Here is a 144,179-nt window from a genome sequence, read left to right as displayed (position 1 = left end):
ATGTATGGTTGCTGGGGACCTGGCCTGCAACCCAGGTATGTGGCCTGACTGGGAATGGAACCTGCGACGCTTTGGTTCGCAGCCCATGCTCAATCCACTGAGCTATGCCAGCCAGGGCTACAGTGCCACTCTTGATGAGATTTTCAGATTATAGCAGAGATTTTGTGAAAACAAAGGAATTTTACACCCTGTTGGCTGAATGATTGTATTACAATGCTTCCTTATGAAAATTGATTCGATATTGGCCCCTTATGTTGCATTTAAACTTACTAAAGTTGGTTCAAGTTGCACGTGAATGTGCCAGATATTAACACAAAGGTCATAATTAGACATGAAGTGTTAGAAAGGTGCTACGTTTATATGAGTACTTTTAGCTTCCACTGTTGCTTTTGATTTTACTCTATCATTATATCCTCGCCATACCTTCTACAGATGGCATCATTATTTCCATCATACTGATGTGAAGACCGAGTTTTAGGGTGCTTGTCACTTGCTGATGTTCATGATGCTGAAACGATAGCACAGTTGGGCTTCTAATTTCAATTTATCTTGTTCTTGGAGTGTAAAATTTTTAACAGCTATGGGCAAACACACAAACGCACACACAAACAGCCTACCCAGTACATGCATGTAGGCATGGAGGTACGCATCTGTTTATCTACTTGTCTGCACATTCAGTGTTGGTTGGAATTGTTCTTATACATCTTTTCGATCTGCCCCTCGCCAGAGTCATTTGAGGAAGTGATGGGCACTATTCTTTAGGTGAGAATAGCCTTGGACGGCAAGAGCAGTCCGGTAGCAGGCAGAGACAGGGAGGAAGAAAAATGGCTGAGGCTTATTTCTACTATGAGAAGATAAAAAGAACCAAGGTTGCAATTTAAAGCCCCATGTATCGTTCAAAGCATTCTAAGAGGCACATTAAGCCAAAGTGAGAAATTGATATGGGATCTTCCTGAAGTAGTCAGGATTTCCAGATGGAGGAAAATAAGCTGCTAAAGTTCAGTTCTCTGGATACGCCACAATCTCATCCTTGGCCGCAAAACATTATTTTTCAATACAAGGGAGTTTTCCTAAATATGGCGATAATGTTTTTTTCAAATGTGTACTTAGTTCTGTGAATATATGTCAAGATGCATATCTCTATAATGCAGTTGTGTAAATTTCCTACAATGTGTGCATAATGACCTCCTGCTGATGGAGTGATGAAGCAAAAAGGCGTTGAAATTGTGAAAGTGATAACTTTGGGTTCAAATGCTAATTTTTGAATCGTGTTAGCATTTTCGTTATTAAAATGGAACAAATATTACCCAGCTTTTTAGGATTCTTGTGAAAACATAGAAGCATTGAAATACACATAAACTTTCAGTTATGACTGGCCTTCATAGAGCTTAATTTTTTTTGTCTTCATTCTCAATTTCATTCAAATTATGTCGGGGCTTTAGGTGGGAAGATATATATATATATATATATATATATATATATATATATATATATATATATATTTTGTCCAGGTTAGGACTTTGCAGCAGAAGAGGATTATCTGAGGCCACCCAAAGGTGAGTGAAAGAACCACGCAGACAGAGTGTGCGCTGGACCCGTGTGTGCGTTGTTACCACTGACCTCTATCGTGAGGCGAGTTCATGTGCAACAGCATCTCTCTGCTCCTGACACATCCTGGACAGGCAGTATTTTGTCATTAAATCTACATCTGAATGTACTGGCCACATGCATGGTCCTGGGTGTGTACTGGCTCATACGTACGGATACAAAGACCAATAAAACATGTTCTTATTCTTGAGAACTTCGGTCTAGGGTCCAGGGATAACAAGATTCAGCATGACAATTTAATTGTGTTAAGTATGAAAATGAAGGTGAGCATTCTTTGGGAACAGCCAACCTTATCCTTTGATAATGTAAGGTAGACCGTGTTATTCCTTGAAATTTTGCATGGCTCACAGTTTACTCAGGCATAAAGCCGTGTGCAATTGTTTTCTCCATACAGCTTTATGATTCCCATCTCCTACTCCTCCTATACTCACTCCGTAAGAGCATCTTTGCTGTTCCTCAGACATGGCACCTGGATTCCCGCCTTGCGCTCCTTGAGCAGCGTGCCTCTCGGCTGAATCTGCTCTTCCTTAGCTGTTCACTTGGTTCAGCCCCTCAGCTCTTGCAGGTCTTTACATAAGTGCCACCTTCTCAAGGAGGCCTGACCTGCTCCCATGTGGAACACTCCTACCCGTCCCGTCCCTTCAGCATGTCCTGTCTCCTGCCTGCTCTCCACTTTCTTCTGTTCTCACAAACTTCTTTTATATTTCATCGTATGTTTATTTTCTTCCTTCCCCACTAGAACATAAGACTCATGAGTACAGAAATGTTTGTTTTATTCATGGAGGTGTTCTAACAGCGGTACTTGGTCCAAAGTAAACAGCAAATGGATACCTTAATGCAGTAACTGCTTTTGATTGTGGAATAAAGCCTGGCTTCAATGAGGGGATTATATCGATCTGGTTCTAGGAAATGAAAAAGAATTGCCAGTTAAAGGGAAAACCCTCTCAAGAAGACATAACCTGAATGTGTGATATCTTTGCTTGGATATTAGTAAATATAAAGTTTTCTTGGAGGCAGGGTATACATAGTTAAAGCGAGATCAGATTGTATTTTTCTATATACACCGAGGCATAGTTGTCTGACCGCTATACGGCACACCTGAAAATAATGCAAAATAATATTGAATATAAACTGTCACTGAAAAATAAAATTAAAAACAGAAAATTTTAAAAAATCCTAGGTATAGACTTAAGTTTTCTCTTAGGATCTAGAAGCTGCAGGAAAAAAGTACTCCTACCTTAGCAGTGAGCATTTGCTGGATAACCTACAAAAGTGTGTTTATGAATACCAGCAGAGAGCTGCACAACTGACGAAATAAAGAACTAAAATGGAGAGAGTGTTGAGTCCATCGTCGGAGAGAACAAACCAGTGGCTGTTGTCACCCTTGCCAAAGCCGTGGGAGAAAGAAGAAAATCACTATACATGTGGGTAACAAGAAAAAGGACAGTTTAACTTTTAATGCATTTTCAAAGTTGAAGCATGAGCTGACAGCCATTTGGAATCCCTAGGAGCCAGGGAGAGAAAGGACAATCTACGCTTACCTGACGACTCTCTTCGGCCCGTGCTGGGAAGAACGCGTGGGACTGGGAAAGGTACTGTGTCAGGCCCAGGGTGTCTAGACCGCTTCTGAAAGACCGCTGTGCCCGCAGACTTCTACCCTAACATCTGAGCCATTTTCTCTTCCATTCTCACACCCTTTGCACTCCAGGAGCCCTCTGCCTCCCTCATCGTGCAAGGCCTTGCTTCCTCTAGGTTCCTGACACTCTCTGTTATTACTCACCACCAGACGTTGAGATGACAGCCGTGGCTGGGAAAAAATATTCAGACGCTCAGAACCTATAGCCTCCTAAAGGAGCCTCGAGAGTTCACTCTGAAGTCGTTTGAAAATTGTAGTGAACTGACCCTTACTAATGAAAACTGAAATCCAAACACAAATCAACAGATCGATCGATCCTCCACACTACCAGAAGAAGGTGTGTGTCCTGTTCTGGATATAAATGGTATTTCTACAAAAACTGTTGTGTTTACCCCAAATGGCCAGCCTTTAGGAAACACTACTAGATAAGAGACCTCTGGTTTTAGCCAAACTCAGACAATGCAGGCCAGCCCTACCAACGACAGGGAAAACAAGGCGATCCTGCCTGAGCCCGGGCTCACTGCCTGTAGAAAGTTTCCAGGTCACAGAGAAAGGGGGAAGAGTTCAGGAAGAGCTGCCAGGGAGGGTCCTGGAGTTGGGGGGACTGGGGTGGAATCTGGGGAGCAGAGACAGCTGGAGTTCGCAGGGAAGAATAGCAGGAAGGAGAGAGCTGCGCAGAGGTAGACCTCCAGAAATTGGCAGAGGGTTCCTCTTGTATCCTTGAGTAGCAATACTACACAAATTCGAGGAAACAAATTAAGGCTGGGGTGGAACCATTAAAAAGATTCCGAGGGAACAATGCCCAGAGACTCCATGGTACCAGGAATAAAGCCTTTTCCCACCAGCCAGAGTGACAAACCTCATAATGTGCAGGGCATCGAGTGAAGTGCCGATACCACAGAGGCAGTGAATGAAAATCAGTTCTAGAATAAGTACTTGCCAGCCTCACATATAAAAAGGTTAAAAGAAAATCTTAGAAGACCATCCTGTTCTGAGTAACCTCATCACAGCATTTCTAAAGTGATACAAAAATAACCACCAATAAATAAGATAAAATTTACAATGTCTATATCACCATTAAAATACTAATGATGCATGTTAAGAAGCAGGAAGATACAACTAATTAAGAGTAAAATCAAATGAAACTAGCCAAGATATGACATGGATGATAGAATTAATTGAGTAATGCTGTAAAAAATTATTAAAACGCTATTTCATATGATCAGGAAACTAGACAAATGATTGAATGTGTAAAGATACAAAAAATAGACTGAAATAAAACTTTAGAGAAGAAATCTATAGTATTTAAAGTGGAAAATACAATGAATATGATGATCAGCATGTTAGATGTTACCAAAAAAATGAGTGAAAATGAAGACATAGCAAAGACATCTATTAAAAATTTTTTTAATTAAAAATAGAGGGTTAATAATAAAATGGTCATTGATCAAAAATTTAAATGGAGCAAAAGCAAATCTGATATAGTAATGAAAGAGGAAGATAGTAGATTAAATCCTAACTATATAATACCTTCAATATAAATGGTTTTAAGACCCTATTTAAAAGTAGAGTGTCAGATTTGACTTAAAAGAGGAAAACCAAGACCGAACTATAAACTGTCTACCAAAAACAAAAATTCCACTTTAGAAAGACAAGTTAAAAGTGAAAGAATAAAAAAAAGAGGTACTATCCCCCAATTAATTAAAAAAAAGCCAAAGTGGTTATGTTAACATCAGAGAAAATAGATTTCAGAAAAAAAGAATATTACCAGGAATACATAAGGTTATATCACTATCTGTCTGTCAATCTGTCAGTTTTCTATGTACTCAACTATCTACATGCCTTGCAATCAACTTATAAATTTTTCTATCAATGTGCTCTGCTAATTCAATTAGGAAAAGATAGGCAATCCAATACAAAGGCTAAGTCTTCATCAGGAAACTTACCCAAGAAAGTATCTAACATTATGTCAGTAGGGGCATGTGAATTAAAGCCATACACAGGTATAATACACGAGCCTGTCCAGAAAGTAGCCAGCCATGCACTGTGAAAAACAGAGACATTTACTGAAGAAGATACAAGATACAAGAAACACTGTATGTAGGACAGTGATGCCTCAATCCCCTTCAAAGTAGTCACCCTGGGACCTCACACAGTTCTGCCAGCATCTCTTCCACTGTTCAAAGCACTCTGCAAAATCCTTTGATGGGATCGCCATGAGCTTCCCTGTCATATTTTCCCAAATCTCACCAACAGTCTGAAATCTCTTCCCTTTCAAAGGTGATTTTAGTTTTGGGAAAAGCCAGAAGTCACAGGGCACCAAATCTGGGTTGTAAGGGCGCTGAGTCGCCTGGGTGATTTGTTTTGTCAAAAAGTGCACAACATGTGATACCTACGTGGGAGCATTGTCGTGACGAAGCCACCCATCAGTTGCCCATGGCTGCGGCGGTTTTCATGACGTTGCATCTTTCAGCTGACGAAGAACACTGAGGCTGTGCTTCTTACTAATTGTTTGACCTGGTGGGTGTACTCACGATGGACAACACCTTCCCGATCAAAAAGCGCTTAACATGGTCTTCATCTTGCTGCAACTTTGCCACACCTTCTTTGGGTGTAAGGAACCGGGAAGCTTGCATTGGGATGACTGGGCCTTGCCCCTGAACCACAGCCATAGACCTATGATTCATCCCCGGTTATGACCTTCTTGAGGAAATCTGGTTCATTGGTAGCAGTTTAAATCCAGTCATTAGCAACTGCCGCACGATATTGCTGCTTCTCTGGTAGCAGAAGCCATGGAATGAATTTTGCCATGACACGTTTCATGCCAAGATCCTGTGTCCATATCTCAGACACAGTAGTTTTTGGAATTCCCGGATCAACTGATAGTGCGAGAATCCCTCGTTCTCACACTGTCAGTCGCCGATCTTTGTTGATTGCAGGCTGTACACGTTCAACATTCTCAGGTGTTCTGCTTGTTCCAGGCCCTCCAGAATGTGGGTCGCTTTCAGTAGATTCTCGACCATCTTTGAAGCATTTGCGCCACACATTTATTGCACTGCACTCATTGCATCGTCCCTGAAAACCTTCTGAATCATCTGAATAGTTTCCATGGAGGAATGTTGAAGCTTAACGCAAAATTGGATGCAGATATGTAGCTCTACTCCCTCAGTCATTTTGAATGTCATTGCCACATGCTCACTCAATGGCCACCCCTGACTAGTACAGTGAAGTTGTCACTGTTCACACACATGCACACTCCAGTCCACTCTCCTTGGCTGCCAGGTTACATCCACGTCACACAAACCATTCTCATTATATTAATGAGGGCTGGACTTTACCTAGACAGACATCATACACCCACCAGAATGACCAAAATTGAAACAAAGGGTATACCCAGCAGAAATGCAATCAAGTCCATGAAATACATATTCACATGAGATTGCTCTTAGTATCTTGAGCTGGAAACAAATGACAGTGAAGCGGTAATCAAACCATTGCTGTATTCTGTACGTCATGGCATTGATGAGTATCACAAATATAACGTTCAAGGGAAATGTTTAAATCTAATCACATTGTATCATTCCATTGCTATACATTTTTAAAACAGGCAAAATTAATCAATGGGGAGATGACATAGGTGTGACTAGGATGGTGCATGAAGGAAGCTTTTGAGGTACCAGCAATGTTCAAATTTGACCTGTATTGTGTTTAAACAAGTGGATTAAGGATATGCCTTAAGAATGAATTGACTTGGTCCATTTATGAACTGTGCATATTTTCTGAATACATGTTTTGTTCCCTCGAAATGTGTACTTTAAAGAGATTATCTAAACCATATTCAAAATCATATTTTCTCAGAATAAGGTCCTTAAACATTTTTTGATAGCATACATATTTTCATTTAAACTATAAAGGATATATAGATTTAAGGCATAGAGAAACATATTTGCCACTTTCTTCCTGACAAACAAAATCTTTTAAGTGTAGTGTCTGTTTTTTTTTAAAATACAATGGCTACTTTCTTTATAAAAAAGGGTTAGCACTGTGATATAGAAATTAGGTATGACAAATGATAAAAAGAATTTAGTGTCATAGGGGAAAAGCTACATGTTATCAGAAAAAATAAATACCATGATACATATTTAATTACAAAAATTGCTTTAGTCTACCCTCCCTTTATTAAACACTGTAATTTCAAACTGAATAAAACACTCCAACTGAAAGAACTATTTTACATATGCTTGGTATTCTATTTTTTCTCTCTCTTTTTAATTAACTAGTGTATAGTTTGGGTCAAAACGGCTTCCATCTTTTCAATTTGCATGAATTGTTTTGGATATTACCAGAGTTAAAAATGCATGACCACGTTAAAAAAGATAGAGAGAGAGAGAAATAATGTTGCTGAATGTTTCACGATCAGCATTTCCCGTTCTGCTTGCGTGTAAATACAAATGACACCCTGTCTCTGATTATGGACTATGAGTCTTACACACTTGAACAGCCTTGGCGTCTTCATGCTAATTTCTGCCCTGCGTGAAATCCCATAAATGTCAGATCCACGACAGTCTCTTTCCCGGGCTAACATACCCTTTCAGTGGAACTAAATGTTCATTATTTTCAAATGAGAAAATGTGTGTGGAAGTGCTTTAAAAACTATTTATAAACCCCTGAAGAAATAGATATAACGGTCTGTTTGCACTGAGGAGTCCTTGGTTTCTGACTTAGCAAATTCGACCACGAAGAATTCCTAGGGGAAGAGGAACGTTATTTATTGGGAGAGAAAGCTTTCTTCACTAGCAATTCTCAGAGACCAGGTGGGCCTGAGCCACTGCAGGGCTGAAGGGTGCTGGAGTGGGTCGGTTGATCTCATTCGCCTTCTCCATGAGACTGAAAAACTTGTGAGCATAGAGGAGAAAAATCCAAGGAAAAGGATGGCTTTCTCTTCCACAAATGGGCAAGAAGCTTTGAGGATGGATGCTAATAAACCTTGGCCAGTGGGTATCCATTCCCTGGGTCTTTGCTTAAAGGTAAAGCCATGTCACGAGTGACAAAATCATTAGAAAATAACTCAGACTTGACTGACCTTTGAACCAACGAGATTATTAGCCTTAGCTTTCCTAAGATCTGGTTAATCCGCTTTTTCTAAATGTAAACCTTTCCCTTTTGCCGTTTCCTTCCAGCAACACCCTCCCCATCCCAACAGAGATAGTTAACAATCAGGAAGGAAGATTGTCAAGCAATTAAGGCACTTAGATATCATTAGGGGCTCAAACTGTTTCTTCCTGTTATTGCACACTTCCTAGCTAGTAGACGGAATACCTAAAAACAGTCATTGCAAGGAAGGACTTCAAGTGCAAGCAGATATAAACAACAAAAATCTGGAGGAGCACTGAAGCTTCATGAATAATTCTCGAGTAGCGTGGAGTGAATGCCGCCTTGCTGAACGCAGAGTCCTTCACGATGTTAGTTTCATGTTTTATTTAAGCCCAACATAAATGTTAACGTGGTCCTCATCAGGTTTTATTTATTAACTCCCAAGACGGATGTGTTGATGTTGTAATATGGGAAGAGGGCCTTGGGGAGAGAGTTTAAATGCCCATCCAGAGAGTCTGTGAGGAGTCACAGGTGAATTTATTTTCCAGGAACTAAGTCGTAAAAATTTTCTCCGTGTACCAGCTCGGCAGGCACATCTGCGGGCCAGTGTTCATTAGTCTTGTATTGTCCGGCTTGCGATTGAGATACGTTTTATGGAGATGGAACTGGTGAAACATCACTGAGTGCAATCTTTCTTTGGAAAGCTTCTGCTGAGCAAGTGACCAATAAATTGTACATAATGTACATATTAATCAAAGACGACATCGTTAAAAGCACACTATGGCAGGGTCTCCACTGAGAAAGGAAACTAACTATTGGCCTATCTTCATTATGAATGGTTGCTATGATGATTATTTTATGATTCCACCGGTCAGTAGTTCTCATGGGGATAGTTAAGTCCCCGAGTTACTTACAAATTAAGTTCTGGACCTCAGGTTATTTGTAAATCAATCAATTGTTTGTTTCTTAGCTCAAATTCTGCTCTGAGCTACAGTTCTATTTGGTGGTTAGGGGCCCTGACAATGACCATGACCTACAGTGTGGTTTTCATTGGGCTGGACTTTACACGACTGCAGAAGGATTTGGAATCTAGTATGTCAAAACAGACCTTCTGCCTGGATATTTGAAGCCAATGAGACAGCGAATCTTTTGGTGTGTGCTCATTTATTGTAGGAGAATTGACTGATCTCTCTTTAAGACTTTTCATTGTCCCTGCATGGAAACCACACTCTTGTAGAAGGTAGACAAATTCATCAGTCTGATGGGCTGCATCCAAGGCAATGGAAGATCTTTTTATTATTGTTAAGAATGATAACTAATAATAATGGCTGCTACTATATATTGAGGGCTAACTTCGGGCTAGATAGTTCAATAAACACTTCGTGTGCACACTTTTAAGCATCACAACAGCTTTATGAATTTGGGAATATGATAATGCACATTTTCCGCATGAGCCAATCCAGGCACAGAGAAATCAAGCAATTTGTTCAAGGTCACATAAATAGAAGTTACAGATCTTGGACTTGAAGTTAAGAATGCCTAACTCCAGGGCAGTGGTTATACATTCAAACTGTTAGCAGATTACCTCACTTGTGATACACCATGAGAATGCAGTCTGAAAATGGTTGAGATACTCAAAACCATTTGTCATCAGTAGTGGGGTCAACCAAATCTTCAGGGTGTCATCTCTGAAGTTTCCTTTAAGCATGTGCGTGATCTGTGGGTCACTCAGTTCACAGGACAGAAGAAAATGGGAGGAGTGACACCGGGAGACAGGAGATTGCTGTCCTCATTCCCACGCTTCCAGGTGATGTGAGTCGACACGATGCCCTTGACCTCTTAGGGCTGCAGCATCTTCATCTTTAAAAGAAGAGGCTGGACTAAATTATGTCTAATTTTTTTCCAGCACTGACCTTCTGTTTCTACAAAACCGTATCCTTTACATTCCCAAAGGGACAAAGACACAAACAATAATAATACAATAAACGTGTGTAGGTAGCCCCTTACAGATTTTGCTAACCTTGCAGTTCATGAATAGCACCTTCATTCCACTGTCTGAGCATCATCATGCATTTTCCCCTCGGCCCTGACTGACCCATGCTAATTGGGGGGGGAGCCTTTCTAAGTGGGGGTCCTCTCCCTCTTTCATTTCACCATATGACTCCTAGGCTGAAAGATATGTTTTATGGGAATTTTTAAAGATGCTACTGTTTTAACCTCTTGCCCTTGTCTTGGGCACTTCATTTTCTGTCTTCAGTTTCGATATTCATTCGTAACACCGTGACAGAAGGAATCTGAATGGCATTAGGAAATCGAGCCCTACTCAAGCTAAGAAAACAATGCTAGTGGGTGGACACGAAGATCGCGTAGACGCTTGACATTTCCGTACAAAGGGCTGGCTTCAAAGAATCGTGAACATATGTAGAGACTTTCCGTGTGAACGGCACCATTAAAGACAAACGCATCCTGAAAGAGTGACAGTAAGGGCAGGATTAACTTTCCCATTCCAAGTGAAAACCTCATGATGTGACAAATGTATCATTTGGGCCGGTGCGGAGCGCGGCCTACTCAGTGCTCTGACCGCTGTAGTATCTGCACAGATAATATACGGCTCATCCAACTTTCATGAGCCCTCTCTGCTGATTCCCTTCTGAGATCCCTTTAAAGACACTCGTGGCGTCATTCCTCATTTATTTTGCGTGCTGCTTGCACCCATTGTGGATAAACATGAATAGAAATTCTGGAGGTATGAACAATTATCTTGGCTGGTGCGCTCGGTCAGGTTTTAATAAAATAGACATGATATCGGTGTCCTGGCATGTGAATTCTGGAGCTGTGAAGGAATCCAGAGATCATTTTGATTCTTTTATGATGATGGAGAAATGAGCACCTCGGTACTCTGTAATATAAAGCAGTGTTTCCCATTCGCCCTTGAACTATTTCATGTTATGAATGCAAATAACTAACGCACATGCTTCTAATTCTGAAGAACCAGTTCAGGAACGTTCAGAAATGCAAAAGATGGAAAATACAAAACTTATATAATTTACCAGAGGAAATCCTCAAGTGAGTTAATAACAGGTGCCTAGGGATCTCCCACCTGAAAACAAAGTTTCCAGAAGGAAAGCCTGGACCTCCTGGCTTAAAAAGGGGACTGCTTCCTTTAACCCCATTGTATGTTGTGCTCCTCAGGCCCGTAAAAAAAGCCAGGCTCTTTGTATGCCATGAACTGAAGTTTTTGTAGGTTATTTATGCATGCTCCTTAGATTCCTTGAACTTACAAAACTAAATCAAATACACATCTGTGAGTGTAGGCTGCAGAAAAAACACAGGCCATTTCCCGTATCTGTCAACTCGAGTTCTGTCCGACATGAAGATATAGGACTGGTTGCGGCGAGGCTTTGTGTAAAGTACTCGGTGGGCCGTGGGCCGGGGATAACGGACAGTCTCTGCATCGGGGAAAGAGGTCAAAGCATGATAAATCCGCAGGGACGTACGCTGCTACGTTAACTGCGGTCGCTTTTGTGTGCTGAGTTCATTCTTTCCTTTCAAGTGCATTGTCCTGTATTCGATACATTTTAGTATCATTTTCTGTTACAAATTTACAAAACTGACAAAGTAAATTAGAAACTCGCTGACCAAATTAATGGCAAGCTTATGCCAGTAGAGGTACCATTCTCTCTTTGCTCACCCTTAAAAAATTGTCACTAAGTATGTGCTCTGTTATTCATTTACATACATAACACGAAAATATTTAGCAGAAACTGTGGGTGGTGTTATGTGTGAATTAACTCGGCCCGTATGATATTTCTGTAAGAGAGGCATTCTTCTTCTTATATTACAGGTGAAAAAAGCAGATATTCAGAGACTTTATGTAACCTGTAGTCCATTGTACCAGTAGTCTATAAAAATTTGTTTCAAATCATTTTTAACCTTTTTTTTCTTGGAAGAAAGCCAAGACTATACTCTACTGAAGTATTTTTCTGTGGATGGCTCTAGGTCCTAGCTTGGCCAGAAGTATTAAAGTGTTGCAGTTAGTTTTTATTCTAGGTGATAAAGCTTAGTTGAAATGTAATTATACATTTTCTATTTCTTAAACACTTTCACAGCAAAACCTATTAATTGAGTCAGTCATCGTTGTGGGAGACAACATGCAATTGAACAATTCTGGTTATTTAGTTTGCTTATTATCTAATGACTGAGGAGTTTTTAAAATTTTTTAAAATAAATACATGCCTTTTATTAGATAAATTCTGCCCTGTAACTTTGATATCTTATGCTTTGCTTTACTGTCTGGAGTCACGCAGCATGTCTAGTGCAGGAAAAAACACTTTGTGTTATTGTAGGTGTGTAAATGTTTTAACCATAGGATCCTCACCAGCTCAGATGCTGTCAGGATGTTTAACCTGAATACGAGCCAGCATGACTCATTTTATTGATTCCTTATAAGCTGTAGTTTCTACGTGCTCACCCTCTGGTTAGGAGTCAGAGTTAAGCGTGTGTCAGCCTCTGAGGTCGGACGCACTGGCTCGGAGCCTCGACTCCGACCTTGGGAAAACAGCTCACCTCTGTGTACGCCCTCTGCTTCATCGTACAGAAGATTCTAAACTCCGAAGCTTGCTTTACAGAATCATTAATAACTTACTTGGCACACAGTCAATGCTCAGTATGCTGACTGTTAGTGTGTTAATCATTATATATTTTTCTAGCCTGTACAGATTGTCTTCATTGATAAAAAGTAACATAAAGCCAACAACCTTGGCAAGTGTGGCACCTCTTCCCATCTTAGAATGTTCTGTCTGTTCTTTGATACCATGTGATCAGGGAGTACAATATACTCTGGGAAGAAGGGGCAAGAATTGAACTGGGCATCTTCCTGTGTATCATCTGCTCACAGTTCCTGTAGCCATACATGGAGAGCATTTTAAATACTGTTGCATTTTCTTGCATCTATGATCTATTTGACCCTCGGCCCCTTCAGAGCTGGGACTATATCTTTTTCTCTATCACTAGCATCAGATACATAGTAGACCTCCCAAAATACCAGATAAATATAATATCATTGGAACTTATCAAGTCTCGTGTAATCAGAAGAGGCAAGTAAATGGTGGGCAGCTTATTTGATCTTCATTCTCTTCTTCTATAGCAACCTAATATCCCTTTTGTGTTTGATCAGACAACAGCGATGGGAACTGAAAAACCTGGGTCTTGCATCTTTCCGTAGTCAGGACACAATCAGAGTTAAACACTGATTTACACGACATCAGAATCAGTCTTATCATCTGGAATCTTTGTTGTTGAACAAAAAGTGATCCAAGATTTCTTCCTGTTGTTAGTATCGATGAAGACAAAAAATGTTAAATAATAGAAGCCGTAACCTCTATCCCAAGTGTTGCTCAGCTACCCAGTAGGGACTTTGTCAATTATCCTATAGAAATGATGCAAGAAACTAACGGGATATTGGTGCAGGTGAGTCAGATATAGTAGAAGAACCATAAGCGACTATAAGCCTCTTTCCACCCGTGACGTTTTAGACTATAATATGAACTTTTGATCAGTCTAAATGCTCTAATTAAGCTTCTCCCCGAACCCTTTGAAAGGATGGTTATTAATGAAGATGTAGAGCTTGATGAGCCAGATCGCAGTAAAACTGTAATAACTCCTGTTCCTGACATCTAAGTGGTGGAGTGGATCCGGAATCAATCTTTGTCTCTCTGCTCTAAATGAACTTTCAGTTCAGAACTGTCATCATCCGGACCAATTACTGTAAATATGAACCATATGTTGACAACATCGAAATGCATATCTCCACCTTTAACCTCTCGCATTCCCTCCAGATTAACTCTCCGACTAACCACCCCCATCTCCCCGTGGATGGCTAATTGCATCTCACATTTCGGAGCTGCCAAACAGAACTCTGGATTCTTTACGCCCCTCCATCAGTCATCCTACACTTTCTCCGTCCAGTAAACGTCACCAGTATTCCCACAGCTATTTAAATCAAATACCCGTATCATCCCAGTTTCCACTCTTTCCTCACTCTTCGCCTCCAAGGCGCCAGCAACCTTGATGTTTTTACATTGAAAACATTTCCTAAACCTGACCCCTTCACCACATGTGTGTGCACAGCTATTGACAACATCTCGCCTTTCCTTGTTTTCTGGACTCATCACGCTTCTCCTAACTTCTTGCCTGCCTTCAAACTGTTACCTTAGTTCTGTTTTTTCCCAATCGGTGTGATTTCTTTTTAATCATAAATAAGGTCAAGAAATGTTGCTGCTCAAGTAACTCCAAAGAATTTCCACACTGTTCCTCACCTACAACCCCTCAGGGATCTTTGTGGCCTGGGGCCTATTTCTGGATGTATCGCTTACCACATTTGTTCTTATTCGTGCCTCTCCGTGGTTCTCGCTCCTCGTTGGGTAGGACGAGCTTATCGGTCCTTCTGCACAGAATAACGTTCTTGGTATTTATTTACACGGCTCCCTTTGTTTATTTGTAACACTCAACTGCCACCTCTTCCAGACAAACCTGCATGGAAGAGTCTGTTTTCTTAACACACCATAGTTCTACACTCTGCTTCATTTTCCTTCACAGCCCTTTAACCAAAAAAAAAAAAAAAAAAAAAAAAAGATCGCCTCTCTGTGATCTTTTGGATTTATATTGCGCCAGCGAGACTCCTGCCTAAGAAAGGGGCTATTTTTCTGTCTGGATCCCTGCTGGGCCATCAGCCCCTAAAACAATGGAGGAGGTTAATAAACGTTTGCTGCATGAATTGATTCATGTCTGACTGAGCGCTTGTTAATGTAAAAGCTGATAATTATCATATTTATTTCAGACAGAGATGCTGATAGCCCTCTGCACCTATTTAAACGTAAAAAAAATACTAGTTTTATTATTCTGGATGTATACTCTTTTTCTTTTTTTTTTTTTTTTGGCTTGTTCAAGCAATTTTAGCGGGTCAGGGACATGCTCTGTTTCACACACAGGGAATCGTCTGCTACTAATCCCTTCTCTCCGTGGGGGGGGCTTGGTGACATCCCTTCTCCTGACGGAAGGAGAGCAGCTCTCAGGCTGAGTTACCTGAATCATGGGAATGAGCGGTTTCCCTGTCTTTTGGAAAACAGCTCTCAGACACGTTAGGAAGCTGTTCACTAAACCCATGCAAAGTAGGTTTTGTGGTTAACCCTCATGTATGTATGACATTCAGTTGAGCAAAATAACAATGGCAGACCTATTCCAGTGAATTGAAACATCATCATTCACATGTGTATGTGCTTGTATGCTTAGATTTTTAGTACTATCCATTTAAACTGCTACTTCAAGAGCCTTTCATTCCAGATAAATGAGAACTCTTCCATTTCCTATGAATGTCCGTAAACTTAAAAAAGAAATATGTAAGGCATGATATATCTGTTCCTTTATCTAACTCTATCTCTATCTGTATTTCCACTCATTAAGGGGTTTTTTGTTGTTGTTGTTGTTTTTGATTTTTTTTACAGTCCCTGCTATTTTATTGTATTAACTTGGCAACATATTCCCTGGATTTACACCTCGAACTCTAACTGCCATCTGGTTGTAAACATTGCTATCACTTAAATCAGAGAAATGCTTGATATTAGATATTAAGTTAAAACAAATGAGGTACTTTAAGTGATGAAAAAAGTCCATCTTTGAAAAGGGAAGGTTGAGCAGATTGATGATGTTACGTAAGAGGCACTTTAGTATGCCCTGAAGACTATGAAAAGGAAAATACATGTGATTAAGTGATTTAGAAACAGCCACAATGGAACTTCTTAAATAGTCATTGCTGTTTTACAATGTGGGAAGGACTCCAGGCATACAGAGAAAGGACACACGATACTCAGTGAGTGTGGGCCTCTCCCCATGGTACATGGTCAGTGGCAGGGCTGCCCATTTCCGGTGACATTCACCATGAACCTCACTTTCAGTGACCTCAGGACCCTGCTGTTCCCCAGTCACTGCCCTCAAGCTGGCCCATGTCACTACCAGCAGGTGGCAGTGTGTTGCGCATGGGTCACCGGCCAGCAGTGACCACGGAACGCTGTGGATGGCTCGACGATAAACACGGGAGAAAAAACACATGCACAGAGACAGACTAGTTTCTGTGGGGAAGTAGGGACGAAATGGCCACCCCCCCTAGTGGGGAGCGCACTGATTTACTGTCCATACCTGCTTTTATTGGGCTCATTTTGCATAATAATTCAGGTAAAGTACAGTACTCATTAGGGGGAAGTAAGGAACTATAGAAAACAAAGAACTCTGCCGGTCTATTGAATTGGGGGTCAAAGAGCTGTAAGATTGAGGAACAAAATAACTTCCTCCTAAGACTCCTCTCATTCAACTGAGAGCATTCTAGACAAAGAAGGTTTCACAGTAATTTACATGTTCTTTCTTAGGCCTGATCACCCTGGGGAATCCGCACTTCTCAGTACCGAGCTGCACCAGCCTGTCATTGTTTCAGGCTTAGGTGGAGCAAGGGAACTAAGGCAACTGGGAGACAAGGAGGTTTTCCCCCCGATGCTGAGAACTCAGGCTATGTCAAAGCCGAGGAGCGAGGGTCCATCACCCCCTTTTGCTGCAGCCCCCCAAGTTCTTCTTTTGGGGGGCCTCCCAAAGTCATCGTGCCTGTCTTAGGTCGTTCCCCGTGGGGAATCTTACCCATCTTTGGCTAACCGACCAAGCTTTTTGGGGTTCAGTTATGAATAAAGCAGCAGAAGCAGCATTCCTGCCAGGAAGATAAGCTTTTGTCTCCTTGCCGGCTTACAGTTCCAAGGGCGTTCCCTTAGCCTTAGCCTAGGTGGGGGTTTCAGCTACTGATACCAGTCAGGGCGGTTCCCAGCAGCGGTGTGCTGGGAGGAATGGACAATATAAAGTAACAATAGGTGCAGTTTCCTAGAGCACGAATTTTACTAGCAGATTTGATGGAAACACTAACGTTTCTTTATATTTAAACTAACATGGCTACGTTATGCGTAGAAATAAAATTTACATGAATTTTTCCAATAAATCCAGAGACTTAAATTTCATTCTTCTGGTTTGGTGAAGCCGCTGGAGGTTCTCACTCACTCCCCTTTGCTACCAGAAAAAGTCAGTGGGAGCGCCTGTAGAACATTGCACTTGCAACTCTCTGATATTCTAAAATAAAAATAAATTTCTGTCAAGATGGCAACTAGGAATATTCTAGAGAAACTTGCGTATTCCTCTTTCCCAGGGCCACCTGGAGCCCAGATTTTGTTTGGGAGAACTTGGTATTCAGAAAACTCATTCCCTTTTCTTCCCTCCCTGTCTTCCTATTTTTAATACCTTCTTCTTTCCTCTCTTTGCACTTTTCTTCTCCAGTTTTCTCACTCTTTTTCATCCTTCCTTTCATTCACATATTTACCGGATAGCTTGTATCTCAGGCACTGGGTTGAGCTCCATACTTACAAAGAAGTGGGGTGGGCATTACATGAGTGACAGATTCTGCCTTAAGCTTCAGGATGGAATGGTCTGTCTTTATTTATTCATAACCCTGTCACTGGTGCCCTATACCATGTCTAGCATAAAAAAGATGCTGAGTAAATATCTGTGAAGAAATAAGTGCATATATGAATAAAATAAAGTAATAACCAGTAAAGAAGTTATTAGAATACCAGCACTTTATTTGAGCCTATCATTGTGAAACGTAAACCCGTTCATCAGTGAGGAAAGAGGAAGAAATCGAGTTTGGGATTCAGTGGCATGCTGCTGCTTCTGAGAACATACAGGCAGCATGGCATCTTAGTCTCGAATGGGGATTGGCAAGTCTGAGAGACAGGAAAGAACATCCTATGTAGAGGGAAGAGTGTACTCAATGCCAGTAAGTCAGGAAAGGGCGTGGCGTGTTCAACCAGCTACTAAACTTGATCTCGACATGGATGATGGTGCAAAGGAGAAGGTGTGTTTGAGCACACTCGCTCGGCAAACATCACAAGTGGCCGTGCATACTGTGTCAAACACGTCCACACCCCCCTCCAGGCACCCCTTACTCTTAGTGCTCACTGCATCCTTGCAAACATAGTCTCACAGGGTTGGGAATAGTGCAGTTACCCTTTTCACACATTTAAGTTAAACACGTCAATAATGGCCAGATGAGATTCTGACTTAAATTCCACAGGGGTCTTGCAGGTTACCTTAATGTGCGGGCTGCTGGGAGTCATTTTCGAAGAGAGGAGCTGATGTTTTTTGTGATTGTGTGCCCGCATGATATGACTCAACTCCACGTGGATGTTTCCACGCAGGGAATGTGGGTAGCAGGTTATCAGATATTTTCATTTTACAAACGAGACAGGATGTACATGCCTGCATGTAAAACATACAGGGTTCAAATGCTGGCTCATCCTCTTGGTTTCCTACTGCTGCTGTTGCAACTGATTACTGTAAACTTGGTGGCCTGAAACAAATGCATTTACTGACAGTCTTACCGATCAGAAACACGACTCCAGTCGCCCTGGGCTGAACCCCGGGTGTCAGCAGGGCTGCCTTCCTCTGGAAGCTTTGGAGGAGCGTCTGGTTCTCTGCCTTTTCCCTCTCCGGAGCCTGCCCACACCCCTCGGCTCATGGCCTCCTCCCTCCGTCTTCAAAGCCAGCGACGCTGCACCTTTCTGAGCCTTTCTGCTGCAGTCACACCATCCTCCGACCACACCTGGGAAAGTGCTCTGCGTTCAAGGATTCATGTTTTTAGACGGCCTTCACCTGAATCCTTTGGAAGACTCCTCCCCCGCCCTGTCTCAGGTCCTTAGGCGAAATCACATCTGCAAAGTACTTTTGCCATGAAAGGCAACACATTCACAGGTTCCTGAGATTTGGGCTCGAGCATCGTGAGGGTCGGTGTGGGGACTTAATCTGACAACCACACAGGTTTGTGAGTTTGTATGTATGTTTTTATCTTTGTGCAAATTAATAGCAAGGCCCAGAGAGAAGAAACAACCGCAAAATTACCATCACATATATAGTGTTTACAAAGCCATTCTTCTTCATTCATCTCTACTGTATTAATATTTTTTTAAACATTTTTTAGAGAAAATTTAACCTTTGATTTATGGTGGAAGCATCCTTAAATGGATAAATACCCACTACCTTCAATAAGTTGATTGGGGACTTTATTGCTTTGTACACTTATAACCACATAGTACATGTAGCCCTTTGTTTAGTGAACATTTATTAAGTGTCTATTGTTAAGCTAGCGGGCATTACAGTAATTAGTAAATTTTTAGAGAGAAGCTATGGATATGACTTTCTGTTCGCAGTGAACGATTCATCATTCTTGCCCTCTTCTGTTTACCACACTAAGGCTGCAAATGCTCTTCCATGAAAGTCCTCTTGGCTCCTGGAAATAGTCCTTCTTTGTCTTGCTTCCATTGTCTCACCCCAAACAGTGGATCCTTGAGAGCTTTGCGGAGAGGTCCGGGTGGGCATTGTACAGAGAACCAAGGCTCTGCTGGGGTGACTGAAATCCATTCGCCTCTCAAAGGTGTGTTGGCAACTTGGCAAATTTATCATTTAATTTTAATTCAGTTTGCAATTTTTTGTACATTCTGTCCATATTCACTGTTGGTGCCAAATAATATGCAGTTTAAAATTTTTGTGTAGAAATTTATGTGGCTCTCTCTGGGTCTTTTTAAATCTATTACATTATTGCTTAGAAACAAAACATTTTGCATTTTTTTCACTTTTTATTTTGCCATTATTTAGCTACTATAATGATTCCTGTATATAAAGGTCAGACTTCCAATAATATAAGATATTAAAAATGCATAAAATCAGAAAATATAAGACCAAGCTGAGAAAAACTGAATGCTCTAAGACCACAACTATCCCTCAGGGAGTGAATTAGATAGTGACAAGAAGGCAAGGGACTCCCTTGTTCATTAAAGGAAATAATAAAATTACTATCTGACCATTCTTCAGGTTTATGGCCCCATATTTAAGTTATCTAAAAGGGCTCCATTAAGTGGCAGGGATCAGCAAACATTTTCTACAAAGAGCCCGTTTGTTTTGGGCTTTGCATGACAAAATCTGTCTCAGCCACGCCACGCAACTTTGCCTTTGCAGTGAATGCAACAATAGACAATACATACACGAATGGCCACGACTGTGTTACAATAAAGCTTTATTCACAAAAACTGCTGCCTGCGGGCCTGTCCTATGGGTTGCGATCGGCTGACCCCTGAATATGATCGGAGCATAGAGAGAACTCATGTTCGCCTACAATAAAGGTACTTAAGTTTGGGTTCTATGTCTCTGATCTGTTTTTGGGTTTGGGACAGGGGGTATCTGAAAGTACACTCCTGCCATGACCTGGAGATGACCGAGGTGCGGACACCCATGTTTCCGGGAAATTCACAAAGACGAGACACACAGCAGGAGCTGCCTTGGGATGAGGACATTCACGCCCTCTCCTTCCGCTCACTTTACTCCTTCTTTAAAAACTTGGAAGGGCTGTGTAATTTTATGTAAACAATGGGTGGATTTTCTTTTTCTTTTTTTTTTTTTCTTTTGGCCTTTAGGAACTAGAGAACATTTCTAAGGAAAAGGTAAATCTAGGAGACTTGGAAAAATGAGCTGTCACTTCATTATTCTTACAGGAGCAAGAAAAGGGAAAAAAAAAAGAGTCATGAAAGATGCTGATACCTGGTGGCAGGCAGATAATGATATGTTACTGTGTTCTGGATCAGTTCATTTCTCTGAACCCTCTTTCAACTATTTATATTCTTAGGCTCTAGAGGAAATGGAGGTATAGGTGTGCTACCTACTGGGTTAAATGGTACTTGCTTTTATTTCTCGTAGCCTGACCTTTATCAAGATTGACAAGGGGGTGTTGACGTTCCTTCAACAAATCTCAGGAGGCTAAACCTGTGTTCACTCTCGAGTCCCCTTTTGATGTGCCAGGGCTATAATCATCCACCCTTGGTGCCATCAGCGCTGCGTCTTGGTGCTAATCCTCTTGTGACGAGCCCCAGACTTCAGGGACTCTTAGAAATTTTCCGTCTAATTTGAGAATCTACAGAAATCGTTCTGGGATGAAAAGACTCGACAAATGAGGGTGCTGTGAGGTCACCATCCCTTAGGGCTTTTTGCTGCGGGATATGCGATGAGTCAAGTCACTCCATCATTAAGGGGGGGGGGGAACACATCTATCAAAGCACCAGACATAACAGGAAGCCCAAGGATAAAGTATTTTAAACGTTACTAGACTCTCTTAAAAACTGAATGGGGAGGAAAAAATAACGCAAAACTCATACTCTGCTATGGACCTAGGTTTGCTGCCTTGTTTGTTGGTTGCAGTGGGTGATTCCACCTGTCAGAAAGACTTCCTGGAGGAAGGGTGTTGGATCTAAAACCTGATGAATGAGTGGGCCCACCGAGAAGGAAAAGGCAAGGGCATCCTAGTCAAAGGCAATTGTACAGGCCACGCATACTTTGGGTGGGAGTCGGGGGAGAGAAAGAAAGAGAGAGAGAGGGACAGATTGGTTATTGGAAAGGGTAAGTACAGTGAGACTAGTTGAGAAAGATGAGGAAGAACCTCATAGAAGTCTTCATGATGAAAAAATGAGACTGCAGAAATAGGGAAACGGAGTTCTTCCAGGGTCTTACAGCCAGTTACTGTGACGAATACCCAGAACGCCACTGGAGAGTTCGGAGTGGGAGAATGACCTAAACAGAATTGCCTTTCTGAGTGACTGTGCTGGCGTTTAGAGGAAGAAGTGAACGAATAAACTCTGGACGCAAGGAAAACACCTTGAGGGCTGCTCCGGGATTTCTGGTAACACCCGTGAGCATACGAGGCCCGTGGCTTGTACATTGTCCCGGCATCTTCCAATGAGGAAAAAAATGAACTATGCGTGTCTGCTCTGCCGTTCATTTAGAGATAAAGACTACGAAGAACATGCTTGTTATAAATAAGATATATCTTTGCAGGACATATAGAAATGTACTTGGAAAAGTGTGTTCTGTATCAAATGAATGGTCATGACTTCCCGTATTTCAATTCTGCGGCGACTGGCTGGATTCTCCAGAAGCTGAATGGAAATCAGTGTGAACGGTGTGTACTAGCCATCAAACCCGGCAAAGGAAAGGAGAAAGAGGCAGGGGTGAACACACGGAGAAATCCAAATGTGATTCGGGCTTGGCTAAGGCTCGGCTGACTCTCTGGGAGCTCTGGAACACATACGGAGCATTGCCCATCATAGTTGACCTCTGCCTTTTCCTGAAAGAGGCTTATTACTTCTTACCCGAGCACTGTCAGGTTTTGAAAGTGCATGATTATTAAGCATCTTCATGGATTCCCTCCCCCCCCCCACTGTATCAATCATAGGACAAGCCAGGAGGAGATTCTTTTATACCTTCCTCCTGTGTCTCTGCCAGAGATGAGAGAGATTTTTGGGATGTCTCCTGGTTCAGTGCTGGTTTCCAAACAAGCGACTCCGGCCGTGAAGCGTAGGCGGGTTTGGACACCATCACCTTCCCTTGCAAACAGAAGAGCTCAACAGTTGTTTCTTGAAAGGATGGAAACATTGTCTTTCATGCCTTATTATCTTTCTTCCTGCTCAGGGATATCTGTTATTTTAAATTAGTGTTCCTTCCAGCTCGTCAAGACCTAGGGAGTGAGCTCCTTCAGGAAAGACATGGTGGGTCTTCTGTCTTTGTATCCCTGATACTTACCATGTGGGAACCAGTTAGAGGTTTTCACGACGCATACTGAAGGAAAACGGCAATGACAGTAATAAGTCCCTAGTTCCAGGCGCTGTTTGCCTGCTCTATATTATTTATGCCTCATAACAATCTATACACCCAGGAGGTATGGAGAACTATTTACAGATTAGACAGAGAAAAACACACTTTGATAAAATCTATGAGTCATCGATAAAAGTACTACAGTCAGAACACAAAACTATTGTCTCCAAAGATCACACTTCCCGTCACCCTTAAATAGTGCCCGTCAGGTATGGGATGGCCAGGAGAACGGAAAAGGGGGCCAAGGCAGAAAGGAGAGACAGAGACCAACAGAGTAGAAATAATGCACTCATCTGGATGGATAGATAGATAGATAGATGATAGATGGAGTGATATATAGAGAGAGGGGGGGGAGGGGGATGTCACAATGAAATACAGACTAAAATAGTAACAGTTGTACGAATAGAATAATTTGGGCAGCATTTGAAAGGATGCAGAATCTATATTACTGAAAAAAAAAGCTGTGGTGCTTTGTAATGCCAGAAAAAAGGGCAGCCAGTTGGAGTTCTGTTTGAAAACAAAAATAAAAACGTATGTAAACAAGGCAGAGATCTAAGAACCGAAATGGAAGGGGTCTCGGATTTGCAACAAGGCCCAGCTGCTTGAACCTGAGCCATCCTCGGGAAGCAGTGAGGGCACCTCGGAGGGCAGGAAGGCAGGACTGTGGCCAACGGGACAGGGAGAGGATTCGGCTTTTGATAAAGCCAGTTCTGAAATTGCTTCCACTCGTGTTATCATTCACTGAGGAGCACTTTGGTCTTATCTCGTCTGAGACACAAAAGGAGCCTAATTCATTGTAAAAGCAGTCTTCTATTTGTCCTTCTGCAGTCCACTCCGCGAGCTAATGTATTTAGAAAGCTTTTATCATGGAGCCAGCTTGATTTCTCCCTTCGTCATACTAAGTAAATTTCAGTGAATTAAATGACAAAAAGCCATCTGCTTTCTATAAATAAGCCCTTCTAATACCTGGCAAATCTAAAAAGTCAAGCTGACAACAAATCTCCGCGTGATCAATGATCCAAATTGTGTAATTCATCTTCTGCTGAGGGACACTGGTCTTGGGGTGGTCGACGGGAAGGGGCTGTGTCCATGTGTCTGGCCCGGAGGTCAGTGTTTTGCAACAAGTTCAGTTTTGCTCTGATGCCCACTGCACACGCCATTCTAGCTGTCGGGATGAGGTACTTTCTGCACCAGTGCCGGGACAGGGCCTGCTCATTCCTAACTGGTCGTCTCCCATCCATCTGCCTTGTGATGGCTACTCCGATTCATTCGCAGACAATTCATTTCCATGTTTGTGGAAATAATCAACTTACCGGTAACAATAATCATTTCTATCACATAATCGTTAAGAAATTTATTTGTGCTAGTCACGTACATGCCTCATTTGTACTTATTTCTCATGACAACTCCCAGAGGTAAGCCCAAATGTCATCTTCACAAACTTCGTGAGACAAATATATGTCCGTCTCTCCCAATAAAATAAGAATGCCTTGAGGGAAGACCATGTAGCGTTCATTTTTGTTTTAGCACTTCTGAAAATAATGATTGGCTCCTAGCAGATAGGTATCCAATTAAGCTTTTCTGAGCCTCCTTCCCCTCTTGCAGGCGGGTGACTGCTAATAACAGACACATTGCAACGTAAGAGGATTCTGTGAATTATCACGTTACGAGTTTTGGAGTCGTTCCTGGCACATAAGTAGGAAGTTTGTGGTAAATATGAACTATGTGAGGGAGGTTGGGACTAGATCTTTTAGAAGTCAGAGCTTTCTAATAAGATGGTGATTGGTGGACGGTTAGAAGTTTCGATGTGCCCCCCGTCCTACTTAAGTATACTTGCCTGGAAATGGGAGTGAGTACGGACAGAATCTTCTGTTCAGACTAAGTTATACTTAGTGGTGCAGCAAGGGAATATCCCTAGAAAGAGAGACCCTAGAAAGTGTGTGTTCTCGATGTTACCGTACATTGTAGTGATCACAGGGCACGAGAAAGGGGTCTGGAGCTTTGCGTCCTGTCCCGGCAGACAGCACGTGGACCTGTTCTTATCTCCTCCACAGGCTCAGGAGATTTGAGATCGTGTCTGTGGCTATTACCTGTCCTTCCTCCTTTCTGTTCAACAAACAGAATTTATTTGAGTTCCTAGTCTGCGCTAGGAGCTCTATAAGGCAATAGATACACTATGGTGGGGAATAGGAATAGCCCAGCTGCCCTGGACATTGCAATCAGCTGTTAATCTTTCTTGGGAAGAGATTTTGTTGTTGTTGTTGTTGTTTACATGTTAGTTTGTTTTTGTCCTTAGGATATGATGCAAAAAACTACACATTCTAGTTTGGTAACTATAAGTCTAAAATTTTCTGCAAAATGCCTTGGTTTCCTAACATCATCATGTTACTCAGAAGAACATCCTAGAAATTCCAAAGCCCCTGTATTCCTGTACATATGGAAACTTCTTCTGTTTCCATATGTCCAAGTCTCCTGGCTCAAGATTTGAACCTTGTGGTCAGTTTCCAGGTCTGAAGAAGAGTTAGTGGGGCAGTTAGGTGTTTTCCTCTGACTAGGACCTGCTTCTTCGAGTTGTCAGGAGCTGAGAACGTTCACGAGGCCAACATCATGTCTGATGAGAAATACTAGGAGAGCATCTCTGGACATAAAATGCCAGGCAGGAAGCTCAGCTCTTCTATCTGCCGAAGGAGGACTCGATGGGCCGGCCACTCAGTGCAGAATGTGCCACTGGTGCACTGTTTCTGGTTTTTCACCACGTGTGGGAAATTATCCTACAGTAAGAATGCCAATTCACTATGCTGTCCACCTGAAACCAGTACAAAATAATAGTGAATGCAAACTATAATTGAAAAACAAAATAAAAAATAAAGAGTGTCAAGTCAAGAAGCCCCCAAAACCAAAAACCAAAACCAAGAAGATCTGGGCTGAGGATGGTAGAGAAGAGCAAGACCAATGAATTGAAAGCTGCAGTTCAAACAGCCTCTCATTTCAATTTTCTTTTATTCAAAAAAAACATTATGGATTTAGAACAACAGAATGTATTGAGCTGGCTCCTTATTCCCTACCACACTAGACGTGTGTGGGTGTGTCCACACACCTCCTGCAGAACCTGGCCTGGGACTTTGGTTAATACATAAAGAATAGATGGAAAATACAAAGTTACCTTTCCCCCAAATAAACAAACCTTGCTGGACTCACACACTTGTTTTTCACTTAGCATTTTCAAGAGCTCTTTAGGAACCTGGAACTCTATGACATCATGGTGGGGAGTCAGAAAGGAAATTCAATTTGAGTTAAAAAAATATTCTCAGTGGAGCAATTTTAGCAAAGGGATGAAAGAGGACTTGGAGATAGTATAATGAGAAATAGTAATAACCCTGCCAGCAATCATGGCTCGATGGGTGAACATAAGCTGAGATTAGAAGACCCACAGGGAGCTGCAAAGTTACAGGACTGCTGGATGAAATAATTTAATACCCACGGGCTCTGATACACAGCGTGTACAAAAAGTGCTCGGTGACCTGGCGATGGTGCTACCCCAGAGCGTGAGCAGAGCTGCTTGGGGCAGTGATAGGTCTCATGTTTCTGAAAAATTGCCTGCAAGCTTCTCTTTAACCCTCTTCCTGTTTACCTCTGCCTTCTTCCCTGCCTGGAATGCTCGCTGGTCTCTGATGCCATTGTCTGAAATCTCGGGGATAAGATGTATTTGACACAGAACACATGATAGTGCGTAAGAATAAACTGGATGCTCTTATCATCGTTCACACCTTGAATGTGCATAGAACATCACGGATTCCATATTTTCTTTATGTCTGTTGACCCCCATAACCAGGCTAGGATGTAGTTTTTGCAGGATGGGTGTTGAAGGGTAACAATAACACCAGCAATAGTAGCTACTATTCATTTGTTATACAAATGTGTTATAAGCAGCATTATTCGGTGCTTATTCTGTGCCAGACTCGACCAGCAACACTTTTAATCTCACTACAGTCGTATGAGGTCAAGATAAGCAACACGACGAACGTTGTACAGTTATGTCACGTTGAAACCAGAATTTGAGTCCAGGACCCTGTCTCTGGGCCAGTGCCAACATATATCCACCGTTTTACTTGAGGATGGTGAAGTGGTTAGTGTTCGTCCCTAAATTCACACGTCTATCTGACTCCCGTTGCTCCGCCCCCATACCCATCTTCGGTGCTGAGTCAGTTTTGTGCAAACGGGGCCATGACAGGAGCAGCCATACCAACGCGCCCTCGATTCCTCTGGCCGTGGGCAAGTCCTCTGTCCACGGGACACCAGACCCTCTGACAGCACCGTCTCATCTGCACCGGCTTCCTTCCAGGTACACAGGGAGCAGGGCACGCTGTCCCCAGCCTCCTAAGTCAGATTTCAAGATCCCTGCAGGGTGAAAGCATGAGCTGCCAAGACTAACCTTAGATGTATCTACGTCAAAATCCAGCGCAGGTCCAGATCGACCACACAGCTGTCTTCCCCATCACGGGGAAGCAACCAAGGACAGAACGAGCCTATGATTCCATTTTCAGTCCTTGAACTCCGGCAATTGGGCCAATTAGCTCCAGTTTTCCGGACAGTATTAGATCCCTATCTGGTAACCATCAGAGTGAAAGCAGTAAATCATTTCACATAGGCATCAGATAGTAACGCCTTTTAGTCACTGCCAACTTGGGGCATTTTTGAAATTGTGACCTCCAGATTTAAGCTGCAAAATTCCATTATCTATCCTCAAGCCAGCCAGCGCTGAATTTTTGAAATATCCTATTAAGTTTTCTGCTCTGATAAAAATTCAGAGGCCCTTTTCATATTAATCTCCCCATGGCAAATGAAATTTGCTGAGTGGTAGATTTAATTTGCTTCTATTTGTGTATTACCGTATTTTGGGAAAAAATAATAATTGCTCTCAATATCACTTTGCAGCATTACTAGAAAAACATCATAAAAATTTAAGTCCTTTCTGCCATTTGTTTCATTGTTTAGACTCCACACGGTAAATAGCTTTTTTTTACATTTTGATCACTTTGGCATTTTAATTAAAATATAATTACCATTCAAAGGATATTAATGTGCAAGTTTCAGTAATTATCTATGTCAGGTCATTAGGCATATTTTTAAAAAATAAGCTCAAGTAATCGAAACCATTCAGTAAAAATACACCTTCTACATATTTACTTAACATAGGTATATCCTAGCATATTTTCTCATTTCCCCGGGGCTGCTTCCCCATTTTAATTATGTAATGAAATTGAGAGGATATATAAAAGAGAGCTCCCTGTGGAATTGGTAATGATGAAATATAAATGTTTTCATTGTGGTAGATTTGTAGAAAATCTATAGGATCGTGAAATAAAAAAAAGCTGATGGTTCATAGTTCTATCAAAAATGCACAAGGACAAATAAATGCTTTTTAATAATAGAAGAGACTGCTGTTTCAAGCTCACATCCCCTGCTTCCGTACCCCTCCCGCACACAATTTTTTCCCATTATCTGGGGCCTATACCCATTTCTTACTTTGTTTTGTTGGATGATATTGGAAATGTTGTGGATTTTGTTTTTCCATTTCATTTTTTTTTTCTGGCTGAAGTCAGCTAAGATGCTCGCAGAGGGGAAGAGAGACTTCATCTGAATCTTGAACACAGATGGTAATGCCCTTCCGAAGACCGAGCTGAAGAAAGAGCTTGCTCAAAAAAAAGGAGGCACGAAAAGTCACAGTGATTTTAGAAAACAAGAAGTAGTTTAATGTAGGGAAGGAGCTGGAGAAGATGCAGGGAATTGTATCTGTCACTTTTCTGGTGTCTATGCTACATACTTAGTACCGTTTTATATCAACGTGTTTATGTTTATATTCAACATCACTTAAAGTACCTACTCTGCATGTACTAAAACGTATGTGGGTTCTGAAGACAGAGCAGAAACCAAGCAGACATTGTTTTTGCATTCATGAGCTTGTGATGACAAAGGCACATGGATTTAAAGAGGAGACATTTAGATAACTGCAGTGTTAAGTGTAATAAAAAGAAATCGAGTAGAGACTTCACTTGGGGTGGCGAACACGCGATACAATATACAGATGATGTACTGTAGAACTGTACGCCTGCCACCTGTGTAATTTTATTAACCAATAACGTCAATAAATTTTTTTTATTTTTTTTTATTTTTTTATTTTTTAGAGAGGGAAGGGCGAGAGAGAGAGGAAGAGAGAGAGAAAGAGAGAGAGAAACATCAATGTGCAGTTGCTGGGGGCCATGGCCTGCAACCTAGGCATGTGCTCTGACTGGGAATCGAACCTGCAATACCTGGTTCGTAACCTGAACTCAATCCACTGAGCTATGCCAGCCAGGCCCAATAAAATTTTTAAAAAATCAGAAACATGTCAAAGGAAAAACACCTAGTAGGGTGAAAGAATGGAATGTAACAGATAGAAGATATTTTATTTCCTATAGAGGGGCCCACGGAAAGCCCTTTTAAGAAGGGAGCGTGTGAAAAGAGATACAAATAACATGAAAGATCAAAACGGAGATAGCAGCACGTGTGAAGATGCTCTGGTGGCAAAGAGCACCTCTCTGCTCACTGGGAGAATGGCGAGAAGCATTGGGCACTTGGAAATGAGGGCCGTGTGGCAATGATAACATCAGAGAGGTAGTCAGGGTCCAGGTTGTATTTAGAAAGGTAGGTTAGCATAAATACATTGGATTTTATTTTTAACCGGGATATGAAGGTGTGGGAAGATTTTCAGTAGGATGGCGACATACTGACTTTAATGGTTCAATGATTGAACCATTTGGTTGTTCAGTGAAGGAGACACTTTGTCTGGTGTCAGGAGTTGAAACGGGAACATCAGTGGTGGCTTGGATGGGGCACAGAGCCAGGGAAAAGCAGTCCGATCTGGCGTACATTTTAAAGATAGACCTGACAGGATTTGCAGAGGGATGGAAAACAGTGTAAGGTGAAAAGAGAGGAATCAAGATCAAATGTTATTTTGCCTGAATTATGGCCCTATTTACTAAGATGCTAATAATTTAGAAGAGTGCTACGAAGTGATAGAAATCAACAGTCTGCGTTTGGGTGTATTAACTTGAGAGATATATTAGTTTTAAGATAACTGTTAAGTAACCTGTGATGAGATTTTAATGGAAAGTTGAATATTTAGTGTAAAGTTCAAGGGAGTCACCAGGATAGTAATGTTATTTAAGATCTCATGATTAGATGAAGTAATTTAAGAGGTTAATATGGAGGGAGAAGAAAATAGGGTTTATGCTTGGCCCCATTTTCCATTTTATTTCAAAGAGCTCTTCTAAGTACATTGAAGTAATGATTCAATGAGATAATAAATGTGTACTTATTCAAGCATCACAAAACCCTGGGTGATAAATAATGTTATTATCCATATTATCCCAAGAAGAAAATTACAACGCAGAGAGATTAAGTCAATTCGACAAGGTTGCACCACCGTTAGAGGCAGGAATGCGAAACCAGGTCAGACCATCCTCAGGGCCCCACAGATCCTGATATGACTGGTAGCAGCCTCGCTCTTCTGAGCTCAGGGAGTGGGTTGGGCGGGGGGGGTCTGCCGACGGCTTAGCACAACTTTCGGGGTGGGGGGGCGTTCCCCAGGAGATGGAGGCAAGCCAATGCCTTGAGGTTCTGCCTGTGGTCTTCCACACCCATTATTACAGCCCTCACTCGTCTCAGCTTACGGAATTCAGCTCCTCTGTGTTATTCTTTTGATTTCCACGAGACCCATATGTAAGCCCAACAAGTAGCGCCCTCCCTGCGCAGCGTCAGCCCTTGCTGGGCGAATGAATGAAGGTTTCCTTTTCATACACGTTATCTCTCGGTTTCAGAGAGTTAGAAACCCCTGCTTCCTGTATCCTTTTCCTATTTTAAAACGCCTATAGAAAATGAACCTTGCTCGTCTTAGTAGGCCAGCTCAACCTCTGAAAATCGACTTCCCTTGAGCCCACGTGGTCCACACAGTGGAATTCTCTAGGGCTTGGTCTCTCAAAGACAAGACAGGCAATTTAACCTTGTCGGCTTGATAAAAATGCGCATTTCTGGGCTTCACTCGCAACAGATTTATAATTAGGAAATCATAAGGAGTTCTTTAGGCAGTCATTAAGCATTTTGAGATCGAAACCTACACCCTGTCCTAGGGATCTGCCTTAACAAGACTGATTACCACCCCTTTGTATTGACTGGGAAAGCTTTACCCTTAGCCAGGTCTCTAAAGCATGAACTTGGACTTGACGGTGTTGGAACTCAAATTCAGCTGTTCTTACTACTAGGGAGGGGTACAACCTACTGTGAATTTCTTAACTTGTCTAAGCTAATTCCCATTCCTTTGAAATGAATGACCTCTTATTCTGTCAACACTTAAAGATGGGTAGGTATAATTTTGTCATTGGTCAAGACCAAAAAAATGTGCTTAACTTGTAGGGCACTAAATACATGGTAGAAATGATCATTGATTGTGTTTATTATTTGTGGTAATAGCTTATCTGCTGTCCGGGGCCTGACCAGTTAGGAAGGAATGTGACATTCCTAGAGGTGCCCAGGATAATCCATCTTATGAACAAGACTCTCTCACTCTGGGGTCATTCAATGGCCCTCTGCATGCTCTCCGTCCTGGACAGGATGATACAACATTGCTGAAGCATAAACAAAATACAGGTGCGGGTAATATATTCAAGTGCAAGAAAGGGTTTGGCTTTTAGTGATATGATTTAAAGGATTGTTTAGCTGCATCCGAATTGGAAAGGCACACCCACTAAACACTGCACTGTTTCTATAACAACCACGGCTATGTCCAGGCAGATGATAAAATAGTGGTTCATAGGGTGTTCTCTCTAGTACCACCTGAGCAGCTGGAAATAAACTGTGGGTCAAATTATTATTATTTTTTTAAGATTTATTTATTTATTTACTTTTAGAGAGGGAAGGGAGGGAGAAAGAGAGAGAGAGAAACATCCATGTGCGGTTGCTGGGGGCTGTGGCCTGCAACCCAGGCATGTGCCCTGACTGGGAATCGAACCTGCGACACTTTGGTTCATAGCCTGAGCTCAATCCACTGAGCCACGCCAGCCAGGGCTAGATCAAATTATTTTAATGATATCTTTTGGAATCCGATGTGGAGCCGGGACATCGGTGTAAGGTGGCAAAGTGGGACCAGGGATCCCATGACTCATGAAAAGGTGAGGAGACTCCTGCCTCTCTGCTCTCTGCGCCCTGTGTGCAGGGGGGAACCCACTCATTCTTGCTCCCCTCTGGGTTAATCCCCGTGGCTCACTCCTCCCTGGGTTCTGGGGCTGGTGGACAGTAGTGTTCAAAGGCGGTTTGGGTTTGCATGTAACTAAGAGTCTTCTCTCCTTAGGAGTGATTATTGTTGTCATTATTATTTTGGAGAATCTACTAACGGTTTTAGTTTTGGAACTTGGAATCAGAACTTTAACTGGAAAAAAAAAGTTTACCTAAAGCATTCTGGAACAGCTGAGCCAGAAATGGTTTCAAATTCTTTTCACCAGTGAAAATACAAATGGTAGCCAGAAGTGGGGTTAAATATCAGATCTGAGGAAAGGGGGGGGGACAGGAAATAAGAACAGGAGAACAGGAAGGAAGGTTTGTTAAAAAATTATAGGTTAGTCCAAGCCACTCAAGATTGAAACCATTGGAAGAGCATTATAGTACCCCGTGAAGTGTACTTGGAGATAAAAATAAAAGCTAACAATCTTTGAGCATCAATTGACCACTAGGCACTGCTTTAAGTATTTTATATCCAGTGTCTCATTTAATATCAATAGTATCTGCGATATCTGGAAAACAGAGACATAGGGAGGCAAAGTCAATTGTTTGAATTCCCAAGTCCATCTTGAGAGCAGTACTCTTTCACAGAATTATCTGTCATGATGGCAGTGTTTACACTTTTCTGTCCAATATGGTAGCCACAAGACCCAGGTAGCTATTAAGCACATGCATGTGGCTACTGTAGCAGAGGAAATAATCACGTGTGGCGAGCAGTTTCCGTACTGGACGACACAGCTCTGGAGGCTGAGCATTTAACTCCAACCAGCTTTTTGCAGCCTGGCCTTTGGCACCAGTTTGTGCCACCTTCACATTTATCAGCACACCCAGTAGCTAAAGAAGGAGCTAGCCACTAAACGGTACAGGGAAAGAACACTCTGGACCCACAAAATAGAGAATGTAGAATGAAGAATTAGATGCATATTTTTAAAGATGCTCTTTGAGTGTAGTGGACCTGAGAGAAAAGACTGCAGTGAGATGAAGCTGGGGAGCTTAGCAGAAAACTGCACACGTGAAAGCTGAGTTTAGCTGGGAGGCAGCCGGCATGCCTGTGTCCCTCCAGCCGCTTTTCAACACTGGTCACTTCCAACTGCTTATCTATTGTTTTTAAGTTTGTGCATTATTTAGGGTAACATTGGCTACTGTGACACATGCCTCAAAAGTAGATATACAAGGGGACGCCCCTCAAAACTCGGAATTTATTTATAAAAATCCATATATTTATTCTTACATGTTTAAACTTCAGTCACCTTCCAAGTACGCCCCATGTGATGCAATACACCTATCAAGATGTTTTTCCCACTGCTCAAAACAGTGTTTGAACTTGTCAACTTGATGCCTTTTAATGCTTCTGCCGTTTTTTGTTTTGCCTCTTCCACGTTGGCAAAGTATTTCCCTTTGAGAGCTTTTTTTCATCCGAGGGAAACAAAAAAAAGAGTTTCTTGGGGCAAGGTCAGGTGAATAGGGAGGGTGGGGCATGGGGGTCATGTTATTTCTGGTTAAAAACTGCTGAACACTCAGCACAGTGTGGGCAGACACACTCGTAAATCACCCATCGTGAAATGGGCAAATGTGTTGAAAGAATCTTCAGAAAAATTCACTGAAGCCAAACGTAACTTCTTACACTGGTACGCTGGTCCAGATGGCTTCCTAGAACATTCACCTAGCCGGGGAACCCTATACTAAAAGGGCCCCGCCCTGCAGATGATAATTCCACTTTTCTGGGGTCCCCCCTCCTATGTTTATTAGTCTTCACCTAAAAACAAAATGATCAGGCAATTTGCCAAGCAGAAAATTGAAGGAGCTAGGTCCATTTTCTCCAATGGCTTTGCCACTTTCAACAAAACCAATATCCCACGTTTCACTCAGGCAACAAACAAAAAAACCATCAAGGATCCGTGGAGAGTTCTGTGAGCGCTTCCTGGTCGTGGTGAGCATCAATTCTGCTTACATAACACGGCTTGCCACAGGACAACCAGCGTAAATGGTAAAAGTATGTCCGTAGTAGATCCAGGGAAAAGGTACAATGGACTTGGTGCCCAGCTACAAGTTAAACCTGTAATGAAATAATATTAAGAGCACCAGTTTAAAATGCAAAATAGAAATATCATATTTTTTTTACCACACAACTAGATATAATCAGCAGATTACACTTATGTGATTCCTCCATCCTTCCAGAAGTCCCCAGGCCCCCTGTTGATTCTTTCTGGTATTAGAACTTGGGATTGTGACAGTTATGAGCCAAGGTACTGAAGGCACAAGAGGAGGGCAAAACGCATGCGTGTGGCACGCCATCAGCCGGACCAGACTGAGGCCTGCGAGTCGTGCCGAGTGTGATGGAGATGAAGAAGCAAGGAGGATGCAGGAAGCCCCTGTGGAGAACCTGGACTAGACATGCTTTGGGACAGTTGCTTGACTCATCATCACTAATTTGGGACATTCGTTAAAAAAAAGAAATTCTCTGTGCTTGGTTAGTGTTTCCCAAAAGTTGTTTCTTTTACACAAGAGCTTGAAGGACAAGTTGCCTTAAAATGCTCTTAGGAGACTGAGCAAGGATGTAGCCACAGTCAAAAAGAAATGGCAGGTGTAAAACAGAGTCACAGGCGCTCAGAGCTGGGGCAGACTGGGAAGCTGCTATTGACACACCTGCATACAGCCCTGAGCGGTGTGGCTTGGTTGGTTGGGCGTCTCTCTCACAGTAAAGGGGTCCCTTGTTTGATCCCCTGTCAGGGCACCTGCCTGGGTTGCTGGTTTGGTCCCCAGTCCGAGGAAGTGAGAGAGGCAACTGAAGTTTTTCTCCCTCTCTTTCTCCCTCCCTTCCCCTCTCTCCAAAATTAAATAAATAAAATCTTTAAAAATAAACATCACACACAGTCATAGGACAGTAGAGTACATTGTTAGGAGCAAAGGTTTTGCAACTAGGATTCAGTTTCAAATTTTAGTACAACTATTGCTGAATAAGCCCGGAAATGTTACTTAGCATCTATGTGTCTGTTTTTTCCATCTGGGAAGGAGGATGGGATCTCCCACATGGTGTTGTTTTGAGAATTAAATGAGTTAGTATGTGTATGTCTGGCACTAAGAACAGGATGGCTATATGTACTACACACATTAGTCATTACCTCTAATACCTTCAGGTTACAGTTGAGGACCTCAAGGAATTTGATGAAGCTACGAAGCTCACACAGCAGCAGGATTTTTCCACGTTTCTTTGTTGTGAAGCCCAGCACCTCCCCATGGGGGACTTGCTGAATTAGAATCCTGCCTCTTACCTGTTAACGATGTTCTAGAAAAGCCTTATTTTTTTAACATCTCTAAAACTCAGGTTTTTTTCAGGTGTGAAATGGAAAGCATAATAGCAGCTCATTTTAAGACTATTTTGAGGTTGGATAAAACATTTTACAGCACTCTTCTCAATGCCTGGCACAAAGCCTGCACAAAAAATAGTATCGATGATGATGATGACGACAATGATAATTAGATGATGATCATTCTGCTGCTTTATTCTCATCATGTAAACATATTTCCATTAAGAGGATGATTAAAATCATTTGAATAAGCAATTTCATTTCTTAGTAGGAAGGAAAACAAATAGTATGATAACTTTTCTATTCTTGCTGATGTTTTAGACTATCTCTAATTGTTATAGATGATATTTCCCCAATTCAATTATATGCCACTAAAAGGAAAAGAGAAAATTAAATCAATATCAATACTTGCTTTACACAATGAAACATCTAGAAAGTCATTTCAGAACATGCTGAATTTCAATAATTAATAACTCATTGATAGAAATAGTGGTTAATATATTACAATTGAGTCCTCACCCCTATTTCAGACACATAACTAATATTTAAATATAATGTATTATACTCCCGATATTGGTGCAGACAACTCATGATTTATTCACATCTGTTATAACACATTCTGATAATTTATTTGGAAGAAAGCAATCTGCATTAATCATTTATTATTAATAAAATATAAGCACTGCATTAAAGTTCTGCTGTTTAAAAATAACCTTTTCTTCTTGAAGCCAAGGACCTATTTATTTTCACCTTGCCTTTTGTAAAGATTAATCACCTTTTCGGGTGCTGTCCTCTGATTTGACCCTGTGAGGCTTAGGAGTTGGGGGGGGGGCATTTATTTCTATCATGTTCAGATAGTAATGTGTCTCCTAAGAAAGATACATGGACATCCTGACTGTCAATGGCTCAGAATGTGATATGTGATCTTATCAGTCAATAGAATTGGTGCAGGTCTAATTGTTTACGTTAAGACGAGGTTATGCTGGAGTAGGGTGGGCCCCTATTTCAATAGGACCGGTGCCCTTACAGAAATTCAGCCCCTGTGAAAAGAGAGAAGCAGAATAAAGCCATGTGCCATTAGCGGCAGAGATTGAAGCAATGCATTTACAGGCCAGGAAACTCAAAGATTGCTCACTGTTGCCAGAAGCCAGGAGGAAGACATGAAATAGATTCTCCTTCAGAGCCCTGGGGGGAAAAAAACCAACCCTGCCAGTACCTTGATTTCCGACTTCTGGCCTTCAGAACTGTCGGAGGATACGTTTGGGTTGTTTTAAGATACCCAGTCGGTGGGACTTTATTACAGCAGCCCTAGGAAACCACTACAGTGTGCTTTTTCTGTCCCGGCCCGTGTGCTTACGAAGGTTCCCAGAGACTTCCCGGAAAACCCTTGCGTGTTGTAGTTGGAGAGCCCAAGAAAAAATTCCAGCTGTGGACATTCATGAGCTCATATGCGGGGCAGTTTGTTTGGGAAATTCATCAGAGCCACTGCATCTTCATCTGTGAAACAGGACAGTCAAATTACCCTTGGAGAGTCATCAGATAACCTTGGTCGTTTACCCAGATTGCTTTACTTAACTCTATTTCTGCTTTTGATTAGATATTTTCTGGTAGTAAGAGTAGTGGAATAGCACTAATAATATCTAGTATAATATGGTACTAACAAGGTAATAATATTCTGGCTTAAATACATTACCTGATTTCTCCTGACATTGTGTCTTCTAAAAAATAATCTGATGCCGGCCTGAGTTTCTCTCGTGCAGTGATTGCAGCTTTTTGCTTTAATAGATTATATTCTATTTCATCAAAGCTTAATAATTCTACTGCAATGTGTCTGACAATCAACATATTGTACCAACATTTCCCGGTTTGTCCTTTCGACATGAAAATTTACATTTTAATTTGAGAAACCTTCTTGGATCTATTTAGTAGTGTTGTGTATGTCTGCGTGTCTGTCTATTGTTTTGTTTTCTCTTTCTGTGTTTGCTTTTCTAACATGCCTGCTTATCTTTGCTTTTCTTCTGTGCTTAATTCCTTTTATCAAATTCTCCTTTATAACTTTATTTTAGAGAGAGGAGAAGATAGGGAGAAAGGGAAGGAGAGAAATGTTGGTATGTAGGAAAAACATCAATGGTTTGCCTCCCACACGTGCCCCAGCTGAGACCACACCTGCCACCCAGGTATGCGCCCCAACTGGGAATTGAACTGGCGATTCGATTTTTAGCTTTGTGGGAGGATGCCCAGCCAACTGAGCTGGGCCAGCCAGAGCTCAAATTCTATTTATTATTTTCTATATTTCCATTGATGGGTTTTATTTTTTTCCCTTTTATTCTTATTTTCTTAATAAGATGCTCTGTGCCATCTATACATTAATGGTTCTTCTAGTTTATAGTCTTTATTTTCCGTTATTCTTTTATTTCTAGTATTTACTGAGCTTTTTTAGCTTTCTCATCATGGTCTACTATTGCTTATTATCTTTATTGTTAGTTTTTATAACTATAATTTATATTTATTGAGTGTAATGTGCACTCAATATGTAAGGCATTGCATGAAACCATTTTTTTGGTATCTCTTTAATTTGTGCAGATTTTTAGTTAGATTGTATATATTTTATTCAAGAAATATCTTGGCATTGGGTTGAAACTAATGCTTTTTTGTCTCTGTGAAAACTATATGTACTTTCCTTCTGAATGGATGGAATAATAGGAATCCAACTTCCCATCGCTCCCTTAAAAAAACAGTCAAGTTCTACAAAGTATATAAATTCCTATAAAACAAATTTATACAGAGTATTAATAAGATAAAACTGTTCTCTTATATCTTAACTGCACCCAGACAAAAAGAAAATAATATTTTTAGAAATACCAGAATACCCATCATGCCACAAAAAGTAAAATGAATAGTGTCTGGAGTCCAGTGAAAATGTCCAGGCATGCAAAATGTTAAGAAACTATAACTCATGATGAGAAAAAATATAACTGATTAAAATGGACCCAGAAATGACAGATTATAAATTTAGTACATAAAGACATTAAAACAATTAACATAACTGTATTCCATATGTTTAAAAAGGTAGAGAAATATTAAACATGTAGAGACAAGGCATACAAAATTCAAAACCCAAACAAAACCTCTAAAGATGAAAATTATAATTTGTGAGATGAAAGTATAAGGAATGGTTTAAGCACAGATTAGACATTGCAGAAGATATGATGGACATTAAAGACATATAGCAATCAGAATGATCTAAAATGACACACGACGGAAACTAATACTAGACAGGAATGAACAGGGCATTTGTGGTCATGGGACAAACTGAGGTGATGATTACATGTGCAGTTGGCATTGTTGAAGAAACAGAAAGGGAAGGGAAACACTAAAACAAAAACTTTGCAATAATAGTTGTTGAAAGATTTCAAATTTATTGAGAACTATAAATCCACAGACTAAAGATTCTCGGTGAACTAAGAAACAAGAAGAAAACTACACAAATGCAAATTGCAAGCACATTGTTTAAAACTAGTATAAAGAGAAAGCCTTATACAAGCAACCAGAGGCATAATACAGAGAAACAAAGATAAGAGTAACATTGTAATGTGCAAAAACAATGCAAGACAACAAAAAGTGGAACAGTATATTTAGAGTACTGAAACACACACACACACACACACACACACACACACACAGACATGCCTGTCAACCAAAATTTTATAGTAAAAGAAACTCTCTTTCTGGAGAACATTATGCTCAGTGAAATAAACCAGTCAGAGAAAGACAAATACCATATGATTTCACTCATGTGTGGAATCTAATGAACAAACTGAACTAACAAGCAAAATAGAGACAGATTCATAGATAGAGAGCAGGCTGACAGCCCTGGGGAAGGATGGGGGTGTAGAGAGAAAGAGAAAAAAAAAAAAAAAAAAGAACTCATGGACATGGACCACAGTATGGTGATTGCAGGGGTAGGGGGTTGAGGTAGAAGATAGTATTGGGGGGAAAAGTGATGGGAAAAATTAATTAATTAAAAATAAAAAATAAAGATCAAATAAGATACTTCTGGCCTAGAAAAAAAATAAAAGAATTTATTTCCAGCAGACCTGAACTGTAAGACAAAATAAAGTATCTTCATCTTTTCCCACCATCCTTCAGGTGGAAGCACTTGATGTCGGGTAGAACTATGGACGTACACAAACAAATGAAGAGCATTAGGAATGGGAACTACATGCTAAGGCTTTTTTAATTATTTAAATTTATTTAAAAAATAACCGTCTCTTTAAAGCAAAACTAGTAACAACATATCATGATGTTTATAACACGTGATGATCTAACACATATGAAAACAGTAGTACAAAACTTGAGGGTCGGCTGAGAAATGGATATAGATTTTTAAGGTGCTCACACTGAAAATGAAGTGGCATACTATATACCCTCAATGAAACACTAAAATAAAGCAAAACAGAAATATAGCTAAGAAGCTAACGAAGGAGACAAAATAGAATCATATCATTTAAATGATACAGAAAAGCATTTAACAAAATCTAACATATGTTGGTGTCAGGATACTTACATAAACTAGGAATAACAAAAAATCACCTTAATCGGATAACATACATCCTGAAAACGGCCTACAGGTAACACACTTCAACAGTAAAAGATGGAATGCTTTTGCTCCTAAGATCAGCAACAAAGCAAGACTGAACACTCACACCACTTCTGTTAAACACTATGCTCAGATCTCCAGTGTACTCAGATGTGAAAAAAAATTGTCAAGACTGGATAAGAAACAGAAATTTTTTATTAGCAGACAGCATAATCTTGTAAGGAAGAAATCCTAAGAAATCTAAAAAGGCAAATTCTAGGAACAATAAATGAATTTAGAAGCATTTTAGTATGCAAGATAAAATACAAGAATCAATTGCATTTCTTATACTGGTAAAGAAATAACAAACTTAAAATAAAAATACCTCTTACAACCACATGAAATACAGGGTCTGGCAGAAGTAACACCTGCTTGAGTGTGGTTGGTAGGGCAATAATAACAGGGGTGAATAATTTATAGTTTCAATGTGAACATTTCACCTAAAATGTCATATGGTGTGCTTGAGTGTGATATTGTTATGTTACAGAATTGCATGCTTATGATTTCGTAATTAAAAAGGGGTGTTATTTGTGCTGAACCAGTATAAAAAATACTCAGCAATAAAACTGACAAGCTGCATGCGATTCCAGGAAATGGAAAACTACAAAACATTTTTGAAAGGAAAAAACAACTCAATTGAAGGAGAGATATACCATATTTGCAGATCAGAAGACTCCAATTGTCCTTAACTGTATTATACAGTCAACATAATCTCATTCAGAATCCCAACAGGGGTTTTCCAGAAAACAAAAGGCTGATTCTAAAATCCATATGGAAATGCAAAGAACTTAGAATATCCAGCACAACTTTGAATAAGAACAACAAATGTGGAAGACCTATACTTCCTCAATTCAAAACAGCAATCAGGAAAAGGTGGTTAGTGTCAAGATACACAGAGAGCATAATGGCCCTACTAGGGTCCAGAGAGCGAGCCGTACATAGCCCATTGATGAATCTTGAACAAAGGTGCAAAAGTAATTTAGTGTAGAAAAAATTTTTATGTTTCTGCCACCATTCTCCTATAGCCTAAGTGTCTATTTCCTCACATACTCCTCCAATTTCTGCTTGTATAATAAGGTAGAAAACTCACATAGTTCTTTTGGAGTGTAGCATACTTCCTAACATATATATCTGTTTCCTTCCTCCCTCCCTCCCTCCCTCCCTCCCTCCCTCCCTCCCTCCCTCCCTTCCTTCCTTCCTTCCTTCCTTCCTTCTTAAACTTAGCCGTACAGTCACAAACATGGCTCAAGATATATACTTGTCCTTCACTTCAGAAGCATTCCATTTTTACCCTTTTTTTTATGTGTACTTTTATGTCCAGGTGGAGCAGTTTGTAGTTTTAAAAACGACATCTGGGGAAACCTACACATCTTTTCAGCCACTCCTTCCTCTTAGAAGTAATGAACAATTTCTGGGAGGCAAGTGAATAAGCTGTCTGTGGTGTATTGATATAAAACTCCATTTTCCCCCCTCAGTAACAGTGGGGACCCTGTAGATAATAAATTATTGCAGTTGGGAACAAGTAACTCAAGAATGTGGTAGACGAGATGACTTCAATAAATCCTACAATGCCTGTTCTTGTGAAAGTTTAGTAATATCGAACTTGTTACCACAGCAATTCCCTTTCTGTCTTTTACTGAGGGGAAAGAACAGTTAAATATTTTTCCCAGAATCATATCAGTGTGTCAGGTCAAATATTTAGAAAGTTATCCTTTGTGCCCATGGCCAAATGCTTATAAAAGTACACAGGAAACACTGTGTTCTAACTTGTATTGTGGATCCAACGTTAAGAGGCATACAAGCCAACAAGACAGAACTAGAAGATATTACAAACAGGAGAGAATTACAATTTCACTCTCTGTTACATCCTAGTTACTGTGATGATATATTTCTTATTCCTTGGCAACAAAATATGAGAGTTACCATTATACCTATTTCACAGAAGATAACACTAGGGTTGAATTTTTCTGGGAAATATTGTAAGCAAAGGAGCAGCTGGGTTTGCAATCCACATCTGCCAGCTTACATGCTGGAGTCTGCTAGAACTAGACCCTCACATAAAGCGAGAGAGATGCTCGATAAAAAGGATCTGTTGGACTGGAGAGTAAAATACTAGATTAGGACATTAATTAGGACAGCTGCAATGTCACAGAAGTGCCGTCTTTGAATTTCTGGATGTGGTTCCAGCAGAGTGTGCTGAAATTAATTAGAGGAAACTATAAGGAGACTTTTTTTTTCTTCCGAAACAAAGCCGATCACTGCAGGTATCCTACAGGCAGGTATTCAGTAATGGATTGGGTGTTTCTGATGCAGTGACTTAGGGGTTCAAAGTGCGGCCCGAGTTAAAATCTGCACTCTCCGATATGGCTGCCTTAGCCACATGAGTCTTATAATTCACATTAATTAATATTAAATGAAATTAAAAATTTAGTCTCACTTGAGTGAGCCAAATTCCAAGTGCTCAATAGGCATATACCACTGCCTGTAAAATATTTATTTAAAAAAACTTTTTTAGTGATTTTCACATTTAATTTCATGCTTTCTTTGCAATTTTTTTTGAAAAAAATGTAGCTTTAAAAAAAATCTTAATAATGTAGAAGACACCACAGCAGCGACTAGGTGAAGGGAAGTCTTTGAGGGCATTACGTGTGGGCACTTCCCAGCTCTGTCCTTTGTCTTTCCTACTCGATCCAAACTCCAAGGTAAGGTTGTCATTGACACAGAGGCCGTTCTCCTGCGTCATCAGTGATAAACTGTGTGGGAAGAGAAGGTTAGGTCATGGACTTGCATGTGTCATTATGAAGCTATAGTTACATAGAATCAATACCAACACACCTTTAGATATCGAAGGAAATGGTGGAGAATGTTGCTTATGTGACTTCAATGACAAATCTCACGAAAACATAAATAGAGAAGCAGATGCAAAAGGAGAAGATAAGCAGCAAATGATTGTCAGATTTCAGAATCTATGTTTCCCAGTGAAACTCCACACACCACTTTGTTTTCAAAACCTACTCCTTTCTCCAGTGCCTACGACAAAAGCATCTGTATTACAAGGTCACTGCCTCGTCTCCCTGTCGGAACGGTTTTTCTGAAACAATGAATATGTTATAACTCCTAGCATTTAATATGCAGTGAAATATATGTTAACATTACAGATGCCATAAAAATGATCACCCCACATTTATTGAGCATCGTTGTGTTTAAGAGACAAAGTTCCTTTGTTACTTTTTAAGGAAATGCATACCTTTACATAAACTGCTTATTGAATTCAAAATCAATTTCATTAAATTCCAGGAGAATATCAAACCCTACATTTACTTCACAGATTATTTATCTGTATACCTCTATCTGCTTGTCTATCTGTCTGTTTATCTACTAGCTCCCTGCCCTGAAGAAACTTGAAATAACTTACCTTCTAGATGCAGAGTTTAGTATTGTATTGTCTCTTCCATTACCAATGACCAGTTCTGTAAGAGCCACAATAAAGATATGCATAGAACCCTGGATGGTGTGGCTCCGTGGACTGAGCACTGGCCTGCAAATTGAAAGGTTGATTCCCAGTTGGGCACATGCCTGGATTTTGGGCCAGGTCCCCAGCTGGGGGTGTTTGAGAGGCAACCAATTTAGACACATCTTGTACACTGATGTTTTTCCCCCTCTCTTTCTCCCCTTTCCCCGTCTCTTTAAAAGTAAATAAATAAAATCTTTTTAAAAATCAAGCTATGCACAAAGAAAATTAAATTGCAAAGGCTATGCCAAATGGAAGGGCTTCACAACACAGCTGCTAATTCTTTGAAGACTGGAAAGCAGAGCAGGATCTCAAAAGGGAAATGCATTTTCTGAAAAGCTAAGTACATGCATCCTTTCAGATAACCTCACATCACTCTACAGAGTACCCTAGCACAGAGGTTCTCAACCCCGCCTGCCCAGCTGGAATCACCCTGGGAGCTTTCAGAGTAGACAGGCCAGCACCCCTGACCTTGAGATGATGGTTTGGTCGACCTCAGAAGAGGCCCGGTCATGGAGATGTTAGGTGCTCTCCGGTGATCCTCGCGAGCAGCCAAGGTTGAGAACCATTGCCTTAGATGATAGACACGAGATTACAGGTAGGGAAAAAATGAGTGTTTTACCAGGCTGTTGTAAAAATCTCCTAGGTACAGGGTGGGGCAAAAGCAGGTTTGTGGTTATTCGCGTGGGGGAAGACTAGCAGGTTATGATTATGATAACAGTTTTATGAACTCGTGTTTCGCATGCTCACAATGGTTAACCCACTTTAGCCCCACCCTGCATAATACCCCAAGTCAGTTGTGGAAGTCATCTAAATTATGGGCATGCAATTGCTCACAGAACTCCTTTAGAAACTTATAAAATCTTGCTGTGTAAATATTTCATCTTAGCTTATATTTCCAGTCTTCAATACACTTTCCTTTACAGAGGGGTGAGCAAAAATAGGTTTATAGTTGTTCATATGGAAAAAGACAATAATTAATAAATAAATAAACAATAATATAAGAATAAACTGTGTTTCGTGTACTTACAACTGTAAACCTACTTTTGCCCACCCCTGTATAAAAATGATCTGATTTTTGAGACTTGAAAATAATTTGTTATCACCCATTCTTATGTGGATGAATGAGAAATAAACTTACTGTCTCATACAAGATACAAATAAAGTGTCTAATCCAGTGCCTGCCACATAAAAGATGAAGGAAATAAATTAATATTTACTAAATATAAGTCCAGGACTGGGCGAGATAAATACGCATGTAATCTTAATTTATCTTCCATAAACTCAGTTATGCTGACACGCCTTTTCCCCACGTAATTATTTTTTTCACATATATATGTGCATATATGGACATCAAAGTACAGGATTATTACATGCAAACCTTACATTAACAGACCTGTTTTTCTAAGATATTATGAAAGATATTCAAAGATATTACAAAGATATTATGAAAACACTTTGCGTTTTAAGTGGAAAGGGCACTATTTAGCCGCAGTGCAACGTTCTGACATACCCAGAGCCGACAAGAAGGACGATCTTCAACGATCACGTAAGATCACTGCTACCTCTCGGAACGACACTCTTGTCCCCGAGTCACAGTGTTCCCCTGGGTGGGATGCTGGTGGGAATCCACTCCCAGACACCACGTACTCCCTGGAGTAACATGGGCAACATAACCAAACAGGACTTAGGGAGGGAAAACGCAGGCTGCCGAGGTAATTCCTTTCGGTTTTACCTGAATAAACCACGGTGTGGATCTACGAGATCCCGCGCGATCTGGCTCTAGCTCCCTCTTCGGCTCGATCTCCAGCCCCGGTGCCGGTGCTGCCACTCCCTGCTGTCAGCACTCACCAGGCTCCTCCTCCACTCCCACGAGCCGGTTCCCCCCGCGCCTGCGCCCTCTGTCCCGTCTCACCTGACCATCTCGGAGGAGGTGCTTTTATCCGAACAGGTCACCTCTATTTCCTTTCCCTGCTCTTTTTTTTTTTCTGTGAATTAATTCCAAGTTATAATTATATCTTCATGTCTCCCAAATATAAGCCTCCAGAGGGTGGGAAGCTCATATGTCTTTTTCACTACAGTGTACCAAGCGCCCAACGCCAATTGATTTAGAGTAGTCAGACTTAGATGTTCAATGAAGAAAATAAGTGAATAAAAACCACAACACTGACACATGCATAACTCAGAAAACCAATCCAGCGATCGAAATAAATAGAGTTTTCATGACTAGATCTGACCAGCCCTTTATGGGTTACAGAAATTCGTAGAACAAGGTGATGTTCAGTTTCTCTTTCAGGTATGACCAAAAGATTCAATTGAAAGTAAGTTATTAACAGAAGGATATAGAAGGATGATTTTGGCCCAAAGTAGTTATTATTGAATGATTTTATCAAACCTGGAAAATGACAGGTTATGTTACAAGGGGATAGAATTCCTGTAAATTATTCAAATGAAACAAGAAGCAACATGTGAAATTAGATGCAAAATAAGGAAATGACCAAATTCTTTTCCTAATGATGTTGTTTGTTTTAAAATGTCAAAAATAATGGGTAAATTAGTCTGATTCCTGGCCGTAACATTCTTGGATCTTAAATAAAAATGGGATGGGATTGCTTTGCAACCTCCGTAAAGTGCTGTCTTGAACAGCTGTTTGAATAGCCCTGCCTTTTGCCTCTGTGTTCGTGCTGTGCATAATTTGAACTGCAAAAGTGTGATAACAGAAGAAACTTGCGAAGCAGTGGTACATCTGTTATAAAATAAGGATGTCACATATCACGAGGGCAGATCAAGAGGCGCCATCCTCACGCTATGCGAAAAGATATTAACTGTGGAAATGATGTTAATTACTTTCCAAATGTCATTTATTCAGCGTGTTCATGCCATATTAATAAAAGAAATATCTATCATCTCCTAATGGTTACTGGGACAAATAAATACCATGCTGCTGACATAATTAAATCCTTTTAATAGGGCTGTGTTTGGTTCTGTTGAATTTGTTTTTACACATTCAAGTTTTAAATGGGCTAACGGTCCAGCAGTCTGAGCAAGAGGGGCATTGTTCAGCTGTGTTCACGCAAGTGTGCCTCCGCTCAGTTCTGTGAGCAGGATAGGGGACAGACACGTGCAGAAACGAAGCCGGAATAAACAGGCATTGGAAGTCAATCCAGACGCCGAGTTTATAGAATGAAACATATCTTTAGCATGTCTTTGTTTTCATGGATTACCATTCACAGTTCTGATTTGTGAGGCAAATATTTCATGGCATGTTGTCACCCTGCCTATTTTCCGATGTACACATTTAAATCACAGGACTTACGTAAGCCATACGTCCGTTTATTTAATCACGCACACATTTAAATGTCTGGTGAGATCTTTGTGAAGTATCAGCAGTGCCAGGAGAATCCCATCTCACTGTGTGGCTTGCTACATACCTGATGATTAATGAAAGTGGGGGTCTTTTAGTAATCATCAGGTATGTAAAAAACTAATGTATTTCTTAAGAATGCTGTATCTCTTGAATTATTTTATTAGTGATAATGCTGATTTTATAACAACTAATCAGAAGAGATCAGGAATTAGAATTGAGTCAACCCATAGAAGGAGATATTTATTGAGCTCTTACTACGTGCAAGGATCTTTGTTGGATCTTGGGGCATGCGGGGATGTTATGACAATAAGGACACAGCTGTTAAGTTCATGTGCAACTTCATAGTTGTACATGAAACAGTAAATTTTATTATCACAAACATAATATACAAGGCATAAAAAAGTGTTGGCATTTAAGAAATGTTACTTTAACATTGTTTTCTAAGGTGTGCTTTATGAACTATAAATCCTAGGAATGCCTTGTCACATAACAAATAATTAATACATGTTCTGATTCAATTATGGACTGTGTATTTTAAGACAATGTCCCATTATTGATGTCTAACAAACACCCTTTTTAGCAATTCAAGATGCAGGGAAGGCATACCCCCCCGACCCCCGGCCTCCAGAGCCAGGGGATCAAGGGGTGCCCCCCCGGGCTGCAGCCGGACCCCAGAGGAGCGTAGAGGCTTCCCTCTGGGGCATGCCAGCACTCTAGAGTGAGGCAGAGGTGGGAGGACAGACATGTCACCCTCCCAAAACACAAAATAAACCAATAAAAGGGAAAAAGGGGCTAAAGGGATGTTTCCCCCAGCTTTAGCAAGGCATAAGGAGAGGGGCGAGATGGAGCCACCGGTTTTCTCAGGAGAGTATCCCAGGCCCTAGTGCCTCCGCCCAATGCCTGGAAATTAGCAAACGAGTCTCTTTGACGTGAAGTCAGAGCTGTTTTCTGAGGCTGGTGGTCTGCGCTGAGCCCTGGGGTGCTCAGCCAGCCTGGGCACAGCCTTTCACAGCCCCTTCTCAGTTTACGCAGCCCCGCTCCCCTGCCCCATGCACACAAGTCCCACTCGTTTTCAAAACTAGATATTTGGGGGTCTGCTGTCAAGTGCAGGTCTTAATAGTCGGGGTGCCCACGGTGGGGTACAAACCCTTTGCTTCTCAGGAGAAGCTCTGAGTCCTGAGTCCCCTCCGAATGTTGGGCTGCCACGAGGTGTGGGGGTGTGGTTTCTCGGGAGATTGTATCTCAAACTTCCCTACCTGCTCCGATGTGTTTTGTGTTTCTGGGTTGCTTGCTGTGAAAGAGTCAGTCATTCCATTAGAGTTTTTTTTCAGATGAAATTGTTCCATGTGCAGCTGCAGATTAGATGCCAGTGGGAGGAGGTGACTTCGGGATTGTCCTCTGTTGCCACCTTGAACTGGCTCTTGGATATTCTTACTTGTACTAGTTTGAGTTCCTGAGAAACAGACTAGAGGTTGACTGGGCACGGCGGCAGGAGAAGACGGGGAGGATCTTCAGAGTAAAATGCAGCCCTGACTCCAGCAAGAGACAGAAGGAAGGGGAATTGTGTCAGGAAAAATTCTCAGCCTGCAGCACGGGCCTCAGAGAGTTTCAGCAAAGTCACTGGGGAGTCCTCCAGCTAAGATCAGTCACTGAAGGCATTTCATCTCACCAGGTGCCTCCCCCGTAACCCCTCCATGCTCTACCATTGGCTAAGAGCCAACCACATGAAGCTTTGCGTTGGTGCAATTTGATGAATACGGCAAGGTGACAGCCAAAGTCTTCATATCTGCAACAGGACATAAGGACAACACAGTGTCATGTTACCAATAGACTTTGTTTCCTCTATTTTTCGATATGTCCAGTTTCCCTAATGTTATTTTAAAGTTACCATGCAGAGGATATAGACACTTTGAAGACCTTCATGAGTGTTTCTAAGTGAGACAACAGCCAGGGGGCAAAGTTGGATGTGTTCAGAAATCCGTGTGTTAAATGCACCTTATTACCCTTGTGTCATTGTCGGATGGCATATTATTATTATTAGTTTCAACTTTTATGAGTTTGAGAATCATTGAGTGATACTCAGATGTGGTTTTCTGTGTTTTCGGACTACGTTTGGCATTGCGTGGGGAAGAGGGGAAACAGAAACTCAGTCCTTACAATAGCAGTGTGCAGGCCCAAGGGTTCCACGCCTTCCTGATACAGTTCTTGCCTTTCCCTGTTGCCTGACAGGTCTTAATGCTAGCCCTGCTCTTTACTTCCACTGGCTCCTGCTTCTTCCACTTCTTTTTTCATTCTTTGGTATTGTACTGGGGCAGTGGTAGGTGAGCATATGGACGATCCCCCGTTTGGAGGATTGGAAACAACAGCAACAGCAGGCTCGCTGGTGGGGAAGCTGTGTCTTATTTGTTCAAGTCAACCTTCTTCCCACTGACTCATCCCCAGGCAGAGGGCCACGCAGCCCGGAATGTCAGAAAACACGGCGCGTGTCAGACCTTCACCGAGATTCGCGTTTCAGGCAGAAAGGCAGCCTTGGCCTGGGGGACGTCACCGCAGAGTTTGATGGTTCTCAGTAATTAATCAAGTGCTTCCTTGGAGGCCTCAGGCTGTTTCGGGAGCGTCAGTAAGGAGGGAACTTCACATGAGTGTAGAGGAAAGTAGAATTATTCTCAGCAAAGATGCTGCCACACTGCTGTAGCATTTCCAGAGAAATGGGTCCCTGGTCACACGGAGAACATCCAAGTGCCTTCCATGACTCTGCCACTGGCTTTATGTATAACCTTGAGCAAAGTTGGGTCTTAGATTCCTTTACTGTAAAATGAAGCAGCTGAAACTGGGGTCCCTAGGAATCCTCCCAGATTTACTCTTCTGTGGACTCTCTCAACATCTCTCGTCTCCCTCAACTTGATGCCTCCTCCTTTCCCACCCACCGGAACTCAGGGTCATTTGACACATTTTCTCCTGTCACCTTGGACAGTTTTGACAGGTGTACTTATTAGTCAGCTGGAGCTGCCACAACAAAATACCAGAGATCGGGTGGCTCAGATAACAGGAATGCATTTCTCACAGTCCTGGAGGCTGGGACATCCAAGACCGAAGTTCTTGGTGTAGTTCTTGGCAACACAGGTGTTCACATGAGGTCTCTTCTCTCAGATGTGAGAGGGAGCCCGGGCCTCTTCCCCCTCTTACGGGACACTAATCCTGCTGGATTAGGGCCTCACTCTTATGCTCTCATTTAACCTTAATTATCTCCCAGAGATCTTATCTCCAAATATGCATATTGGTGGTGAAGGCTTCAACATAGGGACACGATGTACTTATTTATTTTTATTTTATTTAAAAACAGTCTTTTTTGAAAAGATTTTTATTTATTTATTTTTAGAGAGGGAAGGGAGGGAGAAAGAGAGAGAGAGAGAAACATCAATGTGCGGTTGCTGGGGGCCGTGGCCTGCAACCCAGGCATGTGACCTGACTGGGAATTAAACCTGCGATGCTTTGGTTCGCAGCCCGCGCTCAATCCACTGAGCTACGCCAGCCAGGGCTGGACACAATTTAATCCACAGCAATCAATCAAAACTCCTCTGTGGAATTTTTCCTTAAATTCATCTTCGTTTAGTGTCTCTCACATTCCTCCTCCATTTCCCTCCATTCATTTATATATTTTACAATAACACTTATTCCCTTTGCTTAGGGAGAATATGTCATCACTTCCTGTTTCTTCTCTTAAATTATTTATTTAAATGTTAACTACTATGAGGGTTGAGGTAATGCTTCACTCAACCTTTTTATGAAATAGAAGGTGTTGTGGTTTTTCTTAGCTTTGGAATGACTTAGCCTGTGTCTCATGACAAGAGACAGTGGTAACTAACTAGTTAGAATAGTGTTCAGTTTAATTCATTTACTTTATCGCCCTCAAAATTTCACTATGACTAATTGTGATGATGCAAATCATCTCCCCACAAAATTTCACTCTGACTAATGCCTGTGTCTCTATATCTGAAGTTTCAGTTGTTGCTGATAATACTAGTTTGGACAAAAAAATGGCAGCAGAGTCAAAATTTTTACCTATCTCACAATTCGGCTTTGGCGCTTTTTGTTTTTTTGTGAGAGTATTATTTCTATTATTTTTCTTCAATAATTATAAATATATACATTTTTAAAAAATTGAATCTGTATTCATGAAAGAAAAATTTAAAAATGTTTTTAGGGATAAAAATATGTTTTAAAGTGATTAGCAAAAGCTTGTGTCCGAAAATCTTCTCTGAGTCACCAAGGTGTTCCAGGGGCCCCTTTCAGTTGCACTGTTCAGTTCTGTTCTTGCTCTCTTCCATCACTGATACATTTAGCAGGGGCTATTCCATTTTTTAGTTTTATTGAAGAACCAGTTTTAGATTTAGCTGATCACCTTCATTGTTGTTTTTTTAAAAATGTATGTGGCTTTATTATTTCTACCTTTCTATGTTCTCTGGATTCAGGATTCACTCTGGATTTATTATTTTTGTAATGAATTTTGAGTATGTGCCATCAGGCGATTTTTGCTCCCCACCCCCAGCTCCATCCCCACCGCATCCCCCCGTGCCCTGGGGTGGGAATGGTCACTACTGATGAAGAAATGGGGATTTGTGAAGGTAGAGTTGTTGTAGTATTCCAGTAGAGATGGAGGGCAAATTATTCAAATTTACCCTTCATTCACTACCTCAAATTGCCTAGGTGTTTATACTGGAATTTTTTTGGGGGGGGAGGGTGGGATAATGTGCACATTACCAATTTTGCAGGTGGTAAAATTGAGGTTAAGATGGTTTAAGAGAGATTTGTAAGTTCATGCAACTAGGAAATGATGGTGCTATGGTTCAAACAATGTAAAAAAGAATGTGCAAGCAAAAGAAAAAATGGAAACTGGATGGGACACAGTGTTTCAGGGTAAACTATAAATCCAAAGATGGAGAGATTAGAAACAGCATCCAGGAAGTAGGGAGAAATAGAGGGATAACATAGCCTTATGAAGGTTACTATGTGCACAGCCCCAGGAAAGAAGAAGATGGGTCAGGTTATGAGGTTAGGGCTTGGAGTATTGCTTCGTCACAGTGACGCTGAATTACTAAATTGTGTTTACCCAAGTCGACAGTCACTGGATCGTCTTTGTAAGCTGCCTTCCACTTCCAGTTTGGAATGCCCAGGGGTTAATCACTGGAAAACAAACACAGACAAATATGTGTGTGAGATTGCACTGTTTAGATATGTTCACCTAAACGTGAGTTTAGATATGGGTTCCTTAGTTTATGATCCTAAAACAGCATCTTTGGAGTGTCATTGTGCCTAAAACACCAGGGACACCTTTCTCAGAACTTTCTGTGGTTCTAAATACATCTAGCACACACAGCAGAGAGGAGTAGATATCTAGATTCCACACATTGTATGCACGCGCACACACACACACACACCTGTTTCTTGGCCTGGTGCAGGAATCTATTTTCCATATTCTCCATTCTCTGGCTTCTAATGGTTCATTTTGTGATATGATATTGTTTTACATATGAAGTGAAAGGCATGAGAAGCAATCTGTCTGTTGTGAATTTACTCCTAAATCCCTCCTCTTTCTCAATGGCCACGCATTGGAGTCTTCATGACCGAGGGCACGTCTGCTGTACTGCCCTCTAAGAGAACATTTGGACTCAGTTCAGAGTTCTGGAAGAGTATTTGCATTGTAGATTCCCTTTTAACATTTGTGGTGAAAATAATGAGACAACCCATTCCCTAATGCTCCTGTTACAGAATATTTGCATAAAATTAATTAGCAAAGAATTAATATTGTATATGCTCCACTTATAGGCCCAAATACTTTCTTGTAATTGATGTGATGCCATGCAAATGTGCAAAAAGTCCTGTTTTTATTTTCAGCATGATGACTTTTTATTTTATTTTTATTTATTTGTATGAACAAAATAGGTTTACTTTCGTTTTCACTTATAGGTCTCTGTGCTTACCCTTATCAAAAAAATCTAGCCATGGTATTTCTTTATAAAGAAATGAAACACATGCACTTAATACACAGATGAATCAGACACGGCCCTTGACCTCAGAGAGCTTCCAGTCTAATATGGAAGAAGGTTATCGAATAGGTCATTGTAGGTAAGAATATGGAGAATATGCTATCTGGCCTATTTTTAACCTAGTCTATGGCAGTGTTGAGGACTTCTAGAGAAAATGACCATGTAGATTAAGACCCGACCAATGAGTAGGCTCTTTCTAGCTTCCCTAAAAGGAAGGATGGGCTATGCTGATCGGGCAACTGTAATTCCCCCCTCATTGGTGAGCACAACTACTCCTAAGCCACCTCCATTAGAGAGTATAGTTGATGAGCGAAGGGACCGTGTTTCAGGGGTCCCCTGACCCAGGGCAGTGAAAAGGCTGAAACACGCTAACTTTGGGATGGCAGGCCTACAGGGTGGGTTTTCTTTTCTTCATGAGATACAACGTTAAGAGCAAGTGGCATAGTCTGAGCAGTAGAATATGTGTGAAAAGTATTTCAGACCTTCCTGAAGGATGTTACAGAACAAGTGAGTAAGGGGAGAGGACTCGAATCTACCTGCTGCTGGGGAATGCCAAATTGGTCAATGGAACAGACCAAGCAGGGCTTTGGCTTATTTGAGATACACAGAAGCATTTGCTAATTTTTAAGGAACAGGGGGAGAACTTTCACAATCAAGGAGACTATTGAAAGATAATCCAACAAATGATATAAAATAATTCTACAACTTAGGGGAAACTTAGAGATCGAATTATATTCTTTCATATTTTGTATCAGTAATGCTTTGGTAAAAAGTTTATATGTAAAATAGATAACATCTATAAAAATATAAATACAGACAAGCACACACACACATTTGGGAGCAATAATAATAATGGATAATAGTTATGATAAAATTCTTAAAAAACATATTTGGGTAAAAAGTTAGATGCTAAAAAATGTCTTCGTAATAGAAAATTGCAAAAATGTAAAAATGCAGAAGTAATGACAAGGAAATAATACCCTAATTTGAAGCACTATAAAATTTAATAAAAATTTTGTCAATAGTAAAATAGGCAAAGGATATTAATGGTAGAGTTTATAAATCGGTAATACAAGTAGTCAATAACCTTGTGAAATGCATAATAAACTTCATACTGATGCAAATGGAAAGAACAATGTGCCATTTCTTACTTATTTAACTAGCACTTGATAAATTGCTGGAGATTTTATAGAGAAACAGTCTTAGTTATATCTTGCTGGTAGAAGTGTGAATGGATTCCATCTCTCTAGAAATTCCTATGGTAGTGTAAATCAGGAGACAAAATTTTCTAATATTTGACCTAGTACATCTCTGTCTAACAATCTGTCAGGGAAGTGATCAAAGATGTGGAAAAATGTTTGAGTTTAATAACAGTTATAGTGTTTAAAAACTGAAATAACCTCTAATAGTTATTTGAATCTAAGAGGGAAATTGGCAAATTATTTTAAGCCTTAAAATGGAGTATTTTTAAAACAATTAAAAATCTTATTTTGAATCATATAAAATGACAGATAGGTTAAAGCAAACATTATATATGCATGTGTGTATACACAAAGGATATATACATATATAAAATAATATATAATAATTTATAGTACACATTTATCAGAATGTTACCAATGGCTATGTCTGGGCTTTCTGAGATATTTCTTCTCTACTTTTAATATTTTGTTTTAATCCTCACCTGAGGATATACATATTGATTTTAGAGAGAGAGGAAGAGACAGAGAGAGATAGAAACATCCATGTGAGAGAGAAACATCAATGTCTGACTACTGTAAGTGCTCTGACAGGGTCTTGAACCCACAACCCAGGTATGTGCCCTGACCGGGGATCCAACCCGTAACCTTTTGCTGTATGGGGTGATGCCCCAGACAGCTGAGCCACCCAGCCAGGGCTCCACCTTTAATTTTTCTTTCTGTTAAAAATTGTTTTACTTTGCCCATTGATTTTAAATTTGAAGCCCATTCCTTTCTGAGTGTCGAGCATTTCCATGAAGGCGCCCCATGACATAGAAGCATTTGTTCCATGCCTGACGCCCTCCGGACACCACAGCACACTGCCCACTGAAAGGAGAAAAGACACTCTGTTTAGATTATCGCCAGTCATCTTCTCTTTCCTCCACCCATGTGAGTGAGAGCATCTTTGAGTACAATCTTGAGTGACATAGTAGGAAATTTATAACAGGCGAACAATGAGGGAGAATGGAAGAGACGAGAATAGAGAAGCAGGAAGAAATAGAAATAGGTAGAAAAAGTTAAGCCCTGCATAGGCTGGAAATGGAAGGAAAGCTTTTTATGGCGAATGGCTGAATGGATGGGGCACTGCTGGGCAGAGAGATAATTTGGGTGTAAATAAAGTATATATGATGAAGGGTTGCTTTGAAATATTAATTAGATCTCTTTTAATATTCTCTAGATCTCTTTTAATATTCTCTGAGAGATGCAAGTTAATCTTTGGGATCTTTCTGTTATTACTTTTATTTGCTGGACTCTATTTTTAAACACAAACCCGTGTTGTGCAAGTACTGGGACAATGTGAGACTGGGATTTATTGGGGGTTAAAAATGTGTAACCGATGGGAAGTTCTCTATAGATTTAATTAGGCTTTTCAAAGGAACTCGTGTTATTCGTTGAGGGCAGCATGCCTGTCTATCTACTGTATTTATGACAAGAGGGGAAACTGTGTAGAGTAATTTCCCAGAGGCAATTCCCTTAGTTGGTGACCATATCATCCCATCGTTTTCTTTTTGGGGGGGTTTATTAGGAATGTAACAGTTTGTCCGAGTTTGTCTCTTCAACTGCATCTAAGGTCTTTATAGTAATTGAATTAGGGTTCCAGCCTAAAAAAGGACAATACACTCAAAAGGCAGTTTAATGAAAGAACTGTTTATAAACGTGTCATTAAGATGATAGGACATGAGCAAAGTATGGCGAATCACCCTGGGTATAGAAATAACAGGATTCTTGTCTTTAGGCCTGAGAGGTGACTAGGAGAGAGACCCCAAACAAAACAGGTGGCCTTTGGAAAATGACCATATACACACTTCCAAACTTAGGTTCAGCGGGGAGGGAGCTAAGAATGTAAACACCCATGATCCCTATGTCTTCCCACCCTTGAGTATACAGCCAGGCCCTCCGTTGGATGTACCCGGTGGACTCCAGGGGGCAAGGAGGCCTTGTGATACAATCCGGATAAGTCAGACCTGTGAGACAAGGAGGAATTATGAAGGACAGAGAGATGATCTTGAGGAACAAGCAAGGGGTATCCAGAACATTTAACACAATTATCTATCAGATAATTCAGTATTTCTATATATGAAGCAGACATCACAATACATATTCCAAATACATGAAGTATAAGAATATCCTGATTACGAAGATCATGATGGGACCTTGGGTCTGTATCTGATGATACAGTTTCTCCTTTTGGAGTCTGAACCTTCTAGATGCATTGCTCTCTACTTTGAGTAGGAGCATTTGAGCTCTGGGGAAGCAAGGGGCAATCTTTGTTTTTCATTCTTTCTTATGTTTACATCTTCCCAGAGTTGCTGCATTGAATTGAAAAATATATTTTTTGGAGCAAGCTAGAAATAGTGAGTTGGCCAAAAAGTCCATTTAGTTTTTTATGTAGAATAAAAGACACATTTTTCATTTTCACCAATGACTTCATTGATTTGGACATTTTAAGTATGTCGGCTATCTCCTGCTATTGGCTTCCAACAGGTAGAGTCCAAGGGTGCTGCTAAACACCTTCCAACGCATAAGACAGCCCCACATCAAAGAGTTACTTAGCCAAAATGTCAACAGTACCAAGAAACTTCACAAACCACTTTTGACACATTCGACCAGTCACCACACCTTCTCTATACGCTGCACAAGTCATTTTTTTGTTTCAGTTTCTTTTCTACATTTATTGAAATAATACAGCATATTACACTGCAACTGTTGCATATTCTTTCTCATCTCCAATACTAAAATGGGTGTCCCCAAATTCACCAATTTTTGTAAGCCTTCTTAAAATGCACACTGATGTGATAGCTGTCACAATACAATCTTGTTTCAATATAAAATTGTTTCAAAGGAAGTTAAAGACAATTATGTGCTACCAGAACCATCATATGGGGGAAAAACACTAAACAAACTTTTTGGCCAACCCAATATATTCAAATTCCAGTTCACCATTATCCACGTTCCAGTAATTATTTAACTAACTTAGCTTTTACATAAAAGGTCTCTTATCTGTTAAGTAAAGATATTGATACCAACTTCAAACATGACTTTTGAAGGTTATGTAAGGCAACTTACAAAGAGCACAAATCACTCTCCCTGTCACTTGCTAACATTAGTTTGATGTTCAACACATACCCCACCTCTTCCAAAGTCGCGGGCTCATTCTTCCATTTGAGAGAAACTAAAAATATTCTCTGGATTTTTTTTATGTCAATAAACGTTTACCTGTTATAATATCAAAAAATACTCTTTGGCTGTCACAGTGCTAAAGACTGAACCAAAACAGGCTTTCAGGCATGAACATCGTGAGTGTTAATGGGGAAGTGTGAGAGCTGGCGTGCGCGGAATGGGGGTGAGCTGGGCCTTGAGAGCTGGTGTCCGGGAGAGGGCACCGAGCGGCAGGGACGTAAAGCTTCCCTCCTGCTTAACGAAGGCGAATGGACTGAGCGGGGAAGATTGACGGCCAAATGGATGCCACTCCGACCTTTCACCACGGGGCCTGTAATTCAAGTTCAAATGGACACCTGATTGCCGCAGCCGGGACTAAGCCACCCATGAAGGACGCTGGGACTGATTGCCTACGGATAAACGGGACATGTTTATTCTCTTGGCGGAGGGCCTAACATTTGAAGTTTGTAACACAGAACAACAGACAATAAAAAAAAATTCTCATGGATTTAATCTCTGAGTGGGGAGCGTATTTCTGAGAGAGGACATTGTCACTGACCCATCCATGGTTGACGTATCTCCTGCTTTGATAATTTTTCTGGCAGTTAAATTAGAGCGATTTAGGGTACAGACAAATATAGTTGCTTTCAATTCACAGCAAACTCTCTCGTGTGCCTAAAAGGGACCTTCCAAAATGGCTGTTTATGACAGACTGTTTCAAGCATCAAAAAGTTTACAAGTTTAAGCTGCAATCAGCTAGTAAAGCCATAAATGTTAATAGCTAAAACAGATATCTCTAGAAAAACTACTGGAGATCCTTCCCTCCTGTACGCTCCCCATGTTGCCAGATTATCATAATGCAACATAATACCCTGGGCTGATAATTATCTGATGAATTTTCTGTGTATGAAAAAGAAACCGATAAATTCCATTTAATTAAAAGGCATATCTCTGTGTGCAGGGCCGGAGACGTTATATGACAGCCCCTCAGGAAGCACCTGGCACCCAGCAGAGAAACAATAAATAATAGTTACTTTTCAAATATCTATTCCATTCCTCACCACCTCCTTGTATCCTGTAGCAGCACTTTATTTAGTCTTTGCTATTTTTCATTTCCTCTAATACACAATAAGAACCCTAGTTTGTGTTCCATACCGATACTGAAGAATTTGATTGAAAGGATGTCACGTACCTAGCATAGTGACTTACCTATAGTAGTATTCAATCGATTTTTTAAAAAGTCCTCCACATGACAGAAAGCTGACTCTTTAAATAAAATATGAATAAATTAATGAGCTATTGGTATAAATAGATATAGACATCGCTCTAAGTTACAAACAGAAACCTGAGAATATTTGATTCTCACAATGTTACCTGTCAACAACAATCTATTTAGTAGCCACTAATTCCTATTCAAATTAATCTACACCTGACAACGTTTCTATTCTGGGAACAACCAGCCCAGCATCATTGTGGTGATGGGCATGGCACGCATTCGTATTTATATCCCATGGATCATGGAAAACTTGGTCATTGCATTAACCTTTTGAAAGATTTCTGAAGCAGCCAGGCTCTTAGTGGCAGCCGCCACATCAGCCCCGTCCAGTGGTTCAGAAGGCAGCGCTAACTGGACCTGTTCAGGTCACCTGTGGATTGTTGTCAAGAAGCTTCTCCGACACACCTGCACCCAGGAGAGACGCTGATTTTGTGTGGAATAACCGTTTCAACATAGAAGACACACCTGATGCAACATGTATTCATCGCGGCATCGTGTAAGTCAGTGTTCTGCACTAAACACACAACGATGACAGCATGCCTTCCCGCCGACTGTGGGGGGCTCGGACACTGTACGAAGTGGTCCCCACCCAACAAGTTTGCATGCACATCGGAACTGGGGATATGGGCCTCTTATTGAAAAAATGTATTAAAATGAGAAAATTATAGAAATAAGTGAGCTATGTGGACATAATGGGCAGGATTATGACTATAATAAATCATACTGTACTGTATCCATATTGAAAATTCACTAAAGAAATCGATCTTACTTGTTCTCAGGATTTACAAGAAGCCTTCAATCTATTTGACTGGTGCATTTGTTGATTGGGTGTTGGGGACTCTTGTACTTAAGTATTTAGTAAACTCCTGATCTCTGTGATGTAAGCACTTATGTCTTCGAAAGGGAGAAGGGAAGATGGGGAGCCAATGGCGAATTAGACCAGATCCCTTTGACCTCTTTCCTGGAGGCAAAGCAGGGCACTGGAAAACTGATACCTAGATGCTAGCCTTTGCATTTAACCCTGAGACCCCTGTGACCTTGAATAATCTGTCAGATATATCTGAGTCTCAGTTTTCTCAAGTGTATTGACTTCATGCCATCATCGTAAATACAAAATGCACAGAACCAGGTCAGTTCTCCATCTCCATTCATGCCGCTTCTTTCGCTCTCACTCTATGACACTCAAAATCGCACTGGGAAGATCAACTCACATATGTATTTCGACAGTTACACGATTCTTTTGTAAAGAAGTCCGCCAAAGAACACAAATGACATTCTCTCTCAAAGGCCAAGAACACTTAAGTGATTATTTCTTCCCTCCTTAAACTTCTGCCAGATCACGGCACTAGTGAATTTCTAGGTCACCTACGTTTGTGGTCCAAGTACCCTCCTCCGTCCTTCTGTCCCTACAGGTAGTTTTCATCTCTTCTCCCAGTAGTTTTATTTTTCTTGCCCGAAGATAAATACGTCCAACACTCACTCTCCTCCAATGAAGTTTTAAAAACTACTTATATTCTGCTTGCCAGGAAACGAAAGTTAAATATTAGCCGACTGCCTCATTTATTCGTTATACTTAGAACCAGTGCCTTCATGGCTGAGCTGGTCTTTAATTGCAACGATAACTTCATTATTTACAAATCATTGCTGATGTGTGTTTTGTTTGGTCTATCACTGGTGCTTCTTACAGTTCACAGCTGACACAGTGAGGAGAGAATGAGGAAACTTTTTTGTCCTTGTCACGATGATAATGAGGGCAGGAAGGGGAAGAAAGCGTGCTTCAGCCTCTGCTTGGAAATCAAACCTGTAACAACTAAAGAAATACACACAATCAGTTATCTATTAACTTACTTATTAACAGTGAGAGACATAGGGGAGGCTTTGGTTTTGGGTACTCATTCCATCCCAGGCATAAGAGCAGGTATTTTACTTGAAGAAGAGGAAATAAACATTAGCTAAGTGTCTGTTAGAAATTAGAAACCAGCCTACTTTTTATATATATTGTATTTAATCCACTAATCCCCAGAATAAGAAGCCTTCTTTATTTGCAAATGAAAAAAACAGTTTCAGAAGATTTACAGACAAAGCAAGCAAGTAGAAGAGACAGAGATTAAACAGGTCTGAATAACTCCCCAAATTTTATCCTTTCAAAAATACAAGTTGGTATAATCAGGAAAGTAAAATCCTATTAACAATCAGGGGATCATACAAACTGCACTTCTTAGACTTATCATATAATTAACATTTTTTCAAAGGTAATTTCTACATTGAAAGAAATGTAATATGCAAATTATTTTAAATGTTTCCCCAAATAATTAAAAATATCAACTACATGAAGACCCATCATGGTCATTTTTGTGTTTTTTTACTCTGAGAGTTTTCAGCAAATCTGTTTTTTTTTTAAATAATCCTAAGGTAAATTTCAGAACAATTATTATCCATATTATTCTAATCTCTTAATAGATGGAGACCAAAGTATTCAAGTTGTGTTGTATTCCTGTGGGCCAAATTAAGAGCATCATTCTTTTAAAATGGTGGCTGGAGACCAGCCCATTCCGTATCCAGGTCTTTCAAACCCTTCCCCCCCCACCCTACCTCCTAGTTCTCCGTTGTTTTTATCTGGTGACCATTATCACTCTATACACTAGACATTTTTAATATCAAATCTATTTCTCCTCATAAGAATAAGCATATAGAGGGGAAATGCCACATTTTATTATTTTTATATCACTTGTAATACCCAGTAACAGACAAGTACCATAGAAGATACATTATAGAGTCAAGAACTGTGGAATAGATTTAAGATCAAGTTTAGATATCTGTGATGAAATCCCTGTATGTTACTTAGCTACGTGGACTGAAGGAAATTCATTAACTTCTCTCAGTTTGGTGTCCTCATCTATAAGATGAAAACTCAAGAACCTTATAGGTTCTTTCAAGAAACTTTATCAAGCTGTCTCATGGCCATTATTTTCAATGAATAGCAAGGGCTTACGGGAAGCATGCCAGTGGTGTTCATTTATTAAGCTAGTTAACCTTGTTAAGGCTCAGTTTCCTCATCTGCAAGATGGATATGAAAATAATTACTATCTTGTAACCCTATAATGGGCACTGAGTAAGGTAATATAACCCAACTTCTTAGCAAAGTGCTTCCATAAATGTACAACCATTTCAACAACTTCACCTTCTTCTCCCAACTGACAGATGCTATTCTCTCCTCTTTACCTCCAGTTCCCTTCCTCAATACCTGTGTGCCTCACTCTCCCTGGAATAAGTCACAGACTCCAAGTAATGGAGGACAGATGCAGTCTGCTAGAATGGAAACATACGGCTGCACTGGGGGAGGGGAGAATGGAGAGTCACAGGTGGATAAATGCCCTTACGTTATTAAGTGATCAATATTCATGTGAAACCATCTTTTCGAACACAGGAAACAAATAATAAAAGGAATATTATGAATTCTTTGAAATGTAGCAAAAGTAGCCTCCGTTAAAATTTTAACAAGTTAAAGTTCATTAGCTAAACAAATCCCGACAGCTTCACAGTCCTGTAGAAATCTAATAAAGGCTTGGTTTGCGAGACGTTTTTTTAACAGTAACGAACTCTTTCTTTTTTTTATTAAAGATTTTATTGATTTATTTTTAGAGAGGGAAGGGAGGGAGAAAGAGAGAGAAAGAGAAACATCAATGTGCATTTGCTGGGGGCCGTGGCCTGCAACCCAGGCATGTACCCTGACTGGGAATTGAACCTGCGATGCTTTGGTTCCCAGCCCATGCTCAATCCACCGAGCTATGCCAGCCAGGGCGCGAGACGTTTTTAATACGCCCCTCTGCATTTGCTTCAAACACTCCATTTGGTTCCAAGGTGAGGGTACTAAAATGTCATTCCCTATTCTCTCTGCCAGCCACGGGTTTAAAAAGCACAGCTGCCATCGCCCTACAACAGTGATCAGAAGAGAGATTCTCCTCTGCTTCTCACTGGATGGATCCTCTCTAAAATAAGGGGCATTGTTGAGGGAAATAAATCTATCAATTCCTTTTAAGCTTCCAAAATGGAGACTTTCTTAGGTTTTGCCCTTTTCTCACAAATGCTAAAGCAGTAGATGGTTCTATTGCCCCAACTGAAAAATGATAGATTATGCCATGCATAATTTGTATCAATTAAGAGAAAGGTGACCTGGTAGAAATACATTTTAATGAGCATCTACCAAATGCTAGGCATTATGATATTTAATTTACATATAATTATCTTGTAATCCACATAAAGATGCAATACAATAGGGAATAGTGACCTTATTTTGTAATCAATGAAACCAAGGTCAGAAGGTTGAAAGTAAATACAAATGAAAATCCCTCTTGGGTCAATACATGTATGAGAGGATTCCGAGAGAGATATATAGAATGAGAAATGTATTGCATTTATTCACTTTTCTAGCATGGGAAAATATTATTATTACTAATATGTCATGTTATATTTATACTTCAAATTGGAGTCTTACTATAGTTTCACTTTATTTTATTTTAATATGAACCGAAAAGTCATCCTGAGAAGTCAACAAATAAAAAATAATAAAACAATATACAGTTAAAACATCCACATTAATCTCCATAGTACATAGCCTTGTTCAAAATACTGAACACTTTGGGAATGCCACTTATGATCCAAAGGATAGAAATGGACCAATTATGCATGATTTATATGAAGAAATAACATGGAAGATTTAAATTTATCTTTTCAAATATTGTAATTTCATGGAAACAAATTTTCTTTATATTACGTGACAAGATAATATACTTTATATATACAGGATTTAGTATGATCCTAAAGCTATGTACAGGTTGAAATATAAAGCATGAAAGAAGTATACTGAAAAGGTTGATTTTTATCAGTGACTAGGTCTGATACGATGGGTGCTATTTCCCCCCATTTTTCTATTTTCTATATGCCAAATATTTTTTCATGAGCACACATAAATTATTAAAATGAATAAAAATAAATCTCATTAAAGCTATTTTAAAGATGAGCCTTATCATTTGGGAGGCTTTTTTTTTGAGTGGGAGTTATTGTTTTATTAAAACCTAAAATAAGCTAATCACCACCCCCCAAAATGCTGAAAGTTGTCATCCGAATAGCGTGGATGACTGCTCCACAAAACTGGATCCCATTCCTGCTTCATTATTATTTGAGAAACTCACCTTTCAACCGTCTACACTATGGGCCATCACTCATATCGAACTTAATTAGAAAACAGTTTGGAAGTTGGAGGAATTCCTAATTTAAATCAATTAAAGGGAAAGTTGTCAGGTTCGCTTTGGGTTTGCTTCCCTGTAGTCTCACAGTGAGACCGGAGAGATCTGTCTTCCCCAATCTCCTTGTCTATTTCCAGGGTGATGTCATAGCATCCAGTGTGTGAATCTAGGGCCTCGTGGTGGCAATTAGCATCTGAGGCTCCTGCCACGGCCGGGAGAAGGAGCCCGGGTGACACACGAAGGCCTCCCAGGATTCCGTGCTGCAAATTCTTTGATGGGCACTTTCATACTCAAATGACATCTCTCCGGTGGGTGGGCAAAGCCACTCTGTTCTCTAGCCCGGTTTTTGTTCTGTGTGGAGCGCTCTCCTGCCTCCTTTCCTCAGCCCTGCCCTCGACCCTCCTGTGTCACAATTGATTCAGTTATCAAATGGAAAAACCGTGTCAGATAGTGACTATTTAAGGAGCTCATTCTTTTCACTGAGTGGATCATTATAAGCCCTTTGCCTCCTCATTGCTAAAATAAGATTCCTTGCCTTATCTGTGGTCTACTCACATTCTTGCCGGCTTCAAACACGCGCGCCCTCTCCACCCAACTTGCACAGAACTGCCTCCTGTGTAGTCACTTCTCAGGCGTTCTAAAATCATCATCGTAGCCCTGGCTGGTGTAGCTCAGTGGATTGAGCGCGGGCTGCGAACCAAAGTGTCGCAGGTTCGATTCCCAGCCAGGGTACAACCCCCAGCAACCGCACATTGATATCTCTCTCTCTCTTTCTCTCTCTCTCTCCCTCCGTCCCTCCCTCCCTTCCCTCTCTAAAAATAAATAAATAAAATCTTTAAAAAAATAAAATAAAATCATCATCGTCTGCCAAGCAAAGGGGACAAGATACATTCTATATAGTGAGCATTTTCCCTGCCTCCCACCCCCCAAACTGAGGCACATGGTCATGTATATATTTGCTTTATCTCTTATGCTGTGGTCCGTGAGAATAGGGGTCAAGTTTTACCTATCTTTAGGATCCCAGGATATATATAATCTCAATGTATGACTTTGAATTAGTAAAGGAAAAAATAAAGTAACAGCTGCCTTGCATTACTTTTGAGTACAAAAGCAGTACAAAAGATTTCAAAGTGATAGAATTTTTTTAATGTTTTAATGGTGTGAGAAAATGATCCAGGTTATTTGAAACTAGACATACCTTGAAATTTCAGAATATCATATCTTTATATACAGAACAGATACAAGAAATTTCTAGAGACTGTATCATAGTTATGCATTTAGAATATTTAATGGGGAACCTAGACTAGAGGTTCGAAGACTTTATTCAGAGTTTTTATATCCACAGTCAAGTAGAGGTAGAAGTGAAGACAATTGCCCAAGTTAAGAGTGGTTAGATTTTTTCCTATTCACATAACTTCTCTGTGTAGCTTTGTCTCTTATCTAAACCTCTTAAGGTCAGAAATTCCACTCTTCCTGGAGTTTCCAGAACCGCTTCTCCTGGATTGAGTTTCAGTAGAAACTCCTTGGGTTGACTGTTACCAACTATAAAATAAGCAGGCTCCAGAGATTTCAGTTCATTTGCTGTTAAGTGATTTCTTTTGGCACCTCAGTCCCAGCTAACGGAGGTCCCTTCTGAAGGGCTGGTGTGGTGCGGAAGAGCCCAGGACAGAAAGGGGGACAGCTAAACCAAGAGGCGTCTAAATTGGACCTTAGCTGTTTTCAACCTTTATGCTTTAGAATCATCTTGGACGCCTTTAAAATGAAGATTTCCAGGCTCACTCCCAGATATTCTGATTTAATATTCCTGGACTAGAGCTCCAAAATGCACATTTTATTTATTTATTCACTTACCTATTGATTTGTTTTAATTGAGTTGTAACTTACATATAACATTAGTTTCAGGTGTACAATGTAATGATTTGATATTTGTATGTCGCAAAGTGATCACATTAAATCTAGTGAACACCTATCATATGCATAACATGGGTCTAGTATATGTACAGTCATACTTCAGTACTCGTCGGCTTCAGAGCTCATCGAACGCTGTACGTGTCGCATTTTGACGAGGAAAAAAAATGTTTCAGCCCTAGACGATTGCTCACACCCCCTTGCTCTTGCTAGAACTCATGCACGTCACGATGCTGCCTGCAAGACAAAGTGCTTCACCGCTCAGTACTCGTGGGTTTCGGCACTCATATGAGTTCAGAACAAATTAACGATGAGGACCAAGGTACCACTGGATTAGGAAGAAGACATTTTACTGAGATTTTGCTACATAAATAGCTACAGGAGCTGGGAGGGCTGAAAGGAACAGAGGCTACCTCCTTGTGTGCAGGTCACTGAGGGACCCGTGGGGAGAGACTGGTGCTGACCAGAGAGAGGCCCCTCTGGATGCTATCGGACATGTGGAGTGTGATATAAGAGGAAAAGAAAGAGACAGGGGATAATAGCCTAGATGTCATTAGGGAGGGACAGGTGGGGTCAGTGAGGTCACAGAGCTTGGAAGCTAGTGGGTCAAGGCCTGTCCCATGTTCTTCACCATCAGGGATGGGTACCCACCCATCCCTATCTTCTTCCTGTTAATGGCCAGCTCCAGTGTGCTGGGCATCCAGAGTCAGCAGGGCCAGACGTCCCCTGGTCAGTGTCCCCACTGCAAACCTGTTCTCATCAGATGTCCCACACGGGGACACGCCCCAAGTTGGCAGTGGCAGACACTTTCTGCAACCCAGTGTGGTCACTCTGACAGGTATCTGTGGTCTCATTCCTGTCATCAGCTGTTCCTGTTCCTTCTTTAACTCATTCTCATGAACAACAGGGCCGTCCACTCCCCAGCGGGTACCTGAATGGAGACGAAACAGGGAACTGTTAGGTTTGGGTACACAGTCGGAAGGTGGTTGCCTAGGAAGACGGTTTCTGTGACATTGAGTCACAGAAGTCAATGCCATCACAGCAGTGGCAGATTCTCCTGGTGCCAGGGACTCTATTCCAGGAAATTCCTAGATGCTGATGCCAGCAGGCAGGTTAGGGGTCCCGACACGCAGGCCCTTGGTGAGAGTGTCAGAGTTGCTGGAGAAGTGGGTATGTACAACACCACGTGGGGTGTGTGGAGCATGGCAGGCGGCTGAAGGTGAAGTGCACAGCAGCCCCTGCCTCCCAATACCTCACACAGGACACAGCAGGAGGGCACCACGAGAGAGTCTGTGAGTGTCAGGCTATCCAGGTCAGCAGCCAGACTGCTGGATGCACCCATGCGGGGCTACCCAGGCTGGACACTGGGAGGGGTGCAGTTTTCTAGGTCAAGCAGGGAGACCTCCATGGCAGCAGGGACACTTTTGCTGCTGGGAGGTGTTTATTTCCTCCAGAAGGTCATTTACACCCACTTCCCCCTCCAACTCTGTGAGCTACAACCAGACCTGCTGCCCGCATCTGAGTTTGGGCCTTCTCCTTGTGCCTCTGGCGTGTTCTTCCTCTTCCTCTTCCACCTGGCTCCTCACTCTGTTCACTCTCAGTGCTCCTCCCTTTCTCCTCTTCCTCAAGCTGGGTTTCTCCTCTCTTTCCTCTTCTTGAAATGCAAGACTTTAGTCCACTCACTCACCTGCATGTTGCGCTTTCTCCGGCCAGCCTGAGAGCTCCTGGTAGTCTGTGGCCTTGGCATTGAGCAGGTAGGACAGTGAGTGCAGCTGGAAGTGGTCTCATTCTTTGAAGGATGACTTCAAGACTGGGGCTGAGGGCCCGACCCCGCTCAGAAGGGATGATGAGCTGCCGGCTGAAGTAGGAATGGTTATCACAGTTCTGATCGTACTTGGCCCGACCTAGCACGTACTGAGTCAGCAGCTTGGTCTGTTGAGCGTTGATCAGGTGGATGGCATCCTCTGCTGTGAAGGGCTTGGCCGTTTTTCTTGGGTCATCAGGTGCAGTCTTAGGGACAGGTTCATAGTACTCAGTGCTCAGCCACAGGATGCTGGCTTGGGCCCCTGGCACCTGGATGTTGTCTGTGCGCTTTGCCAAAGGTTTGATGAGCTCTCTGTGCCAGCCACATATGCAGTAGCTTCGAACACAGAAGCTGCAACCACAAGCTCATTGCAATGGGGCAGTGGCTGCACCAGCCCATTAGGGCAGGTGTCACCCACTCAGCCTGTGTTAGCAGCACAGCATCCAGTGGCCTGGACTGGGGCTGCCACAAGTCCTTGCCCATGCCGCCAATGTAGGTCTGGAATTCCCATAGGACTGTAGGGCTGTTCCGATTCCCTGGCCAGGCTGGTCAGCACTTCTGGCTTCAGGGTCTTGACCTGGGTGAGGCTGGTGGACCGGGCTCGAACACACCCTGGTTCTTGATGGACAGGGGAGCCAAGTTATGGAGCACTGTGTCCTGCCCCTCCCTGCTGAGAGGATGGGCTGGGACTGCCTGGGCCTCCCATCTGGGGCCAGGGGCAGTGGGTGGAGGGAAGGACGGTGGTCCAAATGGGAGGGAGGAGGGCACCACTGGGGGAGGGCACTGGCAGGAGGAGGTGGGAATGGGGTCAGTGTGGGAGGCAAGTGGGCTAGGGTGGCTAGGGGGGAGGAGATGTGATTCATCCAGGGGCATAGAAAGAAGACATTTTTTTGAGAGAGAGCATGCAAAATTTTTTAATTTCAAATGTTTTATTGATTTTTTTTCATTAAATGTATTGGGGTGACATTGGTTCATAACATTGGCAATTTGCAGTGTAACAATTTGCATTTAGGGTAAAATAGCAGCTGCCCCCTCACAGGAAGCTTCTTGACTCAAAAGCCGCTGACCGATGACACCAGAACAATGGGCCGGGCTGCTCTGGAAGAAGCTGAGGGAGCTGGGAGGGTCTCGGGTCCCAGGAATCTTGCCCAGTGCTGACCAAGGGACATGCGACTGTCCTGTCAACAAGGCCCGGCCTTTCTCAAAGTGACGAGAACAAAGGTTCCAGTCACACAAGTCTGGGAAACATCCTGGGACACATTCTGGGGGTCTTTTCTAGATGATCAAATGAACCGGACAAATGGGAAAAACCTGTGCTAACTCCACATTGACCCAAGTCCTACAATTAGCTATAAAATACCAAGTAAACTGGTCGCCCTGCAGAACCTACAGAAATCAGTTCCTTGTGGTTTGTATACTTATTGAAATCATTTTTTTCAGCCTCTCTACACTTAACAAGACAGTACATAGTTTTACGTATAGCTGCTGAGGCCTTGAGGTTTTGAGTCCAGCAAGAGGAGGCCTTCCTTTGCCCTTTCACGGGGCCGAGAGGCAGCAGCCGCCTGCCCACTTAAGGTCTCAGCGTGGGGCTTCCCGGGTGGAACGTGCCTGCACGAGGGCCTCGGGAGCCCAGAGCAGAGCCGGCGCCCACCTGCTGGTGGAGGCCTCCGGGCAGAATTCGGGCACGCAGGCCCTGCATGTGCGTTCAGCAGGCTGCCTGGCGCTCCGGCGGGGCAGATGCCTTAAGGTCAGCCAAGGAGCCTCCTCAGTCCCAGAACTTCTGCATCCCCCAGGTCTGCTGCCTCCGGGCTGAGCCCTGGCCGGTAAGTCCGCCCCACCGGGGCCTTGACAGCCCTTTCTCAGTTCATTGTATTAACCTTGGGGGTCTCCGGACTGGAGCCCTGTTGGTTTTCAAAGTTTGGTGTTCTGGGGACTCGCCTTTCAGGGGCAGGTCTTAGAAGCTGGGGTGCCCCTTGTGGGACTGACACCCTGGGGCCCTCAAGGAGACTCTCGGTGTTTTCCGTTTCCTCCGGACTGAGTCACCGTGCCTGCCCGGGTGGTGTAGGGCGGGAAGTGGGTTCTTCTCTCTCTCTTGGGCTGTGTAGGCGTGGATCGGTTACAAGTTGTTTTCAGAGGAAGTCGTTCCCCATGTAGCTTCGGATCCAGCGTGTGCTTGGGAGGAGGCGAGTCCGGGCTCGCTCCCCGCGCGGCCTTGCACGCAGGACAGTTGTGGAGGCTGCACGTCCGGCATCAGGACCCACAGGTGGGCCCCTGCACGTGTTAAACCCGCATCACCTGCTCTTTTTATACAGCTGGTCTGTGGCCCACAGGCCCAGGGACTGTCCCTCCCTCGTGTCGCTGCCCGGAGGGTCATCACCCCTTCCTCCCTTTCTGCCCCCGGTTCCTAGCTCAGGTCTTGCCCCCTCTAGAGTAGCAGGGAGGGGGCAGCAGGAGACTCCGTGGAGGCAATTTTGGAAAACAATCACAGGGGCGGATCCAGGCAGTTGTAGTTCCAGCTCCGAAGGACGAGTTTGCTGTGGTCTCCCCGCCTCCTCATACCCCGCACCTGCCCGCCCAGCACGGCAGCGGTCCGGGACTCATCAAACACGTCCAGGGCGGTGCTTAGAGCAGTAAAGGGGTAACGTGTCCTACAGTTTCTCTCTGGTGTTGCATTGCCAGATGTGCTCCTCTGTGGGCTTTCTGGCAGGTTCCAGTGCTCCCACACTAAGCTCTGCAAGGACCCAGCGGCAGAGGGCTTGTAGACGCCATGGCCCTGAAGAAATCACCGATGGCAAAGGAGAAAGAGCGTAAAAAAACACAAAAACAAACAAACAAAAGAAAACTATGTTCAACATACTCACAGCAGTTATTTGTTTGTATGTATTTGTCTCTGGCAAAACATACCCTGAGCTTTTCTGGGCTACCGCCAGGGAAGGGAACTCAGGCTGGAGGTTGGTTAAACAGTCTTTACTATTGTGGTAGTTTTCTCTTAAGTGTCGTTATTTCAAACGTTTTTAAGTTTGTTTTGTTATGTATTACAATGGCCGCGTTTTCAAGTACATCTTGAATATATAAATATTTTATATTGGCAATGATACGAATACATTTGGAAATATTTTACCTATCCATACTTTAATAATAACAGGAGATTGTAAGAAGTAACGTCTCTGTCGTAAAAATGTTGTTCTAGTAGAAAAGCTGAGAGGATACCAGCAGACTACTGATTGCAATGAAATATTCTCCACCCATGAAGACATTAGGCAAATTTTCTGCAATTACAATGAAGCAGTCCCATTCAAATCTGCTTCAAGAATTCATCTATAGATATTCCCTGAGACCACTTTTGGAAGAGGCCTTTAGAATTTTGTGTGTGTGTGTGTGTGGGGGGGGGTCTCACTTGAAAAGATGTGGGGTAGGTAGCTCTTGTCCGAACCACAACGTCTCGGAGTGGCCTAGAGTTACGCATGGATGTACGGATAGTTCAGTGTATGAGATGCATGGATGTACGAGTAAATTGTTAGAAAATAAAACACCTCACCATGGGTAATGCCTCAGGCGCACATACTTATATATATGGTGCATTGCGGTATTTATGTTTCTTCATTGTGGGGCACTCTTTATTGGCTGAGATTTGCCTTGGAAATGGCAATTGGCACCAGAGGAGTAGAATATCCACATTATGATCATGATGGCATGACAGAAAGAGAAGAAATGCTGAGCCTGGCATTCAGTGTAAAGCGGTTGATCTAAACCTTGGCTGCACATTATAATTGCCTGGGGAGTTTTAACAATGATATAGTGCAGCCCCACCCTCAGAGCTTCTGATTTAATGGTCTGAGATGGGGCTCAGGCAATATTAGTTTTGAAAGCTCCCCAGTGGACGCTAATGTGCAAGACGAGTTGAAAATCACTCTGTTTGACAGAAAGAATACATAGGAGTGGGTGGCCAAGGATGCTGTTAGAGCAAATTTGGGTAACAATCCACTGATAAACTTTTGAAACTTGAGGAATATTTGGAGCTATTGTAAGATCAGGCATAAGCAATGCTGGCAAGGTTTCTGCAGCAGGGAAGAAACCAAGTGTAGGGCACCCCTGGGCAGCATAATACTGTGGGACACATTGAGAAGACGAGGGAAGACCAGAGCAGAAAAGGAGCAGTTTACTTCTGATTCCGGCACTCATTTCTTGACACCATTGGCTAATGGTTCTTCTCAGTTTCTCATCAAGAAACAACTAATCGTTTTTGAAACCTCCTATACACCCCATTCAGCCCCCTACCTATAGTCACAGTTAGGTTAGCACTCAGTAAAACACTTGGAATCCTCATTACACATTTGGGCACATTTGATCTCAACCAATATTTGTAGTCGTATTTGGGAAAAGTGATGCTGTAGAAAACTTGTCCTAAATTCTGAGTGCTATCATTCAATCAACATTTACTAGTTACCTAAAAGGGGTTGAGTAGAGAGACTCTATTCAATAAATAAGATTGTAGAAATCCCTGCTCTGAAAAAAGGCTACATTTTGGAGGAAGGCAGGTCAGTTCAGCAAAGCAACATTTTTTGTGTGTGTGTTTGTTTGTCTGAGGCGTTTTTACGTGGTGGGAGTACTACGCACTAGTTGCTGCAGAGTCACGTGGGAGAGTGCTTGCAGCAGAACAAAGCCGGGGTCTCCAAACAGGGTGGCGAGAGAACGCTTGTGAAATGTATCTGGATGACTTGCACAACACTATGCGACAAAGGATGTTTCAGAGTGTAGAGCAAATATAAAAGCCCTGGACAGAAAGGGACTAATTAACATCAGCTAGGTCGAATGATTCACCTGGAGTACTTTTGTTCAACGGCCACTAAATTCTCACTCCTAATGATCTTTGCATATGTAACGCTAAACATGTCCAGTGTTTGTGAGAATTTTCTATGTAGTTGAATCAAGGGTAACCCAAATTTAGATATTCTGTCTAATTCCTTCCCCCAGGTTGAATGAATACACACATGTGTATATATGTACATAATGATGCATCTATACACATACATGTGTGTATATACATAAATACATATGCATACATAATACACAGACATACATAAAGTTCACACTCAAATACTAATTTCACACCATCTAACAGTGCTCCGTGGGGTGCTAGTTTGGTGATCACACCCACAAACAGTTGATGTGGAGGATTCTGTCTCCGTTGTTGAAGGCCAGGTCTTCAGACTCTATCACACACGTAGTGTCACCCTTCTAGAATTCTGTGTTTAAAGTGCGTCTCCCCCACTGTTCTGCCCTGGCTTTCCTGGGCCTGTCGTCTCCTTCCTTCCCCCTTGCAGTGTTTTGTTAGCTGGGAAGTTGAGAGTGGAGCCTCGCTCTGGATAGATCAAATTCTACGCATGCGCGTCGTAACCCTCATGGCCTCGTGGACTTAGTTCTCTGAATGTGTGAGGCTTCTAGAAATTTGTGCTGCTATTAACAAAATAAACTAATAAATAAGTAGGGGATGTGCTAGGACCCAGAAGCTAGCGTACTACTCACAACTTGGATGGTTTTTTATATTATTAAATAAAGGGAAAACACCTTTTTGAAATTTGATTTTTCATCTTTTTTTTATTATCTTCACTTACTCTATGGAATTTGGTAAATACTCTTTCTTATGTTCATCTGCTTGTTTTTCGCTTTTTAGTACTTTTTGAAATCATCCTGGAGACCAGTATGCGGCTTTCAGATTAGTTGTTTTTTTGGTTGTTGTTATCTTTAATTAGAATGTAAATTTTGATAACATGTTTACTAGATAATAACCAAGTAAATCACATCATATTTTTGGCTTGGCAGATCTATATTTTAAGGAGCAAAGCGAGGTTTATCAGAAGGTCAATGATGATTTCATCTGGAAAAGTTCAATACTTTTATCCTAGGTTTGTATTGACTACTGTGACTAAGTTAACTGTCTTGTACATTCGATCCGTTAAAAAAAAATACACTTAAAACACTGAGTGTGTAGATATGTGTATTTGTTGTGGAAGGTTGGGTTAAAGGAATGTAAAGCCAAATAATACACTAAAGAAAATATAAATTTTTTTTCCTTTATCATATAGTCACAGATTTATTCTGTAGAAGCCATCTATAATTAATTTTAAACTCGAAATGCTCATCCCCTGGTTCAGACAACATTTCTTAATTCTCTGCAATTCCATCTTAAAATACATGTAGGGAGAAAACCAGATAGAGATCACGGTAATTTCTTTCTAAGGATCTCATTGAATTTTCTTATTATCTGAAGGTAAGTAGCTGTCTGTGAATAAATCTCAGAATCTGTGTTTACTGAAACCTCTATCAAAAGTCATTCTGAATTATGTTAATATTACTAATATTTATTGTTAGTTTCAATACCTAGATTACCCTTTAGCAATTTTTGGAGATTTACTTTAAGAAAGATAATTTATATGTCATTCAGGCAATAAAGGGTCCTTAGAATCTCTGAAGGCGGCGACAGTGATAGTTGCCACAAATAGCCTGACAGTAAGGAGTTTGTATTTGGAATGTGGGACAGACGAGGGCACATACGTGTACTCAATAAATTGGATGAAAGGGTAGAAAGAGAGAGATTTCTTCTACTGTCAGTTTCTCCCTGGGATAGCTTTTTTTTCTCCCTTTTTTCCCCAAAACATGCATACCTGAAGCTAATTTTATATCTCTGTATGATAAGTCTCCCTTATCCAAAGTTTTGTCGTATTTCACTGGAATAGGCACTGATGCGGTAGTTGCACTATCGTCTATAAAGAAACAAAAGACGAAGAAGGCTTTGCTATCTTATTCCTGTAGCTAGCCCTAAGGGAATAGTAATTCTCTTTTTTTGCGAAGTAATAATAAACATAATTTCTGTCAATTACGAAGAAATGAGCAAGAGCCTACCAGGTGGTTTCGACATAAGCACTTATTTCTGGATTTAAAAAACCCAAACAGATCGTCTTCAGTAGTACCATTGAACCCGTAGCTGCATTTAAAAAGTGCAAAGAGTCAATCGAGTCGTCTGTTTATCCAAATCATATGCTTTTCTCCTTGGATTTAAAAACAGAAGTAGGCATATCATTAAAACGGAATTTTCATGAGGATTCCAAAGAGATTTTGATGAGGAATGGGTAGGCAGATTGTGCTTCTAAATTGGGCTTCTAAATCAATAAAAGCAATAACAAGAAAAATTTCAAATATGGATAAATGCAGTTTTATTTCATGCCTTCAGTCATGTACACTGTACAGTTTAATGAGCCTTTCACTTTATTGGAACTGGCTTATCAATTTATAACAGAAAGTGGAATTTAGATTGGGTCTACAGAATACCATCCATGTGTATGATTGAAGAAAAAGACTACATTATAAATCAGGAAAGTATAAAGTGTAAGGGCACAATAAAGGAAAAACTTTCCTTTCTCTCCTAATTAATACCCTTTAACTTGTAACTTTGGTAATATTATTTGACTTCACATATAGCATAAGACCACGATAACATATACTTTATTGCCCCCTCTCCCCCACTGGCCTTTGCAAGATTGATGCCATACATTTAACTTCCAAATATAAGTCTCACAATACCTTGTTATTATTGTTTACTATACATATTCAATTAATTTTATGGAGATTAAAAAGCAGAGAGAATGTACTATAATTACCCACATTTTAAATAATTTTGATTGCCCTTAATTGCTTTGTCTATAGATATGTATTTCTACCTGGTATAATTTTCATTTTGCACAAAAAAGTTCTTTAGCATTTTTTTTGTAGCATACATCTGCTGGTGATGCATTCTTTAACATTTACATATTCAAGGAAGTCTTTATTTCATCTTCATTTTTGGAGGCTTGTTTTACTGTGCTGTAAATTCTAGATTGACAGTGTTTTCCTTCAGTAGAGTTGTTGCTCCATTCTCTTCTGATTCGCATTGTTTAGGTTGAGGAAATTATTATTCTTTTAAAAAATGTAACTTACTGAATTCATTGGGGTGACATTGGTTAATAAAATTATATAGGTTTCAGGTGTCCAATTCTATAATATGTCATCTGTATATCGTACTGTATGTCCACCACCCCAAGTCAAGTCTCCTTGTGTCACCATTTATCCCCACTCTGCCCTCTCCTACCTCCCCCTACCCCTCTTTCCCTCCTGAGATCACCATGCTGCTGCTGTGTCTATGAGGTGGGTGTTGTAATCTCTTCACCTTTTCCACCCACAGGTGGAATCTAATGAACAAAGTAAACTAATGAAAAAATAGAAACAGATTTAGAGACAGAGAAGAGAAATCTAATATTCTTCTCCTCTTGCTTTGGTTTAAAACATATCTCTGTCCAGCTGCTTTTAAGATATTTTCTTTATCATATGTGTGTGTATATATATATTTGCAATTTAAGGTTGTTTTTGTATTGTTCATCTTTTCTGTGTTTTGGATTTGTTGAGTTTCTTGGATTTGGGGTTATAGTTTTTATCAAATTTGGTAAAAATTCAGCCATTATTTTCTCAATTATTTTTCTTTGATTTACCCCCTCTCCAAATTATTTTTCTCTGGCTCCAGTTACACATATGGTAGTCCATTTGAAGTTGTTCCGGAGCTCATGGCTGATATATCTTTTCCCCCAGTCTTTCGTCTCGCTGTGGTCTACTTTGGACAGATTCTGTTGTTATGTCTTCAGTTTCACTCATTTTTTTTTCTTCTGAAGCATCTACTCTGAGGTTAATGCAAACCAGTGGAATTTTACTTTACATCACATATTATAGTTTTCATGTATGGAAGTTCCATGTTTTAATATTATTTATGTTAACATGCTTAATATTTTCCCTTTCTTCTTGAACATATAGAAATATGATCATAAGAGTTTTAATGTTTTGTTTAGTAATTCTGTGATCTGGAATGTTTCTTGGTCTGTTTCTATAAATTGGTTTTTCTTGATGGGGCATAACTTTTGATTCTTTGCTTACCTGGTAGTTTTTTCTTATCTCATATGTCGTGACTTTTAACTTTCCTGTTGCTGGATAATACATACATACATACATACATACATACATACATAAATGAATATTTATGGATCTTTATCCTGGAACACAGTTACTTGGAAAAAGGAGAAATCCTCTTGAGGTCCCTCACTTCTAAGCTATGCAAAGTAGCATTAAGTTAGACTAGTCTACATAGAATTTTATCCCACTCCTAGGATTCCAGTGAGTTTTCTAAGTAGTTTCCCTGATTTCCTGTGAAATGTGAGACTGTGCATTTTTGGTTGCATGGTTCTTTCCCTGCACTTGAGGCAATGCTTGGCGGGGCTCACATGGAATTATTTTTTTTTCTCTGCGGATCATGTCTCTCCAGGGTTTTGACCTGCAAACCTTCCCCACCTTGACCTCCCTCTTTTAAACACCTCCTGTTCACCCCATCCGTGAGGAGGGAGCTTGCACTCTAGAGTTTTAAGGATAACTAACACATGTCACCCAACACAGGACAAAGGATACCGAACATAGTCACAAATCGTTAGTCACATATACTCGAAGTCTGTAGGAGGAGCACAGTATATGCCACATGGGGGTGGCGTTTGGGAGCAGAGAAGATAGCCAGGGGCCATGGGGGCAGGTTTCGCAGTATTAAGAGGGGGTGGTGACCCCCAGTGTCTGAAAGAGGCTGTGACTGGCTTGTACAACAATTTCCTGAGCTGCCAGGGAGCTGAGATTCACTGCTCAAGGAAAATCTACAATAAAACTCTGCCTGATCCCCTTGATGAGGAAGGCTGCTGGCCACAGTACCTTATCTGTGGGAGCAGGGGTGGGAGGGTAACTGTGGTTATACCATTGAGGGCCTTCTTGGATTCACCAGGGATAAAGGCAGCACATGATACTGGGTCTTCATTTTAGGGCTTACACTGCACTCGCCAGACTCTCCGCTGCATGCCCCCAGCTCAGTGAGGGTGCTGGGCTCTGATGGGTCTTCTGGGTTCTCAGGGCTGCAGTCTGGAAACCCTCCTAGGTCACAGCCCTGGGGGTAGTCCTAGAGTTCCACTGGCTCAGCCATCGCTGTCCTGTGCTGCCTACTGTGACATGAGATACATTTCATCAACTTTTGCCCACTAGTTGTGTCTGTCGTTGTTAGTGAAAACTTGACTCCATCTTGGTCTTAGCTTACGTTTTAGGGAACTTTAGCAGGATAAATGTGATGAATTGACAGTTGATAGAAAGATGATTGTTACTAAGCAAATGGCATGTATTTGATCAGCAACAGCAGGGTTTCATTAGGATTACTTTTTGAAGGATTCCACTTCCCAAATCCTAGAAAAATAGGATGATAATAGTATGACTGGGGTAGGAAGGGCATAGAGGAAAAGCAAAACCTACTGAGTGTTTGAAAAAGAGGGGCGTCGTAACCGCATTCCAGCAAACACTGTCCTTGCCTCCAGCATTCTCCCGACTTCTATTCCCGTCCTTGAATCTGGAAGCTCACGACTTTCAAAACGAAGACATTTAGTTAGTTCATTTTGAGTAAGTTATTTAAACTCTTTTCAATATCCATGTTTCCCCTTAAAAATTTTCTTTTAATGTGGGGATAACATCTATATCGGTGATTTGTTGCAAAGACGTGTTATCAAAGGTACTCGGCAGTTTATGCAAGGTTTGGCACACCGCAGATGCTCCATAGATATCCTTTCCCTCAAGCACTGATTAATTCCTAAGGTGTGTTCTTTTTCCAAGTCTCCCCATGTTCTTTTTTTCACAAACTAAAGTTATATTTGACCAACTAGCTGGTTTCGATTTTGCTTTTATTTTCCTCTTCCATGTCCTCACTCTGGGAGGCTGTAAACCATGCTGTGTCCGTAAGTAAATAAAAAAAGTCCTCAGCCTCCCCAACAAAGAATGTTTTGGGGCAAACACACTGCCCTTACACAAAGTGTCAGAATTTCAAAACCTTCCCCGAGGGGTCCAGCAAACACAGCTCAAGAAAGGGAAGGAGCAGTGATGAGCCCTTTTTAAGGCAGCATGACCGCTCTCGAGAAAGAAAGTCAGGCTGTATAAAGAGTCACTTGCTTACCCTACAGGGCCTTTAGCGAAAGAAAAAAAAATACAGATGCACAAAGAATAAGGTATTGGTAAATCAAAAGAGAGGAGTTCACTTGAAAGCTGAGACTTGTTTTTAAAACCTTGCTGTAGTAAGTATATGGAGAAACTGTGATCCTTCTGATTACGTTTAATCCATACGATAGCCAGTTGTATTAACAAGTATGTACTGAGCAAACTAAATCATTTCCAATATATTGTACCTTCCTGTTTGGAAAGGAAGATGCTGTGAACTATGTGGATAAGGAATTGTCAGCATTAACATTCCAACGTTTCCGTTACTAGTTACTAGTGTAGTTAATTGAGGCAATTATCTAAAGCCCTGAATGTCAGTTTCCATCTCTGTTAATTATGGACATTCCATTGGGATTTTCTGAGGGTTAAATAAACCAACAATAAAAACGGCCCAGTCATGGTCTGTGATTCATAAAAGGCCTCGACGAATGATTGCTCCGCTGTTGCTACCACCACTGCTAGTAAACCATTAACTATTACTACATCTATCATTAAATGTCTGTTTTCCAACAGTGACTTTTTTTTATTCTTTCAATGCTTGCAAAAGCAGAGCTCCTAAAAGAAAATCTACCATGTAAGTAAACATAACATTTAAAATATAAACAATTATTGCTCATATAAAAAAGAAAAATAGGGAGAATAAAATATTACTGCAATACCTTTTTTCCCATGTTTGTTTCATTCATTCACTTAACAAATACTTATTAAACACATATATTCTACTAGGTATTGTGGAGAAAGATGTTTACAAAACAGATACAAATTTCAGCCCTCAAAGAGATTAAGCTCTAGTAAGGGCCAACGGAGAATAAATGTCATATCATGTTTTAGCCTATGTTTTTCTCTCCCATCACATCTTATCCTGTCTCCATAGGGGACCAGCATATGTGATGGAGAAAAATAAGACTGGGGGGAAGAGTAAGGAGTGTGCGTATGGGGAGAAGGGATTGTAATTTCAAGCAAGGTGTCGGGGAGATGCTCAGTGAGAAAGTATGAGCAAAGACTCAAAGAGGGTGTGATTTTGATCTCACTGGCAGTGGAGAAGAGGGTGTTCAAGGCAGAGGAAACGACGCATACGGAGCACTGACATAGGAGCGTGTCTTGGTTGTTGGTGGCGCACGGTGGGGACCAGGACAGACTGGAGTAAGCGGGCAGTCAGTCCTGCGATTTGAGGCTAAAGGGCTGATGAAGGAGTGTTCGGTAATAAAGGGCTTTATAGATTATCAGAAGGACTTCGGCTTTTTCTTTCAAAGAGATGAGAGAGTCATTCTGGCTTCTTTCCTGAGAACAGATTAAAGGAAAGATGTAGGGTGATGAGTTGGGAAGTGTAGAACAATTGGATTTTTGATACAGTTTGATGGTAGCCTTGGTCAAACTTTCTAAGTAACTGGACGTGGGGTCTAAGAGAAAGAAGTCAGGGCGTTGCCTGGGCAATGGGTGGGGTAGAATTTCCATGTGGAGAGAGAGAAAAAAACAAGAGCAGAGGGGGAGGTCAGACGATGATAAGATCAGGAGTTTTAGGAATATTAACTTTGAGATGATAATTAGACTTTCAAACCTAGGTGTCATGGAGACATTTGGGTACAAGTTCAGAGTTCAGGGTAGAGATCTGGGCAAGACATGTACATTTGGAGTAATCAGCATATAGGGTTTATTTTTTTTATATTTCACTCCTTATCTGCAATCAGAATTTACATATCATTTTTTTCAGTAACAAATTAAAATGTTTTAAACATTGCCTGTAGCAATATTTAGTGTTATTTTAACAGCAATGGAAGGTATATGGCAGACCTGGGTATAAGTAGTCAATTTTACTAGGCATCATTTTGCCAGTTTTGAACTTGGACATGCTGTTGTAGATTTGGCTACAGCCAAAGCTGTAGACTCAGCTTTGCCACCTGCAGATAAGAGATAATCATACCTACCTTATAAGGTTTTCGTGAAGGTCACATATTATAATACAATTCTTCATAATTATAGTTTCTAATTATGAAATACAACATATGCAATGTATTAAGTGCTCCATATCTATCATCTCACTAATGAGGAGGAGGATTTAGATTAATCCTCACTAAAAGAAAAAGAAGAAGAAAAAGAAAAAGAAATAGAGGCAGGTGAAATTATCCCAATAGAAATACAGAGCCTCAGCACGTTGAATAATGTGGTTATGTTAACACAGCTAACAAGTAGCAGAACCATCAATGTTAACACAACTAACAAGTGGCAGAATCAAACCTACCTATTAACTCATTGCTGTTGTTTTGCTCTGCTTTGTTTTTTTTCTTTTTGCTTCTATACGTATTCATATAAGTCTGAAGTCCCAGGATGAGAATAGGACCACAATAATTCCGTACTGTATTCATTAATCCACATGTAAGAAAGTTCAGTAGTAAAACAATATCTAAATAGTTTTCTATGAGGAGCAAACACAATTATCACTCGAATGAATAATGTGTGTGTGGTGGTTCTGGTAGCACAATACTTTCTAATGCAGTGTCTTAGTTAAGTTAAACAACACTGAGTTACCAATCTATGTCTATAGGTGAGTTTCCGTTTCTCCATCCATGCAATGATTTAAAATGCCTAACATCTCACTCAATGAATAACTTTAAGATCATTTCAAAGCAGACCTATGGAGTCTCTCTTATGCACCCGAGGGATCGTTTTTTCACTGTTCTATAAAAGACCCTCTGGGCTTCTTTATTACCCCTTCCCAGTGCCTTCCATTGAGGGGACCTATCCCAGACATCTAACTGTGACCCCCGTGTTTCCGTGCTGGATGAAGTCAGCCCATTAACCGGCAAATACAGTGGAAAAGATATGGGTGGTCAAGTCTTCTTTCAATAGCCTCTGCTGCAGCCGAGCCCAGTTTGAGTAACTCTCTTCTCTGTAAGTCACTCGAATAGTGTTTGTTTCTGGAGTGCTTTTCTTCATTTGTTATTATTTATCATATTGCTCACTTATATAATAAATAAAATTTAGTCCTGGCTGGCATAGCTCAGTGGATTGAGCGTGGGCTGCGAACCAAAGTATCACAGGTTCAATTCCCAGCCAGGGCACATGCCTGGGTTGCAGGCCACGGCCCCCAGCAAATGCACATTGATGTTTCTTTCTCTCTCTCTCTCTCTCTCTCTCTATCTATCTCCCTCCCTTCCCTCCCTAAAAATAAATAAATAATATCTTTAAAAATATAATAAAATTTTATTATATAAATTATAACATGTGTTATCACATTTAGTACATAAATGCCAACAGATCTGTGGCAGAGTCGGGAAGCAGGTGTCAGGAGCCCAAGCATTGGGCACGAACTGTGTTTGATATACCACTCGAGTGAACCTGACTTGTGTGGCTAATTTCTCCTAGAATTATGTGCTCTCATCTGTAAGCTGGAAAGGGGGTCCTGGTCTTTCAGGGTTTATGTCAAAACCAAATCACATGCTTTCAGAGATATAACTAACTTATCCTCAGTGATACCAATGGCAATGACTTTAAAACCCAGCATTGTTGAGCACGTATAGACTAAGTGGGTGCTCAACATATTTATATTAATGTAAACAATCCTTCCAATGACTCTCAAAAACAAGTGTTGTAGTTATATTCATTTAACAGGTAGAGGAATGAGAAACGGAGGTGTAGGGAGGTTCGTGCTCTGCCCACAGAGGCACAGCCAGCATTTGCCTCTCTGATTGAAGGGTTCTCACTCTTACGTGCAGTTCTTTAATGCCAGTGCCCCGTGAAGCTTTCTGCCAATCAGAAACCATACTATGTGGGCCCTGTTCTGCACGGTGACTGCTGGCCACCTGTGGCTATTGAGCGTTTGCAGTGTGGGGAGAGAGGCAGAGGAGCTGGATGTTTCAGTTTTACTTAGTTTTAATTTCAATTTAAATTAAGCGGCCACAGGGAGCTGGTGGCTGGCATACGGCGCGGTGCAGCCCGAGAGTAGAAGTCCATTGAACTGCGAGACCCGACAGGGTTTGTGCCGCATCTCCTTTGGCTGCGTGCCAGTGGCTGGCGCAGGACGCGGGCACGGTGCACAGGGGACGTCCACAGCCGCCACCAAAGAAGAGATGTGTCGGCGGGTTCCACCTTCTGTCCGTGGGTCTGGTTCCTGCTCGGTGGAGGTCCCACCGTGGCTGTCTTTTCCTTCCACACCTGTACTGCCTTTGAAGTTCTTGCTTAGTGACCCTGACCTTGGCTTCCTGTCAAGCTCCTCTGCTGGGTTTAGACACCCCAAGTGTCGCTATTTCCCAGGGAGGGAGTAGGCACAGAGTGGGGCAAAAGTCGGCTTCCAGTTGTTCGTGTGGAAAATACTACAATACGTAATAAGTGATAATACAAGAATGAACTCTGTGTTTTGCGTGCTCACGACTGTAAATGTGCTTTTGCCCCACCCTGCGTGGGGGCTGAGAGGGGGGGCTTAGAGGCCGCTTGGCAGCTGGTCCCATGCCTTGGAGCATGCTGCCCCTTCTTAGACCAGCCTTTTCCCCTCAGCAGGTCTCAGCTTTCCGTTCTGCCAGCTGTGGCCGATGAACGTTCTCGTCTTAGGAGCGTGTTGGAAGATAGTCCTTGAAACACACTTTGCAGAAGAACTGGCAGATCGCAAGATTACAATAAATAAATACTATGTAATTTTCTTTACGTTTTTTCTGCTTCTGCTTGCAAACCTTCAACACATCACACATGTAAAATTTCAGGAGAATAATTCACAGAAAACATTTGGAGACATCGTGTCTACAGGAGGTTGCTTTCTATCCTTTGTGTAAACAATCTTTTTTTGAGTTGTACTAACTTGCCAGGTTTTGGGGGCAGAACAAGGGACCTGAGGAGAGATAAGATACATCTACTACTACCTCCAAGAAAGTCTCAGTCTGGGAAGAGAGACAGACAGCATGCACCACAGAGCAGGGAGGCCCTGAGAGAGGAAGTAGGCACGAGGCAGCAATCACCATCACGGCACGGGTAGGGATGGGCAGGGCGGTCTTCGTGGAAGAGGTTGTATCTGGGCTGAAAAGCGCCCTTGGCCTTTGCTGGATGCATAAGAAGTAGAAGCCTTGTGGATCGGTCTCTCCTTTTCTATTGGGAACTTAATGAATAAATCATGAAAAGTAGCTCCTTCTTTTTTTGCTTTGTCTCTCTCTTTGTGCAGGTTGAATTTTTTAAAAAAAATCTGAAAAGTGAAAGCCGATCTCCTATCCGATATCTTTTCACAGCGTCAAAATGTTTACTGGGAAGAAACAATAATAAAGTTGTATGCGATGGTGCTGGAGGTCTCCAGCTCGAGCAGATGCTCTCCAGCTAGAGCAGAACGCAAAAGGCTTTCTAAAAAAATGAATCCAGATAACAGGCATCTCACAAAAATGCGATCCATTTAGGTATTCATAAAAGTATGTCAGATAATCGCCACAGCTGCTAAGTTGATTATGGGCGGATCAGGAGGAGAGCAGGGGGCGCCCTGAATAGCATAACTATAATTATGTATCAGTCGACACACACAGCCTTGTCCTGCTGAGACCCCTCATATAACCGTGCACAGCCCAGGCCACCAGCAGCACCCACTGCACAAGAAATTACATGTTTTAGATTAGATGCCTGAAAGGGGCTCTCTAGCTGCAAAGTGGAGGCAGCTGCAACTCCGATATTTGGCCATCTGTATTTTCTGTGGTGTAAGCTCCGCGTATGAAGAAGGAGTGGTAAGTTTCAGATCCCCGCCTCCAAGGCATGAGGGCATGGGAACTGACAGTTCTGGAGATCATTTGAATTTAACTCCTGACTGCAATCATTCCTGCTAGTGTGGCCTTAGGTGACCTATTGAAACTCTATGTGCCTCAGTTTTCTCATCTGTAAATGAGGGCTAATCATGGTGTTGCGCGTGGGTCACCGGCCAGCAGTGACCACGGAACGCTGTGGATGGCTCGACAATAAACACGCGAGAGAAAACCACACATGCACAGAGACAAACTAGTTTCTGTGGGGAAGTAGGGACGAAATGGCCACCCCCCCTAGTGGGGAGCGCCCTGATTTACCGTCCATACCTGCTTTTATTAGGCTCATTTTGCATAATAATTCAGGTAAAGTACAGTACTCATTAGGGGGAAGTAAGGAACTATAGAAAACATAGAACTCTGCCGGTCTATTGAGTTGGGGGTCAAAGAGCTGTAAGACTGAGGAATAAACTAACTTCCTCCTAAGACCCTTCTCATTCAACTGAGAGCATTCTAAACAAAGAAGGTTTCACAGTAATTTACATATTCTTTCTTAGGCCTGATCACCCTGGGGAATCTGCACTTCTCAGTACCGAGCTGCACCACCCTGTCATTGTTTCAGGCTTAGGTGGAGCAAGGGAACTAAGGCAACTGAGAGATAAGGAGATTTTCTCCCAGACGCTGAGAACTCAGGCTATGTCAAAGCTGAGGAGCGAGGGTCCATCACCCCCTTTTGCTGCAGCCCCCCAAGTCCTTCTTTTGGGGGGGCCTCCCAAAGTGATCGTGCCTGGCTTAGGTCGTTTCCCCCGTGGGGAATCTTACCCATCTTTGGCTAACCGACCAAGCTTTTTGGGGTTCAGTCATGAATAAAGCAGCAGAAGCAGCATTCCTGCCAGGAAGACAAGCTTTTATCTCCTTGCCGGCTTACGGTTCCAAGGGTGTTCCCTTAGCCTTAGCTAGGCGGGGGTTTCAGCCTCTGATACCAGTCAGGGCGGTTCCCAACATCATGGTATCTCCCTTATAGCATTGTTCTAATAATTAAATCAGGGAACATGTAGTGTGTAGCCAGTAGTTGCCGTAATTAGTGGCCAATAAAAGTTAGACATTGCCTCTCCGATTATTTGGAGTCTTCTTCAGGTACTGTGTTCTTTAGTGAATGATTGCTCAAAAAAGGAATGAATACATGAAAGCCTTATATTTATATAGATTTTGGAATCATTGCAATGAATCACATTTCTCTGACTCTGCCATTGCAGTATTAACATACTTTATTCCATAATTCGAATATGTGATGGTCTTAATAGTAAAATGATATTGTTAGGTGTCTATTAGACTCTTCACATGGAGGGGAAGGATGGTGTGTGGATTATTTTTACGAATTATTTCAATGTTCCTGCTAACATTCATTCATTGCTTGCTTGTTCATGTTTTCACCGGTAGAGATATTTGCCAGTGAATTACATTTGCCAATTTCAGATTTGATGTATATATGAAAAACTTTATAGGTTGCCATTGTCTAGTGTTAAAGATGGAAAGCTTAAGCAAATCATGGAAAGCCACTTTTCCAAAGGAACATTCTTTGGGAACCACTCTACAGCTCCCTGGCAGCAAAGACAGAAGTTTTCTCCTGTGTGTTCTCACGAGGGAAAATGTGGTTAGGAATCAGGATTAGGAATCGGGAACCGTTAAGATCTGGCACTCACATTGTATCCATTCACTCTAACAAAGCCCGTGTTGTTCAAGTCTGAGCAGCAGAGAGGTTTCATAAAATGGAAATGAAAACAAACACAGCTTTCCTCGAATGAATTCCCCTGGGCGGCAAAAGAAAGGGAAATGCATCCTTTCAGATGCTTTAGGAAGCGTGTTAATGAAGTCCGTCCCTGCACGGTAGCCGGTCAGGACTGTTGTGCAGCACTTGAGTTGTTCTTTTGTTACCAGCCAGCACAGGCTCCCAGCAGACGCGTGAACAGGACGAGTGTTACTAAAACTCGTGAGGGCGGGGGCCCTTCCCGCTTCTCAGCTCTCTAGGGGGAGGCGTTTTCTACTCCCCGACCTCATCTCTCCAGGCTTCTCACTCACCCCTCACGGAGGCACAGCCCCCAGGTTCAACTGATCATCTGAACCGGGCTCTGCTCTGACACTTGGTCTTCCAGGACTTCCTACCAGTGGTCGGGGGAGGCTGCGAACCTTGCACTTTGACATCTTGGGAGATGTCCCCCAGGTGAGGCAGAGGATGAGCAGGCCTATTTGTCGTTCTGTTCATGCCGAATTTTAAACACCAGTTTCATTATTCACAAGTCACATCCTTCTTCTCCGAGATGCCCTCTCTCATCTCTTTCGTAATTTGGGGAGGGGGGGGCTCCTTTGACTCACTGCCCACCCTCCTCAGCTAGACAGCTCTCCTGTTTTCTCCAAGAACAGGGGTGTCCGCAAGACTTCTTTTCTTGTTCCCACGAACAACTTCTAGTGATTTTCCTGAGTAGAGAGACAGGTAGTACAAGGATGTCTCCGAAGGTCTTATGCTAAATGGCAAGAGGTGGTGGAGGGGGAGGGGGAAGTTGTCAGTAGTAAGGTTTCGTCTTAATGCCATCAAGTGACTTCTGGAGTTATTGCTGGCACGTTTGTGAATGTTTGCCTCAGTGTTGGAGTCTGCTTTACAAAACCATTCTGTGCCTGAAGAGACGATTTAAAACGGTGCTCCCGGCGCTGTCTCCAGGCGGGAATCTGTTATTAGCAGCGGTGATGAGGCAGGTTGCAGACCTGTCCTGACATTGGTTATCCTCAGGATGAGAGCAGATCGAGGTGCTCTGAGGAAGGGGCAGGAGGGGAGGATTACTCCTCCTCCCTGCCAGACTTCGTGGTCACCGGCAGAGGACCACTGAAGCTGCTTCCTACTTGGGACATAGGGAAAACTGCAGTTCCCGTGCCAATGATTGCTCCCCTCCTTCCGCCCTCTCCGGAGCTGTCATTGGCAGGGACTTCACTCAGGTTCACGGTCCCGGCAGCATTGTCCCTGCAAATAATTGAAGAATTAGTCCTTCTTTATGTTCGGGGGCCTCAGGTCAGGTGTAGAGAGTTGAAGCATTAGTAACACTTTTTACACACCCTTCCTACAATTGCACACACACACACACACACACACACGAAGCACGCATGTTGTTTTGACAGTATTGGCCATGAAATGAGTGCTTAAGTGACAAATAGGTGTCCAAGGTGTGGGGAAGCTTTATTTTCCATGAATCAGAACAGCTCTCTAAAACCCAACAACATACAGTTGACTTGAACTATAAAGACTTCCATACGTGTGAATCTGCGGCAAATCTTTACTAACCAGTGTCTTCCATCCTTAAAATAGAGCACGTGACACGAGTGACAGATCTTGTGCCACATCAGTGCAATGATGTCATTCACTTAGTATTTTGGGCTATTGCTAAACAAACAAAAGGAGTAGCAATAAAAAACAAGGGAAGATTGGTTGGACTTCTAGGAATATGCTTCTTTGAGACCAAAGGCTAAGCATGATTGGATATGAAACTTGCAAACCTTTGGATCTCTTCTGTTTTATTCAAAGATCAAAATGTCCTTTCTGCACGACAGAAGAAAATGCTGGATGCATTTAGATTCAATAAATATCACCCACTTTCTCTTTTTTTTCCCAAGTGTTCTGACTTTGGCAGAAGCCAAGAGGCAGTTTGCAAAGCACTTTTCCTTAATATTTAAATTTCCTTGGAGGTTTAAGAAAAATTTAATCCACATGTTTCTAATTCATTTGCACTCAACTCATAAAAAAAATGTTCTACAATTTGATCTCATTGTGGTCCAGGGTCATTAACAAGCATTCAAATGAGCCTTCCTCCTTCCATTGAAATCCAGATGCTGTGTTTCATCAGCTCTGAGCAAATTTAAAAACTCCAAGTCTTGGTCATAAATGAGAAGACACAGATGGTTTTGGAACTTGGGGAGAAAAAAAATCCACAGATAATAGAAAGTCTCTTAAAATATGAGGAACGATCATTTCTAAGGGATTCCTTCAACAGGTGAATGCCACTGAGCTCATTGAAACAGGGCCGTCTGGGCAGGTAAAGGAGATGGAATGGTCCGGGGTCGAACTGGGAGGGAGCGTGTAGCCAGGAATAAACTCGAAGAGCCCTTCTTTTTACTAATCACAAGCAGTGATTAAAATAAATAAATAGTAGGAGGGTGAAAAGGATGGAACCAAATGCTGATGCCATATGGTAACACCATCAGGGATAGAAAGAAAAGGTTATTTTTCACATTTCAAATATTCCCTCACATTAGCCACAAAAAGATGGGGAGGGGAGAGACTGAATGCTGTGCCGTGTGAGGCAGCAACGGATTCCAAATAATTATACCCCTGGCATTTTCCAGCGCGTTCAGCTTTTAAACATTCAAATCCTCACTGTCAATTTACGGCATTATGAGGCACAGCGCGACTCCACCCCTCTTCCGTCTGAGTTCTGTTTGCAGAACTGTGCACCTGAAACCTGTATAATTTTGTTAGCCAGTGTCACGCCAATAAATGCAAGAAAAAGGAACATTTTTTAAAAAGTTAAAAATACTTAAATGTTTCTACATCTTTAAACCAATGTATTGATTCGTACAAACACAAACATCACTAACCAGTAATCTTTTTCGTTAGAATATAGATGGCTAATTTTTCTACCTTATTATACATTTTTTTCATAACTAGGATGAATTTGTCATAATATTATGCATTTTTTTTACAGGTGATAGCCACCTGAGAATTTTCTGATGATTTTGAACATTTTATCTTTGAAAGACACATCAATATAAATTTCTGAGCCAAACATTATTTCTACTTTAGTTTAGTAGGACATGGATGTTAGGGGCCTTTTCTTTTAGAAATCGCTTTAGAATCAACCAAGTCCAGGTGCACAGTCTAGCTTAACACTTATTGGCTGGGTTACTTAGGGGCATGACATTGCACCTCTGATCTATTTTCTCACCTCCAAATGGATGCTAAAATGATACAATACCCATTTACTCCTTTTCTCTCCATCCTTCCTTCCTCAATACAATGAGCCGTGTTTACGTGGACCTCATTTCCTGATAACCTCATGAAAACAAGCAGACTTTGGCAGGAAGATTTTTAATTCCTTTCACCTTCTTCACTCTTGTTTTAACTCCATGCTTTATAAGGGAGTGCTCTGTGGTTCCTTTTGCATGTAGGTGTTTCATAAGCTGTGACTCCTGGTCTAGATTTAGTATCCTCCAAATCTAAGCCCCAAACTCCTCTTCTGTATTTTATTTCCAATCAAGTATAAAGGAGATCTCCATCTACCCAGCAACTACCTACCAAAATTCTAATAGCAGCATTCCAGTGTTCATGTTGAACCCCCTTTCCTTTGATTTGGGATTCTGCAGCAAGGGGTCCACATCAGTCCAGGCCACCAAGGCATTGACTAAGTGTCAAGTAGTTGAGTGTCCTTTCATGAAAGGACAATCAAAGCTACTGGAATTCAGTTGCAGCACTTTCAATGAATAGAACTGGGGAGCTTTCTTGGAAGCTCAATGAGAAGGTAGGTTTGCTCTCTGGAGCTGCCTGGAGCTTCTGCCTATAGGAGGGGAAAAGCTTCTGTGGGCGGAGCACCCATGAAAGACAGGAGAGAAAACCTATGTTTGTTCTGCGGACATTGACTTTGTAAACAGGCTGTGTGCCTGGAATCAGCCATCCCTGAAGCCGTTCAGTTCCACAAGGAAACGCATTCTTCCTTTTGCACAAGCCACTTTGAATAGAAGTGTTTCACATAATATGAAATAATATAAAAAGAGCATGTAGTGAAATGCGTATTTCAATGAAGAATAAGATGACCTTCATGAAAAAAGTGAGTAATGGCAATGTTGTTTTGCTGTTGTCATTATGATAATCACTACTTATATCAATAATGGACAGTTTTCTTTTCTCATCTTCAACAGGCTTTAAGTGGCGTGTAAACATGCTTTTTCAGTCCCAGCCCTCAGATCCAATGGTAATTGCCAACATAGGCAAATGCTTGTTCGAAGGAAAAAAAGCCGTTCCTTCCCTTGGATACGCCCAGCAGGTCTTTCATACTACTATGATTTCTCAGCTGTTCGCAGTTGCGTCACGTTGCTTACAATTGTGTTTCAACAGCTCCTCCACGCTTTTTATTTCTCCCTTTATTTCCTCTCTGCAGCCTGACTCTCTGGTTAACGCCTCCTCGTGTAGCCTGATAACTGCTGATTCTAAATGACCTCCACTGCGTCTGGCCACTGACCGACGACCTGGCCTTTCTCTTAAGACTGCACCCTAATTTATATCTTCTTTTATATCCTAATTCACATGAGTGATGTTGATCAAGAAGCCAGAGAAAGATCTGTGGATGGAAATTTTGTTAAGAAATTGTGGGGGGGGGGTGGGGGTGGGCGGTAGAGGGGAGGAAATGGTTGTTTCAGAAAAATAGCAAATAAATGTTGGGAATCAATGTAGAGGAATCACCTTTCTTTCATGGTGGCTGAGAGACAGGACCATAAACTGCCTGGGAAAAGGAGCCACGTTTGAATTATTTTCCTTTGTGCCCCGGCTGCTAGTGTGGGAGGCATTGTCCGAGATTCACCTCTCCATTTGTTTAAGGGCCAGAGACTGCTATGGCTGGGACGTTAGCAAAACAGATGGTGGCAATAGCTTTTGATGTTTACTTTTGTTCTGATGAATCTCCACTGGCAGTTATTAGGGATTACATAGAGTGTCTCTAACCTTGTTTTAGGGAGGCTTTTAGAAAAGTTTATTTGGGCAGAGGCAAGAGTTTTCTTTCAGCCATGTTGTCCTAAGTAGATAAATAAGGTGTCCTAAATTCTTTCCAGTCACAGTTGTCTACACATCTTTCTTGGGGAAAGAAGAGATCAGAAAGGAAATGTCAATTACTTTACTTTCCAACTGGGTTCAGCGGCCGGGGAAAAAGTCAGGTGAGAGCTCTGCAGGCTATCGGGTAGATGTGGTGGGTGGTGTGAATACTCACCACATGGCTTCTTAATTGAATGAATGCCCTTTTGTGATGGCCGGTGCACCCCTGCAGCATTCTGTTGGTGACAGTGACATTCACAAATAGCATCTAGGTGTATGTATATATCTGACCACTTTTCCTCCATGCCTGCTAATCTTCTGATCTAAGTTTTATTTCTACACATTGCCATGTGATTCTTATGTTTCCCGGGAAGGTAATGAGTTCTTAGCGGTACATAAAACTTACCTGACATTTTTCAGAAATGATGATAAATGACCTCTAGCTGACCTTGCCTGTCCATTCTATGGATTTTCCAGGGCAGAGATATCAGCTGCATGGTGTATCACAAAGAAAATTTGTCTTTGAGTCCGTATGCATAATAGAGTGTTGTCTGTGTCTATGGTTGGAGGATTTTCAAAAATATATTTTATTAATTATGCTGTTACAGTTGTCTCAATTTTCCCCCTATACCCCCTCTTCCTGGTACCCCCGTTCCCTCCAGCAATATCTCCCCTTAGTTCATATCCATGGGTCATGCATATAAGTTCTTTGGCTTCTCCATTTCCTATACTATTCTTAACACCCCCATCTATTTTGTACCTACCATTTATGCTACTTATTCCCTGTATCTTTTCCCCCATTCTCCCCCTCCCCTCCCCTCTGATAACCATTCATGTGATCTCCATATCTTTGATTCTGTTTCTGTTCTGGTTGTTTGCTTAGTTTGTTTTTTTAGATTCAGTTGTTGATAGCTGTGAATTTGTTGCCAATTTTAATGTTCATAGTTTTGATTTTCGTTTTCTTAAATAAGTCCCTTTAACAATTCATGTAATAATATCTTGGTGCTAATGAACTCCTTTAGCTTTAGCTGTCCTTCCTGTCTAAATGACAGCTTTGCTGGATAGAGTTATCTGGGTTTGCAGGTCCTTTCTTTTCCTCACTTTGACTATATCTCGCCAACCCTTCTAGCCTGTAGTTTCCTTTGAGAAATCAGCTGACAGTTTTATGAGAACACCTTTGAAGGTCACTCTCTGCATTTCTCTTGCAGCTTTCAAGATTCTCTTTTTATCTTTAACCTTTGGCATTTTAATTATGTGTCTTGGTGTGGTCCTCTTTGGGTCCAATTTGTTTGGGACTCTGTGCTTCCTGGACTTGAATGTCTATTTCCTTTCCCAAATTAGGGCAGTTTTCTTTCATTATTTTTTGAAATAAGTTTTTAATTTATTGCTCTTCCTCTTCTCCTTCTGGCATCCCTTATGATTGGGTATTGGTATGTTTGGAGATGTCTCGAAAACACCTTATACTATCCTCCTTTTTTAAAATTATTTTTTCTTCTTGCTGTTCTGGTTGAATGCTTATGTCTTCCTTATATTCCAAAGTGTTGATTTGAATCCTGGCTTCATCTTCTCTGCTGCTAGTTCCTGTAGATTTTTCTTTATTTCACTCTATGTAGCCTTTGTTTCTTCCTAGGTCTTTTTTGTTTTGTTGCTCTCCTCAATGAATTCTTTGAACATCTTGATCACCAGTGTTTTGAACTGTATGCCTGAGAGGTTGGTATCTCTGTTTCATTTAGTTCTTTTTCTGGGTTTTTTTGTTCTGTTCTTTCATTTGGGCCATATATCTTTGTCTCCTCAATTTGGCAGCCATCCTGTGTTTGTTTCTGTGTATTAGGTAGAGCTGCTTTGACTCCCTGTTTTAGAGGCATGGTCTATTGTAGAAAAGGCTCCTGTACACTGTCTGGGGTGGAACCTTAGATAATCACCAGGGCAGGACAACCCACTTCATCTCTTTGTGGCTCTGTGTGCGGGAGGGCTAAGAGAGGCGACAGTGCTGATGCCTGGCTTCTATCTGTCAGCCTGGCACTCGCCTGGTGCTACGGATGCCCTTCCAGCTGTTTCCCTGGGTGACTGGCACCTTTCCTGCTGTTGCCTGGCTGCTGAATCCCAGAGAGGGTGGGTTGGCATATGTTTTAAGTCCCTGTGGTCCCTAAGTAGAGTCTCCTGGAAATCCAGCAGTTTCTTCTGCTGCTCCAACCCCCACTGGCTTTTACAGTGAGAAGTTATGTGGACTTATCTTCCTGGTGCTGGAGCCCTGGACTGTGTGGTTTTGCCTGGGTGTGGGATCCCTCACTCCCGAGGTAGCTCTTGCAATTTTTATCCACCACGTGTGAATGTGGGCAGCCTGTTCCTCTGCCGCCACTTCTCCTCACCACACCATGTCCCCACACCTCTTGGGCCATCTCTGCAACTCCACCCCTCCTGCCCATCTACATGAATGTGGCTTCTTTAAATCCTTGGTTGTGGGACTTCCATGCAGCTGGATTCTCTGATGGTTCCGGGTGTTATTTGTTTTGAGGTTTGTTGTAATTCTTTCCATGGTTGTGTGAGGAAGCAAAGCATATTTACCTACTGCTCCTTCTTGACCAGAAGTCTAGAGGATTTTTTTTAATATTTTGGTTTTCAGTATGTCTATCCTTTCAACCTCTCTGGGGTCACTCAAAGGTTCCGTCTGCTACTCACTAATCCGCTTAGAAAAATGAATGCATGCGCATCTCAAACAGTCCATTCCTCTCCATCTCCACTGCCACTGCACCACCCCAAGCAGCCCCTGTGTTGTTTCTGCTGCTCCCGTCTTTGCCAACTGCAGTGCATTCTCTATCCACAGCAGCGAAAGGGAGCACATACACCAATCTATCATTCTCCTGCTATTCACTTTCCAAAGGTTTGGCTTAATGGCCTATGAGACTCAGAAAGATCTTACCTCGTCTTTGATCATCAGCACCACCACCCTGGGGCCAAGTACCTTCAAGTCTTCAGAGTCTTCTGACAAGAGCAGTCTTCCTTCTACTCTTTCTTTAGGGCCTGAAGTTATGAATTACTTCCTTAGAGAAGCCTTTCCTCATACTCAATCATATTATTTCATAGCATCCTGCCCTTTTCCTATTGTAAGTTGCATCATTATTTGTAATTTGCAAGTTTATTGGTCTATTTTCCACACTAGATTAAAAACCCGATAAAGGTTAAGACCGTTGTGGACTTCGTCCTGACCGCAGTGCCTGCCAGGCACGGGAAATTCATGAAAACTATTCTGTGAGTGAATTCGTGTCATAACATTTGCATTGAGGCTAAATATTCCATCGATATGTTTAGAGTGTGTATTGACCATCATGTGCTGTGAATGTAACTTCCCAAGGATGGAGCAGCAAACAAAACAAAGACCTTGGGCATAGAGTTAATTTGAAAACATACTGCATATTGGAATATTCGTACTTTCCTATTCTGTGCAACTGGAGTCTAAATTCAGTGTGCTCACACCGCAGGCTGTGTTTACTAAAATCAAACTATATCCAGCTATGGGTAATCTGTCTTTGAACAGATGCTGTAGGTTATATTCTGTCAGCGGAGTGGGCAGCAAGCTAGGAGACTAAACTTCTATCATCCTACCTATAAATCAAAATGAAAGCCATGGACTTCCTCCTGTGGACGTCACAGCGCCTTCAGAAAAACAAAAAGGTGAAACATTTGGATGGAAAGGAAGGAAACATGGCAATAATCATTTGGCATTAGTAGAATACCGTTGACTATTTCATTTCCTTAAAAACATCTGGATGGCAGAAAATGCCTAGAACCCAGGAGATGTCATTGTAGGTACCTGGAAGAAATGGCTCCTATTGTAACATCTGGGTTTATGATGTCAGTATTATTTTTTAACATAAGCAGAGATTAATTATAAGCCAAGTAAAAGTTATAGCTTACACACTGCTCTTACACAATGGAATGCAAACAGGGACAGGGATCGAGGCCCACACCAAGCACGTAGCATTTATGTAGCCTGATGTTGAAGGGCCACAAGAATTTTAAATATTCTTTTTTATAGCATCAACATAGTGTAATATTAACTTGCCTATGGGTCGTAAATAAATCGAATGCACCTCTATTGTCGTGTTTGTTACATTTAATAGGTAAACATTAAAAATAAAGGCACGTTTTTCTAGTAATTATCCTTTATACAATTTTCTTTTGGTAACAGAGGGAATGTTTTTAATTGAATTTAATAACACGTAGAAGGCTAGACGTCAGCTGTCAAGTGAAAATTACAGCTACATTTCATACTGTTAACCTTTCTGAACATTAACCTAATTTAAATGCTGTTTAAGTGTCACTTACTTGCTCTTCCTCTTAACATTAGAATGATGGAAAATGGACTTAGTTATGACAAATAGATTTAGTTTCAATGTAATCACAATGTTTTCAGTTTACTCCTTTTTTTCCTGAAGGTGTCCAAATAATTCCACATATTCTCTCGTATTGCCTCCTTACCTCAACCTGTGACTAACATAAAAATACTAATATTGGATTAGAATCCACAGAATTTTACTTTCATTTTCGTTCTACCTCCTGAGGGGTGGGGCTTTTGTGAGCAAATCATTCAATGATGCACTCAGTGCCTCACTTTCTCCAACTATGAAATGGAGAGTTATCCTAGGTAAGAAAATTATATAGGTTTTAGGTGCAAGATTCTACAACACGTCATCTGTGCGCTGTACTGTGTGTTCACCACCCCAAGCCGAGTCTCCCTCCATCACCATTCACTCCCCTACACCTGCCTCCACCTCCTTCGCCCCTGCTCCCCCCGGCAGTCACCACAGTTTCCCCACGTACATGAGTTTTTTTTCTTTTTTTCTTTTCATTCAGTCCATCCAGCCTCCTACCCTCAACAGCTGTCAGCCTGCTTTCTATACACGGGTCTGCCTCTACTTTGTCCACTAGGTTCCACAGACGAGTGAAATCATACGGTACTTTCTTTGACAGAACTTTATTTGAGGCGAACATAGGCCAAAGTCAAAATCCCCCTCAAAAGTTATTACTGAGTAGGAATAGAAAAATGTAAATGATGAACCAACCATATTTACAATAAAAATGAGCAAATATTACTACAAGGAAAACATCTTTGTACTATCAGAAGACAAAAAGAAAAGTTATTTATACTCTCAGTATTTGGCTCAGAGTATTGTTTCAAGAATGACAATAAAAAAATAAACAAAAAAAAAGAATGGAAAGTTATCCTTTGCAATTTCTTCCTGTGTCTACACAGAAAATAGTACAGCATACACTCAAGTCATACTGATTTATATATTATAGTTGACAAATGAATTGACTTCCTATATCAGTTACTGAAAGAGATTCAACCTCGATACCTTGAACTTTCCTGGAATCTTCGATGGCAGGTGGAGGAAATCCTTTAGTTAGCCATCACCAAAGAGAACGTGAGACACTCTGCTAATCTGTGGGTTCAAAGGAAACAACATTAAACGTTGGCTCATTCAGTGGTTGAAAGACGAGTCCTTGTGTGGAACATAAAACCAAAACCCACGAGGTGAAGGGGGAATAATTCTGTGGAGCGACAAATCTGTGTGAAGCATGGTGCTTGCTAGCAGGTGCTCTACTTTTCCAGGGAGTTGCAATATAAATTACAGGACACCCTTTTAAATCTGAGTTTCTGGTAAACAACACATAATGTCTGGTTTAAGTATGTCTCAGGCAATATTTGGGATATACTTATACCGCCAATTTTTTTTGTTGTATGTCTGCAATTCAAATTTAACAAAGAGCTCTTTGTGTTTTAATTTGCTAAATCTGGCAGCGTTTTTCTCACAGCAACTCTGCGAGACAGGCTAATACTGTCCCATCTTACAGTGGGGAAAACTGAGGTTCAAGACCTTTCTTTCCACGTCTTAGGTCACACAGCCAGCAAGTGGCGGAGGTGGGAATTAAAGCCAGGCCTGTCTGTCCCCAATTCTGGCGCTGGCTCCAGTATGTCTCTCGTCTGCACAGCAGACTGCATATTTGCTGCAGAATCCACAGCGCTGCCTTGCACCAGGGCGCGTGCTTTCCCCTAGCTAGACAGAGCAAGAGGCAAGGAAATGCTTTATCTCCTTCCACCTCCTTCCCAGGCAAAGTCCCACTGCCCCGTTCTGTCAGAGGAGAGAAGAGCACTCTCATTTCCTCCTGACACATAATGCAACTGCAGCCACGTTCCCTGAAAGTGAGAAGCCCAGAGTACATGTGGAGAACCGAGGGACCTAGTTACCGTCCCCCAGGACCCCATCCTCGCTCCTTTACCACCATAGATCACGTCCGCGGTAATTCCCTGAAAGCAACAGTTGCAACACCATGCGGCCCTAGGTGGCCGTCCGTAGATGCTGACGGATGAAAGACAAACGGAGTTTATTCACAGTTGAAGCGATGAAAAGGGGCAGCTATTGAAGCTATTCGTTACTCTTTTCTGTTCTGAAAGGAGCGGAGAGAGGGCGTTAACATCGGGGGCGAAGAAGACGCATTGCCTCGCTCGGAGAGCTTCGGAAGCCTTGCCGGCAACCTGGGTTGCTGCTCCCACACAGTCTGGCGGGGCACAAATAGGGAATCGTGTTCTATTTTTAATTTTAAACTTTTCAACAGAAGGCCATCCAGAATAATCTACTCAGTAAACATTTGGTGGAATCTTAGCATTTCTCTTCGCTCAGCAAACAGTATCACGGATGTTAAATGTTAGAGCAGAACCCATGGCATGAATCTGTCGCCAAGAATATCTCTAGATTTTGGGGTTTTTTTTCTGATGCATTTTAGGGGAAAAAATGATAAACATAGCTGAAAGGCAGTGCATGTAGGTGTCAGGCAGGGGCTTTCTCTCCAGGCGGAGGTTCAAGGCAGTCACTTGAACTGAATTTCCTACACCTGATGCCTCTGAGAATGGAGTTACGAGCAACACCTACTTGGCGGTAACATTGCAATGATGGAAAGAGATTTTTGTCCATGAAATGCAAAGCAATACTGTGGACATAGTTCACACTCCAAAAGCTTATTAACGTCCTTTTCATTTCAATTTTCAAAAACCCTAGTTATCAAGAGAGAACTGTGTCAAAGTAAAACTTCAGGTTTCAAGTGTCGTATTTTCCTTTTGCTTAAAATTGTGTCATGTGCTATTAATTCCCAGAGCATATAGACATTCTATAGATCCAAGGACAGTAGTATTGGCTTATCCAATTTTCTTCATACTTTTCTAATCTCTGCGGTCCACCTTGGATAGTTTCACTGTTGTGGAAGCCACAAGGAGCATTTCTTTAAGATGAGAAACTCTCAGATATGTATCTCTGTATGCCCCAGGAATGAAGTGATCTGTGTGGTATGAATTTTCTTTGTAGACATATTCAACTAGCAGCACAAGGACTCCACATCAGGAACTCAGTGGAAAGGATTTATTTTCAGGAAAACTAGATGGATCAGATGGCTTTTAAACCAAGATTATTTTCCAAATACAAGATTCTGCATTGCTAAGTCCATATTCGATAACTGGTTTGTTGGGTCTGATTTAATGAACCCATTCATTTATTCAGTCCTTAAAATGCATTTATTGTGCTCCTACTATGTGCTTGACACAGCTGTAAGCACTTAGTTAACTAGCACTGTCAAAAATGATAGAGAAACTATTGAAATACAGTGAGGGGAGAAAAAAATTGTCAACCAATAGTTCCTTGTTCCTGTACATTGAGCAATATATTTTATCCCATTACATTTTATTTGTGTCACTTCCATTCTGCTCTCAGTATGAACAGACAAGGCTAATATTATTTCTAGTGAAGTCCTGACAGCTATTCTGCTGATTTGTTTGGCATTGCATTTGAGCTGCACTCATGCGATCCAGGCAGCTGACGGATGGCTTGGCTGGAAAAAACACAGGCAATATATCCTAAGAAAAGAAGGGCAGAGTTTTGGAAAAGAGAGAAGTTTGGAGTCAATACTTGTACCTATATGCACTGCTAAAGGCTCTGAAAATTCCTGCACAGTGCTTTGGACGGCTAACGAGAAATGACCTTTCCCAGCTGTAACAGAGTGGGAGCCACACAGGGGAATTTGAAAGAAGATGGACTTTGATGTCACATGACTCAGCCCCTGCTTTTCTGTTACAATGAGCCCCGTATGCTGTGCCCTGACTTTTTTTTTGGGGGGAAATCCATTCACCCCCAGTTTATGTTCATCAAACGGTTTGGATTGGCCCTACCTTCTCTGCCAGAGGTGAAAGTCATCTCGGACATTTGCAAATATGGGCAGCTATCCTGATCTGGGAAGCAGAGATGTTTTCTAGAGCTTTCTAGTCCAGCTTCTTCCTTATTATTCTTTTAGTAATAAGAGATGTTCTTTATAATTAGTTCATTTATCTCTGAGTGGAATGGCATGCAGATGTGAGGTCTGGTCATCTGCAGCCATTTGCTGTCATGAGGCAGACATTGTGATGAAGAAGCCTTCACCTGCAGAATGGCATAGTCAAGATATTTCCAGAGAAGTGAGTCAGCTCATATCATAAAACTTCATATCAAAGTGTTCCCCAAGACAGACCTCTGAACTTTTTAGTTATATGAGATGATAAATTTGTTTTAAGAAATACGATGATTTAAATTAGATATCTGATAACTTCGAAGAGAAACATTTGAAATGACAAATTCATGTCCTCACTGTGTGATGTGGTCAAAACTGTTTATATTCTCTAAGGTTTTTTTCTTTTTAAAATGTGAATTCGAGATTTCTTGCTAATAATTTATGTGACTTTATTTTCTGTAAAAAGAGTAATCATGGCTTGTGTATATCTTTTGAATAATTCATTGCACAAGTTTTGTAAGCACCCAGCGCAGCGGCTTGTACATTTTACCTATTTAATACAGTCTAGTTATTATCATCATCAAGTCCCTTTAGGTGTATGTGTTCCTGTTCTAACAAATACACACTGACCTTCCAATTGTGCACCGTTCAGTGCGACAAAGGGCAGAGCTTAAAAATGATAGTGAAGGGGTCATGCTTATATTCTCTCTTTTGGGAAAAGAAAGAAAATGCATCAAAACAATTGTAGTACATAGTCGTATGTGACAAATTACATTTAAAAGGCCTGAGTCAAGTGTGTTGGGTATCAGAGCGGAGACAGATGCTGCTTCTGCATAGGAGGGCCAGACAATAGCAGGAGGGTCAGGAGTAGGAGACAGTCCTTGGTTGCACTTGACTGTGTGACTTGAGTGAGTAAAGGAGCGCCGTCCTATCCTAGCCAGCCCTTGGTTCTCAGTAGAGATGACTGTGAGGGGAAAAGGGGAATGATGAGAAAAATAAAGAGTGGGAGAATGGGAGGCTGAGATTTTTCCTGGAGTCTGAAGCTCTACTCCCAGCTTCCTGTGCTCGGGGATTGAAACTCCTTTTAAGTCTGGTACGTAAAATGATGTTTATTACATGAGGGTGCCCGTCATGTGTGTGCTGCTTGGAGGAATTCCAAATTATGACTTAACTCATCCAATTTAACGTATATTTTTATTATTTGGTTCTCATGTTCTCATTCAGCACCCCACTGTGCTCAAAGGAATCAAGAGTAACAAGTGTATACCTGAATATACAATGATTGTAATAATGAAACCAAAAGTCTTACCTGCAACACAATTGAATGCCTGTAACATACGAGTTAGTCTAAATGCTCACTCTCTTTCCGTCTCTCTCCCAGATTTCATTTATCCTTAGGTTAACCCTATGCATTGCTATTCATTGTTTAAAAGGAGAACAGCAAATTCCGAGAGTTTACACTCTCTGGGTTTAGCACAACTAACTAAGGAAGTCAAGGGAAATGTGTGTGATTGCTGTGTCTAAAGTTTCATGTAACGGGGGAATGGCATCGGGGAAACACCAACTTGCTTAGTGGTTCTCTTCCCACACACTGCTGTCTTTACACCCTGTGTTTTTCTTGTATTGTTTTTCCTTGTGCTTTTGCCCTCTGGTACCACAGTAGACCCGCTCCTTGAAGTGCCCCCAGCTGTCTGGATGCACTGGCACGAGCTAACTTTGCTCTGTCTCCTCATCCTTCGGTCACTCAGATAGGGACACTTCCTCTGTACTGAAATGTTACTTTGTACCAAGGATTATGACAAATGATACAATGAGATTTTTTTCTTGATCTACATTTCAAACAGTATGAAGTCCCATTATCCTACATTTATATCTAAATAAAACAAACACTACTAGGTAGCTTATTTTGTTTTCTAGTCTCAAACATCTAGTAATACGGAGGCATTTAAAATATGGGCCATGTGACTAAAAAGAACGTAATGGCTAGCAGTGGAAAAAAATTAAGAGAACATATACAGAACCATGAAGATGCTCTTGGCTGCAAGTAAAAGAATAACAATAACTGAGGGAGTAGAGAATATTGGTGATTTCACTACATCAGCCTGGAGGAAGGGGATCAAGCCAATGGTGACCGAACACAGACAGACCATGTCATGAGCTAACATTTTGTGCGTGAACTTGCCCCTGTGTGGTCACAAGCGGTTCTGCTGTGTAGCTCCAGCAGCATCCACACAGGGAGAGAGGGGAAGAAGGGAGATCCTCTCTCAGAAGCTCCCGTCTCCCAACAGATGTTCCTTTACATCTCATTGGCCAGCGTTGGTCCGCGGCTGGCTCAGTTTAATGAAATCTGAAGAAAAAAAAAGTAGCTGATTTTCCAGTTCTACCATTGCTCTCCCTTCAGAAAGAAAAGGAAAGAGCTATTGAGTAGCAACCAATGATTTACATTAGAATAGTTTTTCTTTCTTTTCTTACATAATAGTATCAAAATTTTAAAAAAAAGAATTGGAAGGATTGGTAAAACACCATGTAGAACATGTGTAGAGGACCATTCATCATATTTTAAAGTGGGAAGACCTATAATAGATACATCTCTTTATGCCCATCACTTTACAGGAGAGAAGCAAGACCCAAGGAAGTAAGATTTCCTTTTCAAAGTGCTCTGCGTCATAAGGCACTTTCTCCAGCATGTTTTACCATCTCTGCTTCCATATTGTCATATACTTGGCCACTCGTCTCTGGATCTGCTGCTTCTTTCCCTTGAGCTGATCTTGATCATTCCTCTGGTGACTAAGTTTTCACTGAGGTGCTTCTAAAATTCTGTTTCCTAAATCAGTTTAATAGCCTATGAAGTTTCCCGCAAATATTTACATTTACAATTAAAACAATTTATAATTAAACATAGAAAAAGAATATAATAACCATCTATGCTTCTTAAAACCTTAATGTTTGATAATGTTAACTTCAGAGCATTTAAAATTTAACACACATGTTAGAGAGAAAGTTCAAGTTTCCTTTTAAATATTTCTCAATCACATTGCCACATGGGCATGCTAGTTTGAATATGGTCTGTATCTTGCCAGCCAATTTTTAATATATATTTTACAACACATATTCATGTATAGACCAAATATACTGATTGCTAATGAAAATACATTATATCATTTTGCACATTTTATTTTGCAACTTCAATTTTCACCTAACATAGTTCTTGAGATCTGTTCACATTGATGCCTAGAGTATGTGTGTATGTATGTATTTCATCTGGTATATAGCATTCTGTCACATGAAGACATTGGTGGTCATTTGCATTATTTCATGTGTTTTGCAATTACAAATAATGTATATAGTTACTGTGAGAGTCAACAAACAGTGAACACCAAGAAGTGCATTCTGGGTCAGAAAAAGCATACACTTTCTCAGTGTATGCTACACTGATATTGCTAAATTTACCTTCTCACTCCCCCAAATTATCATCTATCATCAAAATCATCCATTTTTCTATCTCTATATCTACATCTATGAATTAAACTAATGACAATGATAGTGTTTATTTTTTTAATTGAATCTCTTCAAGAAGGTTACAATGATTCTACACTGTCTTCATATCCCCCATTAGAATTGATTACTGACTAGCAGGAACTGATCAATAAATGCTTAAACCCTTCTTTATCCTGAGCCTTGAGAAAGGTTCAGGCTAAAGGGAATGGATTTTTGTGTGCGAATGATACAGCGAAAATGGAACTCCAGGTACTCCAGCTGTTAAGAAACTAGAGGTAAAATAAAAACAAAGGAACTCATATTTTTAAAAATATCTGATAGACGGGTCAAATGTTTTCTTTCTTTCTGGAAAAACCACCAATAATTCCTCTTGTGTTTTTGAAGTGGGGAATTTTGCCCTGTCTGCTTGAGACAGTGTCTTAGACAACTAGCTATGGAGTCTGCTTCAGCTGAACTCAGTAATGACACCCACTCAAAGTCATTTATTGAATGCTTCTCTGTCTGGCAACACACGTGGCTGAGGATACAGAAACACTTCTCTTCTGAAAGACTTTACATCCATAAAGGAGGCAAAACATGTGAGCAGATGTTTGCAGTCAGTCGCTGCCGGCATTTTAATAGAAGTGTATATAATATCGAAAGAGCCTTTCAAGGAAGGACAGACCGGGACTACTGACGGGAGTGTGCTTTAGAAATGATTTTGCCTTGAGTGTATCCCCAAGACATTTGCAAGTCTACAATAAGAAAACAAATGACCTGATACGCTATGGGCAAAGTCTGAACAGGCTGTTGACCAGAGGAGATATACAGATGGCAAATAAGCATCTGAAAAGATGCTCCACATCCTATGTCATTAGGGACCTGCAAATTAAAACAGCAGTGAGATACCACTACACGCTTATTAGAATGGCCAAATTCCAGAACTCGGACAATACCAAATGCAGGAGGGGATGCAGAGAATAGGAATTCTTATTCATTGCTTTTTGTAAGCTACACGAGAAGATAGTTTGGCAATTTTTTTACCAAGTTAAACAGTTTTAACATGTGATATAGCAGTTAGATATTTATACTAATGAGTGGGAAACTCATGTCTCCAAAACCAGGTACGTGAATATTTATTGCAGCATCACTTATAATAGCCAAGACTTGGAAGTAACCGAGACGTTCTTCAATAGTTGAACGCATAAGCCAAGGATGTCATACAGTCAAATATTTAGTGATTTAAAAAAAAAGAGCTTTCAAGCTGTAAAAAGATGTGCAGAAGCCTTAATACATATTTCTGAGAAGCTAATCTGAAATGACTCCGTGCCGTGATTCCAATCATATGACAGTTTGGAAAAGGCCAGACTATAGAGAAGCTCAGTGATCACCAGGAGAGAGGGACCGGATCAATGGGGAACCGAAGCTCTTAGGGCGCTGGGTCTATTCTGTGTGATGCTGTCGTGGTGAAGACCTGACTTGCATTTATCAAAGCCCGTGGAACTGTGCAATGCGAAGTGGGAGTCCTAATATAAGTTATGGGATTTACTTCATAATAACGTATCGGTCTTAATCAATCAATTGTAAATAACATACTGCACTAAGGCAAAATGTTCATAATAGGGGAACCCATGTGCCAAGTTTGGGGGAGAGGCAATGGGAACTCTGTAGTTTCTGCTCAGTTTTTATGTCAACGTAAATATACTCGAGATGAGTAAACTCAATGAAAAAAAATCATTGTGTGTCTGGCAGGAAATCAAGAAGAGGCCGTGGATTAGAAGCAACGACATCATTTCCCACCAAACTGGATACAGAACAAACAAGCAAACGAACAAACAAACGAAGCCCACAGTAGTGTCGCAAAAGGACTGGTTGGGGAATGCTGGCTCTGTGCAGGGGCCCGTGATAGGGGTGTGAGCCCAGGTGCAGCTGTGGAGATGAGTAGGATCCAGCAAACTGTACAGCGAGGAAGGAAGCGTCAGAGTCGGAAATGGATGGCTTCTGAAACAAACCGAGGCAAATGCAAAGTCAAGGAGAATTTATACTTCTGCTTTTTCTCCCCTACCACATGGATTAAAATAACAACAAAACAAAAATTCAGCCTGACTTTCTGAATATTGTGAAATGTTTTATGTCAGGAATTAGTTACTAATTGAAATTTAAGCGTTTATAAATTATGGAGACTATAATAATAACATAACATGTAACTTGTAATAATTGAAGCAAATGATGTTATTAGAAAATTATACTTAATTTTAAAAAGGAAAAAGTTAACAATTAGTGTGTTCCTATAAAATACAAGAGGGGAACACAAAACAGAATTTATTTATAAAAAACTGTGTATTTCTTCTTACCTGTTTAAACTTCAGCCACCTTCAAAGTTCTCTCCATTAGATGAAGTACACCTATTGAGACGTTTTTCCCCCTGCTCAAACAGGTTTTGAACTTGTTGATTTTGATGCCTTTTATTGCTTCTACCATTTGTTGTCTGACCTCTTCCACATCAGCAAAACATTTCCCTTTGAGGATTTTTTTTTTCACCTGGGGAAGCAGCAATAAAAAAAAAACGCTCGGGGCGAGATCTGGTGAATAGGGAGGGTGGGGCACAGGGGTCATGCCCTTTTGGGTCAAAAACTGCTGAACACTCAGCACAGCGTGGGCAAGTGCACTTGTAAACCACTCATCATGAAATGGGCAAACGTGTAGAAAGAGTCTTCAGAAAAAATTCGCCGAAGCTGAACACAGCCTCTCATAACAATGGCAGCTGGCAGACTGATACAGATGGGTTAGGTCACCTAGTGGGGCAAGCCTGCACGACAACAGGCCCACCCTCCAGAAGATAATTCTGTTTTTTTTTGGGGGGGGGGTTTCTCCCATACACATCTTTCTAACATACTCTTGGATAAAATTAAAGTGGAAAAAAACCTCAATAATTATGTCTTTTCAGTGGTGCATTGAAGGAATTATTGTGTAAATGGGATGGAAAAGAGCATTACAAATTTCAGATAATATACACTCATATATTTTAAAATGAGACATTTACATTTATATCTTAAAATTTGGAAATAACAGCATTTTTGCATGAAAAGTGAGAGATATTTTAGATGTGTTGTGGTTTTAGGAATGCTATAAATTTGGACAAGTTTGGTTACAGGTAGTTGGAATAAGAAGTAATTCCAGAGGTGGCAAACAAATGTTTTGGAGACTGACAAGGAAAATTATTGTATTTCAGATTGTGGTGAAATCAGGATCCACAGTACCTTGGCAGTGTACTAAAAGAACAAGTCAGAAATTAGCAATCAAATTTAATAGGAGAAAACATATGTCTGCTAGTAGTTTCGAGGTGGGAGAGAAGTGAGTATCAGAAACAAATAATAAAGGGTGTTAAGATTTCAGTTGATAGCAATTTTATCAAAACCCAACACGGATGGTCGACTAGATTGGCCTGAAAGTAATTTGGAGCTTTGATGCCTAGAGAATATTTTGCACAAATTTTCCACTTTGGACAGTCCACACTACTGTGAGGTGTGGGTATGGTCATTCACAAGAACACAGAAAGAATTTGCCCAACAATTATCATTTAGAGAATCATTTAAAAGATTAAACTTTATAAAACATAACAGAAAGAAATAATTTTTTTTAATGAGATCATCTCAGGGAGTAAGCAAGAGCTACCTTTAAATAGCTGAAATCTCCTCTTCAGGAAGGAAGCAGGCTCACCAAAAGGTAGGATCCAAACTATCAGAAGGAAACTTCTTCCAGTAGAAAGCAGCTCAACTAAGGAAAACTTTTTAGGAGAAATACAAAAAAATGCCTTAGCAGGTAGTGAATTTTCCATCACTTGGCTTTAAAAGGGCAAACCATTGTTTCATAGTGATTCATCTATTAAACAAGGAATCCTTTCTAACTCTGGCCGCTCATTAGAAAGCTGAAATAAATTACACAGGAGGGAAGGAGAATGGCAAACTCGAAGGCCGACGGAGGACTGGGTTTTTTCAATCAGACTATTGGACCGAATTCAGCGATAGGTGTAGTTCCACTTAACTGGCTGCTGTGTGGCGATTACATGTTAGAATACATTGAATGAATGAATCTAAATGGTGCCATTGCCCGTCTCATACAGGCCGTAAGATATAATCTCAGGAACGATGACATCAAGAAAAAAGGAGTCTCCAAACAAGAGAGGATCCCAAGGAGGCCATGACAAATGCAATGAAGATGCAGAATTTCAGTAGGATTAAGGATAGGAATACAGAACAGTGAGGTGATCCTTATTACTTAGTTGAATTGCACAGACTTTCAATAAAATCATCTGTTGAGCTTCTATTTTAGGTCAGCTCCATCATATTTAATGAAGCTAAGAAAAACAAAGGCAGAAATATCTTCCCTGTTCTCAGGGAACCCACGGCCTCTTGGCAGAGACCACCGGGCAGAACTAGAGACATAATACTCTTCCTGTGACCGGCCACCATTTGATAGGCACTGTGTGTGATAAACGCTTCGTTCACTTAGCTTGGGGTTATCCTCTCAGCTCTGGGTTATGTGTCCTTATTGGTCCCGTTTCCCTAATTTAGAGACTGAGGGGCCAGGACAGTTATGTAAGGTAAGTCAAGCTCAAGGCTAGAATGTGGCCTCGGGAGTCACACCCACAGCTGACTTACTCCAAGGTCCATGTCACTAAATACGATGCTGAAAAGACAGCTCCACTGCCAAAGTAACAGACGGATGAGGCAGGGGGGTTTTGGTGCAGGAGACACAGTTCGGCATCTAGCCGAGAGTGAGCACGTGAAGATCTAGAAACGGGAAGAGCAGTGATGACAGAGGAGTTTTTTACAAACTCAATGGATGCAGCTAGTCCTGTACCTAAGAATGCAATGGGGTCATAGCGACGGAAAGATCTCAAACCATAAATAAGCCAATCTTAGAAACACTCAAAGGTTATATGACTATTTTAGAAATTACGTAATTGTCCTAATGCTACCTGTAATAAAAAATTAAGCTTCTAAGCCCTGGCTGGCGTAGCTCAGTGGATTGAGCACGGGCTGCGAACCAAAGTGTCGCAGGTTCGATTCCCAGCCAGGATACATGCCTGGGTTGCAGGCCATAACCCCCAGCAACCGCACATTGATGTTTCTCTCTCTCTCTCTCTCTCTCTCTCTCTCTCTCTCTCTCTCTCTCTCTCTCTCTCTCTCTCTCTCTCTCCCTCCCTTCCCTCTCTAAGGATAAATAAATAAAATCTTAAAAAAATTAAGCTTCTAAACACGAGGGAAGTAATGGGGCTTTATATAGGGAACAGGACAGTTATGCAGAAATTTAGTTGTATATTAGTGGAAAGGTAGAAAATCATGGAAAAGAAGCCATGAGCCAAGTTTTACAGTTACTCTTTCACATGTAAAAACAGTTTCATATTTTTGCATGAAGGGAGACCTTTTGATCATCTGGCAAAAATCCAGAACTGCAAAGGAACTAATTAAAAACAAAAGTTGCTCAGTGTTGAGGTTTAATTTCCTAACCAACCACTAGAGTAAAAATTAAACTTTAGAGAAATGCTGTTACTGTCTGTGTGCTTAATGTTTTTTAAGAGAAAATCATTTATAATTTGGAAGCTTTAAATTCATGTAATATATCTTGATGTAAAAAATACTTATAAATAGATGTTTTAAAATCAGCCCATTATTTTATAACATAAGAGAAGGGTTACCGTCATTAGATTAGGTTAAAAAATTCTCAGCCATAATGATGGATCATTTTTCTCTGAGAGATAGAAATACATTTTTAAAGCAGCTGCTGCAATTTTACAGGAAAATAAGAGATCTTTTAAAAAACGATAATTCCAGCTTATTACCATTTGAACAGCTTTTCTACGAGCCAAAGGAAAATGTAACTTTATTTTTTATTTTATATATCTACGGTTGCCAATACCATGCCCGTACATTGAGATGGAATGCAATTTTATAGATCTTAATTTGTCTTAAATAATGAACTCTTGTAACTTCAGCACAAAAATCTCTCTGGAAACTAAAAATGGATGGTTGCCTGTCTTTTTCGTCTGTTCCTCAAATTGTCATCTCTCTGCTTTGTTTACTGACATGGAAAACCAATTTGAGGATAAGTGTTACAGAAAGAATATCGTGGGATGCGAATAAGAGAGAAAGAAGGCTTCTCGAATCCTAGATTCGCCCAGGGCTAGGAATCTATAAAATGGCACAATTCCAGCCAAAGGAAATTAAAGGCCAAGTCGTTGGATGCCATAAAAAAGTCATAAAATCTGTGGTGGAAAAAAAAGAGAAATTCAAGGGTAAAATTTTACATGTGGGTAATAAACACAAATGAAAAAACAGCCACAGAAGTTTGTAAGAGAGACTGACTCCAAATCATCAAACACGGCCGAAGCTGCAGTGAATGAAGACTGGTGAAAGCCAGAACCTGGAAAGCTGTTGCGGGAAAGAACCTGCAGGTCTCACCTACCTTCAGTGCTCACGTCCGACATCCAAGGTTCTAACTAAGCCATTTGCCTTCATGAAACCTCTGCTGGAAAATCTGACCTTTCCAAGTCTTCCAGTGAATCCCTGTTGTTCTGAGACTAAAATATAAATACGTGGCTATGACCGGGAAAAGAACTACAAACGAGTGAAAGACCTGGAAATTTTAGGTAATTGGATCTGAATGGGAACTGCAGTGTGGACTTGTGATATGAAAATGACCTTGGGTTAGATGTCTTTCTTGGGGAATGACAGCTAGGAGGGAAGCAAGCCCGCCATGTAATTCTGTAATTCTCTCTCACTCCGTTAAAGACACAGATGCTCTCTGGTGGAACAAAATTGTTGGGGTTACACAGTCATGCCAAAGCCACTCTCTGCTCATTCTCATTCCCTACGTGGTCGCTGGGACATTATATTTTAGATGGCTGTTCAGGGTGCTCAGAAGTGCACGCATTTGAATTTGTTCTACTTGCTTTTGGCTGTTTGATTGCTAAAACCTCCACACAACACCTGCTTAATTCTTTTAATAAAAATTTGCTTTAGGTTTTTTTTTTTCAGTTGCAGTAACTCAAACTTTATCCACGAAATGTCTATGACAAACTCAGAAGAAATATTTAAGTCTAATTGAAGAGAAACGGAAAAGGACACATACTCACGAGAAGGACGAACAATGAATGAAAACCCTGACGCATTCCAGGTGGCAGTGTAGATTGTTTAACCATGCAGGAAAGCTGGCAGCATTTTAGTAAAGCCGCCCTTAGGCTGACACTCTGACCAACCTTTGTATTACCAGGTACAGACCCAAGAAAAGCCCACCCGTGTGCACTGATGCGTGTCTGCAGAGAAAGCCATAATATCACTGATTTTATGGGCCCGAGTCATGAGACCACCCATGTGTTGACTCAAGTACACTGGATACATGTAAATAGTGGTTCATTTGTACAAGGAAAGACTACACAATGAAAATGAATAAATTACTACTATGCGCCAGAACTTTTAAGAATTTTGCAAATATAATAACAGGTAAAATAAACCAGATGTAAAATAGACAAGGAATACTCCGTAAGCCGTAGTTTCTTTTATTATTAATTTCAAATACAGATAAAATGTATCTCTGATGGCTGAGTCAGATTAGGGATTGCCTTTGAAGAAGAGAAGGAGTAGTGATGGGGAGGGGCGTGGGGCAGGGTTCTTGAAATCTGTTTTGTGATACGGGGTGTGGCCACCTGGATGCTAATACTGTCTGAGCATTCCCCAAGCTGTGTGTACACCTTTTATGTATCTATCTATAATTTATATGATATATATCCTAAAATATGTATCAATTACATATGTAAATATATATTAAAAAGATACTTTTTAAAGAGATAATTAAATATCTAATTTACAGGGATGGATTACAGTTGGATTCTAGGAAACAGAGTTTATTCTCATGTTATTATTTATTAATTATTGTATTACCTTTTATACAAACTGCTGTGACCCTACTTTTGCCTGCCCCTACACCAGCAGATGAGGATGATAATATGAGAGAAAGTGATGATGGCGGTGGTGCTGGCGACAATGGAAAAACTCTCTGTTCTACAAGCATACATTACTTATACACAATGAGTAGTTTCAGTATAACGGAATCTGTATGTGGTAGGTAAGAGCTGAAACTCTGGTTTTAGAGAAACATGGATTTTTTGTGTGCGTTCCATCGCTTACCCACTATGTGGAAAGTTCTTGAAGCACTTTGTAATGTCAGCTCGGTGCTCATTTGTAATATTGAGCTAGTATTAGGGTAAGGATCCCACTGGATAATCCATCTGTGTCTCCGCACAGAGATGTTACTGACATTAGTGTTTATTGCTGTGCTCACCAGCAGTGCTGTCTTGGCAGCTGGTCACCGACGTCACTGTTCCCGTAGCAGTCCGGATGGCGGGGGACGGTGGCTTCGGTAAACCCTGCCTTAGGAAGCAGAATCAGCTACATAGGTAGATGGGGCTTAAGGTGTCCATGTCACAAGATAAATACAAGTTGAAATCACTTTTTATCTCTTTATTGCATGCACGTTCGAAAAATTATGTCATGAAAAATGTACAGTAACAGCTGAAATTGTGAAGGTTGGGCAATAAACATGCCATACCATCCCAGAGAACGAAAATGATTGTGAAACTTCTAAGTAGTCTTTTTATTTCAACACTTACTTTGTCTACTGAAGTTAAATGAACAAATGATGGTGACAGAATTCATCATTGTAGGCATGCTTTTGTTCATCCTTTATACATCAGCTTCTTTGGTATCCACAGGACGTGATAGCTCTTGTATTATAGTACCATAACTGGTCTTACTTCTCACTCCATTTTATAAATTAAGAAGGTTAATATGTAATAAACTGTTTATTAATTGCTCAATCAAATTCTGACGAACTGGTAAAAAGATTGGGGTAGGCTAAATCAAAATGTTGGATGGCAGACTGCACCCTCAGGTGGCAAAATAAAATGATCTTTCACCTGTTGCTCTTTGAAAGTTCTAATGCAATATATTCAAAACCATTTACCCTATCAAATACAATGTATAAAAAATCATTTAAAGGGTGCCATTATACTCTATAGAGTGTAGTATGCATACCACTGAACCTGAAAAACATTAAGGACCTCCTGAATAATTCTTAGGTCTACCATTTCTTCATTTGTGTTCTGGTTACTTCTTGTCTCTATTTTCATAGTGAGTTATGCTAAAACCTAGGATGGGGCCAACACAAGCATGTTAGGTAGTTTATTGATACATCAAGTCAGCCGAGTGTGTATAGGAAGGGAAGGAACTTTTTCCCCACTCTGCAACAGAGTTTGGTTCCAGACAGAGGATAAAGTTATCAAGTATAAAAAAAACAGAAGAGAAAGATGTTTGAGGGTTCCTGCAGGAAGAGACAGAGACTTCATCTTGGCCATGGAATTAGGCCTGTTCTCCTATGACTGTGAGGCCTAAAGATATTTTCTGACAGTTTTACCAGGTAATTAGTGTGTTTCTGACTTGATTGCATTTCTCTCCAGATGTTCTTTGTACTAATCACGTAGACTTCAACAGGGGTGCATTTCTCTCTTTTGGATCCAGCAAATACATATGGAAGACTACTCCCCTGAAATTTAAGGCTCAAAATTGAACATGACTCTTGGATTTGTTGTAAAATATGCTTTGTTTTTGTTTGTTTCTTCGTTTGTTTGCTTGTTTGTTTGAATGGAAGAGTGAGAACAGCTCCATATTGTTTACAGTCTTTAAAATTCAATGTTCAGATACGATTGCTTTCACAGATCAGTTGTTAAAGTTCAAACTTTTCTAAAAGTAAAAATGGAAGTTTTATTTTCGGCACATCTAGGAGTTATTGTTGTGAAACAATTATTTACTTCCTTAATGCACAGTTAGTACTGTTTGTGTAACACTGGCAAGTCTCTTAGTGACCCTGAGCCTCCCTACCCTTATCTTACAAAAGCATACAACCGTGGGCACAACCGTGGACTGTAGGCGTTTCCCCAAAGAGAATATACAAATGGCCAAGAGGTATATGGAAAGGTACTCAACATCACGAATCATCAGGGAAATGCAAATCAAAACCAGAATGAGGCATCACTTCACACCTATTAGGTTGACTATTAGTTAAAAAAATAAGTGTTGGTGAGGTTGTAGAGAAACTAGAACCCTTTTACACTCTTGGTGGGAATGTACAATGGTGTAGTTCACTGTGGAAAGCAATATGGAGATTCCTAGAAAATTAAAACTAGAATTACCATATGATCCAGTGATCCCACTGCTGGGTATTTATCCGAAAGAACTGAAATCAGGACCCCACAGAGATGTCTGCGTCCCCATACTCATTGCGGCGTCAGTCACAATAGCCAAGGTGCAGAGACAGCCCAAGTGTCAGTGATGGGTGAATGGATAAAGAAAATGTGGGATATGCATAAAATGAAATATTTTTTAGCCTTAAAAATAGTGAAATTCTACGGTTTGTGACAACATGGATACAGTCGGAAGGCATTATGACAAGTGAAATAAGTCATTTACAGAGGGACGAATGATTCCGCATGATTCCTGTTTTATGAGTCATCTAAGATATCAGATGTGCAGACGCAGACAGCAGAGTGGTGGTTACTAGGGAGCTGGGGAGAGAGAGATGCTATAAACTTAGAGTTATACAAGATAACAAAGTTCCAGAGATGTGCTGAACGATGTAGTGCCTGTACTGAAAAATAAGGCATTTTGAGTTTGAAAACTTGTTAGGTGGGTAGTTCTCATCTTAAGTGTTTTTACCCTTACTCTCCAAAGAGGAACAGAGACTTTTAGAGATGGTAGATATGTTTATTATTGCGACTGTGCTGGTGGTAACATGAGTGTATACTTACCTACCAACCCACCATTTAGTTTACACTCAGCAGGTGCAGTTTTTGGTGTAGTGTTTATACCTCAGTAATGCTGCAGGGGAGATAAAAGAACTAAGAACAAAAGGTTAGTTGCCAAGGGGATAGAAAGGGAAAACATATATTTAATCATTTAGCATAGTGCTTAGCAAATATACAATATAATTCATTCATATGATATGTCTGCTCTTGTTTTTTATTCTTTCTGTCCTTCTTCATGTGTCCCTTCTACATCTTTTCTCTCTGTCCATTTTGGAAAAGAGAAAAAACAATACTTCATAATTTTCAACATCAACTTGTTGACAACATTTAATCATTTCAAAAGAAAAATCCAAACAACATCATCTGGAAAGTTTGCAGACAATGGAAAGCTAGTTTTTAAGTGACAGAGTTCATCTTGGATCTGTCACATGTGATTGTGACAGTGTATTCAGTGCAAGAACATAAATGACAAGTGACAGAAGGAAAAGAGACACACTCATCCTCAGGAAACACGGACAGAAGCAGATTGTGAGGAGCTGCTAATGACTGCCGTCAGCTTCCTGCAGATCCTAGCGGCCAAGGTCAGTGGTGAACTCCTGTTCAAAGCACTAACCTGGAGAGACTTCAAGTGGGAGCGAGCGAGGCTGGAGTGCACTTGTCACCGTGGTGGGGCGCATCAAAGGGCACTTCTCAGCGTTTCACCCGAGGAGCCCGCCCACTGGCCCAGCCCGGAGCTTCCCTGGTCGGAAACTCTAGTCATCAGAGAACGTTCTGTGTTTCACCCTAATGCTCCCTCGTGTTCCAAAGTAGACTAGTTATACGTCATGTTATGATCAGAGAAACTTTTTGTTCCTTTTTCCTCTGCCCCAACCCCTCTCCGGTGAGTCAGGGAGCACAGTGTGAATGTAAATTGGCCTTTATTAAACAACATTATGCCTGTACTCTGGGGCCTTCATTTTGTACACAGGGCCAAAGCTGCGATATGTATTCCTTCTTAAAGGAGTAAGCTCTAAACTTTGTGAACCTTAACTTCAATTTTCGTGCAATATTTCACAACATCAAACAAGACTCCAAGAAAATGTCACGCTGCTCTGAAATACGCACCCCGGAAATAAGGTGACCCTTGCAGACTCTGGGCGGCATTTTTAGGGGGATGTTTAATTTGGTGTATGAGTCAGCTTTCTCGGCTGAAGCGAAACTTCAAGGTTTCTAGAGTTGTTTCTCAATTCTGAAAAATGGTGTATTTTTAAATATGGTGTATATGAAGCCATGCAATATTGGCTCACACTTAAGCAACTTAAATTTTGCTTATTTCAGTGAGAATATTCAAATCTAAGTTAACGTTAACATTAATGCCATTTTGGTAGACTCTTAATATATAAAGAAAGGCATGTGGTTCTAGAATGGAGAATTCCAACCGCTCTACCTAATATTTGAATTCTCTGCTGCAGCTCCAAACGGTAGTTGCCTATGGTCTGTTTAAATATCTCAAGTCAGAGGAGGCTAAGGCACCCTCTCCTTCTGTACTATGCATTGACTGTTCAAAAAGTCCTGTCTTATTTTGGGGTTTTTAATTCTCATATAAAATACTGGTTAAGAGCACAATCTTTAGGGCAGCCTGTGCAGGTTGAATCAATGGTGGATTGATAAGTAATTGGCATGGTTAACTGATTTAAAGCTCTTGGAGAAGGATTGATTTGTACCATTTCCCAACATTTGTGGTTCCAAAAAAATTGCCTCAGGGGTAAGTCTAGGCTACCAAGATGCTGCTGCCGAGTGCAGAATTGGAAGAGGGGTACACAATGGATTTTGGGAGCCACGAAGAGATGTCTCCATCCAGCACACCGGTTAAATGTCAACTCTACTACCTGGAACCTATGTGGGGTTAATTTATTCGAACCTTTTCGAGTTTTGCTTTTCTCAAACATTCAGTATAACAGGGCACCTATATCGCACGTTGAGAATTAAATGCTCTGAATCATCTACCACAGAATAAATGCTATATAAGTAAATACTCACTGTCATGATTAATATTCTGTGCATCACTTGATTCCTAAAACAGAATACTTTAGATCTTCCTCCTACTTTATGGACATGCATGTGCTTGAATCTAAAAATTATACTCCCTCTAGTGACCTAAATCTTATTTATTTTTAATTATCCTAAAGTATATTTCTACGTGATCTTCGCATTTCTCAAAATGGTCACTCAAAGACAGAGTCCACATGACAGCCCCGTCCTCTCCTTGGTGATGGTCCGATTTCTTGCTTCTTTCCATAAAGTTGGCAGCCACCAGCTAGACTGCCCTTTGAAGACAGAGGATGTACGTACTCTCCAGCGGGGCCTACGCTGTCTAGAAAGCTGGATGTGTCACTGATTGAGTTTTCTGCTTTCCTCTCAGAGATTTTAATTTGCATGCTCTAAATTTAGTAGATGCTTGTCTTCATAGGAGGCTCTCAGAAGCCAGCACAGCATCTCAGGTGCGATAGAAGGAGGCAGAAGCAAAGCATACCCGTCACTGCCTGGGTGCGGGACGCTGAGGCTGTGGTGCCCGGACCCGAATTGGCTCCTGCTTTCCTTGCAAATCATCCGAAACAAGGACAGTTCTCTCCCAGAAATAATTCCTCTTTTTTTTCCCCCATGGATAATGATATTTTCTATGCATTCTTTCAATATTCCCCAAATTTAGTATAAGATGCTTAAAAATGCAGAATGTCTTAACCCCAACTCTTTAAAAAAAACACAAATACCCAAACTAATGCAAGAAGAAATCTGAAAGGCTGCACATTTATTTTTTTTTACTTTTATTTTTTGATTATAGTTTGCACATAATATTTTGTATTGGTTTCAGGTGTTCAGCATAATGGTTAGACAACTGTGTACTTTACAGTATGTTCCCCCCAATATTGCCAGTATCTGCTCGGCACCATTCATAGTTAGTGCCATATTATTGACTATGCAAGCTGTGTATCTGTTAAAGAAGTCATATTTGTAACCAAAAAACTTTCCTAGGAGTAAAGAATGAAAGCCTGGGTGGTTTTGTAGGTGAATCCTATGTGATACTATAGACAGAAATAATAGTGGTTCTGCCCAATTCTCTTCTAAAACATGGAGGAGAAGGGGAACTCTTACCATCTATTTTCATAAAAACAACAGAATAAATCGGATACTACAATTTGAAAAGGACAGGAAAAAAAAAGAAATGACAGCCTAGAATCCCTCAGGAGCACACATGCAAAAATCTGCCCCGAATCACGAGTAACCACATCTAGGAAGACATTAAAGTTGGGTTTATGCAGTAACGCAAGACTGGTTCCACATTAGACAAATTAAATAATATAAAGTTATGAAATCAACAGAATAAAGAAAAAAGTCATCACCTTAATAGATTAAAACAATATTTTGACCCCGACCTGTGTGGCTCCGTTGGCTGGGCATCATCGCACAACACGAAAGCTCTCCAGTGGCGTTTCCGCTCGGCGCACAGGCCTGGGATGCAGTTTCAGTCCCCGGTCCGGGCGCTTACAAGAGGCAGCCGATTGATGGTTCTCTCTCACATCGATGTTTCTCTCCCCCTCTCTCTCCCTCCCTGTCTCTAAAAATAAATAAATAAAACTTTAAAAATTTAAAAAAATTATAAAGTTCAACTCTCAGCAACTCCATATGAAAGGAAAATTCCTCAGTTTAATAAGGACATTAGAAAAAAAATCTACAGTTAGAATACTTAACAATGAAATAAAATCTCTGAACTTTCTGGGGAAAAATTGGTGCCGCAAATAATTTAAAGTGTTTTTCTTAAGCTGAACAAAATTTAGATATACAAACTTAAAGAAATTAAGCAATTAACTGAAAAGAATGAATGCATACCCTGACAAATACTTTTAATGTTTATTATAAGGAAGACAATGCCCTACATACATTTCGTCAAAAAGAAAAATAACAAAAGCAACACAAAACAACGCACTGGCCCCAGACTTCTCCTCTGAAACACTTAAATCCAGATGGCAGGAAAGCAACTGCCTGGAGAGTTTTGCCACAAAGGTTGAATCAGGCCAAGGTAAAAAAATTCCTCTATCCAAAGTTAAGGGAGAAGATAAGGTTCTTCAAAATGCACAGAATTGCTTTACAAAGAGCAATAGAACAATTTAACATCGAACGGGTATCTTGGCTTGACTTGGGGCCTGGGTTTACATTAGAAAATATTTACTTGTGACTAAATCTGGGCAGGAGTGTCATTTATGCAGAATTACCATATTTGTGAGCATAAAGGTCATTTTTGCATAATCACTGCACTTAAGCTTTAGCATCAGACAGTTGTCATTTAGATATGGCTCCAGTGTGGATTTGCTGGATGACTCCCATCCTTTGACTCGGGCACCAGAAACAAGCATTAGCAGCTGGGGGTCGTTTTAATGAGGGCTGTATTCTCAGCAAGCCTTATTATACATGGCTCCCCCAAAATAACTCATCGTTTTGTATCAATGAAACTTTTTTTAATTTGAAGAGACCTAAGTTTTTTATGCTGTTTCAACTCACAATAGTATATCTGACTAGTTTCTCCCTGTTGGTCTTTTTTTTTTCTCTAATGTCCCTTACATACAAGCCTTTGATAGTATCCTACCCAGCATTTGTGTAATACATATTTTTTATATTATAGACCGAATAAAAATTGATTTATATCCTAGCACCCAGAAAAAAGCAAATAAAACCTGAACGCTTATGACATATGTATGCCATTTTCACACGTTGATTATGAAGGAAAGTCAAACTATTATTCTCAACATGTCAAGCGATATTCCTGAACATTCCAGCTTAATTTTATCTAACTCTTCCCCACACTTCATCTTCAGGTCTCCCCAAACATACAAGTTATTTATCATCCCCAAATCTTGCGTAGGATATTACTCCTGTGATTTATTCGACGTTAGAGATGTGGAAGCCCACATTTCTTTCCACCAGGAAAAGGCGCTATAAATTCTGTAGGAAACTTTGTCTCCAAAACGCAGCTCTAAAGGGCAGAGCGGTCACGCAGGATCCCCTCAGGAATCGCAGGGACCTGGTCGTTCGGGCGTCTGGGCACCGCTGGGGGCGGCTGTTGCCTTGTTTACTCGGCCCCCAGCTTTGCATCGGGTCTTTCCTCATCATCTGCTTCTGTCACCCAGCTTTCAAATCGCATAAATAGCTGAGTCCCTTCTCTGATGTTCCCACAGCATCGCTTGTGGGCTTTCGCCAAACCGCCTGTCGCACATTGTCACCTGTGTTTGTGGGTCTGCCCCGGGAGAGATGCGAGTTCGCTATAGAAGGTGGCTGTGCCCACTCCACTCCCCGCCTCTAGCCCCGCCCCCCTCAGACTGTGTCTGGGGCACAGGGGACTCTCCAGGACGTGTATCTGCCTTCCAACTTATTGCCTCAGCCAGCGTTTTCTGACTTGTCGTCTTTGAGGGCAGAGCGAAATTTAATCACCATTCATTTGTGACAATTCCCACACCAGCTGCTGTGGGAGGGAGGCCCCGACCTGGCGGAGAAAGCTGGTAGAGGGACTGACTCAGTGATTGTCAGGGAACCTTTCCCCATCCCAAGAAGAGCTGGATGCTTGATATTTTAGCTCGATGTTGGAATTTAAAGAAAACCCATCCATCTAAGGAAGGGGACTGCTCCTGAGTGTTTTACGAAAACCCTCATTAAATTATGCTAGTCAGTTCTTCTACTTACCAACTATATGCTTTGCTATAGGCCCTTCCCCATTCCTTGGTCTGAGTTTTGTGAGATTTGTGAAATCTTCCTATTATATAGGGCAAGTGTATTGCCTCTTATATATACACATTATTAGTTCTTTCAAAGTAAGAGGTACATATGGTAATAAAAATAACTTGTCTCTGGGTTATAGTCTCTCCCCTACTCTAAGTATATATTTTTGAGATTTCAACTATAATCTGTTATAGAGGATCTCGCAGAAGTAATGCCTGCTTAAGTGTAGTGGGTAGGGTAATAATATGGGCATAATGATTTATAGTTTTAATATGAACATTTCTCCTAAAATGTCATGTGGTATGCTTGGGTGTGATGTTACAAAATTACATGGTTATGATTTTGTAGTAAAAGACTTTGCAATAAGAAAGCGGTGTTCTTTGTGCTGGTCCTGCATTTTCTGTTTACCATCACAAAATCACAATCAAATAGGAAAGGCGGGCTTTCCTTCACACATGTTTTCAACCACTCAGCCCTTCCTGAGCCCTTACTGTGTAGCAGGCACTGTGTCAGACACTGAAAATACAGAGACGAGGGACCTTCGGGTGAGTCAGCTCCATGTAACACAAGCTGAAATCCAAGGATTAGCCAGGGCTGGAACCTACAGGTGCTGCACCAGATCCCTTTCTCCAACTCAACCAACAAGTTCAACCACTACTCCATACCACCTGGAATCCCCTTTCATTTCTGGCTTCTGCTTTGGAAGACAGGATTTTTAAAAAATATATATATCTTGGTATTTTTAAAGATGATGCTTGGCCAGAAATATATGTACTCGTCTAAACATCTGGCCTGGAAACAGCTTCTGCTTGGAAAGTGGCTCAACTCTCCAGTTGCCAAAAGAGCCGTGTGGCAGGAATGTGACCCCAGCAAGAGGGAGGCTGAGTACGTGCCAGTGGAATCACCGGGGGCCGGGCAGAAACAGCTGGGTGGCGAAGGAGCCAAGCTTGTCAAGTAAAAATAGAATCAATGGGACAGTTAGCCCGGTGACAAAGAAACTGAAAGCGAATCGTGGAACAGGTCTGCTTTTCTTTTGGAAATGCTGGAAAAGGAGGATATGAAGGCAGGTTCAAGGCTAAAACACCAGTGCGGTGGCCAGGAATGGCATGGGTTCTCCCTTTGTTCTGCTCCAGGGAGAAACGGAGGACACAATGTCGCCCCGTCCTTTCTTTCTCGTCTCCGCTGTGTCCTTCGGCTTCTCTTCTCACTCTGTCCTCTCATATTTCTCCTCCTCTGTTCATGTTTCGTTTCACAAAACGAACGCCGAGAACCGGTTACGTCCAGGCCTTCCTTAGGCCTGTAGAACGGATATATAATATTAAATCAGAAGAAGACCATGCTCTCAAGAATGCCATGGTTCGCAGGGAAGATAAGATATCACATATGTGCCTGGATGTGGCCACGCTTTCTCTTGGCTCATTCATTACTATGTGTACAAAAAAGAAAATCCAAAACGTCAGAATTAGTACAAAGATTTAGTATGGGCATTCTCAAAAACTGGTGAGCTTGTTGTATTCTTTGGATGCGAGAAGAACTGTGCTCAGCACCCAGAAAAGGCCTTTCTGTAACTTTCTGGTCAATCTCTGTCTGTCTCCGATCTTTATGCCCCTTCCTTAGCACCCTGCTGGTCAGTTTCTTACCTCCTCCTTCCATTCTGGTCTGGCCACAGGGAGTTTTTTTTTTCTTACTCACCAGCCCTATTAAGTCACTCTTGGACCATCAACCACCTTAAAACTCCAGCTGTCCTCTCTTTCCTCCCTCTTCAAGGAGGACACAACCGAGGACATGCCATTATTGTCTCTCTCGTTGTTCTTTCCGGGAGGATGTTCATCTGATTTCCAGTGAATAAAATTCACCATCTTATTTCTTCCTACCTTTTATGCTATTTCCACATGTCAGAGAAGGAAAAGGTCAGGAATGGCAATGGTTGCTAATGGTTTCCTGGGGAAGATGACCTCAGAGATTAGAGCAGACCCCGAAAAGGGCAAAGGGAAAATAGCAAAGGAGAATTTGTCAATGCTTTTTCTTTTATGGAAGCCTCCTTGAAATCTACAGTGAACTGCTATCGGATTGCATGACCTCTCACATTGTTTTCTGGGAAGAGCCTTCCCCAGGGCAGAGAAACAGATGTGTGATGCACACCCAGAGATAGAGATAGATGATAGATAGATAGATAGATAGATAGATAGATAGCTAGATAGAGAAACCAGAGGATCTCGATGGTATCTAAGCCCTTCTTGCCCATATCCCAAAGGTCCTGCCATTTCTGTCCACCCAGTGCACTGCACCACAGAAAATCTCCCATATATACGTAAGAGAGGACACCATGAATTTCTACCACTTTCAATTCAAAAGGCTTTAACTCTTTCAGACTTTAATCACCATTCTGGTTGGATGGCACTTTCATCCTAATTTTGTAGATGGTGAAATGGGGACTGAAAGAAATAGAAAATTATAGTTTGGAAACATGACTGAGGCTATTGTGCATATATACATACATACATACATACATACATATATATATATATATATTATATGTCAGAGTTCAAGGAAAATAAAGTGGTCATCTAGGGTGTATCTATATCTATGTACCTCTTTGGGGGTATATGTCTGTGTGTGTTTGTCACTGTATGTCTGTGTGTGTCTACGTGACTCCCTCTCTCTCTGCCTCTGTGTGTGTGTGTGCGAGAGAGATGAGAAGGTGAGAAAAAAATGAGAGGGCCAGGGAACGAGGGGAAATTTGGAGCCGAAGATATAAAGGCTCCAAGTGAAATAATACAGATCTTGTGCTTGACAAGAAGAACAAAAATATGTAGGTCATTGTAAGGGTGTTCACGATGTCCTTATTTTCCGAACGCCTTGAACTTCATGTTACGTCTTCTCACCCATCTTTCAAGTACCCAGTAATCTGAAAAAGAGATGATGAGTTCACTTCTCTCTGTCCCTTCTGACAAATGAAGACAGCTCTCTATGAGATGGTAATGGCAGCTCCTCCGAATCATTCTAAAAATACTGCCAGGGTATCAGCCTCTGCCTGAACTGCCTTGTTATCCTAATGCAATTATGTAACTTTCTAATCTTTCTGTCAGCGCCGGAGTCAGGAGGCAGGAGGAAAAAAAATACTGCAAGTCACACCACCTGAATATCCAAAGTGGAGGTGCCTGATTAACCACTGCTTCCGCCTTCATATCAGTCTAGTAGCTACTGGCATCTAGACCAATAACTTCTTGAGGTTCCAGTAACTTCTTAAGGTTCCCCAGCTGGTCCACAGTTTTATATTCGACAGATTTACTTTAATGCTCACGAATGTTATCATCTTCCTAAGCTAGCTTCCTTCCCCTGTATTCCCTGCAAGAAGCACCCTACACAGAGGCAGAGGCAGGTGATGTAGCTACGTGTCCAGGGCCCATGAAAGTAAGTCCATCCCGGAAACGATGAACGGATGGGATGTTGAGGGAGCTACACCGAGAGGCCTTACCCAGCTGCATGTCACCCCTGTGCAGGAAGACCTGAATTCTTCACGGAAATCTGCCTCATTTTTTCCCATTAAGAGCATTAAAAATTGAAAGCAAAATCGCTTCAAAGCATAAAATCATAGGATTTTAAAGCTGTGAGGTACCCAAGGAACACTATTGCTTTTTGGTCCAATCTTACCATGAGGCTCTTGGAAATGAGGTTCTTCATCTTGAAGGAAGAGAGGTGGTGTGCTGGATGGAAATAGCCTGCAGTACAGACCCAGAAAGCTACCGTAAATGGTGGAGTAAAAGTCATTTCGACTTCGCTTTTCACCTGAATTTCTTAAATTTTCTGAAAGGAATATGCATCACCCTCTCAATAGAAATTGGCGTTACTGGCCCTGCCGGGCAGCTCCATTGATCAGTGTTAGCCCAATATGCCAAAGTTGCTGATTTGATCTCTGGGCAGGGCACACGCAAGAACCAACCACTGGGTGTATAAGTAAGTGGAGTGACAAATTCATCTCTCTGTCTCTGTCTCTCCAATCAATCAATAAAAAAAGTTAAAGGAATTGTTATTATTTACATCGTACAAGGTTTAGCAACACTCAGGTCTGAGTGTGAGCCCTATTTCTGCCATTTAAAGGCTGGGTGACCTCAACAGGTTAGTTAACCTCTCTGATGTGTAGCACTCTCTCTTTTACCAATGAAAGCCCTTGTATCAATTTTGCAAGAGGGGTGTGAGGATTTGACAGAATCAAATAGCGAGATAAAGAGCAAATGGTTTACCCACCCTCTTCCCAACTTTCAATAAGACACACATACAAAGCTTAAACATCCTCAGTGTGTTCTCTCTCTCCCTCTCTCTCTCCCTCTCTCTCTCTCTCTCTCGGCAGTGGAAATGTCTATCTATGTTAAATGACACCATGCCATTTTCATTTCTTGTTTGGGCTTCCCATCCTTCCTTACTGCCAGAGAGCTTGTCACAAATCCCCCGGACCACACAAGCTCCTTGAAACACGCTCCTTGGTGACTCATTCTTTTCAATACAGATCCATTGAAAGATACTCATTGCAGGCAATGCACACACCCCTGACTGCAAAAAAAAAAAAATAAAAGGCATAAAGAAGGACATACAGTTATCCTAAACTCCATCACCAGAGCCACCACCCATGAATGTGAGAGTGGCCATTCCTAGGCATTTCCCAGGTCACTAGGCATGGGTAGATGGGATGATGGACGGGTAACCTCACAGAGGCAAGATGAATATAGGTTCATGGCATCCTGGAGAGAGAGTTGAGCATAGGTAGATCTGGAACCCAGCCCTGGGCCTGGTTCTGATATTAACTGGCTATTAGTTATAAGAAAATCAATTAGCATTTCTGTTCAAGAAACCCATGGTGCATTGAAGGAAAGGCGCCTTCTTTTGCCAAGAAACTAGACTTTCCCATGCAGCCAGGAAGGAGGAATGGGTGTGGAGGGAGGGTTTGTAGAATATTAGACCCTGAAGTGGAGGAGGAGAAAATTTTCACAACACCTAGCTCTAAATTTCCGTGAGTCTGTGGCTTCGTGTTCATCCATGTGTTGCAAAAAGAGTTTATTCTTTCAATGATGCATCCTTTTCATTCCAACGTGTTGATGCCCTAAATGAGATAGTATTTTCAGAGGTAGTAATATTAGACAGAATAGTTCACAGGCAACAAAGAAAGGCAAACTGCAACATGATTTTGCCCTGCCGTGACTTTGGGTTCCTCCGAGTCTGTGTGTATCATATTTAGACATATGCGAGTGAAGGATAATGATCTAGAACCAGAGTGGCAATTTTTTTTTCTATAAAGTGCCAAATAGCAAATTAGAGGCTACCAGACATTTATATAACCTTTGAAAATGTAAACATTTAAAAATGTAAAACATTCTTAGCTCCTAGGCTGTACACAAACAGGCTGAGGAGGGATTTGGCTGTGGGCTGTGGTTTGCACACCCTTGATCTCAGAAGATTAAGATTCATTCCAGAGACCTTTACAGAAAGTTTTTTTTCCCCCAGAGGAAGTAAGTAACATGTAGGGAGAATTAAAAAGTAGTTTAAATAACAAAAAATATTTTTAAAAAAATTCAGAGCTAAAGGATTTGGAAAATACATTTATTAAAAAATAATTTCAAGTGGACATTTTCTCTCAATGCTTTTTGTCAATTCGCTGGGTCACAGGAGGTCATTCGGCCTGCCCTGTGTGGAGGTCATCCCTGCTGCCTGAGACGGAGGGGGTGCCTGTACCACACCGTGTCCCAAGTGCAGCCAAAGGCTGAAGTCCAAGCGTGATGGGTGATAAAGCCCCTTCTTGGTGAGGCCTTTGGTAGGGTGCCCCCACTCTCCGTTCCTTGCCATGTACGTCCTATCCACGTAGTTTCCTCTTTAACTTTCAAGTTTTGTTATTAGAAGTCTCATGAATATATTATTTAAAAGTCTTGGGGTGTTTAACGGACTCCTGATACCCTATTACCCGAGGGAACAGGAAAAAAAAAACGGATGACAGTTTATGCTGTGAAAACTCCAAGGGCAGATGAGAGATTTGCCTTTTATTTTTTCCCTTTCTGCAAATAGAAACGCAGCCTTTAGGATAAGGCCATTTCTTCGCTGAGTACTTTTTGAGAAACTGTATGTGAGTATGTGATTGGAAAGCTCTATGAATAAGAAATGTGAAGCTTCTCTTAATTATTGCATTTCCCCCCTCTGAGACACAGAATTAATAATGGATTAAGATCAATGTTGAAAACTACAGGTTTTGTTGCTCAGGGTTCTCTAGTCAACTGGAGCATTCTCTGTATTCTCTCAGTTAGACTTACCCATGTCCCCTTAACGGAGCCACTTGAAAATACAGCCTGATATCTGAAAATAACACACGTGGCTTCTTTTGCCCTGATTCAGTTCATATATACCTGTGGCCATCTTTGAAAACTGGCTGATGCCCAGGTGGCTCTGACCCTGTGAAAACCTCCCTCAGTCTCCTAAGCCCAATGCCCCACTCAGTCGATCAGAGCTGTGGTAGAACAGTCCCTCAAACAGGCTGCTGGAATTCCCTTCCCCCACTCAGCCAAGGTGGCCCCTGCCATCCCAGAACTGTGAGACGTGGACCAGGACAACCTGGCACCAGGATCCTGTCAGGCAAGGGCTCTTCGACAATGTCACAGTTACAGGCAAAGAGGGCTCCGTCTCCCTCATTCTTTTCATAAGCTTGATTTTTCTTCTTCTACTTTGTCTAAGATAATAAACTATGTCCACTTGCGGTAATTGCTGGACTGAAGACCCAGAACCTTGACAGGGACAGTATTATTAAGATAATAAGGAATGGTTTCGTCTCTCCTGTGCTGGCCTTACAGCTAGCTGCCAGGTAGTGAATCTCTATATTTTGTGGTGTGAGGTGTGGGGGAGTAACCGGTACATATAGCACTATTATTTCCTCTTATAAGATGCATAAAATACCGAACAGGTGCCTACCTACTGTTTTCCGAGTGTTACTGCTTAGCATGAGCTGTGGTGCAAAACAGCAACTTCTCTCCCTCTCTCTGTTCCCCCGCAACACACTCACAAGTAGGACTATCAGCATGCTTTGATTTCTAGAACAGTTTGTTGCCTTTCTCATTCTTTCAGTCTCTTATTTCACTCAACCAAATAAGATTTATTTAGTGCATCCTGTGTCCTAGGAATATCACGCTGAAAGGCAGATGTAGAAGCAGGCCTCGTGGAATGCAAAGATGACCTTCCTGTATCTTCTTTCTGCTACCCCTGGTGGCCCTCTTTTCCTGGCTTCCCTTGTAACCCTTCCTTCCACCCCTTCCCCACCGATATTTCCGAAGTATCATGTATCTCTGGGCATTTCGGTTGGTAATTTTGTTTTCTTAAGCATAGTGTTTTCACCTGCTATGGTTATGCTGTGTGAGAGGCACATGCATTTTGGAAGCGATGGAGATAATTGGAGGAAAAAGTGAAGAACAGTGGAGGGCTATGACATTAAAAAATGTGAACGTTCTGTTTAAAGCTGTTATTGCTTAAAAATGCTGTGTAGAATAACTCAAATTTGTGACTCACCCCTTCACCCCCACCTCTAGTCTGGCCTGGTGATCATGGCGTAGTGTATGTTCTTACACTTTTAACAAGATGTACTCCAGGTGGGTTAGAGCGTACAAATAAAAACAGATAATATAAAAAGTATTGTGTCCTCAGTACTGCACGGGGGCACATGTCAGACTCAAGGACTTCTAGGAATGTGTCTTAAGAATTAGCTTGCAGTTAAACCACACTTTAATAAAATACAACTGGTCCCTATATAAAAGACAGCCATAAAAGGTACAAGGCTAGACACAAAGTTGATGAAACAGTGTAACGGACCAAAACTATAAGCATTTCCTACTCTGTCCCTGGTCTCTTGCTCTTTGATGTGTATCTAGGTTTTTCTCTTTTTTCCTTTTCTGAATGACTAAATCCCTCTTTGGTAACAGACGCAGGAAACCAGCCCTGGGGAGTATTCATTGGGGAGACACACACACACACACACACACACACACACGTAAATGCAGTTTAGGAATGATATTTTAGTCTTCCGTTTGAAAAAAGAAACTATCTTATACTTTCCATTTTGAGTAAAAAAAAATCTGTCAACCATTATCAAAATGATTTACTTAAGAGCCATTTAATGAGATTCATTAATTTAAAGAGATTAAAAACAGTCCATATTAAAAGACATTTTGACAGAAAAAAAATAGGTTATAATAAAAGTTGAAAATCAGCAGTCTCTTTATCAAAGACCATGCAGAACTCTTAGCAAAGTCGGCTTCGTTTAAAGTGAAATCCAAGATCTGATTCAATTAATAGCAGACTTTAAACAGCAAAATAGAGACAGACTCACAGATAGAGAGCAGGGTGACTGATGCGGGGTTGGGGGTGAGGGGGTGGAGGGATGGAGCAAAAAGGAAAAAGGACTCATGGCCATGGACAGCAGTGTGGTGATTGCAGGGGGGACAGGGTATATAGGGGACAAATGGTAATGGGAAAATACAGTTAAAATGCAAAAATAAATAAATAAAAATAAAGTATACTTACAAAAACCAAGAGAATACAAAAAAAATTGGCAGTAGGTCCAAGTGCTAGTTGTACTATGGACAAGAGCAGAGAATGTTTAGTATTTTCCTCGAGAGACATCTGGCATGAAAGTGAAGGACAAAAACAGGAAAACCATCCATGGTTAACAATGGAAGAAGCAGCCTGGCCTAGAAAGCTAACTTTTAACAGACCGAAGACCAACTTTCTATTTCTGGTTACCTTTGAGGCAGCAATTGCTTATAAAATTAGTGAGAGCGTCATTTTCACTCCAAGATGCGCATCTTGAGACCGTATTAATGAAATGCACTCACTTCCCTGAAACAATAACATGTATTCTTTCTCTTAATACAGTGCATCAAAAAGACGGGCACTAAATATACCCGCATAGCTGCCTTTGTGGGGAAGAGTGGTTTTGGAATAGACATGCATAGGGATAAGTACATGAAACTTATAAAAGGACATATATAGAAATTCATTCACGTGCTACTCATCCAAAATGCATAAGTACAAACAACTGGAGAGTTGAGGTGCGTGGCTCTTTAGGGATCTGAAGCAACTCTGACCACAGAAGAAACCATATTAGAACACACCACGTTACCTGAGTCCTCCGGGGAGAAGGGGCTGAGGTGGGGCAGGGAACGCAAAGGACTGTTTTTTTAGGGGGCGTGTAATGTTTTCAAAAGATAAAAGTCAGAGGAAGTCAGATCAGGAAAGCTCCACGCTAAGATGCAGATCCTTAATTTTGAGAAGTAAGAGGAAGGGAAGCAGGACCAGACGGGAAGAACCTCAGATGACAGTGTAGGTCTTGACATTTTACTTGAGAGGGAGGGTGGAGGGGAGCATGCCAAAGCAACTATTGCCCACTGCATGAGCCCAGGGTTGGACAGGAATAGCCAAGACCCAGTACCTCTCTCAGACGGGCCTTTGCGGGTAAGTGCAGGTGATCCTGAGCTTATTCAGCAGGTGGAGGCTGGGGGCTGGGCACACTCATGCCCTGGGACAGAGGGTCCTTTCTGGAAGGGAGATCTGAGCGGCGCTTTTTCACAGCTCCCATGCAGACGTTTCCCCAGGAGTGCTTGCTGAAATAACATGTTTTCAAAAATTGTGATATGAGGTCAACTTTATTGGGCAACTCCTGTTCAAAATCATTTACCAGGACTACGGAGGCTCTTCTCCTTTCAAAACCATTTTAATTTTTGTTTTTTCTATAGAATAGTCAAGAATCACTTTTTCCTAAAACTAAGCATTTTTAAAATGTGGAGATGACTGTAGATGCACATGCACAGCTAGGAGACATTATTCCCAGAACTCCTGTGTGGTCTTTACCACATTTCCCCAATGTGGGCGTCTTGCAAAACTCTGCCGCTCTGCCCTGGTCTGCAATCAGGATACTGGCATTGACACGTGTGTCTAGAAGGCCACTGTCCCCACAGCGAGGGTCCCTGGACTCACCCTTTTATGGTCCCACCCCCTCTCTTCCATGCTCACTATTGATAATCACGGCAACCACCGAGTAATTTCTTCTCCATTTTTATAATTTTACCTTTTAAAAAATGTTTTAAGAATGGAATAATCCAACATGTAACCTGTCTAAATTCCTCTGAGATTCATTCAAGTTGCTGCATTTATCAGTAGTTTGTTCTTTTTAAAAAATATTTCTGAGCAATAGTCCACAGTGTGAGTGTACCATAGTTTGAATAAGCCTTAACCCATTGAAGGATGCCTGGGTTGTTTCCAGTTATTGGTTATTACAAATACCGCTGCACGTAAGTTTTTATTTCTCTGGAAAAAATGTGTGAGAGTGCAATTTCTGCTTTCTGTGATATGTACACTTACATATTTAGGTGTACAAGAAACTGCCGTAACATTTTACATAGCAGCTTCATCATTTTACATTCTTGACCATCCATCAATGTATAAGTAATCTGTTTCCTCCATATTCTTGTCTGCATTCGGTTTATCATTTTTTATTTAGTCATTCTGATAGATTGTTGTGGTTTTAATCTGCGTTTCTCTGGTGGATAATGAAGTTGAGCATGACTTTTGTGTGTTTCTTTGTCAACTGTGTACCCTTCTCAGTGAAATGTTCCATGTGTGTTTCCCATGTTTTGATCAGACTGTGTACGTGTATGTCATAGGTGCTCTTCTTTTCAGTTGTAAGAGTCATGCATTCTAGAACTACTCCATTGTTAACTAGGTGGTTTGTAAATATCCTTCCTCTGTAGCTCGTCTTTAAATTCCCTTTTTAGGGTCTTTTGTGAAGCAAGTTTTTAATGCTGATAAGGTCCAGTGTCTTGTTTTGCTATCATGGGTTATGCTTTTACCTCGGCTTCCATCCTGAAGATTTTTCCCTAAATCTTCCCTTTCTAATAAAGTTACAACTTCACATTTGCTGTTTTGCACTTAAGCCCATGATCCATTTTGAGTTGATTGCTGTCTAAGATGTGAGGGTAGGTTGAGCTCATTTTACCTTCCTTTGGATGTCCAGTAGCTCCAGGATCATCTTTTAAAAAGGCTCTCCTTTTTCCATGGAATTGGTTTGCACTTTCGTCAAAAATCAATTGCGCATATTTGTGTGGATGAAGTCACTATTTTTTATTTTTTTTATTTTTTTAAAGATTGTATTTATTTTTAGAGAGAGAGGAAGGGAGGAAGAAGAAGAGAGAAACATCAATGTGTGGTTGCCTCTCATGTGCCCCCAACTGGGGACCTGGTCTGCAACCCAGGCACGTACCCTGACTGGGAATCGAACCAGAGACCCTTCAGTTCACAGGCCAGCACTCAATCCACTGAGCCACACCAGCCAGGACTTGAAGTCACTTTTAAAGAAGGCATGAATATCTACATTTTGTATGTTAGAACAAAGCGTGGAAGAGGGTTCACATTCACGTAGGTAATCAGTGCAATGTCACTCTCAAACATAGCTTATCGAAGTCTAAGGGCTTCTCTTTCTGAGCTTTTATGAGCTTTGTCTAACGCTCCTTCAAGCTCCCACAGTGATTTGTGCACAGTAGATATTTTAAAAAATGCCTCAAATGATGCTTGATTAAAAGACCACTTAGAGAACATTGGCATTTTAATTGGGAGGAGGTTGTAGAGGAGATTTGACCTGTATTTCTAGGTCTGCGCGTTACCGACTTCAGTGTCTGCGAAGAGTGGCTTGTCAGAAATGTTCCTTCACCCTACTTACGTGATTTTTCTTCGGAGGTCGCTTTACAAAGTGTGGTTGTTTTTTAGATGCCCGACAATGCTTTTTCTTCTTGAAGACAGACCTCCGGAATAAGGAGGAAACCAGCCAATTCTGCAAAAGTGCAATTTCTGCGATCACTAATGGAATGAATAAATGGCCTTGTATTGTGAGACCAAATTTGAATTAGATTTTCTTTTGATTATCAATCCATACGGGGCCTCTATTATCAGGTAAACATTGAGAAAGGAATAGTCACTACCTATGAATTTCACCAGACCGTTTGCCTCAGAATTCATGAAGCATTGTAAAAATGAAGATTCAGTGGTTCTGCCCAAGGCTCCTTAATCTAAATATGTTGGCGTCAGGACTTGAAATCTTACTAAATATATTATGCAGGTGATTTTTTTGTGTGTGTGACAACTTTGGAGAAACATAATACCACAGGGATATGCCAGGATAAGCAGTTCTTTGAGATCCAGGCATCTGAATCAGTTGCTGAAATAAAATCCTGAAATAACTGGAGAGAGGAGGCTGCATACCATGTGATATCCAATTATTCCGGAACCGTTTGGTATATGATACACAATTTAATGTAAATTAAACATAATTTAGTGTTGAGGCCAATGCTGTAAATGTAAAGAGCAAAGATTAATTAAAAAGGTCACCTGAGTTATTTTTCTGTGGTAATTGAGCCTATTTAACCAATCGGGCAGGCTCAGTTGAAGTCCATTTCCAGCTCTTGCTGTCTGTCTTCGGTAAAATAGCAAAAATTGCAAAATTGTCCAATAGAATCCATCTACTAACAAAAACACATATATTGAAGTGAAATAAGAAGATACCAACACACAAAAACACTTCGACTCTTTGTCTAATAAAATAATGTATTTGTTTAGATAATGCTTATTTTCCTCAATTATTAAAGCTAACAGCTTTTTACAGATATGTAAATATTGAAAGAACTTTACATAATTAAACTGCCTTATGTTCTGTCAACCAGAAGTGGTCATTGTTTCTCCCTCTCTCTCTCTCTCTCTCTCTCTCTCTCTCTCTCTCTCTCTCTCTCTCTCTCTCTCACACACACACACACACACAGGATGTGTCTCGTTTTCCTAAATTTGGATTGTCTACATATGTATAAATAATTTTATATTGTGCTAGTAGCTTTAATTTTATTTTTACTTTATATCTTTATTTTCTAAATTTAGATCATGATATATGTTTGTGTGTGTTTATAGATACACAGATGGTTAAGTTTATGCTTAGAATTCATCTTGTTATCGCTAAGATCTTATCTTTTCTACATAAACTATCTTTCCTCAAAACTTTCAATCTGTATACACATACCTGCCATCTGACTGGAGGACCTGAACAACATCTCTCCCATCGACGGCAGCTACCTTAATCCTGGGTGGTGTTAGTGGAAGTTCTCTGGTCTCGGTCTTAGTGGGCTAGTCACTATGGGGAGAAAGACCGGTCCCACTTTTCCACTCACTACAAATGAATCTGTGCTTCAATCTTGTGGGACAAATAGGACAAGTGATATTAGAATATTTGGAAATATTCTTAAAATGATAACATAGATCTCCTGGAGAAAGTTAATCTAATATTAAAGAGAATTTAAACATATTTAAAATAGTTTCTGAGACTGTATAATGTGCAAAGTCTCCAAGGATAAGATGCGTTCTTAGACCTTAAGTATTTCACAGACTAGCTACTCAGAAGATCCTTACAGACAGAGACAGAAATAATGAGGGCATAAATACTCACCTTGTGTAGCCGTGTAAGAAGCATAAAAACTAATGGAAAGCAACTAGTATAAAGTTGGTATGATAGATGTTCAATGAAAAATGGTAGACATACCTTTTGGGGGGGTGTCGTGTTAGGGCCCTAGATGGTTTGGAAGGGGCTGATTCTGAACATATTACCCAGTTGTCTTAGACTAGAAAGTTGCCTGTCCACTTTGTCCCATCCTCAGACCCTGCCCCATTCTCTGTCTTCCTTGCACACACAGTTTTTCCATGCCTCATACAGTGTCATATATTTTGTGTGAAAAATGATACTCGTGACAATTGCTTTGTGAGGGCAAGGCTAGGACCATCTTCAACAATAGGTTCCCATTTCTTGTGAACCGTCTTGACCACGTTAGGTGGTTAATAAATATCGCTTCCTGAGTCAATTATACTGCAGCGTATGCGTATTTACATGCGCACATACTCACATGCCCACGTATACACATATACACATCGTGAGGCACTTATAACTAGTTTCACGTCTTTTATTATCTTCTATTGCTTCTACTATAGTTCCCTGTAGATAGTAGACAGTATATATTTAGAATATTCAAATCAAGTTGGAATTTACAAAGGAACTCATTTAACTTAAGCTGCTTAATTTTAAGGACATTATTTTATAATCAGATACAAAGTTTTTCCTCCGAGTGGCCATCTGGCTCTGGGCAGATTTATGGAACTCTCTTAACTTTCATCTCCCGCATCCCGAGTGAATATGTTAATGACCGCCCGACAGGGTGGTGGCCCGGTCCAAGTGATCATATATGCGGAAAGCTCATCTGAGTTCTTGACACCTGATGAGACCTCACTCTGTGGGGGCCATCAAATGGTAGAAATACTTGAAGAAAATTGCAGCGTCTCCCATATGGTCCTCATGAAGCTGGGCTGCTGCTCGTGCCTGAGATGGGACGCCAACGTCTACGCAGCTCTCATAGATTCGTGAGTTCCTGTGTCGGTATGATGAGTACTGCATTGGCTCCCAGACCAAGGAGTCTGAATCCACACTCCTCAAGTTGGCTCTCCTTCTGTAGCTGCCTCTTAAACAGCAAGATGTGAGGATGAATGCCTAGTGAGTGTCAGTTATGTTCTAACCATTGGATACCTATCATGACACTAATCTTTAACATAATTTTCAAGCGGGCGTTATCTCTGTTTATAAATAAAGATGGTGAGGTGAGCAAGGCTGAGTCGTTCAACAGAGGTCACACGGATTATACAATGAGGAAGGTGGTGGTTCCATCCAGCTGACTCTGAAATTCATGCTTTTCGCTACCTCGTCATCCTCTTCTCAGTCATTCTGTGAAGTGGTCTTCTAGAAAAAGTACCTGTGATGAAATCGCCCCCTCATTTCATTCAGAGTGGTCTCCTGGGAGTTACGGTTTAGTAGGGGAATTCCACGCTGCTGCCACTGTGCCTGAGTCAAGTTTATTCAAGTCCTTGAACTAAAGCTGGGGGGATGCCTTGCTACTTTGTACTTTAAGAGGGTCAGGGGAATTTAGACACACAAAAAAACATCGGTTACATATAAAATTAACTACTTAACATTTTAAAGACAATATCGTCCTAAGAGAAAGAGACCTCTGATGTGTGAAGATCACTCAGCTAGTCTCCGGGTTAGATCCCTGCATTTCATAATTTCAGTTTCTTTCTTTCTTTTCTTTCTTATGTTTAAAAAAATCCCCAAAATTTGTTTTATAATATTTTTTGCATAAAAGTAAGCTTTTAAAAGTATGTGACTTGAGTAAATCTATAGAAAGTCTGCCTTATTTTTAAGCAATAATAATAATAATAATAAAATAATAATAATAATAATAAATTATACGATGCTAATCAAGAGGGAAAAACAGAAATAAGAATTCCAAAACTTTAAAACTGACTCTTAAGAGAAATAAATCCTCAAAGTGGTACATCTGGCAAATCAACGTTATACGGTGAAGATTAGTAGATTTAAATATTAGTGTTACTACATTGTCGTAACCACATTGGTAGCAATTCTGAGTTCTGCAGGCCTAGGTCGAGGAAAGGTAAATATATTAACAACAAACATATACGTTTTACATGACAGAGGCAGGGGTTATATTCAAAATAATGGACAATAGTATCATGCATACACTGACCTCTCGGAAATGCTGTTGGCCATAAAAACATCAGGATTCTGATTTAATACCAGAGGCATTTGCATGCACAGATGTAGGCATTGATGAGCATTGAAAGTGCCTACCAGGTATGCGACTCTACCAGTTTTGAGGAATACAGTAGCGCCCCTAACGTTAGCACTGTTACAGTCTCAGAGGGAAGATACACGCTGTAGCACTCAGAGATCTAAGCACTCTGTTCCAGTCAGCTCTTGGAAAATCAGGAATGCCTTTAGAGGGGAAATGTAGGTGAACTGAGTTCTGAAAGATGAAGAGTTTCCCTAATCAGGACATGATGCAGGAAAGACAGACCTTGGTAAAGGACCCCCATGGCGACACCACACCAGTGAGAGAGCTCTGATGTCCCTGGACGATCCTGGCGGGAGCCAGAGCCATTCATTACTGGGGCGCCAGGAATGAACTCCGGGTACATCTTCAGTTGGACAGGGGCCCCAGGAATGAACTCCGGGTACATCTTCAGTTGGATAGGAGCTTGGTTGCGCCTTCACTCCTGCAGCTTCATAGAAAAGTAGGAGGCAGGACACCGTAGATGCAAAACCCAGGGTCAGGGGCCTCAGGCTTGGTGCTCTCGCATCAGAGATTCCGATCGTGTGTGTCTGGACTGGGTGCATGGCTCCTTTCTAACAAGCTTCAAAGATCTTTTGTACTTTGATGCAAGGCGTGTTGGAAAAAGAGATGGTCTTGCAGTGGTTTAGGTTTCAGGAGGAAAGACAAGTAAGTGAATAACTAATTATATCACAACATACATCCCCTGAGAGAGAGGGACCAGTAATTATATCACGACATACATCCCCTGAGAGAGAGGGACCAGAATGTTGTTGGGAATGAAGGTGCAAAACCGGACTCTTGGACGGAGTTCAGAAAGGACTCCTGGAGGAGTGGAACGAATAGGCAATCCAAAAAAAAAAACCTAGAGGGCATCACAAACTAATCTAGTGTGTTTGGTGAATGTATATTCGATGCGACAGAGGAGTGGGACGAAGACTTGGTGAACAGGGCCTGCAGAAGTAGCCTGGAGCCAGAGAGGCGACCTGCCTGGCTGTAAATGTATAGCAGCCCCTCCTCTGTCTCCGGGGCGTACCTTTCATGACCCGCAGGTCATGCCTGAAACCACAGACGGTACAGAGCCCTGTGTGTGCTATGTTTCTCCTATCCATACATACCAGTGATGAAGTTAAATTTATAAATTAGGCATAGTAAGAGATGAACAACAACAATAATAAAATAGAGCAGTTATAACAATACACTGTAATAAAAGTTGTATGAATGTAGTCTCTCTCTCATACTGTACTGCATCCACCTTTCACTTAGAGGAAGCACTGCATAGATTCCCCTTGGCCTATTTGAATTGGCAGCATCGCTATTCTAGCACTTGGGTGCCATTGCCCAGGTCCCTGGAACACAAGCGCTGTGATACTACGACGGTCGATCTGATAACCAGGAAGGCCGCTAAGTGACTGATGAGCAGGAAGCGTATACAGTGTGGATTCTTCAGACGGAAGGATGATTCACCTCTTGGGCCGGACACAGCGGGATGGCGCACAGTTTCATCTCACTGCTCCCAAGAGCACAGAATTTAGGATGTGTGAATTGTTTGTTTCTTGAATTTATTTTTGGACCATGGTTGACTGTGGGGAACGGAATCTGTGGAAAGCGAAACCATGGGTTAGGGGGGACTACTGTACATTGTGGCTCATGAAGTTTCTTTGAGGCACATAGTAGGAGCTTTAGTGATAGTAGCAGATTGCCTCTCCACAGAGGTAGCTAAGCTTGTTCTTGAATGCTTGTTCTGCCACTTCGCAACCATGGGCAAATTACACACTCTTTGTGCCTCAACACTCTTATCTACACAATGAGGATGATGAAACTAGTAGCTCACTCAAAGGTTTTTTTGATGATCTGATACATAAACATTTATGTAAATGTGTGGGGCATAGTGTTCTTAGATGTACTAGTGCTTTTAACTATAACTCCAGTCTTACCGGTGGCAAAACCAAGAACGTGTAACTTTAAAACATGGAAGATTGGAGCCAAGAATCAGTGCCTGGATTCATGGTATTTTTTATTGCCACAAGCTGCCATACACACACACACACACACACACACACACACACACATGCTTTTTGTGTGTGCTTTTTTTTTTTAATGAAGAGACATTAACCTTTCCCCAAAGCCTGGCGAGGAATCTGATTATTTTTCCTCTGGAGCAATTTCTAGGGCTATTGTGATCCATCCAGTGAACAGCATTTGGCCACTTCAGGAGCACTTTCCCACTTCCATGTAAATGGCATGATTAGATGTGAAAGGTAATCTTCAGCGCTGCCATGTTATGACATTAAAATAGTAATTCAATTGTTAGCAACCCCTCGCAAATAACGAGGCAATCCACTTGTGTTTAATACCTCGGCGTCCTTTCGTGCCTTTCCTTTGCGAAACAAAAAGCGGTATTGATTTCTCTTCATAACCAACTAAAAAGTGCTTGGAGCGCTTTTATTATTTCATTATCCAGCAGTAAATAAAGAAAATAACCTCCGAAAATGAGAAACGAGTTGATAGGTTACTTTTATCCTTTTCCCTGCAAAACTCAAACGCGGATAAGAGTAACTTTTTGATGGACTTGAATGCATTTATAGTTGAGGACATCTTCATAACCATCATGAAAGGCAGCGTGGCGCAGGGAAAAGCTGTGAGCACACAGATGGAGGCCATAGTGCATTTGTTTTTGGGGCTGTTTTTTTTTTTTTTGGCCTCTCCTAACAGATTTCCACCCACCGGGTAGCGAGAGACACTTACTGTCTCATAGTTCTAGAGACTTAAGTCTAAGATCAAGGTAGCAGCGGGGTTGGTTTCTGATGACGTGTTTCATCCTGGGTTGCAGATGGCCCACTGCCTTCTCATTGTGTCTTTACACGGTCTACTCTGTGCACAAGAATCCTGGTATCTGCCTCTTCTTATAAAGACACCAGCCCTATTGGATTAGGGCCCTAGCCTTATGGCCTCCTTTAATTTTACCTCCTGAAGGTTAACTTTACCCCCTACCTTCAGATATAGCCTCATTGAAGGTTAGGGCTTCAGCACATGGATTGGTGGGGGGCCAGTTCAGTCCACGACACCCAGTTTGCAAATCAGCTCTGCCACTTACTGGCTACATAACTTTCAGAAAGGTATTGGTTTCTCTTGTTCCACCTCTGTTTTCTTCCACGTAAGTAAAGGACCCAGACTACCGCTGTGAACAGAGGGGCGTTTGCCACTGAAGTGTGTGTCCAAGGCTCTGGAAGCTGGCCTCTTTCTCTCCTCTTCCCTCAAGTGAGCCAGGCTTCTCGGAACCAGAGCTGGGTCGGACCTTCAAAGCTTTTGTCATCCTTGCCTTCGAGGGTTCTGTGAGGAACTTCTCCATTTTCCCATGATGACACGCATGCAAACACTTAACATTTGGGTTGCATATTACATCTCAGTCTTGCCTTCAGCTGCTCATTCTGACTGGATTTCTCTCGTACACCCAACTGTCAAAGATCTGCTTCTCGGAATCCTTCCGTGTCTCCTCTGTGCCACTTTTTGTAGCACTTCTTGTCACTTGCTTTGTGACGAGGATATATAAATGTAATGTTCTTGTGCACTGGATTTGAAGCCAGTGGCAGGAAAAAAGAGTTTACATTTACCTTTGAATCCAAAATGCATACCTCAGCCTGTTGACACATAGTGAACCTGGGAGTGTCCATTGGGCAGGACTCAAAGGTGACAGAAAGGACTCTACCATCTGGACGCCCTTTCCTTTTCCTATTGTAAGAGAGAGAAATCATAGCAACTATCACTACTTCTTTCTCACGAGATATCCCCTTGGTCTTGGGCACTTTCTTGGACTATGCTTTCTAAGCGCACAGGAAATACCCCTGCATGCTCCTTCTGCAGTGTCCCTCTGCTTGCAAACTAACGTGTAAGCCTGCCACAGTTGCATAGATGCTGACAGAAGCCACGGGGCTCCTGGATCAGAGACCAAAATCTTTGCCACTTACGGCACAGCAGGCTGCATGAACTTCATGTTCGAGCCCGTTCCCCTGGTCCACAAGCACTGTGGGAATGAGGCAGAGTGGCCTATTGCACATACGGTGAGCTGCATCACAACTGAGGTCACCCAAGCTTAAGAAACCCTAGTCTTGTAAGGGAGCTGCTGGTAAACCTGCTCAACTTTTGCCCTCGAGGGAACATTATCTTTATTATGCTGGTCAGGAAACAAATCTTCCCTCTGCTCTGGTAGCACCTTTATCCTCCAAGGCTGTTTGCTCTACAGCTATCATGGAAAAGACAGTTGACAGGATCATCTCTTGCCTCCCAACTATTTCTCCAGGTCTCCCTTTTGCTTGATTCTTCTGATGAGCCCCGCATTTCCTTTCTGATGTTTTACTGGTCTCCCTTTGAGTCTGCAGAGCAGTGATCGTTTGGAATGGACCGTGTGGCTATTTTGTTGCTTTCTTCATTTGGAAATGTCTTCCTTCTCTCTGAGACAACCATCTCAGCTGGCATTGTCCTTCCATCCCCGCCCCCCCCCCATGCTGCTGTGACTTAGGTTCCTGACACGTTTCCCCAGGTGACAGTTGTTCTCAGAATCTCTTTTTCTAGAAGAGCAGAAATCAGACAGATCAGTAAATATTTGCTTGAAACAGCTGTGAAGGGAAGAAAGGTCTTTGGCCAAACCCAGTCAATCAGATGAATTTATTAAAATAAATATGCATGGCAAAGGAAGGGGCGTAGAAGCAGCACCCAGGAAATATTGGAGGAATTCATGAGACATTCTATTTTTTATATAGAATAGATGTTGGAGTCTCATTCTCTCTCTGTGACTTAGATAAGCCTTGGCTTCTTAAACATGGAAAATACTGCTATTTTTCAACTCCCCATTCAACATTAGATTGTTGTGTCTACAAAATTAAACAGACTTACACCAAAAAGTGCTCTTTAAATGTAAATTTTAGTATTAGCTGAGCATTACCTATAAGTTAAGCATTTAATTACTGTAGGTCATCCAGAATCTGCATCTATACCCTAATGCAATTGCTTATTTTATTGCCTTAAATTTTTATGTGAAGTGGTCCTGGCTGGTGTGGCTCAGTGGACTGAGTGCTGGCCTGTGAACCAAAGGGTTGTGGGTTCGATTCCCAGTCAGGGCCTAGGTTGCGGGCCAGGTCCCCAGTAGAGGGCATGCGAGAGGCAACCACACATTGATGTTTTTCTCACTTTCTCCCTCCCTTCATCTCTCTAAAAATAAATAAAATCTTAAAAAAATGTATATGTGAAGTGAAGGATGGAGGGTCGTACACCCCATTTCAGGGTGCAAATTTGAATGCTAAAAGTGACCAGGCAGAAGATGTAGCCGAATGAAGTTGGCTGGCCATGGTAGGGAGTGTGTTGAAGCTGAAAATGTAGACCTCATTGAAAGGGGCAGATCTACTCATCTCCAACCGAGAATTGCTGTGTTGGAATATCAGCTCAATGCTGACAGGTCTTCTGACCTTTCAAGTAACTGAATATTGAGATTTTGAAGTGCAATGCAAATTTGGTTGGCAGCTAATTAAATTTCTGCAAATACTGGGAATACCAGAGAATGTGTCTGTCCTAGTTACTATGCCTTCATAACAAACCAAATCCCCAAGTTTAGTAGTTTTTAACAACATTTATTTTGCTCGTGAAATGTAAATTTTACCGGTGTGACTGGAAAGCAGGGGACTAGCATCATGTGAAGACGAGTGTACTCACGTGTAGTGTGTATGTGTGGTCTGGGAAAGGTCAAGTCGCTGGAGGCTCTAACCAGGTGGAGTCCTCAAAGCATCTCTGTGGATCTCGCTGCCTCCTCACACGGTCTCAGAAACAAGGCAGCTTCAAGAAGCCAGCATTCTTACACATCAGCCCAGGGCAGCTCATGGCAAATGTCTCCACAGAGCTACCAGGGGCCATGTCATCTCTTATGAATGAGTGTAGTCAGTCATTCAGCATCAATTCTGCCACATTCTAATGACTGAGATGGTCTTAGTCATTCAAATGATGAAGGTCTTCTCAGTTGGTGGAGAAAGAATGCAACTCCCATCTCTCGGTAGAGTCATCTCAACATTACACTGTAAGAGGAGCGTATGGGATGTGGAATGTGTTGATATGGACATTTTGGGAAAATGCCACAACACGTACACAGTGCATTTGGCTCATTGGCTACCAGCTGGCACCAGGTTGTGCTCGGGAAATCTCGGTGTGCTCTAGGATTTGAGGAAGTGTTGCTGATCCTCCTCCAGTGGTTTCCGAAAATTTTCTTTCCCTCCTACAGCCTCGTTTTGCAGAAAAGCGTAGTTCTACCCACGTGAATTCAACAGTCTGCCTCCTTCCAGGAGGAGGTCTGGGCGGCTTGATTAGTGACCTAAAGAGTCCAGAGAGGTGCTGCTGGCATTGGCCTTGGGGACTGAGCTGGAGCAGATCAGGAAGTCGTTTCAAACAGAATGGATGGGCAACTAGGACAGTTCCTCAGATACCCCCCAAAGTGAAATAGGTCAACCTGGAAAAGGTAATTATACTCCTAGCTCCAACCAGTTGAAGAAGGGTGTAGGGGAGGAATATCACAGGACAAGTTGGCCATGACAGCGGATACATAACAGAATGCTTACTGAACCTGGCATGGAGTAGAAGCAAATAGCGAAAAGGCAAAATGTGGTCACTTTGGGGATCTTGACAAGAATGTTGGGACTTCTTGTTGGGATAACCAGAGGATGCAACACCACATCCCACTGCAACCTGAAGCTATATGCTGTGTGCTTGAATCAGCCTGAGTCAGCGACACCACAGGTATTCTTGCTCATGAAAGCGGGCAACAATCAGGAAGATTTTTTTGAGGCACCTGAAATACAAAAGCTGCAAATCAGAGTCAAATGTTAATGCAGCTAATGTGCCCACATTTCAAAAGAACTACGGTAGGTTCCTGGTGCAATAGATGCACCCTGCAGAAATGAGATTATGATTCTGAATCTCTGTGCTCTCCCCGTACATTATCTCTACACAGATATACTTAGACATTTTTTCATAAATATGTATCTGGTTCTCAAAGGCAATGCAACTAATCACTATACTTTCCTTTAAATTAAAAAAAATCAAAGCTTAGAAGAGAGAGATCGTATAGGAATCTCAGGAGGAAAACCTTTATGAAATACTCATGTAAATGACCTTATCTGGTTGTAGTGTTATTACTTTTCAGTGGGTACTTTTGATGTTAACATTTCTATTCATGATTCACTTCTTTGTTGTGGTTTGGGATGGAAGGAAAGCCTGCTTTACTATATCTTTCTCTGGCTTGACAGAAATCCCCTAAATTGTGTTATTAAAAAAAAAGATACAGCAGAAATGGTTTCCTCTGAAGTTGGTTATTATTGGAAACAAAACGTGATGCTTATTTTTATACCCAGCCTTTGTCTATGGGATCACAAAGCCAATACAAGATTTTTTCATAATTGCTTCTACCTTTGTTTATAAATGTATCGATATGAGGCAAAAAAGTGAGCAACCATCTAAAAATTGGGAATATCTGGACTTGTATCCCCTCGGTACTGCTTATTAGTAATGTAAAATTAGAAGAGTGCTATTATTTTTAAGCCTCAGTTGCCTAAATTGAGAAGTGAAATAGATGGACTGGTACGGCCTTTAAAATGTGTTATTTCCTAACAGGCCATATTACATAATACATCCTGAAGTCAGAAGGTGCCGGGATTTCTTGCCATCGTCAAAATAATTGACTTCCTGGATATTCTCGTTTAATCCCTTGAATTTTGTTTCCAAAGAAGATCAAGAGTAAAAGGGAAACATGCGACACAAGCAGAAGCGGGGGAAAGCACCAAATGATACCACAGGGCGTCACTCTGAGTTAGGTTTCCTCAGTTGCAAGGAGGGGCCCCTGGCCTTCCCCATCTGTCCCCAGAGGTGGGCCGCTTCTCTCTGTTTAACTCCAGAAGAGTATCACTTGAACGGTTTACAATAAAGAGCAGTATTTGGGCTGAATGCCCTCAAACTCCTGACAGATGTTTCCCCAGTGAAAGTCAAGGATTAGTTAGGACCCTCTGGACAGAAGTAGTATCACTGTGATAATCCCCGTTATTATACCTACTTGCCTAAGAAGAAAACCATCTATGTATCAGCCCTGGCTGGTGTGGCTCAGTTGGTTGGAGCAGCATCCTGTGCACGGAAGGGTTGTGGGTTTAATCGCTGGTCAGAGCACGTACCCAGGTTGCAGGTTCGATCCTCGGTTGGGAGCACACGTGGTAGGCAGCCTCTGGCTGTTCTCCCTCACCATGACATCTCTCCCCACCTTCTTCTCTCTCTAAAAAGAAGCAGTGGAAACATATGTCCTTGGTGGCAATTTTAAAAAAATAAATAAATTTAAAAATATCAGTTCCTATTAAAAATGTGTGAGTTCCCATTAATAATATAAACTCACATGATTATACACATCTAAGGTCCACGTACAAAATGCTGTGCTTGCCCCTCTCCCCACTGGTGAGG

The 144,179-nt window shown here is 41.3% G+C and overlaps 1 pseudogene; it reads right to left on the bottom strand.

Moving 5' to 3' along the window:
- Positions 1 to 66,728: 66,728 nt before the first annotated feature.
- On the bottom strand, positions 66,729 to 69,633 carry LOC123806133 (annotated as a pseudogene).
- Between the last annotated feature and the right edge of the window lie 74,546 nt (positions 69,634 to 144,179).

Source organism: Phyllostomus hastatus, unplaced genomic scaffold (assembly GCF_019186645.2).
Source record: "Phyllostomus hastatus isolate PE091 unplaced genomic scaffold, TTU_PhHast_1.1 phas_scaffold_345, whole genome shotgun sequence".
In the NCBI taxonomy this organism is placed as follows: domain Eukaryota; kingdom Metazoa; phylum Chordata; class Mammalia; order Chiroptera; family Phyllostomidae; genus Phyllostomus; species Phyllostomus hastatus.
This window is presented reverse-complemented; position numbering and strand designations above follow the sequence as displayed.